Below are 144,179 nucleotides of genomic sequence, written 5' to 3'. Positions count from 1 at the left end.
GGGATGATGGAGAGGGATGGATGATCCAGGATGGGGATGAGGATGATGGAGAGGGATGGATGATCCGGGGTGGGGATGATGGAGAGGGATGGATGATCCGGGGTGGGGATGATTTAGAGGGATGGATGATCCGGGGTGGGGATGAGGGTGATGGAGAGGAATGGATGATCCGGGGTGGGGATGATGGAGAGGGATGCATGTTCCGGGGTGGGGATGAGAATGATGGAGAGGGATGGATGATCTGGGATGGGGATGAGGATAATGGAGAGGGATAAGGATGATGGATGATCCGGGGTGGGGATGAGGATGATGGAGAGGGATAAGGATTATTCTGGGTGGAGATGAGAGTTACATTTGAAGAGGCTCTCCACAATGTAACTCATCTTCACCCAAAAACATCCTCCTCCCTCTCCACAATGTAACTCCATTATGTTAGATTGACAATTTCTGGTGTATGATGTCCCATCTGGGAGATTAAATACAGACAGTCCACTCCACAAACCAATCTAGATTCTAAATCTATCTACAGCAGCACAATGCAGCACACACATTGACTTTAGTGACTTACCACGTCTGCATGGCATGCACAGCACTGACGAGGCTGGCCACACCCCCTCCCTGAGATCACATTACTAACCTATCACCACTGTCACACTCGTCTCAGCAGGGAAGCAAAGATCATGGATCATCTGCGGGGCGGGGCGGGGCTGGGCGGGGCGCTGGAGACGGCACGGGACTACACACAGCTCGCTGTACAGAGGTTTATTTGTGTTTCCTCCGCGGGAGGCAGGGCGCAGGCTATACAGAGATTAAGAAGTTTGTTTACAGACAGAATGCCTGACAATAGGTGGCAGAATGCAGTTCCTGTGCGTTCCGCTAGAAAAAAAGCCCTGCAAATGACACTCCTCAAATGAAGAAATAGCCAAACAATTTGAACAATACTATCAATCCTTATACAGCATCCCTTCTAACCCCAAATGTCTACAAAATTCAGAAAAAAGGTCATACCTCATTCAATATTTTTTTACAGAAATACAGCCCGTCTCCAATCTCAATAGAAACCGCACACAAACTTGAATCTCCTATATGTGATGGGGAATTTGACAAAGCAATTAAAGACACGAAACTGGGAAAAGCCTTGAGACCAGATGGTTTTCCTTTACAATATTATAAAACATTTTCAAACATCCTGAAACCACGCTTCATAGCAGCCTTCCAATCACTTCAGACAGAAAATAAAACCCTCCTCAACTTTTAGAAGTGAACATAGCGGTAATTCCCAAAGAAGGAAAAGATGAAACTCAGGTTACAAACTATCGCCTATTTTCACTCATAAACGTAGATGTTAAAATATACGCCAAAATACTAGCAAATAGACTTATACCACTACTTACCTCCCTCATCTCATTAGATCTAGTAGGGTTCATTCCAGGAAGGGAAGGACAGAACAACAGAATAAAAGCACTCAACATTCATCATTGGCTAACTACTAATAAGACACAGGGCTTCTTCCTCTCACTAGATGCGGAAAAGGCATTGGACAGAGTGGCCTGGGACTATATGGATGCGGTATTATGCTCTATAGGTATTCTACCTCTAATGAGATCACACATCCGTGCACTATATTCTAATCCAATAGAAAAAGTATGAGTCAATGGCCACCTGTCGGACGTCTTTAATTTGCAAAACAAAACGAGACAGGGGTGCCCTTTATTCCCATTATTGTTCGTCCTTACATTAGAGCCTTTGTTAAATAGAATAAGACAAAACCCGGATATAAAAGACATTGAAATACAGAACCAAACATATAAACTCGCAGCCTTTGCAGATGATATGCTCTTATTCCTATCTCAAGCACACATATCACTCCCTAACCTGATACAGGACCTGGAACATTTCCATTCGCTATCTAATTTAAAGATAAATCACTTCAAATCAAACGCTCTCAATATCTCGCTAGCACAAGATTTAGTAAAGTTATGCCAAAAAAACTTCCCCTTCACATGGTCCAAAGATGCTATAACAAACCTGGGGATTCAAATTTCTACCCACATGCCAGACCTATTCAATCTCCTTGTCAAAAGAAGTTTATTGAGTATACAATGTTATAAAGATACATAAAGTTAGTTTACAAGGATCTATAAAGTAAGCTCATTGTTTTACAGTAGGGTTTATATAGGTAAATATCATGAAATTTCAAATATTAAACATTGGGTTCACGTAAACCTAAATTAAAGATATATATCATTTCCTTAGTTACTTTTGTAGGTATTTAAATGATTTATACCTACTATACATATTGTTTACAAGTAGAGTGTATATAGGTCAAATAAATTCTGATAATGAGCTTTAATCGTAAGGTGGAGAAAAGGAAAGAGAAAGAAGAAAAAGGGTTGAAAGGTAGAGGTATGGTCCACAAGGTTGTCCCGCTCGTCAGTTTATTATTCTTTTTAGTTCTCTTTGAAGCCTTAGAATGGGTGTCTCTGTAAGTCATTTAATCTGTTACCATGGCAACAGGACAGAGTCATTGAAGTGTGACAGGAACTGTTGTTTTATCCAAGGATGCCAAAGTTTTTCAAATTTTGGAATTTGATTTTGATCGATGGCTATCATCTTAGCATGGGACATTGTATTATTCATTCTGTGAATTGTTTCTGCTAGTACCAATGTAGGAGATTTCCATGCCTTGGCCACTGTTTGTTTTGCAGCCGTTATTAGTTGGATCATAAGTTTGAATTGAGAGAGTGTTAACCATTCCGGTTTTAGATTAAGTAAAGTTAAATATGGATCTGGTTGTATTATTTTTTTAAATATTTTAGATGCAATCACGAAGACTTCCTTCCAGAAGGTTTGGATTACTGGGCACGTCCACCATATGTGTAAATATGTGCCTATTTCTGGGCATCCTCGAAAACAAAGAGTTGAGGCATTAGGTGAATATTTTGCCACTCTAGCGGGTACAAGGTACCAGCGAGTTAGGACTTTATAATTTGTCTCCAGTGCTAAGATGTTGGGTGAAGATGACTTAGATGTGAGCCATATATTAGACCAGTCCGTGTCTTCTAAAGTTCGTCCCAGGTCCTCCTCCCACCTCTGAACGTAAGAGGGTCTATTAAGATTTGCTACTCCATATAATTGATTATAAAGTGATGAAATTGTACCTTTAGCAAATGGATCTTTTGTACAGATTGATTCAAAAATGGATAATTGGGATAATGGTGTATCCCCTTTAGGAATGGTGTATAGAAATTTTTGATTTGGAGATATCTAAATATCTCAGAGTTTGGTAGATCATATTTTTCTCTAAGCGATGGGAATGAAAGGAATGATTTAGATGCTATGAAGTCATTTAGTGTCTGAATGCCTGATGTTGTCCAAGCTTTAAAAGAATTTGGGTAGATCCATGCCGGATAAAAGGCCGGATTTCTGATAAAAGAAAGGAGAGGATTGTGTGGAGATTGTAACTGATATTTGGTTTTTAGTTTATCCCAGAGAGATAAGAAGTGTTTAGTTATGGGATTATGAATTTTAAAGCGGTCTTTAGGATCAAGCCATAATAAATTTGATATTAATAGAGGGTCATTTTCTGAAGCCTCTATAAATACCCATAATGGGATTTCCTGTTTTGCATGGTATTTGGACAGACTGGCCAAATGTGCTGCTCTGTAGTAGTTAGTAAAATTAGGGTATCCCAGGCCTCCTTTATTTTTGGGAAGATGTAGTGTGTGTATAGGTATACGTGGTTTAGAAGAGCCCCATATAAACGAAGTTGCTCTTTTTTGTACTATTCTCAAAAAATAGGAAGGAATTGGAATAGGGAGGACTCTGAATAGATAAAGCAATTTGGGTAGAATAGTCATTTTGATTGCATTAATCTTCCCTATCCAGGATAAAGGAAGTTGCGACCATTGTTTTATTAGATTTGTGATCTGTCTTAATACAGGAGGATAATTGGTTGAGAATAAGTCAGAATGAGATGCTGTTAAATGAATTCCAAGATATGGGATTGATTTTTCTGCCCATGTGAATGGGAGTGCAGCCCTAGCCGGGATCAATTCCATGTTTGTGAGTGAAATATTAAGCACTAGGCATTTCTTAGGATTAATCATAAGGCCGGATAGGGCTGCAAATCCATCAAGAGCTGGTATTAAGTTAGGACCAGAGACCTGTGGTGATGATAGAAAAAGTAATATATCGTCTGCAAATATACATAATTTGTGTGTAATACCTCCTACTTTAATGCCAGTTATAGTTTGGTTTGTTCTGATGTATTGGGCCATGGGTTCGAGTATAAGGGCAAATAATAAGGGAGATAATGGGCAACCCTGTCGGGTACCTCTTTCGATATTAAAGGCTTCAGATTTGTATCCAGCATATTTTATATAGGCTTTGGGTTTATTATATAATGCTTTGATCCATGTTAAAAAGTGGGGTCCAAAACCCCATTTTTGTAATGAATATTGCATATATTGCCAGGACACTGTGTCAAATGCCCTCTTAATATCGAGAGATAGAAAACATAAAGGGATTTTCCGTTTTTTAGCAATATGTGCCAATAACACTGCCCTGCGTATATTATCGCCTGCCTGTCTATTTGGCATGAAGCCTACTTTATCTCTATGTATTAATTTTCCTATAATGCTATTGAGGCGTTTTGCTATTATTTTTGCTAATAATTTAATATCGAGGTTTAACAGAGAGATAGGCCGATAATTCACACAGGAAGTATCATCAGAAAGGGGTTTTGGGATCATACAAACAATTGCCATTAGTGTTTCTTGCCGAAAAGAATGTCCATCTAGAAGTTTGTTAAAAGTTTCAGTGAGAATGGGAGAGAGTATTTCTGAGAATGTTTTATAGTATAAAGCCGAGTAGCCGTCTGGGCCTGGTCTTTTGTTAAGTTTTAGGTCTTTTATGGCGTTAGCAACTTCATCTATAGTTATAGGCTCATCCAAACTGCTTTTTTGATTCTGAGACAACTCAGGTAAGGTTATTTTTGAGAAGAAGGATTCAGCTTCTGTAGGATTAAATTCATTCAGTTTGTCTTGTATAAAGTTGCGAGATGTGAGTGAAATTTATGGACTATTTTAACTGGATTACAAGTGTAAACATTTTTTGATAATTTCAAACGTATTGGTTTGAAAGATTTGTTAGTTGAATTTAATGCCCGAGCCAAATATGTACCTGGTTTGTTTGTATTCATGTAGAAATTGTGTTTGGAGCGTTTGAGGGATTTATCAACTGACTCAGTGAGAAATAGATCGTATTCCAATCTAGATTTTTCCAGATGAGATTTTGTACTCTGAGATGGATTATCTTGGAATGATATGTAGGCTGCATTAAAATTGAGTTCTAGTTTTTTTGCTAGATTTTTGCGTTCCCGTCTAAATATTGCCATTTGTCTTTGTATTGTACCACGCAAGACAGGCTTATGAGCTTCCCACAGTGTTATTGGGGAGATGTCGGTTGTATTATTAATTGATATGTATTCCTTTAAAGCTTGTTCAATGGCCATCTGATGTAGTGGGTGTTTGAGCATTATGTCCGGTAAGTACCACGTTGGGTCATGCGCTTTTGGTATGGCTGAGGCTATAGTAGTGTATACTGCATTATGGTCAGACCACGGAATCGGAATTATATCTGATGCAATAATTTCTGGTATCATTCCTATTGTTAGAAAAATATGATCTATTCTGGTGAAGGTTTGATGAGGGTGCGAGAAATAAGTGAATTTCTTTTTCATTGGGTTACTTTCTCTCCATGAATCTACCAGATTGTATTTGGAAAGAAGTTGAGAAAAAGGTAATCTAGAGGTTATTTTGGATGGTGTAAAAGGTGATTTATCTAGAAATGGGAGGAGGACCTGGTTCAAATCCCCACACATTATCACTGTTCCTATTTTGTGTGTATTAATCACTTGTAATATATGTGAGAGGAATGGTGTAGGTTGTTTGTTAGGAGCGTAGTAGGAAATCACCGTGATTGCTGTATCCATTATATAACCCATGAGTATCAGGTATCTACCTTCTGGATCTTTAATTTCTGATGATAAGGTGAATGGTGTGGATCGGTGAAATGCAATTAGAGTTCCCCTTTGCTTGGTACAGGCAGAAGCCGTGTAAATTTGTTGATAAAAAGGAGAAATATATTTTGGAGTAGAATCTTTGGTGAAGTGTGTTTCTTGGAGGCATACTATGTGAGCCTTCTTGTTATGGAAAGTACGGAAGGCTTTGGTCCTTTTTTGAGGGACATTTATTCCCTGAACATTCAGGGAAAGTATATTCAGTGGTGCCATGGCAATAGATCAAATAGTTTTGACTTACTTTTTGTTATGCAGAGCTGACTGCGCAGATCAACCTGTGTGGACTGAAGAGATGAATAGATAGAAAAGAAACCAGTGAATTCTGGAGTAAAGAGTAAACAAAAAACCTATGAGATTAAATGATACATTGTATAAATTATTTTTTGCAAGTAATCACAATTTACCCGTGAAAGAGAATAAATATCTCTCTCAGGGGAATAAGTGCCTTCGTCACACTCCCACATAATATGGTTGGGAGAATGAGGAGGGCTAATGGGGTTACACGGATCTTCCGCTTACAGGAGAGAAGTGCTATGTCAAAAGACATCAAAATGATGTTTCATTAATTGGAGTGCAGAATATAGTTTTTGTTGAAATTATTTATTCCAGGGTGGTTGTATATGGTTAGTCTTGCCCTAGGCTAAATAATTCAGTTAGAAAGGTACTGTTAATAACTTTGGTATTGATGAGGATAGTTTGAATTATTTTGGGATTTTAACCCTTTTAGAGTAAACAATTACATATTTTATTCATATGTAACTGTTTAGATATGTTAACTCATAAAATTGAGGTTGTATTGCTTCAGATTAGAATAAACAAAAACATAATTCTAGGAACTAGTTAGGTAATAATATATTTGTTTTAAGAAAAGAAAGAAAAAGCTTCCATTACTTCTGGATTATTGAACATATTTGTCCTAAAAAGTAATAAATCTATTGTTATTACCTGATAATATATAACTGAACAAGAATTTCCTTATTTCACTTATATATTCTAAGGCTATATGAATCAGAAGTAATAAGAAATATAACTGGAATGTAACATGATCCCACACAGTGTGTGACTATCAGAATGCAGTTACATTCAGTTATAAATATAGGTTTTTTATAGAGAACCATCTCTTAGTATAATAAATGAAGAGATATCAGGAATTAGGATGTCAGTCCATTGAATCTTCTTGGTCCATGGATGATGTGGCATAACGGCCTCTTTTGTGAGAATGATGATTCCCATTTTGTTCTGAAATTTTCTGGGTGCTGCCTGAAGGTGAAGATAACGCCATTCTTCTGCGTGTGGGAGTGTTGCTGCTTGTGGGTTCTGTCAGATTTAATTTTAAAAGGGTTTGTTGTAGTTCATCTGCTGATCTGCTTCTGTAAATTGTACCTTGGTAGTTAAATCTGACTGAAAAGGGGAAGCCCCATTGATACATAATGTTGTGGCGTTGCAGTTCCATTAGTTAGGGTTTCATGGATCGTCTTTTAGTAATAGTAAGTTGGGATAGGTCAGCAAAAATTTGATAATTGTGTCCTTGAAAATTAAGTTCCTTTTTTTCTCTTGCAGCAATTAGTATTTGTTCTTTCGTTCTGTAATAATGAAATTTTGTGATTATATCACGTGGGGGTCCATCTTTCTTTTTGGCTGTGAGGGCTCTGTGTACTCTGTCCAGTTCTAAACGTTCAATAGGGATATCTGGCTTTAGTTCTTGTAATAGAGCAGTAATAGTAGATTGCAGGTCTGTCACAGTTTCAGGTATTCCCCTTATGCGCAAGTTTGAACGTCTGGCTCTATTTTCGTAATCTTCGAGCTTAGTTTGAAGTATTAAATTCTCTTTTTTTAATTGTTCCAATTCTGTTATATTTTCTTGGGTTGTAATTTCAATCTCATCCATTTTTATTTCTAAGGCTGCGGTGCGGTTTCCCAGCTCTCTTATTTCTTTGGTTAGGCTTTTTGTTATTTGGTCTGAGGTTTGTTTTAAAGCCTTATGAAGCATCTTTTCAAATTGTAATAATATTACTGGGGATACTGAGGAGGCTTGTGGAGAAGTTTGTGAGAGGATTTGTTCTGTATCTGACTCAAATGGAGAGTCTTGCTGTGACATTTTCTGTCTGTGAGAGCGCCCTGATGCTGTATCTTGTGAGGTGACTGGAGCTGCTTCAGCTGCAATGAGTGCCTGTGAGCTCTTTCTGAGGTGATTTTTATTTCTGCCACGGTTTCCTCCCAGTACCATATTTCCTGCCCAAACTTTCACAGTTTGTTCCCTGGGGCAAAAAGGTTCAAATGGATACCTTTTGAGCCTGCAGGCTCCGCTTTTTCCTTCTCTTCTCTCCTCAGCGGTGTGGAGCTCTAACAATGCATGTCTGCTCCGCTAGGCTCCGCCTCCTGCCCCCCGACCTATTCAATCTCAATTACATACTTATCCTCAAAGAAGCATACAATGATCTAAAATTCTCTTAATGTATCTTGATTTGGCAGAACATCTTTGATCAAGATGACAATTCTACCATGGCTCCTTTATGTCATGCAAACAACTCCACCAACAACTCGAATACCAAAATCTTTCTTTACCTCCTTTCTCCACGCATGTTTAACCTTCATATGGAGAGACAAGCCTCCCAGAATCAAACATACTCGCTTAAATTTACCAAATTCTAGAGGAGAAATAGCCCTTCCTGATTTATGAAAATATTACCACTCCTCCCACTTAGCAAGAATTGTAGACTGGAATATACACCAACAGGTTAAGGATTGGGTTTCCTTAGAACACATACTAATTCCACAACCCCTAAGAACCCTTCCTTGGATACATCCTAAACACTACCCATCGGCGGCTAAATCCCACCATCTAATAGGCCCCACTTTAGACGTCTTCCCTGAGGTTTCAAAAAAAAACTGACAACCCAAACACCCTGGCTGGGTCCTTTGACTCCACTGAAAGGTAACCCAGACTTTCAACCGGACTAGAACAAAACTTCATCCTGGGGGTTTGGCCTCATAAAGACATTCTGACAAAACAATTCTTTAGAGGGAACACCCTCAAAACAAGAGACAAAGTTAACAATGAAATTTTCCCGAAAGTTCTATCACAATGGAACTATATGCAAATAAAACACTACCTGACCAAACAGGGGACAACACACACATGAACAAGACTGCTAACTACCCTGGAAAATCTTTGCTCCAAAACAAGTCCACAAAGACATACTATCTCTATTCTATATGTTTCTCTCTTTGGGAAACTAAACAATTTCACCATTACGTCATGTCTTCCATGGGAACGAGACCTCAATATCCAAATGTCATTAACAGAATGGGAAACAATTTTCATGTTTCCCTACAAAGGGTCCGTTAATGTTGCAACTCAAGATGTGGATATAAAATCATTACACGTTGGTACAGAACACCAACCCTGGTAAACAAATTTTATCCCCAATAAATCTCTATCTCTATCTATCAAATCTATCTCTAATAGATGTTGGAGATGTGGAAATGAAGAAGGTTCCATGGTTCATATATGGTGGTCATGCCCAATGATCCAAACATTTTGGCATATGGTTCACACGACACTATCAGCACAGTTACGTCGGAAGAATTGAACTTCACTCCGGCACAATACCTTTTGCACCACAATAAAATTTCTAAAAACGTTATCTCAAATCCTTACCCATGTTTATGATTAATGCTGCAAAACACTGCATACCGTTCCATTGGCGTTCAACAACTACACCTTCTAAAAAAGAATGGTTTTATAGAATTAATCATATTGGGAAAAAAGAGGAACTTATCAGAATTTCACAAGGAAACATATCAAAGTACACTTTAACCTGGTAAAACTGGATACAATTCAAAAATACTAATGACTATGAATCAGCAATATAGCATGATAAAGAAAAGAAACAGAAAAGAGATAAGATGATAAAAAGAGAGAGAAGGAAATAATAGAATACACATACTTCCCCTCCCCCTTTTTTTATTATTATTATTATTATTTCTCCCCCACCCCTAAAAATGAATCTTAGCCCATTAGAAATTGATCAAAACAGATTAACATAACCTTTATACTATGTGTGTTCTATAGCCCCTTTATGATATGAGATATATATGTACTACATGTTATGATTCTTATGTTAAATAATGATATTTTTGATTGCATTAAGCTTATTTCACTTCAGTTGTATAATACTATATGGTTTTGAAATGAAACATGTGCTATTGTTATTACTTTATTGGATGTATGCTATTTTGATACACAATGCAAATTAATGGATAAAAAAAAAGAATCTGCAACAAAGTTTGGTAAAATCCATGCATATGTACATAGACCACCCAGAGGGGAGGGTTTTTTCTCAACAAAAGTGGAGTTACTCTTTAGGAGAGGACATGATTACAATGTACAAATATATTTAAAAGTGACTTGAGTAACTGTGATAAACTCTTTACTGTAAGGTCCCCGAAGAGGACATGTGGCCATAATTTGAGGTTAGAAGAAAGGAGGCTTAACCTCAGATTGTGGAAAGGGATCTTTACTGCTAGAGAAGTAAAAATGTGCAATTCCCTTCCCTAGGAAGTGGTACAAGCTGAGAGTGCTGACAACTTTAAAAATCTTTTAGATGTCTTCCTCAGGAAGCAGAATATATGAAGCTATGGGAACTTTCAAAGATTAAAAATCACACACACATACACACACACAGGATGAAATGGATGGACTTGTGTATTTTTTCAGTCTTTTAAACCATATAAACTATGAACGTCTTACAATTTGTATAATGAATAATACCATAATGTTTGTAATATGTGTGTAATGGTATCTTTGTTGCTTTTCACCGGGTGAAGTTAACATTCTCTAACATTGAGAAAAATAGCCATGAGAAGATTTGACCATGAAAGTTATCATTCACCAATAGAGAAAATAATCTAACATTATAGGCTAAGAATATTGGACCAGCAGGGGAAATAATATGAGGAAGACCTCTGCACTGTGTACAGTCCATGCAGAATCCTGTGTGAATGGAAAAACAAATGGATTTTCGATCAGGATGAGACAATGGTCTGGTATAAACATTGGCTGTTTGGGCATTCAGACAAGTGGCCAAACTTTTGCCCATCCAACCTTCTTTTGGATTGGAGTCGATAATCTCATATAGAAGCAATATTTCTACAGCTTCTATATATGACAACCTCCTGCTGTCAGTGATTCCTAAGGAAGTAGTGTATGCTTGCTCCCGAGGCATCCCTAGGAACCAATGACATCACTGGAAATCTCGTCTACATAAGAAAAGGGGTGGCAATAGTAGTGACATTACTGCCCAAATATGGTCACTGGCCATATTTAAGCATTTTTCATTTACAAGAAAATAGCCTCTGTGATTCTGCTAAGCCAACCCACCAACAGACCCCCACAATCATTGACCAGGGTTGTGGGGAAGAGGCTCTTGTTCTTATCAACAAGACATTGCCCCCCATGTTGAAGGCATGTGGCCTGGTATGTTTCAGGGGGGAGGTGTCTGCTCATCCCTCCCCTTTCCTGGCCCGCCAGGCTGCACGCTCAGAATAAGGGTCTGGTATGGGTTTTTAAGGAGACCTCACACGTTTTTTGTTTTGTTGAGTTCTGTCTTAAAATCAGAAAAAAGTTTAAATTGCCAGCAAATGACATTTCACTGCCAGCTTCTCAAAAAAACAAACAGAAACTTTCAGCACTTTCTGAACATGATGGAGATGGACCCCTTTAAAGGTAAGATTAGGATACCCCCTCCCCCGGCATGTTATTTAAAGGAATTTTGAATTTTTACAGTTTCACTTAAAGCATTTTTTTAAAAATCACTGCTCCTGGTAAAATGGATATTTAGGGTTGAAAATATTTTTATTGTTATAAAACAACAAAAGAGTTAATACATTTGACATAAAGTAAAGCATATTGAGAGATCAATCAGCGAGCAAATGGCTATCGCTCACAGCTAAGCTGATAATTATTATGTAAATTTTAACATAAATAAATCATATCAAGTATCAGGATAGAAGGTCAGGAAGAAAGAGAACAGAATAATTAGGAAATGAATAGGGGGGAAGAAGAACAGAAAAGAAAAAAGGGGGGAAAAGGAGGGAAGAGTAGGGAGAAGGGGTTCCGCTGGCTGGAGTTGAGAAGGAAGGACTCCAGATCCCTAGACATGGTCAGGGGATCAGCTTGTGTTTAAATTTATAGGGGAAGCTGTAATCTAGGGGGCAGGGAGCAAAGAAGACAGCGTATCTGAGGCAGAGAAGCTCTGCCAGACCGACCATAAAATTGTGAATTTCTCGTAGGTGTCATTGTCAAGCGCTAGCATCTCCTCCATTCGCATGATATCATTCATGGTGGAGGTCCAGAGAGACAATGGGGGGATAGTCGCTGTCTTCCAGAAAAGGGGTATGAGTTGGCGAGCTTCTGACAGGAAAAAACGTAAAAGATTGCGCTTTTGAGAGGCTATTGAACCTGGCAGAATAGATAGGAGGGCTATCTCAGGGGTCAAGTGCAGAGGATCATCGTAAATTTTTTCATAAACCTGGGATACCTGATTCCAGAAGGGCCGAATCCGATTACATTCCCACCAGATATGTAGATACGACCCTGTCGTAAGAGAACAACGCCAACACAAATTTGAAGTGGAGGGGAAGATTTTCCGTAGAGAGGCGGGGTCCCTATACCACCTCGCCATGACCTTAAATTTTTTTTCTTGTGAATAGCATGAGATTGAGGACTTATGCGCAAAATGGAATGCAGTTTGCCAATCCGCTCTGGAGGTGGTCTTTCCCAGGTCTGCCGACCATACTCTAGTGTAGGTGGGGAGGTCTTTCTGTGTAAGAGATTGAATAAGACTATAGATATGTGAGAGTAGGTGTCTAGGTAACTCTTGCATAGAGCTGAGGTGTTCAAAGTCAGTCAAGGGGCGATGGACCTGAGAGGAAGTGAAAAGATGTTTGGTGAAGGTGGAAAGGTGTATGGAAGTGAGCCAGTCTCGATTCCCTGAAGGGATGTTTGGTGTTCCATTGTCTGCCCGGATAAAGTAGTGTGCTTGGGGCCAAGAGGAGCGGGAGAGAGAACCAATAGCATGAGCCCCTATACATTGTGGAAAGGCGGGATTATCGAAAAGTGGTGATAAGGGAGATGGGTCTGAAGATAGAATCTCGCATAGACCTCTCTTATACCAAAGTATGAGGGCAGCTGTGGTAAGGGGTGATGAATCCGCCAAAACTGATAAGTTACGTTTATATCCCCACAGTAAAGCCCTAAGGTCAACGGGGGACATATCCTGTTCAACCATAACCGACGCTTTTTGGGAAGGTCGTGGGAACCAATCAAGGATACGTGCCATTACTGTGGCTTTGTAATAGAGCTCAAAGTCAGGTAGACCTGTACCTCCTTGCAGTTTTGGTCGGGTGAGTAACTTAAATTTGATTCTCGATAATCCTTTATTCCACAGGAAGTGGATGGAGAGAGAGCGTAGAGTAGAGAAAAAGGGTTTGGGTACTATGATCGGGATGGTCTAAAATAGGTAGAGCAATTTGGGTAAGGTGTCCATCCTAAAGGTGTTTATGCGTCCAAACCAGGGTATTGGTTTGTCCCCCCAGGAGGCAAGATCTTTATGGAGTTGAGAGAGGAGGGGGATGTAATTCAGTGTATAGAGAAGTGATAAGTTAGCCGGTATGGTTACGCCTAAATACTTAATGCCCTTGGTCTGCCAGTGAAAGGTATAGTTAGATTTGAGGGAGGACAATGTGGGAGCAGAGAGAGAGATATTAAGCGCTTCAGTCTTGGAGATATTGAGTATAAAATTGCTCAAACTTCCGAAACGTTGGAACTCCGAGAGCAAGGAGGGGAGAGTAATATGTGGTTGGCGTGCGTAAATGAGTAGATCGTCAGCGTAAAGTGAAAGTTTATGGTGTGCGGAAGGCGTGTGTATGCCTTGTATGGAATCATTTTGGCGAATGGCACATGCTAGATGTTCCATTACTATAACAAAAAGAAGGGGTGAGAGGGGGCATCCCTGGCGAGTCCCATTGGAGATGTCAAATGCAGCTGAAGGAGTACCATTAACCAGGACCGAAGCAGAGGGATTGGAGTAGAGTGACATAATTTTGGAGATGAAAGGGGATCCCAACCCAATTTGCTCAAGGGAAAGTTTTAGAAAGCGCCAGTTAACCCGATCGAAAGCCTTCTCGGCATCAAAGGAGAGAAGGCAGATCTGTTGATGGTGGCGTTGGGCATAGGAGATGAGGTTAATAGTTTTGGTGGTGTTGTCTCGTGCCTCTCTACCCGGGACGAAGCCCACCTGGTCTCTATGTATGATCCCGGGGAGAGAAGGAGAGAGACGATTGGCGAGGATTTTGGCAAAGAGCTTAAGGTCAATGTTTAAAAGCGATATCGGGCGGTAACTGTTGCATTGGGAAGGGTCCTTATTGGGTTTTGGTAAAATGGAGACATTGGCTGAAAGAAGTGCTTTGGAAGGGAGGGTGGTATCATCTATGTAATTAAAGTGAGAAACGGTACCAATAAGGGTGCAAAGGTTTTGTAAAACCTCGGAGAGTAGCCATCGGGGCCTGGACATTTGCCCGGTTTTAATTCCTTGATGGCGCCAAGGAACTCCGGTTCCAACAGAGGACCGTCTAAGTCCGCGGACGTCTGGGGGTTAATCACAGGTAGTGCCGTTTCCATTATATAGGTCCGCATTGGGTCTTGGGATGGGGGCAGAGAACTCGGTGGGGAGGGTTGCGGCAGGTTATATAACTGGGCATAATAGTCTTTAAATGTGGTGGATATGTCTTTGCAACCAAAAACTTTAGTCTGGTCTGGTTTGGTGATGAAGGGAATGGGAAGACGTGGAGCCCTGGGATGAATAACCCGTGCCAGATGTTGGCTGCATTTGTTGGCTATAGAGTAATAAGATTTTCGGGCGCGATCCCTAGCTATGAGAGAGTGAGAGTCTAATAATTGGAGTAAATCCCGACGGGAGTTGGAAAGGGCCACAAAAATGGAGGGGTCCAGATTTGATTTGTGTAGGGATTCAAGATCTGAAATGTTGGTCAGGAGGCGCTTGATGTCGTCAGACCTAATCTTTTTCAAACGTGAGCCGTTCTGAATTAGGACGCCCCTGACGACACACTTCAGCACCTCCCATTGGTTAATTGGGGAAGTTGTATCTGCCATGTGGTCGATTTTAAAGTTGTGAATTGCTTTAGTAACTTCAGCGATGCATACTGAGTCTCGTAAGAGATTATCATTGAGGCGCCAGGAATGCCCCCTACGTAACTGTGGGGGTCGGGCGAAAGACAGATATACCGGGGCATGGTCAGACCAAAGAGCATGTCCTATAGAGGTAAGTAAGGGTGTATCTAGGAGGGATTGGGAGATGAGAAAATAGTCCAGTCTGCTATATGAGTTGTGTGCTATAGAGAAGTATGTGAAATCTCTGTCAGTAGGGTGATGTATGCGCCACACGTCCACTAATTGATAAGAATGTAAAAGAGATTTTATGTGTGAGAGTGAGGTCGTGAACATGGAAGACTTACCAGTAGAGGTGTCGGCAGACGGGGAAAGGGCCACATTGATGTCTCCTCCAACGATAACACTAGAACCTCCAAAAGAGGTCAGTCTGGCAAGAGTGGATGATAGGAAGCGCGCCTGATCTGTGTTTGGAGCATAGATAATGGCGACTGTAAAGAGAAAATGATTAATTTTTAGTTTGAGAAATATAAAGCGACCGTGATCATCAATATATGAGTCAATAACCTCAGGGTGAAAAGACCTATGAAACGCGATCGAAACCCCCTTGGACTTTGCAGCGGGGTTGGTACTGTGAAACCAAGTGGTATAGAATCGACTGCGCATCATGGGTATGGAATCGGTCCTGAAATGGGTTTCTTGTAATAAGAGAATATTAGTTTTCTGTTTATGGAAGTGATAAAGGATCTGGCTACGTTTTTCTGGGGTATTAAAGCCTCTACAATTGTAAGAAGCTAAATTAAGTGGTGGAGTAGCGGTCGTATCAAGGTGGGTATGAAGGGAAAGGGGAGAAAAAAGAAACAACGAGAGTCCCTTGAAAAACCGCCCCAGCCAGCGGGGGAGTGGAAGGGGAAGGGAAAATGTGAGGGGAGGGGATAGATGTGGGGGAGAGAGCGGAAAAAGGTAGAGGAGAAATGAAAGAAATATCAGGAAGGAGCAAGAGAGAAGAGAGAACGAGGAGAGAGAGCGGAGAACGGAAAAGGGTCCAAGTATCCATGATTGTCCAATCGATATTACAGTCTGACCTGAAAAGATCAGAAGAGGGAGCCCGGAACCCTAATCCTAGCAAATTAAACAGTGTACTGGTTGTGATAAGGTAGGCCACTAGGTGGTACCAGTTAAACAAAAGTTGAGAGAAAGAAAATAAAGAAGATAAAAAACAAAACAAAAAACTGTAAAGTATAGAATATCTGTAAACCATGGAACGGTGCCAAGTGGGGGCACCGAGTATTCCTAAGGGGGGGTTAGTGTTTAGCATGGCGGGAGCTCCTGGAGCCCCGGGAACCACAGGGCCAATAATATGTAAAGTAATCTGGGCTGTACTTGTAAACGTAATTAGCATATATAAGTATAGATAATAAGATATCAAAATCAGAGACACAATGGGGGGAAAAGCATGGGTTAATACAACATTCTAAACAATTGAGTGTGCCATGAGAGCAATAGTAGAATGCAAACAGGTACACCAGTCCCAGGAAAAAAGGAAAAAAGGTAGTTCAAAAGTAGTAATCAGGAACCTCCGGCTTGAGGAGACTGGAAGAGCAGTGGGATCAGCTTCACAACAGGTGAGGACCGCAGCAGTCCCAGGAGGCCAAGGTGGATCTTCCTGATGCAGCTTATGAGCCATTGAGCCATTTTTAGCAGAGGAACCTGGTATCTTCTAAGGCATAAGGACCCCGAACGTGGGTAACCGTAACATTAAGGAAAAGGTTTCTATCTTCCAACTGAAGAAAAACCAGTAACAGGAACTGCTTGCTGGAAGAGGTGTAGAAAAGTGAAGGCTATCTGTAGAGGCTCGAGAGATGGAAGTCCTTAGAGATCCAAGGTGGTGTAGTAGGCATTCCTACTCAGGTAGAGGAAAAAAAAAAATAGGAGACCAGCCGGTCCGTATAGCATCAGTCATCAGGGTCTATGTGGGGTGAGGATCCAGGACGGCGTTTGCGGCTGTGTTTCTGCCACTGCGGGATGTACGGCAGGCCTGGTGTATTTGGAGAGAAAGGCCAATCTGGCAAAGACACCTGTGGCAACTCCAGGGTGCCCAGGAATGCAGGGAGGTCACCCAGCATGCGGAATGTGGCAGTCTTACCATCATGGTGCACCCGTAACTGAAAGGGAAAGCGCCATTGGTATTTTATTTGGCGTGATTGGAGAAGCTGTGTGAGAGGCTTCAGGGCCTTCCGCATGGTCAGGGTTAAACGTGAAAGATCAGGTAATAGCATCACGGGAGTGGTATTGAAAAGAATAGAGTCCTGCACGCTGGCTGCCCGCATGATGGATTCCTTAATGTTGTAGAAGTGCACGTATTTCGAACAAATGAGGGGTTAGGATTCTTGGGGCCTGAGGTCCTGTGGACCCGGTCTAGTTCAAGTGGGTTATCTTTGGGTAATTGTAAGAGCTGATTAAAAATGGCCGTCACCGCTGCCCTCAAGTCCTTGGGTTCCACAGATTCAGGGATGCCGCGTATGCGAATATTATTACGCCTGTTTCTGTTCTCGATGTCATCCTGTTGAAACGCAAGGTGCTGCAGCATGGTTGTGTGGGAGTTAAGTATTTCCTCATGCTTCTGGACAGAGGCATGGAGTGTCTCTGTTGTGGCTTCAATGTCCTCAAAACGAACACCAATGTCCCTTTTAAGCTCAGAAATCTCCTGTTTGTAGGTTTTTTCTATGCGGTGTACACACTGCTCAAAATCAGCCTTGGTAGGGAGAGACCGCATGTAGTTGTGCAGGGATCTCAGCTGGGATTCTAGATCCCATCCATCCTCAGATCCTATGGATGCAGTGGATCGCCACCTGGAGAGGCTGGGGGGAGAAACTGGAGGCACAGGGGTAGTGTGAGATGCCTGTGAGCAGGCCATAGTGTCCAGGGCTGACTCGGAGCGGGCCGGGGACGGAGGCGCCGGCGCCATCTTGGATCTCGGCTGGCGCTGGGCCGCGGCCGAAGATCGGGTGAAAAAGTTCCCCAAATCCCCTCCTGGACGAGAACCCCCCATTCCCTGTTGGTCCCGGTACTTAGCTTTCCCCATCGGAGTAGTTTATACAGCCTGATTCGGTTCAGAAACGCCCTGTAGAGCTGCGGGACCCGGGAGCTGTGGAACAGCACGTCCTCTCACTCCATGCGTCAGGCCACATCCCCCAATTGGATATTTAAAAATATTTTTGTTATAGTAAATGTTCCCCAGGGCAGTGCCCACCCACCATGCTATTTTTACCTTGCCTAGTAGCCTAGAAAATTGGAATTTTTAATTTGTTAGCCAAACAACGCTCAAACAGAACCCAAAGACATGTAGTTCTGACAGCACCGCTCCAAGAGTACTGTGTGTAAAGTCTAATCAGCTTCTACCTCTGCTACAGGTGCTAGTCCCAAAAGGAGCAGATCCCTTTTATTACCACTGCTAAATGTGACAGCTTCCTGTTGAATTCCAGGTGAATAGTAACATATAGCAGGGATAAATAAAATGGCTTAGAATCCCCCCAAAATTTATACCAGGCCCTTTAGTCCTGACATGAATCTTAAGTGGAACCCCACAAAATAAGAATGAGGTCTCTTCAAAATTTGACACCAGACCCTTATCCAAGCATGCACCCTGGGTGGCTAGGATGAGGGGGGGTTGGGCAGTTGTCTGCCCAATTCCAAACCATACCAGGCCACATGCCCTTAACATGGGGGTACCTTCCCAGGGGGACCACTTGCCCACAATCATGGCCCGGTAGTTGTAGGAGTCTGTGGGTGGGGGCTTATCTGGCTGTTCTAAAAAGGTAAAGTATAGGTGCAAGTTTTTACATGTTTGTGCTTGAGATTTATTATTGAAAAATATAAAGTAATACACTTGGGAGCAAAAAAATATGAACACAAGTTAACCATTAGTGAGAGAACCCCAGGAGGAATTGAGGATGGAAAAGGATCTGGAGATTCTTGTAGACTACAGGCTCAGCAATAGCATGCAATGCCAAGGTGCAGCAAGCAAGGGCAACAGACTATTAGCATGCATTAAAAGGGTATCTACTGAAGAGATAAGACTTTAATTCTACCACTTTACAAAACTCTAATTAAGCCACATCTGGATTATGCCATCTAGTTCTGGTCACCAGTCCTCAGGAAGGATGTGCTAGACTGTCCTGAGTCCAGAGAAGGGGAACAAAGCCAATAAGGGGGCTGAAGGACCTCAGTTATGAAGAATGACTACAAACATTAAACCTATTCTCTCTGGAGAAGCACGTATAAACAGATATGATCACAATATGCAAATTTTTAAATGGTGATTATAACATAGAGAGTAAACTATTCAGTCTCAGGTTTCTTAAGAAGATACGCAGCCGCTCAAAGAAGTTGGATGAGAAGCGGTTTAATCTTAAACTCTGTAAGGGGTTCTTTACTGTTAGATCGGTAAGGATGTGGAACTCTCTTTCACAGTTGGTGGTGTCAGAGAGTGTTAATAAAACTTTCAGTTGGACATCTTAGTGAATGCAATACACAGGGATATGGTAGTCACATAAACACACACACAGAGATTGAACTGGATGGACTGGTGTCTTCATTCAAATTTATCAAATATGTAACTATGTACCTACGTTTTTGTGTCTGTTTTAGACTGTGGTTTGTGGCAAAACAATTAAAACATATTTTTGGGGTACAAAGTACAGCAAGTAGGCTCAGGTCCTGTTTAATTACTCCAGCCCCGGAAGATTTGGCTGCTGAATGACCAGGCCATTTTTTGTGATTCGGCATTGCGTCACTTTAACTGACAATTGCGCAGTCGTGAGGCACTGCACTCAAGCAAAATTGACGTCCTTTTTTACCCACAAATAGAGCTTTCTTTTGGTGGTATTTGATCATCTCTGCGGTTTTTATTTTTTGCGCTATAAACAAAAAAGAGCGACAATTTTGAAAAAAACACAATATTTTGTACTTTTTGCTATAATAAATATCCCCATTTTTTTTTTAAAAAGCAAATTTTTTCTCAGTTTAGGCGATATGTATTCTTCTACATATTTTTTGGTAATAAAAATTACAATATGCGTATATTGATTGGTTGGCGCAAAAGTTATAGTGTCTACAAAATAGGGGATAGATTTATAGCATTTTTATTATTATTTTTTTTCACTAGCAATGGCTGCAATCTGCGATTTTTATTGGGACTGCGACATTATGGACAACATATAGACCACTTTTGACACATTTTTGGGACCATTGGCATTTATACAGCGATCAGTGCTATAAAAATGCACTGATTACTGTATAAATGTCCCTGGCAGGGAAGGGGTTAACACTAGGGGGCGATCAAGGGGTTAACTGTGTTCCCTCTCTGTGTTCTAACTGTAGCTGGGATGGGACTTGCTAGGGGAAGAGAGAGATCGGTGTTCATACTTTGTATGAACACACGGGGGTTGATTTACTAAAGGCCAACAGACTGTGCACCTTGGAAAGTGCTGTTGCACTCTGCAAGTGCAGTTGCTCCAGAACTTAGTAAATGAGGTAAAGCTTCACTTTGCAAAGAATACCCAATCACATGCAAGGAAAATAAAAAAAAACAGCATTTTTGCTTGCACATGATTGGTTGATGAAAGTCAGCAGAGCTTCTGCTCATTTAGTAAGTCAACCCCACAATCTCTCTCTTCCCCTCAGAGAACCAGGATCTGTGTGTTTACACACACAGATCCCGATTCTCGCTGTGTCACAAGCGATGACAGGAGTCCGGTGGTCATCTCGCCCGCTAGGCACTCGCATCAGCTCTGGGGGCGAGCAGCGGGCGCGCGACCCTAGTGGCCACAGGGTGAAGCGATGTAACATCACATAATTTCGTTTGTGCCATTCTGCCGCAGTAAAACTGTGGCGGCTGGTCGGCAAGTGGTTAGCAATGGGGATGATTTACTAAAACTGGAGAGGGCAAATTCTGGTGCAGCTCAGCACAGAAACCAATCAGCTTCCAGGTTTTTTTGTCAAAGCTTAATTGAACAAGCTAAAGATAGAAGCTGATTGGCTACTGTGCACAGCTGCACCGGATTTTGCACTCTCTAGTTTTAATAAATCAACCCCGCTGTCTCTTTAAAACACAGTTGGCAGTGGAAAGTTATGTGTATGGAATCATTGAGTCCCTCTGGGTGCTCCAGGTCCTTCACAATACCAGCAATCACCTGGCTTTCTAGAACAGAATGTGGATCATTTGGGGGGTATTGTCCTGTCATTTTAGGGCCTCAAGAAATGAGTCCATCAGTACATCAGGACTGATCAATTTTCAGATCTATATCCCATAGTGTGTAGACTTTCCCACAGACTAAATAATATAAAATAATATACACTGACTTGGGTTATTTTGGAGAAATATTATTTATTTGAAAAATTTTATAATCAACATTTTTAACCAGAATAGATTTTTCTCATTTATATTGCAAAACTTAAAAACTTGGTGGTGATTAAATCCTACCAAAATAAATCTCTATCTTTTAAAAAAAATGATAAAATTGCATTTGGGTACATTGTTGCATGACTGAGTAATTATCATTCAAAGTGTTTAAGTGGTTAAAAACAGAATAACTAAAAAAAAAAAAAAAAGAAAACCAAAACAGAGCACCACTGCTGGTGAGATCCCTCGAGATGACTTCAAATCCCCCCCAATGTGCTCAGAATTAATATATCATCTTGACTTTTTCAAGTTTAGCCCTGAAAACTTATAGATACCTTGCTGTGTGTGACTTCAGGAAATCAGTGCCAGAAATTTTTCCTGTATAACTAGAGTCAGACAACTCTGATATGAAAGCATCTGAACAGCCAAAGAACTATTATTCTCCAAGGAGAGTTCAGCAATGGCAGCCTCCATTAGAGAGACCAGTGAATGTCTGTTTGTTGATCTCCCCTATCTATTAAGAACCCAGAAGTGATCAGTAAAATGTGACTTTGGGGTTCTGCTGCCATTGGAAAGAAGCTAATGGAGTGTGATCTGAACTCCATTTGTTTAATAGAGGGCAGGGGAGACATCAGGGGTCTCATTAAAGGGAACCTGTCCCAAAAAAAGTATCACATAGGGGACTCATGTCCTCATGTGATTAAAAATAAAGTGTAAGAAAATAGTTGATTCCAAGCACTTTAACCCCTCAAAATACACAAATATGAACCTCACCCCACCCCCACATACACACATATACAAAAATAAACACAGATATGAGGGGCGCCTGTGCACTAAAGCTTCAATTTTTCTGAACATGTTATCAACACACATGCTGGAGTGAGAACAATAATTTTTGTTATCAGTTATCTGGTATGAGTGGATCATGGGTGCAATGTCAGGCTCCTGCAGACAAGTCCTTCAGATTTCTGCCCATACATCTGTACAGGATTTTTGTTAGAAAGCTGGAGGACTTGTGAATGGACAATGAGTGCACTGATCAGCACAATCACAGTCCATTGATACTACAATTCTGTCTACCACAATGAAAGACAGGACTTCTGGTTTATTCATTCACAGATTGTTGTGAATGAATGACATGGCTGTGTGGGTGGAGATGATTTTAAATGTGGCTGCAGTTTTGGGAGAGAGGAACCCCCTACCCAATGGCACAGGGGGGTGAGGGAACATGTGCTGGAACATTTTACACCCTAAATACTGATGTGTCATGTAACATGTTCCAAAAGGTGAACTTAGCATTAAAAGCATTACCTATGGAAAAGTGAAGGTACTAAAGTTTGTCACCATTTCTGAGGTGCCGGTCATTTTAAGACTTGACATACTGACTATCTATTTATTCAGTGCAACCTCATCTTTTATAATTTACCAAATAATTGGGTAATATATTACATTTGTGTGCCCTAAAATGAACTTTGTGTATATTTTACTGAAAACAAAAGATTACATTTGGTAAACCATTGCACTAATATCATGTGACAGAAAAAGATGATACAGCAAGCATTGTTTCTCCAGGGTCTCTGCTTTCAGAAAATATACTGTATATTGTTTGGGAGTTTTATATAATCTTCAGGCCTAAAATGATTTTTTAACATGGGTGCAAAAATAAAAAAAAACAGCTCCACAAATGAAAGGGTTAAACACCTCTAAACTAAACATGAACCTAAACTGGGTGTAATTTTTGTCTGGGCACATTGTGTTCCAGTACTGAACTGACCGAGTATAAAAAGATACGAGTAAACTTTCATTGGACGCTCTCACCTTATACTTTAGTGTGTGTGGATTTATTTCAGATTTTTTGTTATTTATTTTAAAAGAGAAATCCATGTCATGTAATGCTTGAGCCAAAATGTAGACTGCAATATACACTTTATAGGATGTTTTCTCATCAGGATAATATAAACCAAGCGGAAGAGTCTCCAAACTGCAGTCCCTAAGAGGTAATCTGGTTGTGAGTGGAATAAGGAAATTTTTCATTTGGTTTTTTGAAAAGCATCTACAATCAGTTATGAGAATATCCTCTATCAGGGGGTCATTTGGGCGGCTGGATGGATCAATTCTATACAAATATTCCAGCAATTCCGTTGTGTAGAGATGGGTGTATGTAAGCACCAAGCTGCAGTTACTGAGAGCAAAAAACACTTCACTCATTGACCAAGAATCTGGTATAATAAATGTTTTCTCCGTGTAATAAGGGACATTTTTATCCAAAAACTTGTAATAAGTCATACTAACTGAGCCACAAATAATAAGAACTTCCGTAGTTGAGGTCTGCAGCTCTGGAGGAATTTTATCACAATTCTTTACAGACACCAGAATCTTGAATTCAATACAAATCCCATGATTAGATAAATGTTTGCTGAGTTGTCGGATCTCCCTCTCTCCGTATTCATCATCAGATGTAAGGATCCCGACCCAGTTCCACTTCAACCTTTCCAGTAACTTTGCTATGGCCACATATTGCATCTCATCATCCGGAACTGTCCGGAAAAAGTTTGGATACATCTTTCTATCACTCAGTAAAGTATCTCTGGCTCCATAACTAATCTAGAAAGAAAGAAAACAGTCTGTATAATTAATGTGGAACTCTTAATGGACAGAAGAAAACCTTAGAAAATGTTTCATTGTTTTTTTTTTGTTTTTTTTTAAGAGCAACAGACATGTCATCTGAGCTGTCTACAAGAGATCTATAAGCAGATTTTAGTGGTGCTTTTATTTCACCGGACCAATCAGATAAAGATACAAAAGTAAATGTATTATTTCATAAATGATTACAGCCATCAGTGAAAGCTGATAATATGACATTAAGGGGGATTTATCAAACTGGATCAACCAGAATCTGGAGCATCCAATCAGTCTCTATCTTCAGTTTATTTAGTTAAACTTTGAAAATGAAATATAGAAACTGATTGGTTGTCATACACAACTGCCCCAGATTCTGGCTGCTCCAGTTTTGATAAATTCCCCTCTAAGAGATCTTCCTCCTGTAATCCCACCTAGGGGTCTCCTGATCATCAGTTTTCTGGCCAAACACTCCCACTGCAAGACTGATTTTGGCTTTAGCTGGAGGTGGACAACCGAGTATAAACACAATTACCAACTCAGCTCCTGAACCTGTATATCCTTTATCGACCAGATCAATGTTTACATTTCCACTATTCCACGATGGGACTGTCTATTCAACCATAACTCTTCAGATAACAAAGAAATATACTGCATATACTGTAATTTATATATATATATATATATATATATATATATGTACACTCCCATCTACTTTGATTGGTCTTTTCAATACCTTCCTTGCACTGTGTACACACATTGTATCAATCCCCAAAAGCAACTACAGTACATATAAGATTCAGACCTACAAAGCTTGATACGCTATGTACAGTATACAGTATACATGCTAGAATCATGCAGTGCTTCCACATCTCCAAAATATCCATCCCACCACCATGAGCCCAGTATTCTCCCCGACTACTCAATTGAATATGAAAAAATACAATTCCATAACAAAACAAACTTGTGTTAAAAGTCCTCTTTCAATTGTATGTGTGATCCAAGATCCACCGATAGATAATCTGGCCCGTTGGTTGTGGATGTGTGCAGGTGGGAGGCTTATTGGAAGCTGGAAGACTTTTTAAAAATATGGAGGCCTCCAGAAACCGGCCATCCCTATGTGAATGAGTAAGAGGGACATAGTACTCCTACTCAATCAAAAAAAAATAGTAATCTATAGATAAAGACACCCAAATGTTTGACATATCCTTAATTAAAAAAAATACCTAAGAAAGCCCCTCATCATAAATGCATAATTATTTATGATGTCCGCCACCTGCCAACCTGCCAACACTAAAAACCCAACAGACCCGGTGCACGTAACAGGGAAGGGGCGGGGATAATATTGAGATCATTGACCACATATGGCCATGGCTGGGGATTAACGGCCATGTAAGCCAATGACATTGGTGACTTTGGTGGCTCCTAGCTTTCTGAAATACTACTTCTACAGTATCTCACAAAAGTGAGTACACCCCTCACATTTTTGCAAATATTTTGTTATATCTTTTCATGTGACAACACTGAAGAAATGAGGCTTTGCTACAATGTAAAGTAGTGAGTGTCCAGCTTGTATAACAGTGTAAAATTTGCTGTCCCCTCAAAATAACTCAACACTCAATCCAAATTGGGTCCAATTAGCCATTTTCCCTCCCCGGTGTCATATGACTCATTAGTGTTACCAGGTCTCAGGTGTGAATGGGGAGCAGGTGTGTTAAATTTGGTGTTATCGCTCTCGCTCTCTCATACTGGTCACTGGAAGTTCAACATGGCACCTCATGGCAAAGAACTCTCTGAGGATCTGAAACAAAGAATTGCTGCTCTACATAAAGATGGCCTAGGCTGTAAGAAGATTGTCAAGACCCTGAAACTGAGCTGCAGCACGGTGGCCAAGACCATACAGCGGTTTAACAGGACAGGTTCCACTCAGAACAGACCTCACCATGGTCGACCAAAGCAGAAAGTGGGGCCCCCCAGGGTTCTGTGCTGGGACCAATCCTATTTAATTTATTTATAAACAATCTGGAGGATGGGACAAACAGCTCAATCTCTTCATATGCAGACAATACTTAGATAAGCAGGGCAATAACTTATAGTTATGCAAAAATATGAATACAATCCACTCCCTGAGGGGAGATCTTCTGGGGGAATCTAGGATGGAAAAGGACCTGGGGGTCCTAGTAGATGATAGGCTCAGCAATGGCATGCAATGCCAGGCTGCTGCAAGCAAAGCAAACAGAATATTGGCATGCATTAAAAAGGTGGTTATATCCAGAGATAAAACAATAATTCTCCCACTCTATAAGACTCTGGTCTGGCCGCACCTGTACTATGCCGTCCAGTTCTGGGCTCCAGTCCTCAGGAAGAATGTTCTGGAAATGGAGACAGTCCAGACAAGGGCAACAAAACTAATTAAGGGACAGGAGGACCTTAGTTATACTTTTCCGAAAAAGGGAATTTAATAAGACACTAAAATTAGATGAAAAGCAGTTTAAACTTAAACTGCGTAGAGGGTTCTTTAATGTAAGAGTGGTTAGGATGTGGAATTCTTTTCCACAGGTGGTGGTCTCAACTGGGGGCATCGATAGTTTCAAGAAACTATTAGATAAGCACCTGAACAACCACAACATACAGGGATATGTAATGTAATACTGACATAAAATCACACACATAGGTTAGCCTTGATGGACTTGTCTTTTTCAACCTCGCCTACTATGTAACTATGTAATAATAAAATGTCAAGGCAAGAAAGCACCAGAAGGAACACCACATCCCTATGCACAATATAATAGAGGGGAGGGAAAGGGGGTAACAAGCCCTGGGACTTTAATGGTGTTCAATGAACAAACAGGATAAAGACACATCACCATCAATAAAATTTCATGGATTTTATTACAATCTATAAAGAAACATTAGCAGCTTCTTCAGGAGTTTCTGGTAACAAGTACATTATGCTAGGAATAGCAAAGGACAAGGATAAGTTCTCATGTTAAATTTTTTTTTTGCTTAGAATACAATGAACTAAACAAAAAAATGTGAAAATAAGAGATAAATACATTTTGCCAATGCGGCCAATGCAGAGTATAGTCAATACATATAAACAGTCATAAGAAAGGACATATATGTGTAGTATACAAAAACATATACAGGCGGAGGTGAAATGAGTCTCAAAGCACCACCATCTGAGTGTCATGTTCAAAAGTGATCGCAGCAGGAAAATAATTTTTAATATCCCTAAAACATGGGGAAAATGAATCACACATTAAAAAGTATACTTCCATGTTGGGCCACCAGGAGTTAAAACAAACCCCTAGAACCCACAAATGAAGTTAGGTCATTATGTGATTGATTATAGAGCAATTTTTACCTGATAAGAAAATGGTAATAGGAATCAATGAATAAACAGCTGGGTTTGAAAATCAAACCATTACAAAGCTGGATAAAGAGCAGTTCAAGTTGTAGCAAAGACAGCTACATGCAGAGCTGAATTGACTTGAGGTATAATTGAAATTTAGAATGTGGACTGGACAAAATCTATGCACAAAAGAAAAAACTATGGTCAAAGGGAAATTTAAAACAGGTGACTGAAGATCCTTATCAAGCAGTGAACAGGCAAACTGAAGAACTTACCAAGATGAACAAAAAATCAGGGATACCGGAAGCAATTCCGGAGGTGTTCATCCCTCCTCTCTGAGATGGCCTTTGACAGAGGGTTGCGGCAAATAGCCACATTCATATAGACCTCGCCTCCCAGCAGCGTCTGATGTCACCGCCGGGAGGCGGACGCCAGCGAGGATGCCCGTGCACAGGTGCAGTGACTCAAACATAGAAGCGCCTATGGAGTGACGACAATCACGTCATCAGCTTCAGTGCGCATATATCAGAGTAAATACTGCCACACAGGGTGTGATGCCTGAAAGGCGTCCCAACTTCCACCGCCATTTTGAATAAGGGAAACTGCATGTATGAAATGTCATGGAAATGGAAAAGTGCCAGAACATATCAACAAACAGTATTATGCTAATAGTAATTGGGTAAAGGATTCAGTTAATCACGCATCTGGGCACATCTGGGCACATGGGACTATATACTCTAGGGCTCCAGTGTGTAAGCAAGCTGATTCAAACCTGGGCTACACTGGTGCCCGGGGCGTCCGTACAATCACTATAGGAACAGACTCAACAAATTGGTGCTGATAAATGAGAATGAATCATGAAAACAAAGGATTAATTTGAATAGGTAAATTAAATAAGAGAATATACTTAAAAGTTGAAAATTGTTTAAACGCTATAAGCCCTCAATGGCATCCCGGTGGGAGTCCACATATCGTCCGCCTGTAGAATATAATAAATATCACATATGTATATGACAAATGAAATCATAATATATATTAATCTATAGTTACAAACTATGGTATGATAAATGAGAATGAGAATTGTGACCATTGAATGGTTGAAAGAAAAAGAGAAAAGGAGAGAAAAAAAGGATTAAAATAGAAATGCAGTGAAAATTATGATATAGGAAAAAGCTTGACCCATTAAAGAAAAGATTTGAAACTGTAAGCATCATTCAAACCAGGGTATTTTAGGGCAGAAAGTTCATGTATCCATAGTGCTTCTCGCTGTAAAAGAATTTTGTCGTAGTCACCACCTCTATCTCCTGGAGGAATATGCTTTAAGGCAAAGAAATGCATTTTTGAGCAGTCAAAATGGTGGAGCAAACCCATGTGGCGACTTATCGGTGTTTCCACTATTTTTTTAGAAACCAAGGAAACATCATCCCTAATGCGGTGGTAAAAAGGTCGCTTAGTTTTGCCCACGTGAAAGCGTGGCACTCACAAAGCATTATATAGACCATTCCAAACAACTGGCATGTTGCCATAAATTTGGGTTTGTGCAAACACCCATTGGGAAGGGTAATGCTATATGCAGCATGAATATACTGACAATAATTGCATTTATGACATGGCCTAGTGCCCTTGGCATTATTAGAAATGCCTATTTGGGGGGTATAGTGACTATGTACAAAACTGTCACGGAGAGATCGAGATCTCCTAAAGGTAATCTTAGGGTATTGGTTAAGATTTTTTGAAACATTGTCATCTCCCATTAGGAGATACCAATGTTTCTGTAGGATGTCCCTCACCTGGCGATGCTGGCCAGAAAAGCGGGTAATCATCCTAAATCCTGGATTTTCTTTGACAGATTTGAGATTGTGTATTAAGGAGGCACATTTTTTTCCCTTAGCCCTGATGTAGGCCTTTTTAAGGGATCTATTGCTGTAGCCACGTGATTTTAAATGCACCTGTAATTCCGTGGCTTCTTTTTCAAAGTGATGATCTTCACTGCAGTTGCGCCTCAATCGCTTCTTCATTATTGAACCAGGTCTATGCTTGGCTCTTTCTGGTACCTCAGATGAGACTCATGCTTTTGTATACTACTCATATATGTCCTTTCTTATGACTGTTTATATGTATTGACTATATTCTGCATTGGCCGCATTGGCAAAATTTATTTATCTCTTATTTTCAACAATTTTTGTTTCGTTCATTGTATTCTAAGCAAATTTTGTAACATGAGAACTCATCCTTGTCCTTTGCTATTCCCAGCATAACGTACTTGTTACCAGAAACTCCTGAAGAAGCTGCTAAAGCAAAACATGTTGAGTAGTATCTTTTGTATGTATGTTTCCCAGTGGAATCCATGACCTTGACAGTGATGGTTAAATTTTTCTTATGTTTTTTATAAATTGTAATAAAATCCATGAAATTTTATTGATGCTGATGTGTCTTTATCCTGTTTGTTCATTAAACACTGTTAAAGTACCGGGGCTTGTTACCCCCTTTCCCTCCCCTCTATTATGTAACTATGTAAGTTGAGTGCACATGCTCAGTGTCATATCCAGAGGCTGTCTTTGGGAAATAGACGTATGAGTGCTGCCAACATTGCTACAGAGGTTGAAGGGGTGGGGGTCAGCCTGTCGGTGCTAAGACCATACGCCGCACACTGCATCAAATTGGTCTGCATGGCTGTTGTCCCAGAAGGAAGTTTCTTCTAAAGATGATGCACAAGAAAGCCCGCAAACAGTTTGCTGAAGACAAGCAGACTAAGGACATGGATTACTGGAACCATCTCCTGTTGTCTGATGAGAGATAGATAAACTTATTTGGTTCAGATGGTGACAAGCGTGTGTGGCGGCAACCAGGTGAGGAGTACAAAAACAAGTGTGTCTTGCCTACAGTCAAGCATGGGGGTGGGAGTGTCATGGTCTGGGGCTGCATGAGTGCTGCCGGAACTGGGGAGCTACAGTTCATTGAGGGAACTATGAATGCCAACATGTACTGTGAGATACTGATGAAGAGCATGATCCCCTTCCTTCGGAAATTGGGCCGCAGGGCAATATTCTAACATGATAATGACCCCAAGCACACCTCCAAGATGACCACTGCCTTGCTAAAGAAGCTGAAGGTAAAGGTGATTGACTGGCTAAGCATGTCTCTAGACCTAAACCATATTGAGCATCTGTGGGACATCCTCAAATGGAGGGTGGAGGAGCGCAAGGTCTCTAACATCCACCAGCTTCGTTATGTTGTCATGAAGGAGTGGAAGAGGACTCCAGTGGCAACCTGTGAAGCTCTGGTGAACTCCATGCCTAAGAGGGTTAAGGCAGTGCTGGAAAATTATAGTAGCCACACAAAATATTGACACTTTGGGCCTATTTGGACATTTTCACTAAGGGGTGTATTCACCTTTGTTGCCAGAGGTTTAGACATTAATGGCTGTGTGTTGAGTTATTTTGAGGGGACAGCAAATTTACATTGCAATACAAGCTGTACACTCAATACTTTACATTGTCGCAAAATGTAATTTCTTCAGATTTCAGTGTCACATGAAAAGATATAATAAAATATTTACAAAAAATGTGAGGGGTGTACTCACCTTTGTGAAATACTGGATATATGATCATCAGGGGACTGAATGGGCAAAAGATCAGGCATTTGTCCAAATGCCATAACAGTCTGGACTGAACATTTGCCCATCTGTACACAGCACTGCCTTTATTTTTTAGAACAATGTTATACTTTATAGCGCTTTGCACAAAGGAATATTTGTACCCTTTTGACCTCCCCATAAGATGACTAGCTGTCCTAACCTTATGTAATATAGAAAATTCAGCTTTTCTTACCTGGGTGTAACCATATAGATTCAGCAGCTGGGCCATTTGGAGAGTGGTATCAGAATTGAGTTCTCCAATGAAACCAGCCAGGACACCCTGCTCCATACAGGAATAATTTGGAGCTTCCTTTGTATATCCAGTCAATATCTGAAGAACGTCTTTTATAGCTTTATTCACATGTCCACAAGAATCATACACATGATATCCCAGAGTTATGTTGGGCAGAATATCTGGACTGCGGTTTATCTCATCAATAGCAAATATAAAAGCCAGGAGATGTCTGTATTCTCTCCGGTGAACCCTGCAGAAAATTGATAGTTTTTTATTGGTCTACAATACAAGGATTCAAGCAGAATTTCTTTCTGGTAAAATGTATAACACATTTTAACTAGAGATCTAAGGTGGGATTAGTGGCCGTGTGCATTGCTCCGTGAAACATATAATGAAATGTATTCCTGATCTTATATGAGTTAGAGCAGTGGTTGTCTAGCTGCACATTATATTCAGTATATGTAATGCTACAGAAGAAGGTCAGAGAATGCAGACTTACTAGAGGAAAGGGTCAGAGACTTCAAACTTGAAACAGGACTGGTTGGAGCCTACAGGCATGCCGTAGGAGACAGTCAGGACCAGAGATGAGATAATCTTCCTTGGTTTAGTTTGTGAAAAGTTTCCCAAATCTTGCTTAAATTCAGAAGTTTGTGAACTTTCAGCAAACCCCCTGAAGTTTATGGGGGTGAATCTTGTTTTTTAGTTTTGTCCATTTCTAGGGCTAATAGGCAAACTATTGTCAAACAAAAAGCCATAAGAACTGGCCACTGCCATGATGAGGGGGGATGTACCAATACCATAAAAAATGTCTCTCCCTACACAGTATTTTCAGCTCTCCACACATTAATAATATGGCTTATGTAAGTTCAACTTTTTTCAGAGAGTGAGTTGGGTTATTGATTTTCCTATATTATTGGCTCTTGTGACCAGGGTAATGAATAGCGACGAGGTTTTGGTTTAGTCTGAACCCAGGTTTGGACCACGTTTTGCTTGTGTGGAGGTTAGGCAAACGACTGAACTAATTTTGAGTTTTGCCCAGTCAAACCTCCGGCACCAACTGAAAGCGATAAATTTGGCATCAGTATTACTACCGGTGATAAATGTGACTGCTTCCCTTCTGACTGGTTCTTAGGAAACCGGCAACCGCCAACATAATCTGCTCCATCATTCATTCATTCGTGTTGGCGGGTTGGATCAGAAATGTTGGACAAACTGATTGATGATGAATTTACGATGTGGGGTTTTTTTTTTGTGCTAAAAAAAAGGACTTTTCAAAAACTGTGGTGTGTTTATTTTTTCACTTATTCTATGAATGAATATGGTTACTGTGTATCTCCTACTCATTCACATAGGGGGAGGGCCTGTATCTCAGGTTTCCAGTTTCCAATAAGCCCCCCCAGCATGCAGACCCCCACAACCACCAGACCAGGGTTGTGGGGAAGAGGCTCTTGTCCTCATCATTCTGGTGCTTTGCCAGTGGCCTCCTGGCAAGGTACCCCCCATGCTGAGGGTATGTGGCCTGTTATGGTTCAGGTGGAGAGACTGAATTCTCACTTTTCCTGGCCTGACAGGGGCCATGATCATATATAGTAAATGCTACATGTGGATTTTGAGTGGAAATTTTGCCTGACATTTCCCCTTAACCACTTGACCACTGGGCACTTAAACCCCTTAATAACCAGACCAATTTTCAGCTTTCAGTGCTCTCACATTTTGAATGACAATTACTCAATCATGCAACACTGTACCTATATGAATTATTTTCTTTTTTTCACACAAATAGAGCTTTCTTTTGGTGGTATTTAATCACCACTGGGTTTTTTATTTTTTCTTGCTATAAAAGAAAAAAGACCATAAATTCTGTAAAAAAAATGCATTTTTCTTTGTTTCTGTTATAAAATTTAGCAAATTTGTAATTTTTCTTTATATATTTTGGCCAAAATTTATACTGTTACATATCTTTGGTAAAAATAACCCAGATTGGTGTATATTAGTTGGTCTTTGTGAAAGTTATAGAGTCCAAAAGCTATGGTGCCAATATCTGAAAATTGATTACACCTGAAGTTCTGACGGCCTATCTAAATTCTTGAGACCCTAACATGCCAGAAAAGTACAAATACCCCCCAAATGACCCCTTTTTGGAAAGAAGACATTCCAAGGTATTTAGAAAGATGCATGGTGAGTTTTTTGAAGTTGTAATTTTTTCCCACAATTCTTTGCAAAATCAAGATTTTTTTTCTTTATTTTCACAAAATTGTCATATTAGCAGGTTATTTCTCACACACAGCATACGCATACCACAAATTACACCCCAAAACACATTCTGCTATTACTCCTGAGTATGGCGATACCACATGTGTGAGACTTTTACACAGCGTGGCCACATACAGAGGCCCAACATGCACGGAGCACCTTCAGGCGTTCTGGAGCACCCAGGCCAATTCTGACATTTCTCTCCTACATGTAAATATCATCATTTATTTGCTAGAAAATTACATAGAACCCCAAAACATTATATATGTTTTTTTGGCAAAGACCCTAGAGAATACAATGGTGGTCGTTGCAACTTTTTATCTTGCATGGTATTTGTGCAGCAATTTTTCAAACGCGTTTAAAAAAAAAAAAAGTTTTGTGCTTTAAAAAAAAAACAAAACAGTAAAGTTAGCCCAATGTTTTTGCATAATGTGAAAGATGAAGTTATGCCGAGTAAATAGATACCTAACATGTCACCCTTCAAAATTGCACACGCTTGTGGAATGGCGCCAAACTTTGCTACTTAAAAATCCCCATAGGCGACGCTTTAAATTTTTTTACTGGTTACATGTTTTGAGATACAGAGGAGGTCCAGGCCAAAATTATTGCTATCGCTCTACCAATCGCATCGATACCTCACATGTGTGGTTTGAACACCGTTTTCATATGTGGGCGGGACTTACATATGCGCTCGCTTCTGCATGCGAGCACACGGGGACAGGGGCGCTTTAATTTTTTTTTTAATTGTTCATTTTACTTTATTTATTTTAGTTTGATGCTTTTTTCCAAAAAATTAATTTTTTGGTCACTTTTATTCCTATTACAAGGAATGTAAACATCCCTTGTAATAGGAATATGGCATGACAGGTCCTCTTTACAGTGAGATATGGAGTCAATAAGACCCCACACCTCACCTCTAGGCTGGGAAGCCTGAAATATAAAAAAACAATCCTGGCTTCGATCGTAGCGATAAGACAATAGAAGCTCCTGAGGGTGGCGGGAGGGGGGACGTCCCCTCTCCCCTCCCGTAAGAACGATCAAGCAGTGGAACAGCAACTATAATCATTCTCATGGTGTAGGAAATTGCCAGCTGAAAAAGCTGATATCTGAATGATACCTGTAGCGGCAGGCATCATTTAGATTTCCCCACACAAAGTCAAGGACGTTGTATGACTGCCGGCGGGCGGGAAGTGGTTAAAACACATTTTTTTAACACAAAGTTGTCCATTTATACAATATTTCTAACACATAGCATGTACAAACCAAAAATTACACCCCAAAATAGATTCTCCTACTCCTCCTGAGTACGGCGATATCACATATGTGAGACTTCCACAGCCTCACCACATACAGTGGCCGAGTACAGCTGAGTATGGCTGAGCATGGCCGAGTATGGCTGCGCATGGCTGGGTATGGCTGAGTATGGCAGGGTATTGCAGGGTATGGCAGAGTATGGCTGGGTATCACCGAGTATTGCAGAGTATGGCTGGGTATGGCAGAGTATGGCTGGTTATTGCAGAGTATGGCTGGTTATTGCAGAGTATGGCTGGTTATTGCAGAGTATGGCTGGGTATCACTGAGTATTGAAGAGTATGGCTGGATATTGCAGAGTATGGCTGGGTATGGCAGAGTATGGCTGGTTATTGCAGAGTATTGCTGGGTATCACTGAGTATTGCAGAGTATGGCTGGGTATTGCAGAGTATGGCTGGGTATTGCAGAGTATGGCAGAGTATGGCTGGGTATTGCAGAGTATGGCAGGGTATTGCAGGATATTGCAGAGTATGGCTAGGTTTTGCAGAGTATTGCAGAGTATGGCACGGTATTGCAGAGTATGGCACGGTATTGCAGGGTATGGCATGGTATGGCAGAGTATGGCAGGGTATTGCAGGGTATGGCAATGTATTGCAGGGTATTGCAGGGTATTGCGGGGTATTGCGGGGTATTGCAGGGTATTGCCGGGTATTGCAGAGTATTTTGGGGTATTTCAGAATATTGCGGGGTATTGCAGAGCATTGCAGAGCATTGCAGAGTATTGCAGGGCATTGCAGAGCATTGCAGAGTATTGCAGGGTATTGCAGGGTATTGCAGAGTATTGCAGGGTATTGCAGAGTATTGTAGGGTATTGCAGGGTATTGCAGAGTATTGCGTGGTATTGCAGGGTATTGCAGAGTATTTTGGGGTTTTCAGAGTATTGCGGGGTATTGCAGAGCATTGTAGAGTATTGCAGGGCATTGCAGAGCATTGCAGAGTATTGCAGAGTATTGCAGGGTATTGCAGGGTATTGTGGGGTATTGCAGAGCATTGCAGAGTATTGCAGAGTATTGCAGGGCATTGAAGAGCATTTCAGAGTATTGCAGGGCATTGCACAGTATTGCAGAGTATTGCAGGGCATTGCAGAGTAGTGCAGGGTATTGCAGAATATTGCAGGGCATTGCACAGTATTGCAGAGTATTGCTGGGTATTGCAGAGTGGTGCAGAGTACTGCTGGGTATTGCAGAGTTGTGCAGAGTATTGCAGGGTATTGCAGAGTGGTGCAGAGTATTGCTGGGTATTGCAGAGTAGTGCAGAGTATTGCGGGGTATTGCAGAGTAGTGCAGTGTATTGCAGAGTAGTGCAGGGTATTGCTGAGCATGGAGTGATGGCTGAGCATGGATGGATGGATGGCTGCATGTGACTTCATTTGTCACAGAGCAGCGCTGTGGGCACTACACATCCAGCCCACAGCGCTGCTTCCATCTGATCCCTCCCCCTCTGTACAGATTGGTACACAGAGGGGAGGGAGGAACTGGTGTCATGATTTGACACCGGTTTGTTTACATGTGATCGCTCCATTATTTGACGGAGCGATCACATGATAAACAGCCGCAATCAGCGGCCGTTCACAGTGATCCCTGATGCTCCGGGTCTTCTGGACCCGGCGGTCACGGATGTTCTCAGGCGCATGCTCCGAGAGCGGGATTTTGAGAGGACGTCATAGTACACCCTCCCGGAGTTAAGCAACCGCCCTGTAGCCGTCATTCAGCTATGGGCCGGATGCTAAGTGGTTAAAATCAATACCAGACCTTACCGGTCTGGTATAAATATTTATGGGGGGGCGTGTCTTTTTTGGGTACCCTTTGACATCCTTATCAGAACCTCATCAGTGTAAAGGGTCATTTATGTATCCTTAGGGGGAATTATACACTTTTTTGTTTTGTGTGGGGTCCACCATTAACATCTATACCAGATCCCCTCACATAGGATAAGAGTCTGCTATAGATTAGGTGAACTTTCAGCTGATTGGTAGATGGCTGAAGCTGTAATTTGCCAGAACTTGAAACAGAATTTTTTCCATTTGTAAATGTTAATGTTGCTGTAGTAGGTTGTATAGAATATGCTGATGCTCCACTTCACCAGCAGGGTCAGGGCATCCCCAAGACGTGTTAGTTATATTTTTTCCCTCTTTTTTAACTCTGCCTATGTTACCTTAAAGAGTCTAATCAACCCCCAAACATGCACACACCCACACTCACAGTTTTTAGTTTTTTGTTTTTTATCTTTGACAGCAAAACAATCCACCCATGTTGTAGAGTTCAGGAGAAGGGGAGACATTCTTTAAAAGAAACGTGGCAGGGCTGACACCATTCCCTGTTATTTCATTTAACAAACAGAACGGTATTGTCAGTCCACAACAGGAACAGATTGATGAGAATTTTTCTGTGACTGCGTTGTCTTTAATCCTTTCACTGCCAGAACCGCATTTGTGTGAAATATTAAAATGCCTGACAATTAACCCCCCAAACATTATATATTTTCTGAAAGCAAAGACCCTGTGATATTAGTGGAGCTGTTTATCAAACACATATTTTCAGTAAAAAATTCACTAAAAGTAATGTTACTGCACACAAATGAAATGTGGTAGTCAACTTTTTGGTAAAATATAAAATATGAAGTTGTTCCGAGTAAATAAAAACCCAACATGTAAAGCCTTAAAATTGTGCATGCCGGTGAAAAGGTAAATGTAATGCCGGCCATCAGAAACAGAAATACTATATAAAGTTATTGTGGTGCCTTAGAATTCATGTCCAACCAAAACCTTTTTTCTTTTGGACATCTACTGTCCAGGGCTCCATTAGAGAAATGTCCCCTCACTTCATGTCCTGCAGATAACAGTTTTACCAAACAGGAAGAGAGGAAAAATCTGCAATAGGAACACGGACAGAAATACAAGGCTGACAGGGATTCCAGCCTTCCAGTACTTTACTAAAAATGTGTTTATTTCTGTACTGATATTGGAGAGATTCCCTCACTTTATATGGTAAAAAGTTATCTGCAGGACAGGGAGTGAGGGGAATCTATTTTATGGAGCCCCAGATAGCAGTAGAAACCTGAAAAAAAGGTATGGAGTCAATAAGGGCCAAAGTCATTGAAGGTCCCATTTATACTTGTGCATTGTGGTAACACATAACAATGCATAGCAAAGCACCTTCTCTATGGGCAGTGCAATGCGGTGTCATTCATTGTGAATTGCCCCCCAATACATTGTACATTAGATCCCAACACACAACGCACCTTATTAAAAAAAGGTATTGTGTGTTTTTTCCTCTATTGTGGTGCATTGGCAGCTATTCATAATGAATGAATGTGATCATTAATACCCGGCAATGGAACTCCGAAATGTGAATGGGTCATACATGATTTTCACTAATACATTCAAGGATATACTTTGATTTGATATAAATGCAGTGTAACAGACTGAATGAGTCCTGCACATTATCACACATATCTCCTAAAGACACAGCTCTGTAGATCAGATTGGAAGATTTGCTCTTCATTTTTCACTTACGCTGAACACATGAGATTTGTAATAAGACTTCCCTTCTGCCTCCACACTGACACTACAGAATGTACAGAGAATATGCCTCCTATAATGATGTCTCCATCCTGAGAATACTTGTACTCAAATGTATAATTCTTCATAGTCATATCACAGTGGTGAGCAGAGTTCTGGGTGTCAGATGTGCAGGGGGTCACACACAAAGACAACAACCACAATATTCTAAGTGTATATCTGAAGACAACATGGCCAAGTCTCTGATAGACTCCAAAGAGTTCTTCCTCTTCTCCCAAGCTCATCATCACTGACATCAGCCCAGGATCCTGACACTGACTTTATGGCTCAGCTGAAGGCTGTGAGAGTGTCAGGTTTATAAAGAATAATTCTGTTATTTATTACTGATAGACTGGAATATGAATATGCTTATAGAAAAAAAAGGCCAAACATAAAATACACAGAATCCATCTTTGTCAGCACTATAGAAAGTAAAGGTTAAAAAAAAACAACATTATGAAGCAGTAAAAACGAGAAGTTTGATGGCCAAGAGTGCCATGTGTATTATTATTATTATTATTATTATTATTATTATTATTATTATTATTATTATTTTTATTAATATTATTATCCATAATATTAATTTAACCACTTCAATACCAGGCCCTTAGACACCTTCCTGCCCAGACCAATTTTCAGCTTTCAGGGCTGTCGCACTTTGAATGACAATTGCGCGGTCATGCTACATTGTACCCAAACAAAATTTTTATCATTTTGTTCCCACAAATAGAGATTTCTTATGGTGGTATTTGATCACCTCTGGGATTTTTATTTTCTGCTAAACAAATAAAAAAAAGACTGAATTTTTTTTTTTAAATGTTATTTTAATTTATGTTACAAAACTTTGTAAATAAGTAAGTTTTTGCCTTCACTGATGGGCACTGATGGGGCTGCACTGACAGGCACTGATAAGGCGGTACTAATGGGCACCAATGAGGTGGCACTGATGAGGTGGCACTGATGGGCACTGATTATGGGCACTAATATGCGGCACTGATAGGCAACACTGATAGGCACTGATAGGTGGCACTGATATGCAGTACTGATGGGCACTGAAAGGCAGCATGGATGGGCACTGATAGGCAGCATGGATGGGCACTGATAGGCGGCACAGATGGGCACTGATAAGCGGCACAGATGGGCACTGATAGGCGGCACAGATGGGCACTGATAGGTGGCACGGATGGGCATGGATGGGCACTGATAATAATGCCTGCCAATCAGTGATGCCTATTGTGGGCACTGATTGGCATCCATTATGGGCACTGATTAGCATTCATTGTGGGCACTGATTGGCATCTCTGGTGGTCTAGGGTGGCATACCTGGTGGTGACTAGTGGTGGCATCCCTGGTGGTCCAGCGTGGGCATCCTTGGGGCTGAGCTCGGCTCTATACTCACGTCTGACAGACGCAAGTGAGTCTGAAGGTTTTAATTTTTCCTTTACAGCTTTTAGAGTTTGTAAAAGACCCACCAAACCATATATTTTCTGAAAGCATAGGAACAGTACAATAAAAGGAAGGGGCTACTGATTTGACTTCTATGGCCCCACAATATTTGCGCAAATGTTTACAAAGCAATATTTTTGCTAAAAAGACACTAAAATAATTATTAGCAGAAACACAGCAAATTTTACAAAATTCCTGCTAAATTCCTACTAAATTTAAAAACTCAACCTGTATTGAGTTAATCAATAATAAATATTTGTAAATTTTAAATTGCACCTTTTTGCGAAATGGTCAAAACTGAGCATACACAAAACTATAAATAACCACATTTCTCTAAAAATCTGGAGGTTTTCCTTTTTCACTTACAGCTTTCAGAGTTTGTAAAAGACCCCCCAAACCATACATTTTCTGAAAGCACATGGCCAGTAAAATAAAAAGAAGCTGCTACTTACATAGTTACATAGTTAGTCAGTTTGAAAAAAGACACAAGTCCATCCAGTTCAACCATAAATAAAACAAAAACAAAAAAACAAAAAAAATATCGTACAATCCAATATACCCAATACTATACCCACAGTTGATCCAGAGGAAGGCAAAAAAACCCAGCAGAGCATGCTCCAATTTGCTACAGCAGGGGAAAAAATTCTTTCCTGATCCCCCAAGAGGCAATCGGATTTTCCCTGGATCAACTTTACCTATAAATGTCAGTACCCAGTAATATTATGTACATTTAGGAAAGTATCCAGGCCTTTCTTAAAGCAATCTACTGAGCTGGCCAGAACCACCTCTGGAGGGAGTCTATTCCACATTTTCACAGCTCTTACTGTGAAGAAACCTTTCCGTATTTGGAGATGAAATCTCTTTTCCTCCAGTCGTAAAGAGTGCCCCCTTGTCCTCTGTGTTGACCGTAAAGTGAATAACTCAACACCAAGTTCACTATATGGACCCCTTATATATTTGAATATGTTGATCATATCCCCCTTATTCTCCTCTTCTCAAGAGTGAACAAATTCAGTTCCTCTAATCTTTCCTCATAGCTGAGCTCCCCCATGCCTCTTATCAGTTTGGTTGCCCTTCTCTGCACTTTCTCCTGTTCCCCGATATCCTTTTTGAGAACTGGTGCCCAAAACTGAACTGCATATTCCAGATGAGGTCTTACTAATGATTTGAACAGGGGCAAAATGATATCTCTCTCTCTGGAGTCCATACCTCTCTTATACAAGAAAGGACTTTGCTCGCTTTGGAAACTGCAGCTTGGCATTGCATGCTATTATTGAGCTTATGATCTACCAAAACCCCCAGATCCTTCTCCACTACGGATTCTCCCAGTTGTACTCCCCCTAGCATGTATGATGCATGCATATTCTTAGCCCCCAAGTGCATAACTTTACATTTCTCAACATTAAACCTCATCTGCCACATAGTCGCCCAATTAGACAGTGCATTGAGGTCAGCTTGTAAATTGGAGGCATCCTGTAAGGACGTTATTCCACTGCATAGCTTGGTGTCATCTGCAAAGACAGAAATGTTACTTTCGATCCCAGACCCAATATCATTTATAAAGATATTAAAAAGTAAGGGTCCCAGCACTGAACCTTGGGGTACACCACTGATAACCTTAGACCTTAGACCATTCAGTTTTCTATCCCTTTACAAACTGATATTTCCAAGCCTGTAGAATTTACCTTACACATGAGCCGTGTGTGCGGAACTGTATTGAATGCTTTTGCAAAATCCAAGTATACCACGTCCACAGCCACACCTCTGTCCAAGGTTTTACTTACCTCTTCAGAAAAAGAAATCAGGTTTGTCTGACAACTTCTGTCTGTCATGAACCCATACTGTCTGTTGCTTAAAATGTTGTTTTCCAGCAAGAAATCGTCTATGTGGTCTTTTATTAAATGCTCCAGTATCTTCCCGACTATAGAAGTTAAACTAACAGGTCTATAGTTACTTGATAAAGACTTTGATCCCTTTTTAAATATAGGCACCATGTTCTCCCTGTGCCAATCCAGTGGTACTATTCCTGTCATTAATGAGTCCTTAAAAATTAGATACAAATGGCTTTGAAATTACAGAGCTCAATTCTTTTAGGATCCGTGGGTGGATGCCATCAGGTCCAGGTGCTTTATCCACCTTTATTCTGTCTAAATATTTCTGGACCATATCCCTTTTGAGCCATTGTGGATCATTTGGGGCTGTGTCAATACCACCCCCATTATGGACATGAGCTTCCCCATGCTCTTTTGTATACACAGAGCTGAAGAAAGTATTTAATAAATTCTCCTTGTCCCCAGTCACTCACTCTAGATTATTTTGTAAAGGGCCTACATGCTCAGACCTGACCTTTTTACTATTAATATATTTGAAGATTTTTTTGGGGTTTGTCCTACTATTTTTTGCGATCTGTCGTTCATTTTGAATTTTTGCACCCTTGATTTCCTTTTTACATATTCTGTTAAATTCTTTGCAGCATTTAAACGACACTAGTGTTCCCTCATTTTTATATTTTTTAAAAGCTCTTTTCTTATTGTTTATAGCGTTTCTAACTTTGACCGTGAGCCACATAGGTTTTATTTTTAGCCTTTTAAACTTATTGCCTATGGGAATATACTTTTCAGTGAGGTCCCAGTCTTTTTGAAGAATTCCCATTTCTGTTCTGTGTTTATCGCTGCCAATATTCCCTCCCAGTCTAAGTCCTCGAGAGCAGCCCTTATCCTTGCAAAATTTGCTCTCTTGAAGTTAAGTGTTTTTATCTTTCCCTTATGTATTTCTTGTTTACAGCTAACATCAAATGAAATCATGTTATGGTCACTGCTACCCAGGTGTTCCTTTATCTGAAAATTAGTAATAAGCTCTGCATGGTTTGAGATTACCAGGTCCAACAGAGCTTCATTCCTAGTTGGGGCCTCAATAAACTGGACCATAAAATTGTCCTGTACTAGGTTTATACATTTTTGCCCTTTAACTGTCCCAGCAGTGCCATTACTCCAGTCAATTTCTGGGTAGTTAAAATCCCCCATTATTATCACCGTCCCAGCCCTTGCAGCCCTTTCCATCTGTGCAAGGAGCTGAGTCTCCACCTCCTCGTTAACATTGGGTGGTCTATAACAAACTCCAATGATTAACTTTGAACTACTCACATCTATATGCAGTTCCACCCATAATGCTTCAGACTCATCACACTCTCCATCAATCAGGTCCTCTTTCACACTTGCTTTGAGATCACTTCTCACATAGAGACAGACCCCGCCACCTTTCCTTTTTACCCTGTCTCTCTGAAAGAGTGCATAGCCAGGAATATTAATAGCCCAGTCATGTGAGGATTGAAGCCAAGTTTCAGCAATACCGATTACATCATAGTTCACCTCATGCACCAGAGCTTCCAACTCACCTATTTTGCTTGGCAGACTTCTGGCATTGGTAAACAAACACTTTAATGCATTATTACATTTTGGTCTGGTGTTTTTCATATAATTTTTAGTAGTACAAATGGCACTACAGTTTCCAATGGCTGTTTGCAACATGGGAAATTTCTTGACACCTGCCATAACCCTCCCCCCATCTGTCCCCATTCCACCCTCCATTAATGTCTGACCCCTAACTGACCTGTCTTCTTGATGTAATTCTAGTTCACCCTCCCCCCCTCAATCCTAGTTTAAATACTCCTCCAGCCTTCCTATAAACCTCTCCCCCAGCACAGCAGACCCCCTTCCATTCAAGTGCAAACCGTCTTTAGCATATAGGTTGCACCCCAATGAAAAGTCAGCCCAGTGCTCTAGAAACCCAAATCCCTCCTCCCTACACCAGGTCTTGAGCCATGCATTCAGCTCTCTAATCACCCACTGCCTTTCCTGTGTTGCGCATGGCACAGGCAATATTTCAGAGAATATCACCTTGGAGGTCCTTCCCTTCAACTTGCAGCCTAGTTCTTTAAATTGATTCTTAAGGAGCCTGCACTTTCCATGTATACTGTCATTGGTTCCAACGTGGACTAAGACATCTGGGTCATGCCCAGCCCCTCCCAGTAATTTATCCACCCGGTCCACCACATGCAGAACCCTAGCACCAGGGAGACAGCAAACCATTCGGTTGAGGCGATCCTGGCGACAAATTATTGTCCTTCTGATTATAGAATCCCCTATAACCACCAACTGTCTAGGCCTACCTGCACTCCCCTCACCACCTATACTAGATGGGCTGCTCTCCCGGCTGTTAGGGGCAGCAGTGACATCTAGGGCTGCCACCTCTGTGTTTGCCACCTCCACACCTTCATCCAACTTTGCAAATTTGTTTTGATGCACAAACACAGGACTGGCCTTCCTATTCTGTGAGCCCCTTCCACTGCCTCTAACTACATTAACCCATCTTCCTATCTGATAATCCTGACTTGCCCCTCCACCCTCCACATCAACCCTACTGACCACCTGCTCAGTGAGCAGAGGACCCCCTTTAAGGTTGTCCTTTCTGCCCAGTGTTGCAACTTGCTCCTCCAGATCTCTATTGCGAGCTTCCAGAAGGGCAACCTGCTCACATCTGTCACAGCGGTATCCATCCTGGAGCTGTTGCACCAATTTTGCATACATGTGGCACACTGTGCACTGAGCAAAACCTTCAACCCTGCTAGCACTCATTTCCCAGTTACAATACAATTACTTAAGGGAAGTTTAAGATGTTACTTACAGATTAGAAGACTTCTGTTTTAACTCCTGCTACTGATTTTAAGGCAATGTGATATTTGCGCAAATGTTCACCAAAACAATATTTTTGCTAAGAATGCACTAAAATCATTATTAGCAGATACAAACACAGCACATTTTACAACATTTATGCTAAGTTCCTTCTAAATATAAAACCTAAACCTGAATTGAGTTAATAAATAACAAATATTTGTAAATTAAAAATGTTACCTTTTTGAGAAATAGTGCAAATTGGACTTACTCAAAAATTTCTCTTTCTCTTCCTTTTTCACTTACAGCTTTCTGAGTTTGTAAAAGACCCCCCAAACCATACATTTTCTGAAAGCACATGGCCAGTAGAATAAAAAGAAGCTGCTACTGATTTTTAAAGCACCGCAATATTTGCTCAAATGTTTATCAAATAATATTTTCACTAAATACACTTAAATCATTAATAGTGGATTCATACATGATAAAATGTACACAATTCCTACTAAACATAAACGTTAAAACTGTATTGAGTTAATAAATAACAAATATGTGTACATTTTAAATTGCGCCTTTTTGTGAAAAGGTGAAAACTGAAGGTACGCAAAACTGTAAATATAAACAATTTACTCTAAAAATCCAGAGGTTACCATTTTTCACTTACAGCTTTCAGAATTTGAAAAAGACCCCCCAAACTATACATTTTCTGAAAGCACATGACCAGTAGAATAAAAAAAGTGCTACTGATTTTTTGGGCCCCGCAATAATTGCACAAATGTTCATCAAATCGCTATTTTGCACTAAAAATACACTAAAATCATTAATAGTTCACACAACATAACTTACAAAATTCCTGATAAATTGCTACTAAAACATTATTCACATGTGGCACACTAAAGTGTACGCCTATGTAGGGCCATGTTTACCCTCACAGGCAGTCCCATTTATGTCAATTGGGATGCAATGGCTGCACAGGCATAGTTTCTACTCCCATTCTGACATCCGTGTGGGTGTGGGTACATTACCCTGAATGCAGACAGTATGAGCTCAGGGACATGAACACGAAACTACATGGATGTCAAATTGGGAGCAACGGCTCTGTTCACACAATTGTTACATCCCAAATAACATTAATGGGACTGCCTGCACAGGGATGTAGGGAACAACTGTGCATCCCTGTACATGTAAATACAGCCTTGCAGGGGTGTACACTGTGTATGCTCTGTGTGAACAAGGCCTTAGTCCCCTTTTACACAAGCAGACCGATTTTGTCCGCATGTTCATTTTTTAAGAAGGGCCCGGTCGGACTACCCATTGTTCTTTATGATGAGACTGATGTAAATGAACATGGGTTCATTTACACCTGCCTTCATCTGATCCAATCTGCTAAAAACAGATGGAAAAACAGATGGACAGGGATCCCATTCCCCATCCATCTAGCAGATGAGATGGAAATAGACAGGCGGTTTGTTTCCATCCGACCATCCCATAGAGAAAAGCGGGCTGTGTCCTGCTGCATCAGCAGAGTGGAAGCGGACCCATCATCTGCCTGCTCAGTGAGGATCAGCGAACAGATCCCCGCTGAGCAGGCAGATCTGCTTAAGTCCACTCCATGTGAAAGGGGCCCTACTTTTTTTATTTCTTTTTTTTTTTGCAATTATATATATACCTCACTGATAGGCGGCATGGATGGGCACTGAAAAGCGGCACAGATGGGCACTGATAGGTGGCACGGATGGGCATGGATGGGCACTGATAGGTGGCACTGTACACTAATAAATGGTACTGATGGATGCCAATCAGTGCCAAACAATAATGCCTGCCAATCAGTGATGCCTATTGTGGGCACTGATTTGCATCCATTGTGGGCACTGATTCGTATCCATTGTGGGCACTGATTGGCATCCCTGGTGGTCTAGAGTGGCATACCTGGTGGTGACTAGTGGTGGCATCCCTGGTGGTCCTGGTGGCGTCCCTGGTGGTCCAGTGTGGGCATCCTCAGGGGGCTGCGCTCGGCTCTATACTCACGTCTGACAGACGCAAGTGAGGAAAAGCTGATCACTGGCTCTTCCTGTTTACACTGTGATCAGCTGTGATTGGACATGACTGATCACGTGGTAAAGAGTCTCTGTCAGAGACTCTTTACCTAGATCAGAGTTGCGGTGTGTCAGAATGACACACCGTAACAACAATCGCCGCGATGCGTGCCCCCAGGGGTGCGCAGCGGCTTGATATCCTGCTGGACATCATATGATGTCCGGTCAGGATATTGAAACCACTTTGCCACTGTCATTTTGCTATATGGCAGGCAGCAAGTGGTTAATATAAATACAGATGTAGGGATGAGGTTCAGCAGTTACCATAGATTTGGGGTGAATCTCTGGGATTCAAAACATTTGGGAATCACAAAAAATGTCCAGGTTCACCACAAAAATAGAGAACAACCTCTATTGCGGCGCACAAGTAATGGATGACCTATTGATGAAAAGGTGGGGTCACAACAGCCTTATTATCAGTGTTGTTAGGAACATGTCCCCCCATGGCAGTGCATAAATCAGAACATTAGCATGTTATTGCCAATCTGCCCTTTAAGCTGCCTTTTGTTTGAAGTATGCCACGGGATCCTTTAAAAGACTAAGTGCAAAAACTGTGTGCACCTAAATCACCACCCATCATTCACCAAACCCACTATCCCAACTGATAAGCTAAAAGTTGGCATACACCAGTTAGGCCTATTATCCTTGATTAAAACTATCCTGCTGCTGGACAATTTTACATTTCTGTTTGCTGTGCCGTTTCCCAATTCCCAATGAGAATTTGATAATTTGAAATCAGTATAGAAATCTTTCCATGTGAAGCGCCAAGGTCTCTATATTGATGTCTGACTTTTTGTGACTTTTACTTTGACAATAAATCTGTGATCCAGCAGATGGTATTGTAGACCTGTTTTCTTTTGTATTTGATGTGTAGTGGGAGAAGGCAATATCCACAAGCTGAAATTTTCTGCTGGCAGAAAAATGTATTAATGACAAAATAAAAAAACCTCTCCCTACACAGAATTGTCAGACGCCCCTACAAATTCCGACACACACTGACAATATGGCTGCTGTAAGGTCACCCTTATATAAGAAGAGGTCTAGGTTCACCCTTATATAAGAAGAGGTCTAGGTTATCCATTCCTTTACATTATTGGCTCTTATGACTCAGCTGAGAGGGGGCAATAAGTTTGCACTGCATTATAGGTTGCCCCTTATTTCTGTTGGTGAACCTGCAAACTTATCAGCCAAAAGTCTAAAATGTGCAAACTTTGTAAATGCTGGGGAACTGCTGCAAATTCATTGTAGTGAGGTATCCAAACTTTATACCTATTAACCTGTAATGTTAGGAAACCCTGCAGAAATACAGGTATATGGGCAAAAGATAAGTAAATATAATGAGCCTTTTCCCTGCCAGGCCTTGCACTCCACTTTTAAACTCAGCTGGCCAGACCATTTTTGAAATTTTTCCATTTTTTTTTTATTTTTCTTTTACAGCTTTTAGAGTTAGTAAAAGACCCCCCCAACCATATATTTTCTGAAATCACATAACCAGTAGAATACAGATAAGGTGCTACTGATTTTTACGGCACAATGATATTTGCCCGAATGTTTATCAAAACAATATTTTCCACAAAAAATACACAAAAATCATTATTAGTAGGTTAAAACAAAGCATATTTAACAAAATTTTTACCAAAGATAAAAGCTAACTTGTATTGAGGTAAAAAATAACCAATATTTGTAAATTTTAGAATCAAACATATGCAAAAATTTAAATATCCAAATTTCTCTTTAAAAATGCAGAGGTTTAATTTTTCACTTACAGATTTCAGAGTTTGTTAAAGACCCCCCAAACCATATATTTTCTGAAAGCACATGACCTGTAGAATAAAAAGAAGGTGCTACTGATTTTAACGCCCTTCAATATTTGCGCAAATGTTTATCAAAACAATCTATTCGCTAAAAATTCTCTAAAATCATCATTAGCGGATGTGAACACAGCAAATTTTACAAAAATCCCTGCTAAATTCCTACTATATATAAAAGCTAAACCTTTATTGAGTTAATAAGTAACAATTATTTGTAATTTTTAAATGATGGGTTTTTTTTGCAAAATGGTGAAAATTGAATGTATGCAAAAATGTAAATAACCACATTTCTGTCAAAATCTGAAGGTTTTAATTGTTCCTTTACAGCTTTCAGAGTTTGTAAAAGACCCACCAAACAATATTTTCTGAAAGTATAGAACCAGTAGAATAAAAGGAAGGGGCTACTGATTTGACTTCTATGGCCCCACAATATTTGCACAAATGTTTACAAAGCAATATTTTTGCTAAAAAGACACTAAAATAATTATTAGCAGAAACACAGCAAATTTTACAAAATTTCTGCTAAATTCCTACTAAATTTAAAAACTCAACCTGTATTGAGTTAATCAATAATAAATATTTGTACATTTTAAATTGCACCTTTCTGCGAAATGGTGAAAACTGAACATACACAAACTATAAATAACCAAATTTCTCAAAAAATCTGGAGGTTTTCCTTTTTCACTTACAGCTTTCAGAGTTTGTAAAAGACCCCCAAACCATACATTTTCTGAAAGCACATGGCCAGTAGAATAAAAAGAAGCTGCTACTGATTTTAAGGCTCTGTGATATTTGCACAAATGTTTACCAAAACAATATTTTTGGTAAGAATACACTAAAATCATTATTAGCAGATACAAACACAGCACATTTTAAAACATTCATGCTAAGTTCCTTCTAAATATAAAAGCTAAACCTGAATTGAGTTAATTTATAACAAATATTTGTAAATTAAAAGTTTTGTCTTTTTGAGAAAATTGGACTTACTCAAAAATTTCTCAAAAAATCTGGAGGCTTTCCTTTTTCACTTACAGCTTTCAGAGTATGTAAAAGACCCCCCAAACCATACATTTTCTGAAAGTGCATGGCCAGTAGAATAAAAAGAAGCTGCTACTGATTTTTAAAGCACCGCAATATTTGCTCAAATGTTTATCAAACAATATTTTCACTAAATACACTTAAATCATTAATAGTGGATTCATACATGATAAAATGTACAACATTCCTGCTAAATTCCTACTAAACATAAAAGTCAAAACTGTAATGAGTTAATAAATAACAAATATGTGTACATTTTAAATTGCGCCTTTTTTGTGAAAAGGTGAAAACTGAAGGTACGCAAAACTGTAAATATAAACAATTTACTCTAAAAATTCAGAGGTTACCATTTTTCACTTACAGCTTTCAGAATTTGAAAAAGACCCTCCAAACTATACATTTTCTGAAAGCACATGACCAGTAGAATTAAAAAAGTGCTACTGATTTTTTTGGCCCCGCAATAATTGCGCAAATGTTCATCAAATCGCTATTTTGCACAAAAAATACACTAAAATCATTAATAGTGCACACAACATAACTTACAAAATTCCTGATAAATTGCTACTAAAACATCATTCACATGTGGCATACTAAAGTGTATTCCTATGTAGAGCCATGTTTACCCTCACAGGCAGTCCCATTTATGTCACTTGGGATGCAATGGCTGCACAGGCATAGTTTCTACTCCCATTCTAACATCCGTGTGGGTGTGGGTACATGACCCTGAATGCAGACAGTATGAGCTCAGGGACATAAACCCGGAACTACATGGATGTCAAATTGGGAGCAACGGCTCTGTTCACACAATTGTTACATCCCAAATTACATTAATGGGACTGCCTGCACAGGGATGTAGGGAACACCTGTGCATCCCTGTACATGTAAATACAGCCTTGCAGGGGTGTACTCTGTGTATGCTCTGTGTGAACAAGGCCTTAGTCCCCTTTTACACAAGCAGACTGATTTTGTTTGCATGTTCATTTTTTAAGACGGCCCCAGTCGGACTACCCATTGTTCTTTATGATGAGACTGATGAAATGAACATGGGTTAATTTACACCTGCCTGCATCTGATCCAATCGGCTAAAAACAGATGGAAAAGCAGATGGACAGAGATCCCATTCCCCATCCATCTAGCAGATCAGATGGAAATAGACAGGTGGTTTGTTTCCATCCAACCACCCCATAGAGAAAAGTGGCCTGTGTCCTGCTGCATCAGCAGAGTGGAAGCGGACCTGTCATCTGCCTGCTCAGCGAGGATCAGCGGACAGATCCCCGCTGAGCAGGAAAATCTGCTTGAGTCCACTCCATGTGAAAGGGGCCCTACTTTTTTTATTTATTTATTTTTTTTTGCAATTTTATATATATAGCCTGTGTCCATTGTACTAGAGGGAGGGGGCTAGTAAACACGTTTACCAAGCCCCAACCTTACCCACTGCTGCACTGCTGCCGCACTGCCCCTTTTCACCATGCTCTCCAGCTTGTCAGTTTGCTGGAGATCAGTGTGGACAGCAGCTGCAGGTGGCAGGATGGGAAGGAGGGATGCCTCTGGAGCAGGGATGGATCGGAGGTGCAGGGGCCATTGTGGCGGGGTGAAAAAGTCATGGGGGCACACTGCGAACCCCTCTAAGCCCCTGCAATACTTGAAGCCAGCGAGAGTGGCAGAGAAGGGAAGCCGGCTCCTGAGGGTAGCTGCAGGGGATTGGGTTTGCAAGGGGGGTTTAATTGAGTGTGGGGGGAGGTAATCAGCGCTGGAGGGAAAGAAGGAGGATGAAGGGGATAAGAAAGAAGAGGGGGGACCATTTTAGAAGAATAGGAGCTGAGGGAGGTGGAGAGGCTGGGATTAGGGAAGTGGAATTATAGGGGAAGTGGGTGGTAACGTTTGAGGTTAATACCTCTGATCAGTGGATTGTAATCCACTGATCAGTGTTATAGAATTGTTTACTGAAGTGACTATGAGCTTATAGCAGAAGGAGAAATTAGGTCCATATGGTGTACGGAACTGGCTAGCTAGAAGCAGTTCTGTAGATCCGTACGTAGTACAGACCTGGCAGTGAAAGGGTTAAAGGGCAACTTTGAAAATACAGAAAAAAACTTCAAATTGCATGCTTTGGGGATACTTTAAAGCTTCAGATAGTTTTACAGAACAATAAGATTCTGAGGGCCAGCACCAGCCACACCATACATATTTTGTAGACTCACTGCACATTATACAAGCATTTGTTCTTGTCCACCAAATTAAAGAAATTGAGAAGGCATATGTTATTGTGAGATAAAATTCAGTTTGTCTTCTCACAGACAAGAAACGAAAATGTTTACTGGACACATTTCACACCATAAAAGGGTTTTTACAAGGTCTCGGTTGAAACCACAGGTGTGCGCAGCCCATTGCATTAGGGTGTGCACCCCAAAGTTCAACACACACACGCCTTTCTCTGCAACCTCAGCTGCATGGGACAGTAAATGAATGGGAAGTGCTCTGTACTCAGCGGCTTCCTTTTTATTCACAAACGGAGGCATAGTAAACACTTTATGAATGGACACAGTGAGTGAGTGTGTTCATGGTGTTCATTTAGAAAAAGAAGGGGCCGGTAAATTACATATTTACTAGCCCCTTCCTCCGCTCTCCATCCTGAAGCATACCCCACAGCAGCCGAGGGGAGAGGATGGAAGCCAGCAGCACTGCAGCATGGAGGGGGGCGACAACAAGGGGGGGAGGGGAGCCTGGGCAGTAGGGGGAATTGGCACCGCATATAGGTGTTGATTTACTGAAACTGGAAAGTACAAAATCTGGTGCAGCTCTGCATAGAAACCAATCAGCTTCCAGGTTTTTTGTCATAGCAAGCCAGAGTTAGTAGGTGATTGGCTACCATGCACAGCTGCACCAGATTTTGCACACTCTGGTTTTAGTAAATCAACCCCATAGTGATTAGGGTGTGCCCAGGCACACCTGGCACACCCCTGCGCATAGCTATGGTTGAAATTGATTTTTAAGTTCAAGATCTGCAATCTTTTAGGCATGTCTAAAAATGGTCTATTATTGTCTATCCCCTAAGACTGAAGACCGAAAAACTAGATTTCCAGCACATATTTTAAGCTTTTCCTGGATAGGCCAAAACATCTGAAGGAGAGAGTAAGCATATTGCATCTGGAAATAAAAAAATGATGTACTTCTTAGGAGACTGAAAAGTAGTAGAGATTTGCACCACAGATATTAAGCCTGTATGGACAGATTGCAATGTTTGTGTTATTAGATGAGAATATCATATCTGGAAATTTAAAAAAAATAGTGTTTTGATTCAGAGACTGACAGGGCAAACATTTTATAGTTATGCACCAAAGCTATTATGCCTTTTTGACAGGAACAGAGCTGCCATATTACATAGTAGGTGAGGTTGAAAAAAGACACAAGTCCATCAAGTCCAACCTATGTGTGTGATTATGTGTCAGTATTACATTACATATCCCTGTATATTGCGGTCATTCAGGTGATTATCTAATAGTTTCTTGAAGCTATCAATGCCCCCCGCTGAGACCACCGCCTGTGGAAGGGAATTCCACATCCTTGCCGCTCTTACAGTAAAGAACCCTCTACGTAGTTTAAGGTTAAACCTCTTTTCTTCTAATTGTAATGAGTGGCCACGAGTCTTATTAAACTCTCTTCTGCGAAAAAGTTTTATCCCTATTGTGGGGTCACCAGTACAGTATTTGTAAATTGAAATCATATCCCCTCTCAAGCGTCTCTTCTCCAGAGAGAATAAGTTCAGTGCTCGCAACCTTTCCTCATAACTAAGATCCTCCAGACCCTTTATTAGCTTTGTTGCCCTTTTTTGTACTCGCTCCATTTCCAGTACGTCCCTCCTGAGGACTGGTGCCCAGAACTGGACAGCATACTCCAGGTGCGGACGGACCAGAGTCTTGTAGAGCGGGAGAATTATCGTTTTATCTCTGGAGTTGATCCCCCTTTTAATGCATGCCAATATTCTGTTTGCTTTATTAGCAGCAGCTTGGCATTGCTTGCCATTGCTGAGCCTATCATCCACTAGGACCCCCAGGTCCTTTTCCATCCTAGATTCCCCCAGAGGTTCCCCCCCCAGTGTATAGATTGCATTCATATTTTTGCCACCCAAATGCATTATTTTACATTTTTCCTCATTGAACCTCATTTGCCATGTAGTCGCCCACCCCATTAATTTGTTCAGGTCTTTTTGCAAGATTTCCACATCCTGCGGAGAAGTTATTGCCCTGCTTAGCTTAGTATCGTCTGCAAATACAGAGCTTGAACTGTTTATCCCATCCTCCAGGTCGTTTATGAACAAATTAAATAGGATTGGTCCCAGCAAAGAACCCTGGGGAACCCCACTACCCACCCCTGACCATTCTGAGTACTCCCCATTTATCACCACCCTCTGAACACGCCCTTGTAGCCAGTTTTCAATCCATGTACTCACCCTATGGTCCATGCCAACGCACCTTATTTTGTACAGTAAACGTTTATGGGGAACTGTGTCAAATGCTTTTGCAAAATCCGGATACACCACGTCTACGGGCCTTTCTTTATCTAGATGGCAACTCACCTCCTCATAGAAGGTTAATAGATTGGTTTGGCAAGAACGATTCTTCATGAATCCATGCTGATTACTGCTAATGATATCATTCTTATTACTAAAATCTTGTATATAGTCCCTTATCATCCCCTCCAAGAGTTTACATACTATTGATGTTAGGCTAACTGGTCTGTAATTCCCAGGGATGTTTTTTGGGCCCTTTTTAAATATTGGTGCTACATTGGCTTTTCTCCAATCAGCTGGTACCATTCCAGTCAATAGACTGTCTGTAAAAATTAGGAACAACGGTCTGGCAATCACCTGACTGAGTTCCCTAAGTACCCTTGGATGCAAGCCATCTGGTCCCGGTGATTTATTAATGTTAAGTTTCTCAAGTCTAATTTTAATTCCGTCCTCTGTTAACCATGTAGGTGCTTCCTGTGTTGTGTCGTGAGGATAAACACTGCAGTTTTGGTTACTGAAGCCCCCCGATTCACTCGTGAAGACTGAGGAGAAGAATAAATTCAATACCTTTGCCATCTCCCCATCCTTTGTAATCAGATGTCCTTCCTCATTCTTTATGGGGCCAATATGGTCTGTCCTCCCTTTTTTACTGTTTACATACTTAAAGAATTTCTTGGGATTTTTTTTGCTCTCCTCCGCTATGTGTCTTTCATGTTCTATCTTAGCCATCCTAATTGCACACTTACATTTCTTATTGCATTCTTTATAAATTCTGAATGCTGTGGATGATCCCTCAACCTTGTATTTTTTGAAGGCCTTCTCCTTTGCTTTTATATGCATTTTTACATTGGAGTTAAGCCATCCAGGATGTTTGTTCGCTCTTTTAAATTTATTACCCAATGGGATACATTGGCTAATGCCCTTATTTAATATGCTCTTAAAGCAAACCCATCTCTCCTCCGTATTTTTTGTTCCTAATATTTTATCCCAATTTATGCCTTTTAGCAAGGTTTGTAGTTTAGGGAAGTTGGCTCTTTTGAAATTCAGTGTCTTTGTGTTCCCTTCATGTCTCCTATTTGTGTGATTTATACTGAAACTAATTGACCTGTGATCGCTGTTACCTAAATTGCCCCGTATTTCCACATCTGTTATCAGGTCTGTATTGTTGGTAATCAGTAGATCTAGTAATGTTTTATTTCTAGTTGGTGCGTCTACCATCTGACCCATAAAATTGTCCTGCAAGACACTAAGGAACTGGCGAGCCTTAAATGAATGCGCGGTTCCCTCCGCCCAGTCTATGTCTGGATAATTAAAATCCCCCATTATGATAACACTTTCCATCCTTGCTGCTAATCCAATTTGTGATAGGAGATCCGTCTCCACTTCCTCCCTCAGGTTAGGGGGCCTATAGCATACTCCCAGTATTATTTTCCCCTTAGCTTCATCCCTTTGGAGCTCTACCCATAAAGATTCCACCTCCTCCCTAGCCCCCTCAGTGATGTCATCTCTCACATTCACTTGTACATTATTCTTGATATATAGGCATACCCCTCCCCCTTTTTTACCCTCTCTGTCCTTGCGGTATAGGGTATACCCTTGAATGTTTGCCAGCCAATCATGAGAGCTGTTGAACCAGGTCTCTGAAATTCCCACAAAATCCAAATCCTCCTTGTACAACAGTATCTCTAGTTCACCCATCTTGTCCGCCAGGCTCCTGGCATTGGTGAACATGCCACATAGTTTAGACCGGTCGCATATTGTCCTCGTATTGGGTGTTTCAAGATTGCAACTTGGACTTGCTACTATACTCACCTTGTGTTTTTGTGCTTTGGTTAACCTACCACTAATGCCCCCAATACTACCCTCTGGAATATCTTCCGCGCTGGCTATCACTGTCTCTGGACCCTGTCTCTGGACCCTCCCCCCCATCGCCTAGTATTAAAGCTGGAAAGAAAAAAAAGTGTCTTTATTCAGAGATTGGCAAGGCAAACAATTTTCAGTTTTGTCCCACAGTTATTAAACCTGTATGGACAGGCTGATATTTCTGAGGGAGCCAGAACATTCCATCTGTACATTAAAAATGTATTTTTTAGGAGACTGAAGATTAGAAATGGGCCGAACACTTCCCTGTTCGGTTCGTAGCAGAACTCGCAAACAGGTGAAAAGTTCTAACCCAAACTGTGAACCCCATTGAAGTCTATGAGAGCCGAACAGGAAAAATCAAAAGTGTCCATTTTGATGGTTTATATCCAAGTTATTGGCCATAAAATAGGTATAGGGGTCCGGGTACTGCCCTGGGGACATGTATCAAAAACAAACGTTTTTTTTTTAAAACAATCATTTTTACAGGAGAAGTGATTTTATTGATGGTTAAAGTGCAACAATAAAATAAAAAATCCTTTAAATATAGTGCCTGGGGGTCCCCTTAGTCTGCCTGTAAAGTGGCGCATCTGTACCATGTGTATAGAACCTGCTGCAGCAAAACTGACATTTCTAAAGAAAAATTGAATAAGTGACAATTTATGAGGGAAAGAGTAAACAGATTACATGTGCAATTAAATAAATGGCTTCCTTTTTACAGACTGAATAAAGGAAAATGTGACAGTTTTTCTGCTAAGCGTGTAATCCTTAATGGTCAGACCCCCTTTTCTGAAGGAGAGAGCAAGTAGACTGCAGCTAGAACTACGTCAATATATTTTATTTTTTTTCCAGCAATGAATCAGGGTGGTACATGTTATCAGATTTTCACCACAACTTTTAAGCCTGCTTAGGCAGGATACTATATGCTGGCCATAGAATGAGCAGATTGCATCGGGTGAGTTGTCCTCTGAAACAGCAGTCCCCCATAGGTATTCAATAGATTATACAATGGCTTTAGGCAAAATGATGCCATGCAGTGGTACAGCTGGTATGTCTGGGGGGGACAGGATCCACACTGGGGCAGAGATTCTGTAAGCTCTGCAGGGGCAGGTCCGAAGATGGCACTCCATCTTGTGCCAGGAAAAGTTGTGTATGACAACAGCACCCAGCCTGTTATCTGCCCTTCAGCAGGGTAGGTTCCCATATGTGCCTTCTCTGGGACACGTCCCCAACCTGGTAGTGCAGCTATTCCTAGATAGGTACCCTGACTTATAGGATCTTTTGAAGCAGAATAGAAGAGTTTGTAGCCAACTGATGCCATCCTGCATCCTTTCTGTCTGCCAGCAGAGTTACCCAGTGGGTGATGAATGATATATAACATCTCTGCCATGACTTGTTGGACCATGTGTCTGTGGTCAGGTGGACCTTTCTGTTGACCCCATGGTGAAGTGACTTATTAATATTACCTTCCACATGATGGTGGGGGGCAGGGATGGTCTTATGAGAGAAGAATAGGGATGAGCCAACATTTTGGTCTGAACTTAGATTTGGACTGACCTGTGGCTGTTTGGGCAATTGTCCAAATATCTGAACCTTTGCCTATTCAGCCTCCTGTTTGGTGAGAGCCGAGCATCATATATAGAAGTGGTACTTCTACCACTACTTTACATTTATCCTGGAGTACGGCTTTAAGTTTGGCTACATTTTTGTCTATGGCTTGCTTACAAAATAAAAACATTTTTGCAATGCAATATCAGCAATAAAAATATCAGAAATAAAGGTATTTGTTTGCTCTAAGAGAAATGATAAATGTATCACTTTGCTATTACAATGTTATTGTGGAATCAATAGGTTCATAGAGAAATGTAAACGTTGCTCTGGTCCATAGGTGGGGTACAGGTGTGAGAGAGGAAGTGGCTTAAAAAAGCAAGAGGTTTGGTCTTGGAAATGGAGCGAGTACAAAGAAGGGCAACAAAGCTAATAAAGGGTCTGGAGGATATTAGTTATGAGGAAAGGTTGTGAGCACTGAACTTATTCTCTCTGGAGAAGCCCACTGTATACGTCTATTCTCTCCTACTTACCTAAGAATTTCTGTGATCTACTGGCCCCCTGGACCATTATCAACTTTCCTTGATGAGTTTTCTGCCTGTCTACCCTACTTCCTCTCTTCAGAAATTCCCACAATCCTTCTCGGTGATTTCAACATCCCTGCTAATACAAACACTCATGCTACTTCTAAACTTCTTAGTCTAACCTCTTCATTTGACCTAAAACAATGGGTACAGGCTTCTACTCACTCTGATGGCAACACCCTTGACCTTGTATTCTACCTATGCACTCCATGCAACTTCTCAAACAATCCTTTTCCTCTCTCCGACCATCACCTTATTAGTTTCTCCCTCCCCCTGTCTTCCACCACCTTTCCCTCCAATCGCCTAACCATCACCCGTAGAAATTTTCGCAACTTCAACTCCTCTCTCCTCTATTCTGCTACTGACCACCTCTATGACAAAATCTCTCCTCTGTCCTGCCCCAACCAAGCCACGTCCATCTACAATAAATCCCTGTCCTCCACCCTGGACAAGCTCGCTCCCCTCACTACATGCAGAATCAGGCCTCGACCCCTACAACCCTGGCAAACAGATGACACTAAAATTCTCAAAAAACGTAGTCACGCTCTTGAGCGTCTGTGGCACAAGACTAAGTCTCTCAAAGACTTCAACCAATACAAATCTGCCCTCCAAAAATACTATTCTTTCCTCTACACTGCCAAGCAAACCTATTTTACATCTCTTATTAACACCTTCTCATCTAGTCCCCGTAAACTCTTCTCTACCCTCAACTCTCTACATTGTCCTCCACCGCCTCCACCCACTGACTCATTCACTGCCCAGGAGATCGCTAATCACTTCAGAAACAAGATTGATACAATCCGCGATGAAATCTCCCCTCTACAGGTATCTCCCCCAGCTAAGACCCCATGTCAACAGGTACAACTGACACTCCCCCTATTCAAATCTGCTACTACAGACGAAGTTGTTAAACTCCTTTCTATCGCCCACCTACCCACCTGTCCCCTGGACCCTATTCCATTTCATATGCTACGGTTGCCCTCTGACTCCACTCTCTAACCCACATCTGCAATCTCTCCCTCACCTCTGGAGTCTACCCCACTGCTCTAAAACATGCACTGGTCACCCCCATACTTAAAAAGCCGTCCTTGGACCCTACCAATCTTAACAACCTACACCCTATCTCCTTGCTCCCCTTTTCCTCTAAACTCCTTGAACGCCTGGTTTACAACCTACTGAGTGACCACCTCATTAAAAACAACCTTCTTGATCCCCTTCAATCTGGATTTCGCCCTCAACACTCCACAGAAACTGCTCTTTTAAAACTCACAAATGACCTACTAACTGCAAAAACCAACGGACACTATTCTGTACTCCTACTTCTGGATCTTTCAGCTGCCTTTGACACAGTTGACCACCCCCTCCTCCTCAAAAAACTTTACTCCCTCATTCTCAGTGACTGTGCTCTTCAGTGGCTCTCATCCTACCTATCACAACGCACCTTCAGTGTCACTTACAATTCTACTTCCTCCACTCCTCTTCCCTTCTCTGTCGGGGTCCCCCAAGGTTCTGTTCTTGGATCTCTTTTATTTTCAATCTACACCTCTTCCCTGGGTCAGCTGATAGCCTCTCACGGCTTTCAATATCATTTCTACGCTGACGACACACAAATCTATCTCTCCACCCCTCAACTCACTCCATCAGTCTCCTCACGCATCACTAACTTACTAACCGACATATCTGTATGGATGTCACACCACTTCCTCAAACTCAACTTGTCCAAAACTGAGCTTATAATATTTCCTCCCTCACGTGCCTCTTCCCCTGACTTGTCTGTCAAGAGCAATGGCACAACCATCCACCCATCCCCACATGTCAGGGTACTAAGAGTTGATATGACTGATTTCTGATTGGGACTCACATGTTATTTTATACATAGATAAGAAAGGGGTGGTCTGAGATGTTATTAAAAACTAACAAATAGAAATATATTATTAAAACCTAACAAATAGAAATATATTATTAAAAACTAGCGAATAGAACAATTGCAAAAGTAAAACATTGAGAAGGGAGGGGGGAGTAGAGAGCGTTTAGTAGGAGATGTGTCTGTGTGTTAGGTAAAGGTTACAGAACACATTTCAACAGTGAGAACAAAATGGAGTCTCTTGTGCTTAAATGAACAGTACAGTGAATGTCCATGTCATTTCCCCCCTTTTGTTTATTTGACACCATTCTTCTCCGCGTTACATTCAGCCGATTGCTGGTAACTCCTGTTACATTGGCGCAGAGAGACTGCATCCTGTTCAGCTCTCTCCTAGCTTTCTCACAATAATGGGTTCATCAGGGCTGGTGGTACATTTGTTGGTACAGCAGGTAGTCACACAGAGGCACAGCCTGATGAGGAAGTAAATAACAAATATGAGAAATAGGAACATCACAATGTAAGCGCCTAGTTTCTGTAACCATGTTGCTATGCCATATAAAAAGTCACCAAAACCTCCTAAACCCTGAAAGGGGTTCCATCCATCTTTAGCAATATCTCTGGCCTTATTCTGTAGTTCTCTTATCTTAGCAAGATGCCCTTTATTAATGTCCTCATTATCAGAAATGTATATACAACAGTCAGTGCGAAATACCTTACACATCCCACCTTGAGCTGCAGTGAGATAATTTAGCGTTAATCTGTGCTCTAATACTACTTTTTTAAGCTGAGCCATTTCTTCATTTAATAAACCTATATCAGTGGTAGTAAGGTTAATAATCTCATCTACAATTCTAATGTAATTATTTAGTCTTTTCATTGATTCAATTCCCCATCCTGTCCAGGAAGGGAACCATGACCATGCCATGTCACCTTCAGTGAACAGCTCTCTTTTGAACACTAAAGGGTATTCTGGACTTTGATCTGGTCGCACTGTATCTTTGCGAACAGCCAAAGCAGGTACTAACTTCCCAATATAACATGTACCTGTAACATTAGTAGGAAGCCAGGCGTAAGCTTTCTTTCCACATATATAATATAACCCTCTACGTATGGACGGTATGCCTGCGCCTAAAAAACCGGAAGCAATAACATGGAATCTCAGGTATCCGATATTTTCACATATTGGGAACTGTGAGCAATTTGTACTATAAAGGGTTCTATTTAGTTCTGGATCTGGGATATAATAATATTGACCATAGTTTCCTAGATAAACTGTAATTTCTGAATTGCCCAACCGTGTACATGTAGTGTTAAATGGGCATGTGATGTTTAAACAAATCTGTGGAGTGTTTATCTGTTTTGAAACCATCAAAGTTACTGATCTGTGCTCATTAGCTGTGCAGACTATGTATGAGCCATTTATTCTGGTCCTGTTTAGATCAGTGAAATTGAGAGGCATTGCTATCATGGGTATTGTTCCTGTTTGGGGATGTAAGTGAGAACACACCCAGCAGTTACTAGCGTTGCTATGGGTTGCATACAATTTTAACATTTGGATGAAAGGGTTATTTTTCCATGTCTCAGTTCTCACAAACAACAAAAAGAAAATAAACATTATCATAATTTTTTCAAAGGATATCATCACTTCAGGATTTTCTTGCAGTGACTGGGGTGAATGCAGGTGGGCTTTCCTTCCAACTTGACAGCAGAACCGGTTGTCAAAAGCACCAAATGTGGTCCATCAAATTTTGGTTCTAGTGGCTTTCTGACGTGTCACTTGACCACCACCCAGTCACCTGGTTGGATTCTGTGAATACCTGAAACAGAATCTGGGTCGAGGATAGATTTATAAACACCTTCATGTATTTTATTCAATGTTCTTTGCAAAATCTGAACATATTCTAACAGATTAGAGTGAGAAGCCTGCAACTGTTGGGGAAAATATAGCCCTGTTTTGGGTGGCCCTCCAAATAAAATCTCATAGGGGGACAGCCCATGTGGTTGTTTAGGGGTAGTTCGTACAGAATATAGGGCCAATGGCAAAGCTTCCACCCATCCTTTTCCTGTATCTGCTTTAATTTTTGCACATCTGTTTTTCAAAATTCCATTAAGTCTCTCAACTTTACCACTACTTTGTGGATGATAAGGTGTATGGAAAGCTTGCTGTATGTGAAGTGCTCCATTACCTCTTTCATTACTTCCCCAGTAAAATGGGTTCCTCTGTCACTCTCAATAGTTTCAGGAACTCCATATCTACAAACTATTTCATTCAAAATTTTCTTTGCTGCTGTTTTTGCATTTGCTTTAGCTACTGGCCAGCTCTCGGGCCAACCTGAGAACATGTCAACACACACTAAAGCGAACTCATAGGTGCCTATTCTGGGCATCTGAATGTAGTCTATTTGAATTCTTTGAAAAGGGAAATCTGGCTTAGGAGAATGCCTTTGGGGAACATGGACAGGCCTCCCTGCATTGTACAGAGCACAAGTGAGACATGAAGCACAAAACCTGGCTGCAAATGCACTAAATCCAGGTGCTATCCAATAGCAGTCAGTAAGTGCCACCATCGCGCCCTTAGCAAGATGACTGATGCCATGTGCCAGTTGAGCTAAAACTGGGTACAAACTCCTGGATAGACACCACCTGTTGTCAGCGCTCCACAGGCCCTGCTGATTTTGGGTAGCATTACATTTGATCCACTTATCCTTCTCTTCATCAGGGGCCTGGTTCTGCAACTAAATTAGAGTTTCTACATCCCACTGCTCTTGATGAGGGAATCTGTCCCCGCTACCTGGGTGACCACTACAGTGGGTGTGACTCCAAATGCCATAAGGGCAGCATCCTTTGCCGCTTGGTCCACTAAAGCATTTCCTCTGGCTGTCATGTCATTTCCCCTTGTATGCCCTTTTACCTTCAAGATGGCAACTTCTGCTGGTTTTTGAAAAGTCTCAAATAGCCGCTCTATTGCCCCGTACACACGGTCAGATTTTCCGATGGAAAATGTCCGATCGGTGCGTGTTGTCGGACATTCCGACCGTGTGTGGGCTCCATCGGACATTTTCCATCGGATTTTCCGATACACAAAGTTTGAGAGCAGGCTATGAAATTTTCCGGCAACAAAATCCGATCGCGTCAATTCCGACCGTGTGTGGCCTGTTCCAACGCACAAAGTACCATGCATGCTCAGAAGAAATTCCGAGACGGAACAGCTCGGTCTGGTAAACTTAGCATTCGCAATGGATACAACACTTTCGTCTTGCTGCAATGTCAAAAATAGTTTAATACAGCGCACTCTCTTCTTCTTTATAATGTGAGAAGAATGAAGTAGTTTTGCTGCTCATATTCACACAGACTTCTCACAAACGTATTTCTTTATTATTTATCGGGATTCCCTTAATATATTTTGATTTATCACATCTGACAAAAATATATATATATATATATATATATTTTTTTTTTTTAAGACAAATTATAGTATGTATGAATGTGAGTTAGGGACCTTAGATTGTAAGCTCCTTGAGGGTAGGGACTGATGTGAATGTACAATGTATATGTAAAGCGCTGCGTAAATTGACGGCGCTATATAAGTACCTGAAATAAATAATAAATATTATCTTGTATAATTTTATCTCAAGGAGATTGTTTGGTGTTGGTGTCCCTTGTTAATTTCACATTGTATATTTGAAATGTACCTGCCTCCTCACAAACAAACTGTCCTTTTTAAATGAAAACACACATAGGCAAGTATAATTGAAACCAAAAATCCTTTATTAAGGGCTCAGAACCAAACAAAGAGGGAGGCAACGCTGGAGAAACAGCAGAAATTAGGGAAGCCTTGGACCCCCAGGGCAGACATCAATTCTTGAACATCAAAATTGGTGGCCTGAGGAGTCCATATGTAAGGGAGTGCAGTCTGGTCCAGAAGTCCCAGAGATCCAGAAAGCAGCAGATGACATCTGTGTTCCCAGGCTGTGGTACCACAAGAGGCTGCATCTTTTGCCAGACCAGACTGAACCCAGGGTCCTCACTTTCTTGTCTTCCTTCCACACTTCCTTCCTGGCTGGTGGCTCTGCTGTTGGAGATGTGGCAGGAGGAGGAGTAGGACCTGGAGGAGGAGGAGGACTAGTAGGACCTGGAGGAGGAGGAGGAGGAGGAGGAGGAGTAGTAGGACCTGGAGGAGGAGGAGGAGGACCACGTGTGAGGTCACAAATGTGGGTATCAGATGTTATTTGGGCCCTCAACCCCTTATTGAGAGCTTCCAAAATTAATGACTCACACACGAGTTGTTGGCCCTCCTCCATCCACTGCATTTTACAGGCAATTATGCCAGTCCTCCTCCACAGTGTGGGGGGCTCCCAGAGCCTCTGTAGCCTTCCAAAAGAGGCCTATGGCAGCCTCCTCTAGGGTACTCCTCTTCCTGCCACTTTCTCTTTGCAGGTGTAGGGGAGGGACCTGCATATCAGGAAGCCTGCTCGGCCCGGCCCCCTCCTGGCTGAGACTTCCCTGTGTATGAAAAAGGGACATGGTTGTAATGTTTTGCATCATCAATCACAATCATAAATTAGTACTCCAAACTAACATCTAGTTAACATCATTGATTGGACAACCAGAAATATTTAGAAGAATGCTATACCTGGCTCAAGCTGGGCTCCTCCACATGTTGCTGCCTGGAAGGCCCAGGTTGGGAGTCAGAAGCCTCAGCTGGGGGGAAGGAAGCATGGAAGGAAGACTGGAGAGTATTACCCGGGTTCAGTCTGACCTGCCAGAAAATGCAGCCTGTCATAGTATACCACATCCTGGGGACATAGATGTCATCTGCTGCTCCGGATCTCTGTGAATCCTGGACTTTCTTGTGCTCCCTTACATATGTGCTCCTCAGGCCACGAATTAGGATCTTCAAATATGTGATGTCTGCCATGGGGATCACCTGCTTCACAATTTCCAACAATTGATCCAGCGCTGCCTTCCTCTTTGTTTGGTTCTTATAATGTGGGTGGTTTATCTCCCACAGACAAGGCAGCTCCCTGAACATGTCAATGAATATTGCCATGAAGTCGGTATCGTTCAAGATATCCATTTTCACTGCAAGACACAACACAAGACAAACCCTAATGTCAGGCAAAACTCTCCTAAACTTGTTACAATATAGGCCTCAATCTAGAAGCAGTATAGGCCCAAGTTTGGCTCTTACCTTCGTTATTACGATCGGTGCCTCTGATGCTTCTTCCTCTGCTCACAGATCGTACGTAATACGCACGCGTGTTGCGCTTTATACACACTGTGCATGCGTGTAACTCTGCCCGCCCCTGACATTATTTCTAGTCTATTCCCCGCCCCTTTTCGTTCTGCGCAGTGGGGGAAGAGCACATGGTGGATACACAGCAGGTGCATGCTAATTACAGGAACAAGGAGGAGGAGGAGGAAAGCCCGGATCCAGACATGTCCCGATCCAGAAGGAGATTTAAGGCCTCAAATATGTCCTTTGGGGAGATGTTGGAGATGGTGGACATCCTGAAGAAGGCCGACTATGATGGGAAGTATGGACCTCACCCCAACCCCAATGTCAGAAAGGCAAAGATCATGACGAAAGTGGTCAGGAGTCTGCACCGGAATTTCGGGGTACGACAATCGAAAGATCAGCTCAGGAAACGGTGGTCGGACCTCAAATTACGAGAACATGAGCAGTACAGAAAGATCTGGAGAGTGCTGCAAAAAAGTAAGTAGTTGTGCTGTGTTCCTATTCTTTATGTTTATTACGTTCGTGCTGCTCGATGTGCTTTTCTTAAAAGTGTACATTTTAAAATGGCAACTTTCATGTTCATGGGCACATTATTCGTTCGTATCAAAAATTTTTCTTTCGGCCTATAAAACACCATTGTTTTGGCCATATGCATTTGGCCACATTTTTTACGCCCTACTTGTATGAAACTAAATTGTTTGTGTAGATGGCTTTGTTGCTAGAATGAAATGCAAACTAGATTCTATGTAAGGAGAGGACACTGAGCAGCTGTTTTCATATCTGGACACTGGAGCACTAGTGTGGGACACCAGAACACCATTTTTATTAGGGGGCCACACAGGTGCTCCAGTGTATACTATAGGGGGGTCTCCATCTGTGAAGCTTGTACTAAACAGGTAAAGTATTGCAGCTTGACAAAGGACACTGAAAATGCTACATTTTGGAACTCTGCCAAAATTGACAATTGTACCCCACTTCCAAGCAATGTTTCCTATTTATAGTTCTGCCATCAAATATCTGTGTGCTAAGTATAGCATTTTTGTTTTACATAGGGGAGAAAAGACTCGGAGGACACCCCTCATCCGAGGAGACCAGAGACCTCCCACCTCTGGAAGAAGGGGAAATCCCCCCAACACAAGAAGAGCAGGAGGAAGAAGACGTGGTGGAAATTGTCACCACAACAGGTGAGTGTCTGCGACCACAGGCTCAGGTAAGAGATGGATGCCGGCATATTTTTGATACCTGTTTTTGTTTGGTTTCTCTCTTTTTAGGTGATCGTGATGTTGTGGATCCAGATCCTTTCACATCAGAAAGTGCCCAGATCCTGATCGGGGAGATCATGGGGTGTAATTTAGCTTTGCAAAACCTCCAGAAAAACATCAATGATGTTATTTAAAAAAATAAGAACATCATTGATGTTTTGGGGCGAGTTTAAAACCCCTCCAAATCACTTTCTTCTTTTGTGTGCTACAATGTGCAAAATGTTTTAGCGATTTTTCGAAAAGCAAAATTTGGAGGATGCACACAGTGTGCCAACATGTGCTATCTGCCATCACAGGAGATCAATGTAGGCGTTTTGGGGGTGCAACCCCTTCCTCAATAATAAAGTAGCGGAGAGGAAGGGGTTTCTCCCCCAAAACACGTCCCTTGATCCCCCGTGATGGCAGCTAGCACATGTTGACAATGGCAAATTTGTGTGCATCTTCCAAATTTGGCTTTTCCTGGGGTGACTTCACCCCATCTGAACGCAATATCAAACACAGTTCCTAAATACTCATGTCTGATATTGCCTTCGAGTTCTACCTAATGTGAACTTTGTAAGTTCAAGATTTGTGTCTTTCTTGTTGGTTTTACACATGCCTGTTTTATCTTAAATGGAAATTTCTATTTTTGATAATGTGACCCCCAAAATTGTTATACAACAAACATGTTGGTTTGTTTTAAAAACCTTTTCTAAATGCACATGTGATTGTGCAGGTATTAAAAAGATTGTTAATCAAGAATGTGTGGATTATTGTGTCAATGCTACAACACTTTTGTGGTGATGTAATTGCTGCTTTCTGTGCAAATGGGAGTTATTTCCTAAGGGCAAATCCTCTTTGCACTACAAGTGCAGTTTCAGTGCATTTTCAAGTGCACTTGTAGTGCAAAGTGTCTTTGCCTTTAGTAAATAACACCCAACAGTGCTTTGTATAAGGTTACACAATCACGCCATTTTCAGCACTCCCCACATTTCTGTCAGGGTCAGCTAAAACAAACACAAGCAGGAAATGTCACAAAAGATTTGTTTTTTTTTATTTTTTTTATGTGATAAAGGCTTCACAAATTGTCTGGCATATTGATGGCCCCCTACCCGCAAAGAACTCAAGGTATCTTAACCGGACATCACGGTCACTCAGGGAGGGCAAGCCAGGACGGCCACTTTCAAGCGCCGTCAGGGTTGTTTCATTTATAATTCCGGCCTCAGGCCCAACTGAGCCAGCATAGTTGGCCGAATGTTGCCGTAAAAAGTTATGTAGAACACAGCACTCCAGGATTATATGATTAAGTTTATACTTCGCCATATGGATGGGTGTAAGAAATAGGTGGAACCGGCTGGCCATGATTCCAAATGTGTTCTCCACCACTCTTCTGTCTCTGGCCAGCCGGTAATTAAAAACCCTATGTTCCGGGGTGAGGGTCGCATAAGATGGTCCCCCAGCGCAAATGCTTCTTCCGCAACAAAGACAAATGGGAGTCCTTCCACATTCTCTTCTGGAGGTGGCAAGTCCAAGCTGCCATTCTGGAGACGCCTGTAAAACTCAGTCTGGGCGATGTCTCCACCATCGGACATCTGGCCATTCTTCCCCACGTTCACATACAGGAAGTCGTAATAAGTCGACACCACCACCAACATCACAAAACTATTGAACCCCTTGTAATTATAATAGTACAACTCCGAGTTGGGTGGTGGGACGATGTGGACATGTTTCCCATCAATTGCCCCTCCGCAGTTAGGAAAGTCCCACCGCTGGGCAAAGTCTGCCATTCCTGTGGCGTGGAAGGAAACTGTTGAGGAAAACAAAAAACTTAGTATTTTTGCACATAAACATGAAAAGCAGATTAGACACAAACATTCTTGGCCAACACCCAGATAACATTTATTAAGGGGAATTTTACAACACCAAAGTATAAGGTACACCTATCATATTCCCCCTCCCCCCCTCTCATGGGCCATTTCTAACATTATAGGGGGGAATCTTGGACAGGTAACCCTCTCTACTTCATTGAGAGATGAATGCCTAAATACAGGGTATTACTTTGAACAGCCCCTCCTTAGTTACAGCCCATTGGCAGCCCACTAGACAGGTAAGAAGTGTCATAATACAAAGATTTAAATACACACTGTACACATTTGAGCACATTTGGACATTCTGCTATTACCTATCAAGATAATAATAGGATATAAAAACTTTAAACAGTACCATTTGAAAGTATACAGGCAGGCCCTTGCCCTACATGCTTTGGGGAATTCATCCATAAATCTGACCACAAAAGAGATGGGTATAGTGTGTATGGGTTTGTCAAAGTCAGCAGATAGATGATTGAGGATAGATAGAGAATTGGGATCAGCTGACTTAGCAGTTGGGGGGAGGGAGGGTTAATAAAAATGATTTGGGGATACTACAAAAAAAGCCTCTGGCACTCTGCCTGAATTTAAAGCACAAATCACATTTCTAAACATTTTAGGGGGTGTTTGGGGTAAAGCACTACTATGGAGCTGATAAAATACATTGTTAAGTGACTACATGAGGTGAATATAGGGCCAGGAGACCATGCTGGGGACGTAAGTGAAGGCAAATATGTATGAAGGACAAAAAAAATAATTACATAAAAATCCAGCATGCATGAGAACAAAGGGGACATTCACAGCATATTACAATCATGGTAATTCGGGAATGAGGAAAGAAATACAATATATTAGCAAACATTCAATACAATAAAATGTGATATAAAGGGATAAAAATCTTACCTTCATATACTCCTTCTGCAGGACCTTGATTATGGCTGAACAGGTCTCTGGGATATTGATACCCAGAGCCTGGGGGGAGATGCCTGTCGAGAACTTGAGGTCCTGCAGGCTTCTCTCTATCGCCAAGTATCGCAGAGTAGCGAGGAGCCTCTGCTCTGGAGTGATGGCTTGCCTCATGCAGGTATCCTGCCTGCTGATATAGGGGGTCAGCGAAGCCAACAAATGGTGAAATACGGGGTCCGTCATCCGGAGAAAGTTCCTGAAATCATCAGGATTATTCTCACGGATCTCACGGAGCAAAGGCATATGAGAGAACTGGTCACGCTGAAGCAACCAATTCTTGATCAATGAACTCCTCCCCACCCTGTTCATGGACTGGACTTGTGTCAAGGTCAGGACCCCAACACCAAGCCCCCGCACAGCACAAACTCTACGAGGAGTACGTATACGCAACATGACTAGAAAACGGTCGGCTGCTCAGAACGAAGTAACAGAATGCACTGAAGAATAGCAAGGCCTGTGAAGAGCGACCTGAAAAACAGTAACGAACGAACAAGAACACAATGACTAAGTCACGCGGAGCTTGCTTGCACGCACTGAAGAGCAGATACAAACCCACAGGCACAACATGAACAGCAGAAAACGATCTGAAAACCACGAGTCTGAAAAAGCGCGAATCGTCTCTCACCAAACTTTTACTAACAAGAGATTAGCAAAAGGAGCCCAAAGGGTGCCGCGCTTGGTTCTGAACTGGCCTTTTCTAGTCTCGTTGTACGTGGTTGACGTCACCGTGTTGTTGGCGATCGGAAATTCCGACAACTTTGTGCGACCGTGTGTACACAAAACAAGTTTGAGCCAACATCCGTTGGAAAAAATCCTAGGATTTTGTTGTCGGAATGTCCGATCAATGTCGGACCGTATGTACGGGGCATATGAGTTTTGCATGTCTCACTGGCTTCCCTGCACTAGTCAGAAAGTTCCGTGCTTTCCAGATAGGCCCAAAATCGTGGGCTATTCCAAATGCATATCTGCTGTCAGTGTAAATGTTTCCCCTTTGATTCTCTAGGAGATGACATGCTTTGACTACAGCACACAACTCCGCTTCCTGTGCTGACATCTGGGGTTTCAATGCTTCCTGATGTAAAATGGTGTCTATAGTGGTTACAGCAAACCCTGTGTGTGGCTGACCATCATCAGTGTAAAATCTGGAACCATCTATGAATAAGTGTGTGTCACAATCTGATAAAGGCTCATCTTTTGCGGGTGTGACAGAGGCCCTTTCTACCTCTAAGGGACTTTTTACACGGGGTTACCTCTAATAAAGTAGAAAGTAGTAGAAATTTTTAGTTTTTGTATAAAAGTATTGTAGTTTATTGGTTTAACATCTAAAAATCATTACACATGACCTAACCGTATATACAATAAAATGGATGAATGTAAATGGGAAGAAATAATTCTATGAGGAAGTGACCAATTGCAATAATACAGGTAAATAGAAAACCAATGATCATAGAAACACAACGTTTTGAGGTAAGCAAAAGGGTTGACCTCTTCTTCAGGGGTAACGACAATTGGTCAGAGTGGGTATTTCATCTAAAAAGTTAACAGAAAGCAGAGCAAACGTAAGTGGATGAATATCTCAGGCATTCACAGCAGGAGGCAGTAGAAAACATTTAGTTTACATTACAAAGGTCAGTTAACATTTAACATATGTTACATCATTAGTAAATTCTAGGCATATACATGCAGAGATTTCATACTGACCCCTTAAAATTCATATAAGCATTCCCAAGGACATTTCCAGCATCCAGTGCGAATCAAGAGTTTGCCGTCCGTCACAGTCACACAGGGATCACAGAACCAATGTTCAAGGAGATAGAGAGGAAACCAAGTAGATCACAGGAGTGAGAGCCGGGGTGGACTGAGGCTGCTTCACAAAGGATATCCCCCATAAAAAGGAACAGACATAATCCCCCCTTTTCCCACTACAAGGGCTTAAAACAGCCTGCTCGATGGAGTTGGAGGGTGGGGGGTACGATCCCGCTGCAATAAAAATATTTCAATGAGAATCTCAAGGGAGAGCCTAGTATGAATACAATACTATTCTCAAAAATATAAGTAGTATTGGGGTTCGCAGATAAAATCCACCCGAAATTGTAAGTATAACACATGTCAAACACGTACCTAGAAAATGGAGGTGAGTGGAATCAGATCATAGATCCCAATATTAAGCAGCAAGCCAATCAGGTCACTGATTGGACATCAACACCCACTGCAGCAAACACACATTTAAACTCCTCTGGCTCTGCACTTACCAGCTGGTTCTGACACCACACAGACGTGCTTGGAGGAAGTAAGGACAGGCAGGTAAACTTATGGATCACCTCTGTTTGGGAGTTTTGTAAACTATACAGCTGATTAACCGTTTATTTACTTACAATATTTCCCTGATGTGTTTTATAATCTGCAGACCTATGCGGGCTTACACTCAACCAGGGAACCTGCATACCTTTTTGGACTCTTGCCCACTTTAATCTGGGGTTTTATCTAAATATCTCCTTGCTGCTTAATATTGGGATCTATGATCTGATTCCACTCACCTCCATTTTCTAGGTACGTGTTTGACATGTGTTATACTTACAATTTCGGGTGGATTTTATCTGCGAACCCCAATACTACTTATATTTTTGAGAATAGTATTGTATTCATACTAGGCTCTCCCTTGAGATTCTCATTGAAATATTTTTATTGCAGTGGGATCGTACCCTCCACCCTCCAACTCCATCGAGCAGGCTGTTTTAAGCCCTCGTAGTGGGAAAAGGGGGGGATTATGTCTGTTCCTTTTTATGGGGGATATCCTTTGTGAAGCAACCTCAGTCCACCCTGGCTCTTACTCCTGTGATCTACTTGGTTTCCTCTCTATCTCCTTGAACTTTGGTTCTGTGATCCCTGTGTGGCCGTGACGGACGGCAAACTCTTGAGTCACACTGGATGCTGGAAATGTCCTTGGGAATGCTTATATGAATTTTAAGGGGTCAGTATGAAATCTCTGCATGTATATGCCTAGAATTTACTAATGATGTAACATATGTTAAATGTTAACTGACCTTTGTAATGTAAACTAAATGCTCTCTACTGCCTCCTGCTGTGAATGTCTGAGATATTCATCCACTTACGTTTGCTCTGCTTTCTGTTAACTTTTTAGATGAAATACCCACTCTGACCAATTGTCGTTACCCCTGAAGAAGAGGTCAACCCTTTTGCTTACCTCGAAACGTCATGTTTCTATGATCATTGGTTTTCTATTTACCTGTATTATTGCAATTGGTCACTTCCTCATAGAATTATTTCCTCCCATTTACATGCATCCATTTTATTGTATATACGGTTAGGTCATGTGTAATGATTTTTAGATGTTAAACCAATAAACTACAATACTTCTATACAAAAACTAAAAATTTCTACTACTTTCTACTTTATTAGAGATAACCCCGTGTAAAAAGTCCCGTTAGAGGAATTGCACTCCGATAGGGGGTGCTTGTGTTTGGAAAAAATTGGGATGGGGGCTCACCTCTAAAAACATACAGTGCCCATTAGGATGACACCTCCCTCCTTTCTACCTCCATAAGAGCCATACAATCATGAGAAAAACTCTCAGGTTCTACATCAGTACCATTTGTTGCATCTTCCTCATCAATTATAGGAAGAAGAGTAGCCGGATTTAAAGTAACACATCGTTTGATTGTTAAATTCGATGGAGCAAAAAGAGCAGACTGGTACTTGTCAAATCTACTGGCAGACACATGTCTGGTATTTACTTGATTCATGATTTCCTGTACTGCATGTGGCACATACAGGATCAGAGCAGAATCTAGTACAAGCTCAGTTACTTTGTCTAGCAGCAAAATGCAGGCTGCTATGGCTCGCATACAACTGGGAGAGCCTTTGATGACAGGGTCTAATGAGGCTGATACATACATCACAGGCCTCTGTTTGTCTCCATGTAGCTGGGTGACAGAACAACGAGAAAGTCTTAGTATAGTCAGGAAGTCCAATGGCGGGAGCTTCAGACAAAATTTTAATAAGCTCCTTCATCTGCAATTCATTGTCCCATGTGAGTTTGAAAGGGTTTCTAGTGGTAGCCTCATATAGAGGAGCCATAAGTTCTGATGCATTTGGAATCCAGTCGCTACAATATCCCACTAACCCCAGGAAGGCACGTAGTTGCCGTACATTTCTTGGCTTTTCAAAGTTTTGTAGAGTTTTAACTCGATCTGGGGTTAGGTGACGGATTCCATGTGAAATGCAGTGACCCAGGAAGATCACTTTCTCTTGGCAGTATTGTAGCTTTCTTTGCTAACTTTGTTGTTACTGTTATAGAGAAACATGAGAAGGCTTACTGTTTCTCTGCTACAAATGTCCTTTATATCGGAACAAATAAGCAAATCGTCTATGTACTGAAGCAAAACTGTGTTTGGGTGTGAGGGGGACCATTGGTCCAATACTTGCTTTAATGCAGTATTATATTCAGAGGGGCTACTCACACAGCCTTGGGGCAATCTTGTCCATGCTAACTTTTGGGCATCATGGGTAAATGAAAAAAGGGTGCCAGCAATCGGTGCAGGGGCACCAAAAAGAAAGCATTTGCAAGATCAATCACTGTAAAGCAGGTGCTGGAGGCAGGTATTCCACTTAGTAAAGTGTGGGGGTTGGGCACGATCGGGGTATCTGCCTCTATTATATTGTTAATGGCTCTCAAATCATGCACCATGCGATATGTCACCTGCCCACCCTTCTTGTCTGGCTTCTTTGCAATTGGGAACAGGGGTGTATTGACCTGGGACTTAATTGGTACAACAACCCGTGCTGCTTTCAGTTGAGTGATTTGATCCTTTATCCCCTCAGTCTGAGCAATACTCAGTGGGTACTGTTTAATCTGTGGGAGATGGGCTCCTGGTTTAATTTTTATCATGACTGGGGTGCAATCCAGCAGACCTACATCATATTTGCTGGTGGCCCATAATTCAGTGGGAATCACTTTCAATTCTGGTGGAAATGGCGGAGTGGAGTCCTGGATTAAAAATACTCCACAGGCAGAATTTAAAACTTCTCCTGACAGACTACTGACCACTTGGACTCCTGTAGGAGTGTAGTCTATGTTTGCTAAAATTTGGTTCAAAATGTCAGCTCCCAAAAGATTGGTAGGAACTGTGTCTGAAACTAACACTTTAGTAACAATTTCTGTTTGCTGTCCTAGCCTGAGTTTAAGTGGCTTGGACTCAACCAAATCAGTAGAGGTCCCGGTTAGGCCAACACCAGAGATAACATTTGTAGATAATCAACCTGGAGGTAAGTCCTCTATATTAAAAACACTTCGGCTTGCACAGGTTAATTCTGTTTCTCCTCCAGGATAGGGGAGTTCTTGTAAAAATACTTTTACTCTGGCCTCTGGACCATTGTCTCCCCTATTTAACATGATTGATACTGGCATGCCATTTTCCTATGCCTGATCCACTGCTTTTGGCAGAGAACTGGGATCAGCATGAGGTGCCTCTAAGCTCTTTTCCAGTCTACGGTCAGGAAGATGGCAGAATTTGGCTATGTGTCCTTCAACATCACAATTGTAGCATATAATTGGTCCCCGATTGCCATGATTTCTGAAATTGCCTTTGCCTCTTCCTCTTCCTCTCTGCTTCCCCATGTACATAACCTTGGGTTTGCTGTCTTTTTGGTTAATCCTGTTTTTCTATGGATAACAGGATAGGCAGGCCATCTCGAATAGACACATTGCCTGCCTCAGGCCTGGCTGTGAACAACTTTTCTTTCAACTGGGGTATTAAACCATCAAGAAACCTTTGTTTCACCAGTTGTGTAGATGGACTTGCAGTTTCTCCCGCCTTCTCTTCCTCTATTTTAATGCCTACTTCCTCAGCCATATCGCTTAACCGCCTCCAATAAGCCCCTGCTGCTTCCTCTTTCCCTTGCTTAGCATTCATACATTCAGCATGTCTGGTTTGTCCATATATTTGGGGCAATTTTTCCTTCAATTTCTCACAAACCTCCCGTCCACTAACCATCTTACCTAGATTTTTGACGTCTACACCACATTCTTTAAGTATATAGCCAGACATGTTGCTTCCCATTGCTTTAATAAGAAGCTGATGAATGTCAGTAGCAGAAGCCTCATATGTTTCCTGTGCAGCGCTAAGTTTGTTTGCAAATCCCTCTAAAATGGCTCTCATATCTTGGGGACTAAAAGGTACATGCCATTTAATTTGAGACTTACTGTCAACAACATCACCTTCAAAAACTAATTGGGTTCTGACAGGATAAACTGCAACAGATTGCTCTATGCCAGGGGCAGAAGGGCTGGCATCTCCCTTCCTTCTCTCTTCATCTTGCTGCCACAATTTGGAAATTATGGTTTGCTCTGGAACTTCAGACTCTATCTCTCTTTCTCTGGCCAAAGCCTTACGTTCAGAGAGATCTAGTTTTGCATATGTGCCTTTTGATTAATGATAATCATTTGTTTCTAGGATACGAACCAAAATCCTCTTTGTAGGTTGATATGGGGCTGTTAAACCTCTGCTCTCTACTATATTGCATAGCTCATCTTTTGTGTGTTCCATGTAATCTAATTCTTTTGCTTTTGTGCGTGGACCCCTTAAAGCCAAACTGGCAGCCACATAAGGTGGGGGGTCCTCCTCTACAGAGTCTTCTGGCCAAATGTAGTAAATTTGGGCAGAACTTTTATTAAATATCTCCGTCAAGCCAGTTTGAGTTGCTACTTTAGCTTCTGTCTCCCATGTGCAAGCTATTCTCCACGTTCCTTCACTGCACAGTAGTGGGCCATAATCGTGCAGAAAAGTTTGCCATACTTGTAAATCAAAAGTCCCCTCAGATTTTAAAGGTTTAGCTGTTCCCTTTGTCCATTCTACCCATTTATCTAGGGGCTCAGTATAGGCGGAACCGTACCTTCGGTTCATATATTCTCTAGCACTCATCTTGCGCTGGGTGTTTTCTGAAGGCCTCTCTCCCTTCATTCCCTTAATTAATTTAATGCCCATAATGACTGGCCAGTCTTCTCTACTTGTGCCTATACCCTCTTGCCTCTAAAACAAATAGTACAGCAAATCTGCAGATTTACAAGAATAGTCTCCACTTATCTACTTGGATAGTGGTTTATGACAAAGGGGTTTATGACAATAGACAAAACACTCATTAAGAGACCCTCCTCGTCTCCTCTCTTCTCTGTGAGTTTTATCTGACCCTACCATGCGCCTCTGACCCAGGTCGCCCACAAGGAGTCAACGCAGGGAACTGCAGAGGATTTTCCCTATCCACACACAGTCCAACCCATGAAGGGGGACACAAACACATTCACACACACACGTTACCCAACCAGAAAGGTCCGAGAGTGGTCTGGTTTCCTTGAGAACCGACAGATAGGATACATAGGAAAAGGCAGAAATATAGCAAGCTTAAGGGCAGCTTACCTAGCCGGCATTTGAGGTCTGCGTTTCCCGATGATCCCGATCGAAGCGCGGTTCCTTCTGGAGACTCTGCCAAACTCCTGTTATGACTCGCCAAGCTGATATGACTGATTTCTGATTGGGACTCTAAAACAAAGTTAATACTGCAGCTGCAGGAACAGATTCACTGGGGGGTGCACATTGCTGGGGGGTGCACATTGCAGGGGCTTCTATCCTTAAGGCTTCTATCTCTAAGTGATTCTTTCTACAAGTGATATGCACTTCATTCTCTGCCTCACCTGATCATTCCTTCTGTCTCTTTACAGGTATGTGTCAGCTCATCCACATCTTCCACCGTTAACTGAAATTGGAATCTGCCTGCTGTCTCTGTGTGTGTGTGTCTCTGGTATGTGTCAGCTCATCCACATCTTCCACCGTTAACTGAAATTGGAATCTGCCTGCTGTCTCTGTGTGTGTGTGTCTCTGGTATGTGTCAGCTCATCCACATCTTCCACCGTTAACTGAAATTGGAATCTGCCTGCTGTCTCTGTGTGTGTGTGTCTCTGGTATGTGTCAGCTCATCCACATCTTCCACCGTTAACTGAAATTGGAATCTGCCTGCTGTCTCTGTGTGTGTGTGTCTCTGGTATGTGTCAGCTCATCCACATCTTCCACCGTTAACTGAAATTGGAATCTGCCTGCTGTCTCTGTGTGTGTGTGTCTCTGGTATGTGTCAGCTCATCCACATCTTCCACCGTTAACTGAAATTGGAATCTGCCTGCTGTCTCTGTGTGTGTGTGTCTCTGGTATGTGTCAGCTCATCCACATCTTCCACCGTTAACTGAAATTGGAATCTGCCTGCTGTCTCTGTGTGTGTGTGTCTCTGGTATGTGTCAGCTCATCCACATCTTCCACCGTTAACTGAAATTGGAATCTGCCTGCTGTCTCTGTGTGTGTGTGTCTCTGGTATGTGTCAGCTCATCCACATCTTCCACCGTTAACTGAAATTGGAATCTGCCTGCTGTCTCTGTGTGTGTGTGTCTCTGGTATGTGTCAGCTCATCCACATCTTCCACCGTTAACTGAAATTGGAATCTGCCTGCTGTCTCTGTGTGTGTGTGTCTCTGGTATGTGTCAGCTCATCCACATCTTCCACCGTTAACTGAAATTGGAATCTGCCTGCTGTCTCTGTGTGTGTGTCTCTGGTATGTGTCAGCTCATCCACATCTTCCACCGTTAACTGAAATTGGAATCTGCCTGCTGTCTCTGTGTGTGTGTGTCTCTGGTATGTGTCAGCTCATCCACATCTTCCACCGTTAACTGAAATTGGAATCTGCCTGCTGTCTCTGTGTGTGTGTGTCTCTGGTATGTGGCCTTCTCTATCTGCTGCCCTGTGCGAACAACCATGACATTATTTGTTTTTCTGGACTGTCTTACCTAAGTTTTATGTGTTGATCTTGTCTTGGCCTCTTGCTATTCTGACTTTTGAAGCAAAAAGTTCACTTTGATTGCCAGGCACTCTTATAGTCACTCATGATTAATTAACGAACTTCAACCCCACCCCTATAACAGTATATATTTGAGCATCCTTAAGGGGTCAGCACATTGCTGGGGGGTGCACATTGCAGGGGCTTCTATCCTTAAGGCTTCTATCTCTAAGTGATTCTTTCTACAAGTGATATGCACTTCATTCTCTGCACTTCAGCGATTGCACGAAGCAAACAATTACAGCAATCTGCACTGGAAAGCAGCTAACAGACTACAGGTGACCCTGTCTCTCTCTTAAGCTCTCCTTCCACTCTGTAACATGCACTCTCTACCACTACTTCTGACACTCCTGACCTCTCTCCTCAAACTCTCTTACCTTCACCCCCCCTCTCCACCCGCCTGCTTATACATATCACCCTGCCTTCTGTCTTCCCCCTACTACTGCTCTTACCAACTCTCGCTCATTCTACATCCATACACTGATAAAACCTCCAGTACTCTGAAACATGCCCCTTCACATAAATCACAGTCCCACATTACCTCCCTCACCCTCCTGCTTCTCCTAATCTCTGGTGACATATCCCCAAACCCTGGGCCACCATCATCTGTCATTGCCCATTGCTCCCATCCCCCTACACCCTCTGGCAGGAGCCGCAACCCACAGAACTTGGTCTCTATTCCTCTTTCCAATACCAGCCCCCCCTTTTCCTGTGCCCTGTGGAATGCACGTTCTGTCTGCAACAAACTCACCGCCCTCCACGACCTCTTCATCACAAATTCCTTTAACCTACTTGCCATTACTGAAACCTGGCTTCATGAATCGGATACTATTTCTCCTGCTTCCCTCTCCCATGGGGGCCTTCTCTGGACTCACTCCCCCAGACCAAGTGGACGGAAGGGAGGTGGAGAGGGAATCCTTCTAGCTCCATGCAGCACCTATCAGGTTCTTCACCCACCTCCCTCTCTGATACTCTCCTCTTTTGAGGCACACTGCATTCGTCTTTTCTCTCCCATTTCTCTAAGAATTGCTGTCATCTACCGGCCCCCTGGACCGGTATCAGCCTTTCTTGATGACTTCTCTGCCTGGCTACCCTACTTTCTCTCTTCTGAAATCCCCACAATTATTCTTGGGGACTTCAACATCCCTGTCAACACTAACACTACTATTACTTCTAAACTTCTCAGTCTAACCTCATCGCTTGACCTGAAGCAATGGATACAGGCTCCTACCCACTCCAATGGCAACACCCTTGACCTTGCCTTCTCCTATCTGTGCACTCCGTGCAACCTTTCCAACAATCCACTCCCACTCTCTGATCACCACCTTATTCGTTTTGCTCTCTCCTTGTCTTCCACCTCTTCTCCCTCCAACCGCCTAACAGTTACACGCAGAAACCTTCGCCACCTCAACCCTTCTCTTCTCTACTCTGCTACTGATCACCTCTATGACAAAATCTCCCCCCTGTCCTGTCCCAACCTAGCTACTTTCGTTTACAACAGCTCACTGTCTTCCTCCCTAGACAAGCTGGCCCCCCTCACTACACGCAGAATTAGGCCCCGATTGCTACAACCCTGGCAAACAGATGACACCAGAAGTCTCAGAAAACGTAGCCGCGCTCTTGAGCGCCTGTGGCATAAGACTAAGACCCAGGAAGACTTCACACAATATAAATCTGCCCTCCTAAAATACTACTCCTGCCTTCACACTGCCAAACAGACCTACTTTATCACACTCATCAACACCTTCTCATCCAGTCCACGTCAACTCTTCTCTACCTTCAACACTCTACTCTGTCCTCCACTGCCTCCACCCACCAACTCACTCACTGCCCAGGAGATTGCCAATCACTTCAAAACTAAGATTGATACAATTCATGAGGAGATCGCCAATGCGCAAAAACCTCCCCCATGCAACACTCCATGTCCACAGATACAATCATTACTTCCCTCATTCAACCCTGCTACTACTACTGAGGTTGCTAAACTTTTATCTAGCACTCATCTAACCACTTGCCCCCTGGATCCTGTTCCCTCGCAAATGCTACGCTCACCCTCTGACTCGATTCTACGCTCTCTAACTCACATTTTCAACCTCTCCCTCTCTTGTGGCATCTTCCCAAACTCTCTAAAACATGCGCTAGTCACCCCCATACTAAAAAAGCCCTCACTGGATCCCACCAATCTCAACAACTTACGTCCCATCTCCTTACTCTCCTTCTCCTCCAAACTTCTTGAAAGACTGGTCTACAACCGATTAAGCGACCATCTGACCATGAATAAACTTCTTGATCCCCTTCAGTCCGGTTTTCGCCCTCAACACTCCACGGAAACTGCTCTCCTTAAACTCTCAAATGACCTACTAATGGCTAAAGCCAATGGACACTATTCTGTACTACTTCTCCTGGACCTCTCTGCTGCCTTTGACACAGTGGACCACCCCCTCCTCCTCAAAATACTCCACTCCTTTGGTCTCCGTGACTGTACTCTTCGCTGGTTCTCATCCTACCTATCCCACCGCTCCTTCAGTGTCACTTACAACTCTACTTCCTCTTCTCCTCTTCCTTTTTCCGTCGGGGTCCCCCAAGGTTCTGTTCTCGGACCTCTCCTTTTCTCAATCTACACCACCTCCCTGGGTCAATTGATTGCCTCCCACGGCTTTAAATATCATCTCTACGCTGATGACACCCAAATCTATCTCTCCACCCCCCAGCTCTCTCCATCTGTCTCCTCACGCATTACCAACTTATTAGCAGACATATCAGCCTGGATGTCACATCACTTTCTCAAACTCAACCTATCCAAAACCGAGCTCATGATATTTCCTCCCTCAGGTGCCACTTCCCCTGATCTCCCTGTCAAGATCAACGGCTCAACTATCAACCCATCTCCCCACGCCAAGGTCCTAGGTGTAATCCTGGACTCTGAACTAACCTTTCGACCCCACATTCTATCACTATCCAAAGCTTGCCGCCTCTGTCTTCGCAACATCTCCAAGATACGCCCCTTCCTACCCAATGACACCACAAAGCTTCTAATCCACTCCCTGGTCATCTCCCGCCTTGACTACTGCAACTCCCTCCTCATTGGTTTACCTCTAAATAGGCTATCCCCACTTCAGTCCATCATGAACGCTGCGGCCAGGCTCATCCACCACACAAACCGCTCAGCGTCTGCTACACCCCTCTGCCAATCCCTCCATTGGCTGCCACTCAGTCACCGAATTAAATTCAAGATACTAACTATAACTTACAAAGCCATCCACAACCTGGCCCCTAGCTACATCTCTAACCTAGTCACAAAATACCAACCTAATCGTTCTCTTCGCTCCTCCCAAGACCTCCTGCTCTCAAACTCCCTTGTCACCTCATCCCATGCTCGCCTTCAGGACTTCTCCAGAGCCTCCCCCATCCTCTGGAATGCTCTTCCCCAATCCGTCCGATTTTCTCCTACCTTATCCACTTTCAGACGATCCCTGAAAACTCATCTCTTCAGAGAAGCCTATCTGGCCCCCACCTAACAACTGTACATTTATCTTCTCAATCAGCACATCACCCACAGCTATTACCTCTTGTATCTCTTAACCTTCCCTCTTAGATTGTAAGCTCTAAGTGAGCAGGGCCCTCTGATTCCTACTGTATCAAATTGTATTGTATTTGTACTGTCTACCCTCAAGTTGTAAAGCGCTACGTAAACTGTTGGCGCTATATAAATATTGTATAATAATAAAATAATAATAATAATTCACAGCACTCAATCACTGTGTTTAAAATGTCCGTTCAGTGAAAATGTATTATTACATGTTATTTTATACATAGATAAGAAAGGGGTGGTGTGAGATGTTATTAAAAACTAACAAATAGAAATATGTTATTAAAAGCTAACAAATAGAAATATATTATTAAAAACTAGCGAATAGAACAATTGGAAAAGTAAAACCTTGAGGAGGGAGGGGGGAGTAGAGAGCGTTTAGTAGGAGAAGTGTCTCTGTGTTAGGTGAAGATTACAGAACACATTTCAACAGTGAGAACAAAATGGATTCTCTTGTGCTTAAATGAACAGTACAATGAATGTCCATGTCAGTGTTTTCTTGGATTCTGAACTCTCCTTTCGGCCCCACATCCAATCACTTTCCTAAGCTTGCCACTTCAACCTCTGCAACATCTCTAAACTACGTCCCTTTCTAACCATAGAAACCACAAAGCTCCTGATTCACTCCCTGGTTATCTCTCGCCTCGACTACTGCAACTCCCTCCTCATTGGCTTACCTTTAAATAGACTATCCCCCTTCAGTCCATCATGAATGCTCCTGCAAGACTCATCCACCCTACAAACCGCTCAGTGTCTGCTATCCCCCTCTGCCAATCCCTCCATTGGCTGCCACTCGCCCAACGAATTAAATTCAAAATACTAACAATAAGTTACAAAGCCATCCACAACTCTGCCCCCAGCTACATCACTAGCCTAGTCTCAAAATACCAACCTAATCGCCATCTCCGTTCCTCCCAAGACCATCTGCTCTCTAGCTCCCTCATCACCTCCTCCCATATCCGCCTCCAGGACTTCTCCCCAGCCTCGCCCATCCTCTGGAATTCCCTACCCCAATCTTTCAGACTGTCTCCAAATGTATCCACATTTAGGCGATCTCTGAAAACTTTCCTCTTCAGAGAAGCCTATCCTGCCTCCATCTAAAAACTGCACTATTTTCTCCATTAGCTCATCCCCCACAGCTATTACCCTTTTGTATACTTTGACCCTCCCTCCTAGATTGTAAGCTCTAATGAGCAGGGCCCTCTGATTCCTCCTGTATTGAATTGTATTGTACTTGTACTGTCTGCCCTAATGTTGTAAAGCGCTGCGTAAACTGTTGGTGCTATATGAATCCTGTATAATAATAATAAAAAAAAAAAAGAAGAGATGCTTGAGAGGGGATATGATTTCAATGTACAAATACCGTACTGGTGACCCCACAATAGGGAGAAAACTTTTTTGCAGAAGGGAAATTAACAGGACACGTGGCCACTCATTAAAATTAGAAGAAAAGAGATTTAACCTTAAACTACATAGAGGGTTCTTTACTGTAAGAACGGCAAGGATGTGGAATTCCCTTCCACAGGCGGTGGTCTCAGCGGAGAGAATCGATAGTTTCAAAAAATTATTAGATAATCACCTGAATGACCACAACATACAGGGATGTACAATGTAATACTGACATATTATCACACACATAGGTTGGACTTGATGGACTTGTGTCTTTTTTTCAACCTCACCTACTATGTAACTATGTAACTATGTAACTATTTCTTCACAAATAATAATAATAATAATAATAGTAAATAATAATAAATAGTATTATTATTATTATTATTATTATTATTATTATTATTATTATTATTATTATTGAACAGTACATTTAATCTTTAATTATAATATACATTTTTCTTAATATTTTACATGCTAATACAAATTTAATTATTTTGGAATCTTGCATCTATATTTTAAATGTAATATATCCTGAATATCCAGCAAAAGAAACTATTAAACGTTATAACTTTTATTCCTCGGAATTGCTGATACTGGAAAGCAGTTCTTTAGTAAAGTATTATTAGACAGGGAACAGCCGGAGTTTGTTCTATTGGATGAAAGTTTAGAGTCACATTTAGAATGCTGTGACAATATCTCACACATGGCAGCAGATTGTAGAGAATAGTAAAGCCGGTGACATCATTCTTCATTATTAGAGCGATTGTAAACCTTCTGTGTGCCGTTCTCCCGGGACTACTGACACCTGAGCTGAGCGCCCCCTAGAGACACCACAAGACCGGCACATGATTACAGTGGTGGGACCGCTCCATTCACAATAGAACAAAAGTCACCAAAGAACAACAAACCTGAGATTTTATTGGATGAAAGTTTCTGCCGGATTCCCCCAGGAAACAGATGCTGAATTTACTGATCACCATCTGCTTTCCAATACAGACTGTCATCATACAAGTCTTACTATGTCTCTTCACTTTAACTATTCATTCACCCACCTAGTTTAGGTGAATAGTAATAAAACACAAATAAAAAATGTAAATAATAATAAGATACATTAATTAAATTATAATTAAATGAAATCAAAGTATAATTCAATTAATATAAATTAAATTGAAAATAAAATTTTAGTAACAACAATATTATTATTATTATTTTTTTATTTTTTAATAACTAGCACTATACAAATAATTGATGAATTGTACAGTGCTGTTTAGTGTGTACATTGCAGCTCTAGTTTGTTATTATTTTGAAATTCCAATTATTGATGATTTTGGACATGATGCCCCGATAAGATGCAGTACATAATGCAGATCAACATTTTTCTTTTAAGATTAATTCATCAATAAATAAATAAATATAACAATGTGAATGGCTTTCTGTGTAGTAAATTGTGCATGGACTAAGCTAAATGACATGTCAGAAAAAATCCTGTACACTATGATGTCAAGAAAAAAAAATAAGATCATTGGCTACTGTGTAGAACAAATATTTATGCATGAGTGGTTCAAAATGCTCCATGTGGTTCACTAGGGTTTTTTTTTTTTTTTTTACTAATTACTTTTTTACAGTCTCCTCTAGTAATAGACAGGGTTCCTTTTGAGAAATTTGTCTGGCAAAAGTTATTTAACTTTCAGCATGATGAAAAATATAACTAACTGTATACTTACTATGTTTCCAAAAAATAAACGTAAATAATAATAATAATAATAATAATATTAAATAAATAATAAATCAAATACATTAAAATATAATTACAGTACATTACATTAATTAAACAAATATAATTAAACTAATATACATTTTAAAAATACAATTTTAGAAACAACATTATTATTATTATTATTATTATTATTATTATTATTATTATTATTATTATTATTATTATTTTTATAACTATCACTATGCAAATAATTTATAATTTTTATTAAAATATTATTATTAATATTATTAAACATATTGAATAATTATACAGTGCTGTTTAGTGGGTACATTGCAGCTCTAGTTTTCTATTAATGTTGAAATTACAATTATTGGTGCTTTTTGGACATTTTGCCCCTATAACATGCAGTACATAATGCAGATCAACATTTTAGATGAATTCATCAATAACTAAATAAATATAACAATGTGAGTCTCTTTCTGTATAGTGCATCCACTAAGCTAAATGATATGCCAGAAAAAAATGCTGTACACTATGATGTTTTTTTTCTACTAATTATTTTTTTTACAGTCTCCTCTGGTAATAGACAGGCTTCCTTATGAGAAATTTGTCTGGCAAAAGTTATTTAATTTTCAGCATGCTGAAAAAATATAACAAAATGTATACTTACTATGTGTGCAAATAAAAATGTAAATAATAATAATAATAATAATAATAATAATAATAATAATAATAAATTAAATACATTAAAGTATAGTTAAATTAAATTAATTAAACTAATATAAATTATATATTTTTTAGTAACAACAGTATTATTATTATTATTATTATTATTATTATTATTATTATTATTATTAAATAACTAGCACTATGCACATAATTAATTAATTATTATTAAAATATTTTATTATTAAAATCATTAATTGTACAGTGGTGTTTAGTGTGTACACTGCAGCTCTGGTTTGCTATTAATTGTTGAAATTCAAATTATTGATGCTTTTGGACATTTTGCCCTAGATGCAGTACATAATACAGATCAACATTTTACTTAAGATTATCTCATCAATGAATAAATAAATAAAACAATGTAAGTGGCTTTCTGTGTAGCAAATTGTGCATGCACCAAGCTAAATAACATGTCAGAAAACAATCCTGTACACTATGCTGTCATAGAAAAAAATAAACAAAAACAAAAAAAGTGTATAGCACAAATATTCATGCATGAGCGGTTCAATAGACTTCATATATGGTTTACTAGAGTTTTTTTTTTTTTTTTTACTAATTACTTTGTTTACAATCTCCTCTAGTAATAGACACGGTTCTTTTTGAGAAATTTGTCTGGCAAAAAGTTTTTAATTTTCAGCATGATGAAAAAATATAACAAACTATTTACTAGCTATGTCTTAGTATGTCTCCTTTAACTCAACTATTCATTGACCTATATACAGTAGTTTAGGTGAATAGTAGTAAAATGCAACAAAAAATGATAATAATAATAATAATAATAATAATAATAATAATAATAATAATAATAAATTAAAGAATTTAAAGCATAATTAAATTACATGAATTAACATGTAATTCAACTAATATAAATTAAAACAATAACATTTTAGTAACAATATTATTATTATTATTATTATTATTATTATTATTATTATTATTATTATTATTATTATTATTGTTAAAAATATTAATGAATTGTGCAGTGTTGTTTAGTGTGTAAATTGCAGATCTGGTTTGCTATGAACATTGAAATTACAATTATTGATGATTTTGGACATTTTGCCCCTATAAGATGCAGTACATAATGCACATCAACATTTTACTTAACCACTTCCCGCCCGGCCTATAGCAAAATGACGGCCGGGCGGTGGTTCAGTTATCCTGACTGGGCGTCATATGAAGTCCTTCAGGATGACAGCTGTCGCGCGCCCATGGGGGCGCTGATCGGGGCGATCGGTGGTGCAGTGTGTCAGTCTGACACACGCGACACTGATCTCAGTAAAGAGCCTCCAGGGGAGGCCCTTTACCACGTGATCAGCCGTGTCCAATCACGGCTGATCACGATGTAAATAGGAAAAGCCGTTGATCGGCTTTTCCGCACTCGCGTCTGACAGATGCGAGTAGAGGAGAGCTGATCGGCGGCTCTCCTGACAGGGGGGTCTGCGCTGATTGGATGCCCACACTGGACCACCAGAGAAGCCGCCAGGACCACCAGGGAAGGGGGCAACATGTGGATGGCCAGATATGTACCCCATGGCCATCCACATGCGAAAATGAATGCCCAATCTGTGCCAATCAGTGCCCACAAATGGGCACTGACTGGCACCATTATGTAACAAATTACATCAGTGATGCCCAGTAATGCCACCCATTAGTGTCATCAGTGCCACCCATCAGTGTCCATGAGTGCCACCTATCAGTGCCCATCTGTGCCACTTATCAGTGCCACCCATAAGTACCCATCAGTGCCGCCTATGAGTGTCCATCAGTGCTGCCTATGAGTGCCCATCAGTGCCATCTATGAGTGTCCATCAGTGCTGCCTATGAGTGCCCATCAGTGCCATCTATGAGTGCCCATCAGTGCCACCTATGAGTGCCCATCAGTGCCACCTATGAGTGTCCATCAGTGCCACCTATGAGTGCTCATCAGGGCCGCATACCAGTGCCACCTATCAGTGCCCATCAGTGCCGTCTATCAGTGCCCATCATCAGTGCCGACAGTGCCACCTCATCAGTGCCACCTCATTGGTGCCCATCAGTGCCGCCTTATCAGTGCCCATCAGTGCAGCCATATCAATGCCCATCACTGAAGAAGAAAACATACTTATTTACAAAAAATTTAACAGAAACAAAGAAAAACTTGTTTTTTTCAAAATTTTCGGTCTTTTCTTATTTGTTGTGCAAAATAAAAATGGCAGAAGTGATCAAATACTACCAAAAGAAAGCTCTATTTGTGGGAACAAAATGATAACAAATTTCTTTGGGTTCAGTGTTATATGATAGCGCAATTGTCATTCAAATTGCGACAGTGCTGAAAGCTGAAAATTGGTCTGGGCAGGAAGGTGTCTAAGTGGTCGGTATTGAAGTGGTTAAAATTAGTTCATCAATAAATAAATAAAACAATATGAGTGGCTTTCTGTGTAGTAAATTCTGCACTAAGCTAAATGACATGTCAGAAACAAATTCTGTACACTATGATGTCATAGAAAAAAACAAAACAAAACAAAACAAAAAAAAAACAAATACATGAATGTTTATCATACATTGTCTAGTATACATGCAGGAGCCATGCAATACACTCCATGTATGGTTTACTGGGGATTTAGTAAATAGTCCCCTGATGTCTCCAAAAATATGTAGAAAAATACACATCGGCCTAAACTGAGGAAAACATTTGTTTGTTTTTTTTTTAAAAAAGATGGGATATTTATTATAGCAAAAAATTCAAAATATTGAGTTTTCTGCAAAATTTTCGCTCTTTTTTGTTTATAGTGCAAAAAAATGCAGAGGTGATCAAATACCACCAAAATACAGCTCTTGTGGGGAAAAAAGGACATACATTGTGTTTGGGTACAACGTCGCATGACCGCGCAATTGTCAGTTAAATCGACGCAGTGCCGAATCGCAAAAAATGACCTGGTAAGGAAGGGGGCAAATCCTTCCGGGGCTGAAGTGGTTAATAAAACTGGAGAGTGTAAAATCTGGTGCCACTCTGCAGAGAATTCAATCAGATTCCAGGTGTTTTTTATTGTCAAAGCTTCATTGAACAAGCTGAAGTTAGAAGCTGATTGCACAGCTGCACCAGAATTTGCACTCTCCAGTTTCAGTAAATCTCCCCCCATGTTGGGGGTTCTGTTCAACCTGGAGCCTAGTACAAATAATAGAATACTGAACATGTAGGTACAATGGGGTGTATCCTATGAATAAATGACACCCCAATACTGAGCACACATGTAGGTACAATGGGGTGTATCCTATGAATAAATGACACCCCAATACTGAGCACACATGTAGGTACAATGGGGTGTATCCTATGAATACATGACACCCCAATACTGAGCACACATGTAGAATAATCTTGTGGGGATTTTTTGTAAATAAATGGCACTTTAATGTTAATTTGTAGGTTTTATAAGGAATGTTGGGGAACCTGTTTATATTGGGGGGTGTAGAGAATATTATTTATTACTGAACACATAGGAACTACATTGTTTGGAGGAATTTTACATATTTTTTTATACAAAATGTTCCTTTCTAATGTTGATTTTTAGATTATAAAATGCCGGTTGTGGGTCCCGTTCAGAATGGGCCCCTAGTGCAAAAATATAACACTTCTCATATTGGGGGTACAATTCTTTGGGACCTTTTTTTCTGTAAATAAATTGCACTCCAATGTGATTTGTAGATTCTACAATGGATGTTGGGGGTCCTGTGTGAATCGGGAATAATGTTCAAATCATTTATTACTCCATATCTACACACATTTTATTTATTTATTTTCTTGCAAAAAGTTGTCTTTCTAATGTTGATTTCTAGACATGAAAATGCCCATCGGGGTCCTGATTGAAGTGTAAAGAATTGAATATTGTGCACTGAGGTCCTGCAGATCTTTGGGTGATTTTTATACATATAAATGATGATGTAACGTTGATTTCTAGATCTTAGAATGGATGTTGGGGGTCTTGTTGAATATTTGGGCTCCACTGCAGATAATTTAATATTCTTCACATAAAATACAAACATTTCATATTTTTGTGTTCCAATAAATTCCATTTTAATGTTTGTAGATTGTAAATGGATGTTGGGGGATGGAGTTTAAATTGAGGTCTGGAGCAAATAATAAAATACTGCAGATGAAGGAACAGAAGATTTTTTATGTTTTTTTCGGAGTAAATGACCCTCTAATGATGATTTATAGATGTTACAATGTCTGTTGGGGGTCCTGGCAAAAAATTTCACTAGTGAACATCATTTAATTTCTGCACATGGAGGTGATAAAAACTTTTGCAGCATTTTTTTGCTGAATTTAAACTCTAATGTTGATTTTTATATTTTCAGATGGATGTTGGAAGTCCTGTTCATATTATGAACAATGTATATAGAAGATGTCACCACAGGGGGGCGCTGTGGACAGTGTGAACAGGCTATGCCACGCCCTTTAATTTGATAACATATACTAGGGCTGGGAAAGAATGGACTTTATAGACAGACTTCAAAATGTATAAGAAAATCTATAATTAGAATGATAAGAAGAAGATATTAGACACACATGAGATAACATACATGTAAAAGTGATTAAAGCCTCTCCCTGGTCCACCATCCATCCAGAAACCTGGACTTCAAGGATACAATGGGGGGCCGAGGGAGATTATGAGTACAGCAAATAACCCAAAGGTAATAGTATAAATGGTGACCTAGACAGGTCAATTCCTAGAGGGGGTCAGAAATGGTCACATAAAACGACTCAGATGAGGTCAGAACTGATTTTATAGATATACGGAGCTTGCTGGACTTCACACCAATAAATGAGCTTCTTCTGGAGCTACATCAATACATATTAGACATGAGCACCGTCGAAAAATGGGTTTGTTTTCATTTTCATTTCATTCAAAATTAGAAATTTTGAAAATCTCAAATTTTCCTGACTTTCTTATTTTCAAATTTTCGAATTTCCAGATTTTTGAAATTTCGGAATTTCTACATTTCAAATTTCCGAATTTTCGAATTTCCCCATTTTTTAATTTACGAATTTTTGAATTTATCAATGTTCAAATCTTAAATTTCCATCTTACAAATTCACTAATTTTTGAATTTACCAATTTACCAATTTTCAAAATTTCTATTTACGAATTTTTGAACTTACGAATTTACAAATGTATTAATTTTCAAATTTCCAATTTACACATTTACGAATTTACAAATTTTCTAATTTTTTAATTTTTTTAATTTTTTTTATTTACAAATTTTCTAATTTTCTAATTTACGAATTTACAAATTTTCAAATTTTGAATTTACGAATTTTCGAATTTACAAATTTACGAATTTACAAATTTTCATATTTCAAATTTACGAATTTTCAAACTTTTTGAATTTCCAATTTCTGAATTTTCACATTCTGAATTTACAAATTTAAGAATTTTTGAACATTCAAATTTATAATTCATTAAAAAAATTGTTAAACGGGTTTACGTTAATTTGGATATTTACGAATTAACTAATTTGTCAAAATTTTTAAAAAAACGAATTCGGAACAAAACAAATTGCACATGTCTAATACATATTAGAACAACGCCCTTGCTGTCAAGGAGGCAGAACACCCTAATGGACACAGACCCAGATGGAGCAGCAGGACAATACAAAAAAAGACCGAGACCAAGATCTATAAAGATATAACTGTGTATGTGAGACAAGTGTCTCTACATCAAAGGCTTAAGGCAAAAAATGCCACGATCCTCAACTGATCAAATCTGAATGTCAGATACATGGGAGCCAGGAAGATTTCGGAAATTCAGAAATTGGAAATTCGGAAATTTGGAAATTCAAAATTTCGGAAATTCGAAATTAGGAAATTTGAAAATTTAAAATTTCATAAATTTGAAAATTCTAAAATTTGGAAATTTGAAAATCCAATAATAACAATGAAAATCTGAAAATTCAAAAGAATGAAAATCTGGAAATTTGAAAACCCGAAAATCTGAAATAATAACTAACTAAAAAATAAATATTAAATTATAGTTATTGGAATTTCCTTTCAAATTTGGCTGTTAGTGAACGTAACGAGTATGAATTTATCAGAAGTTATGAATTATCTGAAATAACGAAGGCTGTATCTAAACGAAAATTCACAAATTCATAAATTTGAAAATTTGAATTGGAAATTTGAAAATTCGTAAATTTGCCAATTAAAACATTTTAAAAACTGTACATTCATAAATTGGAAATTCGAAAATTGGTAAATTTGTAAATTCAAAAATTCATACATTCATAAATTTGAAATTCAAAAATTGGTAAATTTGTAAATACGTAAATTCAAGATTCGAACATTCATAAATTTGAAAATTTGTGAATGAAAAAATGTGGAAATTCGAAATTCAAATATCTGGAAATTTGAAGATATGTAAATTTGAAAATTTGGAAAATCAACATTTTTAGAAATTCCAAAAATCCAAAAATCTGGAAATTCAAAAATTCATAAAATAAAAAATTTGTAAATTCAAAAATTCGTCAATTCAAAAATGTGAAAATTCCTAAATTGGAAATGTGAAAATGTAAAAATTTGTCAATTCAAAAAATCAAAAATTAGTAAATTTGTATATTGAAAATTTGAAAATTGGTAAATTGCTAAATTAGAGATTTGAAAAATTGTAAATTCATAAATTCATCAATTCAAAAATTCCAAAATTAGTAAATATGTAAATTGGAAACTCGAAAATTTGAAAATGTGTACATTCGTAAATTTGAAATCCAAAAATTGGTAAATATGGAAATTCAAGATTCGAACATTCATAAATTTGAAAATTCATAAATTAAAAAATGTGGAAATTCAAAATTCTAAAATCTGGAAATTTGAAATTTATAAATTAGAAAATTTGGAAAATCTAAATTTAGAAATTCCAAAAACCTAAAAATCCGGAAATTCAAAAATTTGTAAATTCTTAAATTTGAAATATGAAAATTTGTTAATACAAAAATTCATAAATCCAAAAATTTGAAAATTAGTAAATTGGAAATTTGAAAATTTGAAAATTTGTCAATTAAAAAATTCAAGAAGTGGTAAATTTGTAAATTCGTACATTCATAAATTTGAAATCCTTAAATTGGTAAATTTGTAAATCCAGAAATTCATGATTCAAACATTCATAAATTTGAAAATTTGTAAATTAAAAAATATGTAAATGCGAAATTCGGAAATTCAAAACTCACAAATCCAGAAATTTGAAAAGTTGGAAAATCAAAATTTAGAAATTCAGAAAATCCAAAAATCTGGAAATTCAAAAATTCGTAAATTCATAAATTTGAAATATGAAAATTTGTGAATTTGAAAATGTGAAAATTTGTAATTTCAAAAATTAAAAAATTTGTAAATTGGAAATGTGAACATTTGTAAAATGTGTAAATTTGTCAATTGAAAAATTAGTACATTTGTAAATTGGAAATTCAAAAATTGGTAAATTGGTAAATTCGTAATTTTGAAAATGTGTACATTGGTAAATTTGAAATTAAAAAATTGGTAATTTTTTAAATACAGAAATTCAAGATTTAAACATTCATAAATTTGAAAATATTAAAAATTTAAAAATTATGAAAATCCAGAAATTCAAAAATTCAAAAATAAGAAAGAAAAGCTGGAAAATTTTGGATTTTCAAAAATTCTAATTTTGAATGAAACAAAAACAAACCCATTTTTGGGCAGTGCTCATGTCTAATATGTATTGATGTAGCTCCAGAAGAAGCTCATTTATTGGTGTGAAGTCCAGCAAGCTCCGTATATCTATAAAATCAGTTCTGACCTCATCTGAGTCGTCTTATGTGACCATTTCTGACCCCCTCTAGGAATTGACCTGTCTAGGTCACCATTTATACTATTACCTTTGGGTTATTTGCTGTACTAAGAAAAGAAAAAAGTGGAAAGTTCCCCACGGGGCTTTTTAGCAGCAAATAGGAGTCAAATATTTTGTAAAAAAATCACAGATTTTGTATTATTATTTCAAAGGATGGTTAGACACAAAACATATATAAAAAAAATAATAAAAATAATAAAAATTGCACCATCCGATGTATGGAAATGCCCCAATGCATTTCGACCTCAAAGGTTATGGTCTTCTTCAGGGGTCCTTACATTTCTATAAATACATCAAGAGGACAGATTTCAATATTCTAATTGTCATGTAATTTAATATCCAATACAGTATCATTTATTACGTCTACATTGTTTTGTGTTTGATTTATGTAATCACAGTGTATTTACCCTTTCCACCAGGAAGACTCGCTTAACCAGAGACTTCTTTAAAAAACAGATAATCCTCGTAAGTATGATCCCGGACCCACTGAGAGCCTGTCCATGCCCTCACCCCAAGGGGGCGACCCCCATCTGCGAGTCTTACACATGTTTAACGGCCCCCCAACGGGGAATCAAATGGGCAGGAGCACCAGAAAATTGTAATTTATACATAATTAGCATACCAGAGAGGTAAGAGTAGTTTTTAGGACATTGAGAGAGGGGGAGAATCTTAATGAAAGGAGTCCCCCTCCGTGTGCTGCCAGGGTTGTTTCAATGTTAGCTTAGTATATAATCTAGGTTTTTTCTTCATAGAGTTAAGCGAGTCTTCCTGGTGGAAAGGGTAAATACACTGTGATTACATAAATCAAACACAAAACAATATAAACGTAATAAATGAGACTGCATTGGATATCAAATTATATGACAATTAGAATATTGAAATCTGTTCTCTTGCTGTATTTATAGAAATGTAAGGACCCCCTGAAGAAGACCATAACCTTTGAGGTCGAAATGCATTAGGGCATTTCCATACATCGGATGGTGCAATTTCAAGTGTAACAATGTATCACTCTTGATGTATAACCTCTCCTAGCCTACTTTGTCTCACCTTGTATATACCAGAGCTCATATTTTCATTATTATTGTTTTATATATGTTTTGTGTCTAACCATCCTTTGAAATAATAATACAAAATCTGTGATTTTTTTTACAAATTATTTGACTCCTATTTGCTGCTAAAAAGCCCCGTGGGGAACTTTCCACTATTTTCTTTTCAAAGATTGTAATTGGGGTGTGCAGCCCTCTCAGACTCTCATATATGTGTCGCTCTATGATATAGTTCTTCTTTTGGGTGGTTAAACACCCCTCCCCCGCCTTCTGACACATGAGAGCTGAAATATGAGCTTTGGTACATTGTATTTCATGCACTGAACACAGGATATACTGTTTTGCAATTACAACTTCCATGTCCACTTGATACATGCGATCCAACACTCTTGGTTTTCTTGTTGAATGCCAAAGGCTTCCTTCGCTGCTCGAGACCGGATCATATTACAGGTCAGGACAGTGATTGAAAGAAACAAAAAACTTTGTTAAACTAAATAAAAATGGATATATAGACTCTAGGCCACAAGGTCCCCCGACCCAAATAAGTCCATTTCCCATGTACCGTTTTCAAAGGGCTTCACTTCAGGGAGGACGTGCTGGGATGGCCGGATCTCAAGAGTATAGATACAAAGGGAGAAGGTGGGTAATAGCCCCTCCTTTTGATATGAAATTCATTCTTTGTCCTTAGGGAGACAAGGCCCTCTGGCACACATCTAAGCATAAAAAAACATATTTGAGGCAAAGCCACCTTTTTCCCGGGTATGAATGTACTCTTCTCTGGGAAACCAAGTGATTTATATAAATACATGCAATTAAATGAGGACCTGTTGGTTCTCCCTTTTGACTACCAGGCTGCATTTCCACGATTGTGACCCCAGAGTCGCGCAATTTACAGTGCGATTTTGCAATGCGATTTTTTGATGCCATGTCATGCGACTGGTGAGAGCCGTGATAGTGCAGGTCGCACCGAGGTGGGAACACAATAGTGCAACAACATTTTTTTGCAGTCGCTGTGACTTGAGTCGCACCGGTTAGACCAGGGACCATTGAAATATACAGATTTTGACTTGTCATGTGACTTGACATGTGTCAAGTCGCACAGCAACTCACAGTAGATGAATGGGTAAGAATGGACATTAGTGTGCTGCTGGGTTTCGTTATTGAAAAAATGTATTACTGATTAGTTATTACAAAGCTCTTCAACACAGATGCAGTATTTATACCCTTCTGATCTGAACACACAATCACTTCAACAATGCAAAAAGGTATTATTTATTTTATTTTTAATCTCCTTTACTGTTTGTTTATGTAATACATGGTTCACTCCATAGCACTCTTTGTAACACTCACCTTCACTAGGCATCCTCTCGTCCTTTTGGTTTGGATGCGTTAGTATCACACCACGTATTTTGTCTCATTCATGGTAAACCTTATTGCATACAATACACTTGTAACTTTTTGTCACCTTTTTAACATTCCTATTTTATTTATTTTTATTTTTCACTTGTGTTTGCCTGTTTTGTGGTATGGGCACGAATGGCTTATGTGCACACCCTCAACTTTTATTTGATTTAACACACATATATTTTCCATACTACACCCTTTTTTATGACATGCATCTTTTTTAATGGATTACACTCATTTGGCCGCCATAAGCGGTAACCATACACACACGCATGCGCCTATTTCCTCTCTTTATCTTGCCGACACAATATTATTGTGTCACTTCTTACTGTTTATAACATTGAGAAAGAGTGAGAAAGTAACATACCCAGATCATCTGTTGTATGTCTAACACTAAGATGATTGTGGGAACAACGCATAATTCACTATCGCAACCAAATAGAAAATGATATACCATGTACGGCGTGACATGGTTTCTCCTATATAGGGATTGGATATAAACTTCCCAACCCCTCTATGGAGAAAAAACCTAGATTATATACTAAGCTAACATTGAAACAACCCTGGCAGCACACGGAGGGGTCTCCTTTCATTAAGATTCTCCCCCTCTCTCAATGTCCTAAAAAACTACCCTCACCTCTCTGGTATGCTAATTATGTATAAATTACAATTTTCAGGTGCTCCTGCCCATTTGATTCCCCGTTGGGGGGCCGTTAAACATGTGACCACTTGTAAGCCTCACAGATGGGGGTCGCCCCCTTGGGGTGAGGGCATGGACAGGCTCTCGGGTCCGGGATCATACTTAGGAGGATTATCTGGTTTTCAAAGAAGTCTCTGGTTAAGCGAGCCTTCCTGGTGGAAAGGGTAAATACACTGTGATTACATAAATCAAACACAAAACAATGTAGACGTAATAAATGATACTGTATTGGATATTAAATTACATGACAATTAGAATATTGAAATCTGTCCTCTTGATGTATTTATAGAAATGTAAGGACCCCCTGAGGAAGACCATAACTTTTGAGGTTGAAATTCATTGGGGCATTTCCATACATCAGATGGTGCAATTTCAAGTGTAACAATGTATCACTCTTGATGTATAACCTTTCCAAGCCTAATTTGTCTCACCTTGTATATACCAGAGCTCATATTTTAATTATTATTTTTTTTTATATATGTTTTGTGTCTAACCATCCTTTGAAATAATAATAAAAAATCTGTGATTTTTTTACTAAATATTTGACTCCTAGCTAAAAAGCCCCGTGGGGAACTTTCCACTTTTTTCTTTTCAAAGATTGTAATTGGGGTGTGCAGCCCTCTCAGACTCTTATATATGTGTCGCTCTATGATTTGCTGTACCCAGAATCTCCCTCAGCCCCCCATTGTATCCTTGAAGTCCTTGAAGATGGTGGACCAGGGAGAGGCTTTAATCACTTTTACATGAATTTTATCTCATGTGTGTCTAATATCTTCTTCTTATAATTCTAATAAAATATTTTGTTATACATTTTGAAGTCTGTCTATAACATCCATATTCTTTCCCAGCCCTAGTATATGTTATCTCAGTTCATAATAGGGACCATTCAAACTAGCTCTAGTGCAAAATAATGGAATACTATGCACTTAGGTACTACAATCATTTTGGGCCTTTTTTTTAAATAAATTATACTCTAATATTTATTTTTAGAATTTAGAATTGATGTTGGAGGTCCTGTTCAAATCTTGGGTATAGTGAAAATAATTTAGTCCTGAGCACATAAAGGAACAACAATCTTTTAGAGTTCTTGTTTGTGAATAAATTACTCTCTAATGTTGATTTTTAGATTTTTTTGGGCCCCGTGTAAATAATTTAATACTGTGCACATAAACACAGTAATCTTTTGGAGGATTTTTTCCTGTGATTTAGTGACAATCTAATGTTGGTTTCTTGACTTTAAAAATGTAAATTTATTTTACATTTTTTTTAATAACATTTTTTTAATGTCTGTTAGAGGTCCTGTTTATTTTGGGGTCTAGTACAAGTCATTTATTCCTGCCAAAAAAGTAGAACATTTTGGGGGCATTTTTCCTGTTAATAAATGACAATGAAATGTTGATTTCTAGATTGTAATATGGATGTTGGGGTCTTGTTGAAAATGGGCCATAGTGCAAATAATGTAATACTGCACACGTAGGGAACTCAATGTTTTTATGCTCTTTTTTTCTGTAAGTAAATTAAACTTTAATGTTGATTTTAACATTTTTCAATGTCTGTTGGGAGTCCTGTATAAATTGGGACCTAGTGCACAAAGTTTTATAGAGCACACATAGGGGCCACAATAAATTGTATTTGTGATATTTTGTGTGAATAAATGAAACTATAATGTTGTATTTTTAGATATTAAAATGTCTGGTCCTGTTCAAACTAACCGTAGTACAAATCATTGAATACTGTGCACTCAGGTACTACAATTTATGGGCAGATTTTTACGTGAAAAAAATGACTCTCATGTTGATTTCTAGTTTTTAGAATGGCCTGGGGTCCTGTTCAAGATTAAAGCCTAGTCCAAATAATGTAATATTGCACATATACGTGCTACAATATTTTATAGAATTTTTTTGTGAATAAATTAATATTTGTGAACAAATGGGGATGACTGTATGATGTTGAGGTGGGAGAGAATTTGGGCTCTAGTGATCCTCAATGTCTTTGGCGTGATATTAAAGCAAGAACTGAAAAATCGTTTACAAAAATAAAAGTTTTAAGTTTTAAAAGGACACTTTTTGCTGACATGGGGACATTTCTAAAAAAATAAATTGAAAGGTTGGAGTAAAACGACAGGAGTAAGTAATCAGTGGGCACTATTAAAGTCTACCATCCTGGAGGCAACTAGATTATATATCAGGCAAGTTATTAGGAATAAACGGAAGAAAAAAACAATATGGTTCACTAAAGAGGTAAGTAAGATCACGTGGGCCACATACCTGAGATGAGACCGAAGTAGTGGGGAGGCCTCCCTTGCACCTCGGGTCCTTGAAGCATCTGGAGATGGAGACAGAGACTTGGTGGACACCGAGTGGCACGGGTGCTAGGGGTACAGAGCACTGTGCAAGCCTTAGTTTAAGATCAGAGCCGAGGTCAAGTCCAGTTTGGCAACAAAGTATAAAAGAGTTAATTGGAAGAAGAATGGTCGAGATCCAAGTCGGGGTCGGTTCCAATCTGGTAGCTGAGTACAAAAGGGGCAAAGAAGTAAAATGGTCAAGGTACAAATTTGAGGTCAATGGCAAGCAACAATCAAGAGTAGTCAAATAGGTTTCCAGGTCACAACAAGTTCAGACAAATCACACACTAGCACAGGAACAAGGGGGACTGAAGATAATCCAGCAATTTGGCAGTGTCTGGGCTGGGCTTATATAGGGAAGTTTGAGGTCACTTCCTGTGTCCCTACTGGGCATTTTCCTGCATTTTTCCATCAGGTCTTCTGCATAGGTGCAGGTTGGCGCACTGAGGCATCTTCGGTGCATGCTCAGTTGGCACGGATTTCCTCTTGTAGAAACGCGTCATTGGTGCATGCATAGTAAGCCCTGGACTCTTACAGAGGCCCCCCGAAGGGGCGGGCCTTGGATGCCCATCTGGGATGAAGCTCGCTGAAAGAACCGCCAGAGAAGATCTGGAGCATAGATATGTGACTTGGGTTCCAAGGAATTCTCTTCAGGGCTGTAACCCCTCCACTGTACCAGAAATTGGCGTCTGCAGGCCCCTTCTATGGCAGTCCAGGATGGCATCCACCTCATACTCCTCAATCCCTTTAATCATAGAAGGAGGCGGAGGATGGGCCCCATGTTCCCCAAAGGGGTTCAGGGCCACAGGCTTCAGGAGGGAGGCATGGAAGACAGGGTGGATCCAGTAGGTTGAGGGCAGTTTGAGTTTGTAGACAACAGGGTTGAATCTGGACAGGACAGAGAAGGGCCCAATGAACTTGGAGGGACAGGCCAACTTCAAGTGCCTGGTAGACAGCCAAAAATTGTCTCCCAGTTGAAGATCCAGGTCCCCACGCCGCCTTCGATCATAGATGGTCTTGTAGTCCAGCTGTGCCTTGGCCATGGTATCCTTTGGGAGCTCCAAGTTGCTGTGTAGAAATTCCACTCTGTTCCAGACAGCCAGGACCAAAGCGGAAGCGGGTAGGAAAAAGAAGGTTGGTACCCCAGGTTGGCGTAGAATGGTTATTGCTTAGTGGTAGAATGTATTGCGTTGTCGTATGCAAATTCTGCACAAGGAAGTAGGGACGCCCAATTGTCTTGGACAAAAGTGTAGAAACAACGAAGGTACTGTTCAGGAGTTTGGTTTGTGCATTCCTTTTGTCAATTGGTCTGAGGGTGGTAGGCCGAAGAATAGTGGTTCTCAATGTCTAGAGCAAGACAGAGCTCCTTCCAGAATTTAGAGGTGAATTGGACCCCACGATCCGAAACAATATTGCTGGGGACCCCATGGAGGCGTATGGTCTCCTTGATAAAAGCCTGAGCTGTTTCTGGGGCAGAAGGTGTGCCAATCATAGGAATAAAATGAGCTATGTTTGTAAGGTGGTCCACAACAACAAATATGGATGTAAACCCATCAGAGGGTGGTAGCTCCACTATGTAATCCATGCTGATCTGTTCCCAGGGTCTGGAGGGAACAGGCAGGGTGCGTAGGAAACCCCATGATTTATTCTTTTCTGTTTTGCTGTGATTGCATATCAGGCAGGAATTGACGTAAGCATGGCAGTCTGCCTTGAGGGTAGGCCACCAAAAGGTTTGCAAAAGCAGATCGGTGGTTTCAGTCACCCTGAAATGCCCTGCTAACTTGTTGTCATGGCAGACTTTGAGCACCGGAACTCTCAGTTGAAGGGGCACAAACACAGCATGGTCGTGGAAGAAAAGTCTGTCCTTTTCTTGCAGATGTTCTCCTGAGGGCAGTTGGTCTAGAAAGGAGGCCAGTTTAATCCTAGACAAGAGGTCATCCATAAGTAGGAAGAAATTATAGGCAGGGAGTATTGTGTCCATTGTTGGTGAGTTATCTGATGTGGGATACATGCAGGATAGAGCATCAGGTTTACAATTCTTGGATCCCAGACAGTACGTCATATGCATTTGAAATCGGGTGAAGAAGAGAGCTCATCTGGCTTGTCTAGGTCTGAGACATTTAGCTGTATGGAGGTATTCCAAATTCCTATGATCAGTTGAGATAAGTATAGGGTGTGAGGCTCCTTCCAATAGATATCGCCATTCTTCCAGGGCCAGTATAATAGCAAGGATTTCCTGGTCCCCTACATTATAGTTCCTTTCGGCTGGGGACAACGTTCTGGAAAAAAAGGCAACAGGATGCAACATGGCTGTTTTATGGCGCTGAGAAAGGACTGCCCCAACCGCAATCTCTGAAGCATCAACCTCCAACACATAAGGCAGGGCTGGGTCGTGATGACGAAGGACCCGGGCAGAGGTGAACTGTTTCTTGAGTTCGTCAAAAGCTGTTTGTACTGAGGGGGACCACAGAAAATGGCTGTTTTGCTTGGTAAGTTGTGTAATAGGTGAAATGATTGACGAGAATCCTTTGATGAATCTTCTATAAAAATTGGCTAATCCCACGAACCTCTGGACGCTCTTAAGCTCCGAGGGTACTGTCCATTCAAGAACTGCAGTTACCTTCTGTGGGTCCATGGATATGCCAGAATTCGAAATAATGAGGCCAAGGAATTGTATGGTATCTTTCTCAAACTCACATTTTTCAAGCTTGGCGTAAAGTTTATGGGCTTGTGTCTTGGCTGGGCTTATACAGTATAGGGAAGTTTGAGGTCACTTCCTGTGCACCTCCTGGGCATTTTCCTGCCTTTTTCCATCAGGCTGAGGTCACTTCTTGTGCGCCTCCTGGGCATTTTCCCGCCTTTTTCCATTAGGTTGAGGTCACTTCCTGTGCGCCACCTGGGCATTTTCCTGCCTTTTTCTATCACGTCTTCTGCGTAGGTGCGGGTTGGCGCACTGAGGCAACTTTGGCACATGCTTAGTTGGCTCGGATTGCCTCTTGTGGCAACGCGCCATTGGTGCATGCATAGTAATCCCTGGACTCTTACAGGTAGGGTAAGGTAATCAGGGTTTATGTAAGAAATGCAATGGGATTGTGGTAGGAAGCACTCTAAAAGGTATAGGATTTTTGGGAGGATAGGCATTTTTATCACTGTGCATGCCCTATGTGTGACAGCAGTACAGTCTGAGTGCTGACGTTGCAGAGAGCAGACCTCTGTGCAGCAGCTCCAGCTTCCGGCCATCCAGCCACCTAGGACTCATTCCAGACTCTCCTATTAGAACTGTACCGGGACCCCCTACGTATCCCTACCTTCCATCGCTTCGTTCACTCCATCCAGATGCCGTGTTCCAGCCCGCTGGCTGCTCAGACCCATCCCGTAGGACACTCCATGACTCCGGCCTGGCTCGAACCACCGCCTCACATCCCACCTCACCTCCCACAGCCGATCGGCAGCCGAACCGGTCGGCCCGCACGCCCCTCCGACCAGATCCATCCTCTATCACCTTCCATCGTCAAACAGACCAGGAACATAGCACCGGAATATAGCACCCGGACAGCCCGCAGCTCTGGCCTAGCCGGCGGCCACCTTGGTCCTCCCTAGCTCCGGACAGCCCGCGGCTCGGGCCCAGCCGGTGGCCATCTTGGTTCTCTCTCCTGAGGCCCCTAGCTCCACCGGCCCTCGGAGAGAATCCCGTCACGTCCAGGCAGGCCCCATCATCCCACGGACCCCCTCACTGCCACGGTCCTGGAACCACCACTATAGCCCTCACCAGGGCACCCACCACAGCTGCTGTCCGATCGCCCCGTCTCTAGCTGCTAGACTCCTGGGACAGACCATGGCTGTGGCCTAGCTCCGGCCAGCTGGCCACCTTTAATCCATCCCACACTCTGTTTCAGCGGGCCCCCGTGCCCCCCCTCCTTGCCACTGGACCTCACTGCAGGGGCACAGGTTGACACCGGAGGCCAGGATATCCATGGCTCTGGCCTTGCACGGCATCCATTTTATATCCTCTCAGATGTGGCCGCAGCACCAGTATTAGAACCAGTAAGTAGTGGCCAGGTCCCCCCTTCACCCCCCACCCCCCATCTCTCCTCTCCCCCATCTTTCACTTCTGGACCATCCCGGATCAGGTAAGCCCACAGGGGGACCCCAGCAGTTGATCCAGGGTCCTTGTGTCCGACCGCCCTTCGGGGGGTCAGGAAGGAATTTTTCCTCTGCTGCAGCAATTGGCAAGCTCAGCTAGGGGTTTTTTGCCTTCCTCTGGATCAACAAGAGGGCGGTAGGTAAGCAGGTGCCCCCTTCACCACCTCCTCCAGAACTTTCCGCACCATCATCCGGACCGTCAACACTACCCCCGTAGCAGTGGCAGCCATCTGATCCCTCCATCCCCCAGCAAGATCATCAACGCTACATCAGTATCATCATCAGATCACCCTCCCTTCAGCAACTTTGTCATTCTCACCATTTGCAACTTTAAATACTCAGCGGACGCCCTCCACAGGCTAAGAAACACCGCCTCAACTTTACCAACCACCATTCAAAAAAGACTAAAAAAAGAACAATTACTAAGGACCAACCTACAATCAACCATCAAATACAGGGAGACACCAATCCAACCACAACAACTAGCATGCGCCCTGATCAACACCAGATCTGCAGTCAAGCACAGACTGGAAATCCAGGACTTCATCATCGAAAACAATATAGATGGCCTCTTCATCACCGAAAGCTGGCTTACACCTGACTGCAACACCATCCTAACTGAATTGGTGCCTGAGAACTACAGTATCCTAACTGAGCATAGAATAGGAAAAAAAGGAGGAGGCCTAGCAGTGATCTTCAAATCGCACCTAGTGTTTACCAAACCAACTTTACAGAACTCAGTGCCTTTCATGGAGACACTCTCTCTTCATCTTCAAACAACACCCCAAGACACCATTCACATACTACTATGCTACAGACCACCAGGAACGTAGACCTATCTCCTTACATCACTCACTGAATTCATTTCAATACACACCCTGAAAATGAAAAACTTTCTGCCACTTGGGGACTTTAACCTCTGGGCAAACTCTACCCAAGACCCTATCGCTACCACCTGCATTAACCAACTGGAAGAATTAGGTCTTCAGCAGCTGATAAATGCTCCCACGCACGGTTCAGGACACACTCTGGACCTCATCTTCAAACAAAATTTGGACATCAACATATTCAACAACATACCACTACCATGGACGGACCACCACGCTATCAAATTTAAAATCACCACTAACACCACCCTCCAAAAACGGAAACACATAACACACTGGAACAGATCTCAGAAGAAACTACACTCTGAACTCTTCAAAACCACATTATCAAACAATACCATTGCTAAATTTAAACCTCTCAACGGAACAAACACTCAACTCCCTAAGCAAGGCATTACTACAAACAGCAGACTCAGTGGCGCCAAAACGTAGAACACTCATCCGCAAAAAAAACTTGAGTTGGTTTAACGGCACTCACCCTACTCAAACAAGAATGCAGAAGAGCTCAAGACGGCCGCCATCTTGTTCATCCAAGATCACCTCACCTAATTTCTCTCCCGAGGGGCGTTGCCTGACTTGGCATGGCGACGTACATCTAAACCCTGAGCTCCGTCCATCGCGGGAGAAACACTAAGAAACCGGGAGGTATTCGCACACTATAATACCAGTGGATAATGGGCACTGCTTCCCGATCATCCTCTGCCTCCCGCTCGAGATCCCCCAGGGATCTAACCGGATCCCAAAGCCGCCATATACCGGAGATGTTCAGAACCGGCAGAGGCACTATGGCGCCTATCCCTCACGGCCCACCGCACTCAGGAGCACAGCCTCTGCCTCCAACCATCCCAAACACGTCTGACTCTAGTCAGACCAGATCCAATGCTGCAGGAGACGGGATTGTACTCACCCCCCAGCCTCAGCTCAACATCCAGGACATAAGACTGATTGCTGAAGACATCAAGGACACTTTATCCGCCGCCATAGCGGAGCTGCGGCTGGATTTTCGCGCCTTGAACAAGAGAGTCCTGAGAGTTGAGACAGTGACTGAACGCCACGACACCGCCATTCACTTAGTCACTGATTGCATTGATTCCCACACACTGCAGATGCGTGACATGCAGCGACACTTGGAGGACCTCGACAACAGGGGTCGGAGGCATAATCTCCATGTCAGAGGCCTTCCGGAGGCCTTCGAGGGGGAACAGATCTCTCAAGAAGTAGTTAGCCTTTTCAACGGCATTCTCCACAGACCCCCGCAAACCCCCATCCAAATGGAGAGGATACATCGCGCACTGCGCCCCAAGGGACGGGAGACAGATCCCCCACGGACATAATATGCTGCATAGTCGATTACAAACTAAAAGAGGACATCCTAAAACAAGCCAGGAGCAGCCAGCAAATCATGCACGCGGGTGACCATATCCAAATATACCAAGACCTATCTGGGATCACACTCCAACATAGAAGGGACCTGAGGCCACTTCTGGATGTCTTAAGGGAGAAACGTATTCTCTATAAATGGAAATTTCCCTTCTGCCTCTCAGCTTCCAACAATGGCCGCATAGCACTACTCAAAGTACCAGAGGATCTACCTCATTTCTGCGCCACACTTGGGATTGCCACAGTGCCAGTGCCTAATTGGTATGCTGCCTTTCGCAGGGTCCCATCACACCTTGACCAACCTAGAGATGAACCCATGGATGCTCAAGAGTCCAGACACCGCAGAAGACGCTCGCCTTCCACCCATAGGAACCAGCCCAACTAACGGAGCGGTCCTGGAGCTGACTACATTACCACCTCCCCACGATCCAGGTGGAGTCGCAGGGACCGCTAATATTGGGGCACCGGGACTCTCCATCTTTGTTACACGTTTATCTTTACTTTAGTTTTGTTGAGTTTTGTTCAGTGCCTTATCTGAAGACCTTCGTTTTGGGACCCAATTTTTGACTCCCATATGTCACTACAGAAGTGAAAACACTAATGGCTATAGGCTGTCTTCTCAATTACATCCGTTCATGCCCGCTGAGTCGCAAGATCTCCACAGGATACCCATGCTCGCTCTCACGCCTTCCTGTCTGTTTACAGATCAACATGCGGCTTGCTACCCACTCCATCGCTCAGAACTCCTTGGTTGCGGCCTCAGGACACAACACTGAACTACTACTTACCCAGCACTACAATTCCCACAAGTCTGAGCGCCCACAGATGCCGCCTGGCAACACTAGCGGAGTCTCCTAAACCATGCACCCTGCAGCGGACACACTGGGATCTTTCGACCACGTAGACGCCAGCATTATACTCCCATCCGAAGAGACAAGATCCGCTCCTCTTCACTCAACAACACTGCGGGCGCCCTGCTGAACTCAGAACTCCCACTTTGACCGCCTGTCCTGCCTTTAGGCTCCTGATGCCTCGTCCTCAAAGGAACTGACCGGCCGGTACACTACGACAGACGCCCACCTACTTAAATCGGCAAGTTATTTACAGACTCACGCCTACACTGTCCCGGTAACATCACAGCCGTTAAGACAGGTTTCTAAGTATGAGTTCTATCTTTTGGTTTTCCGTTTTTACTTTATATCTTCCTTTTCAGCACAGCGGACTGTTGGCTACATAGCTGACCTGCACCAATTTGTTTTCCTAGCAGCTCAGTGTAAAGTAAGTTTTTAGAGGTTAATTATGCTGTTAAGATAGTTTAAGTATATGCGGATATACACAAGTCACTTCCCCAAGACTAGACAAATCTCCCTATTAAGTGTCTTTGGGGGTTGCAGAGCTTAATTTTTGTCGGCTGCCGCCGCCCCTTCCCCGCCTTCACGGAACCCAAGATGGGTGTGGGGGGTGGGGAAGGGTCGGTTTGGCGCCCTCTCCCCTGAATGGGGAGCATTGCAGACATGTAAATCTCCCTACTGCTAACCTGCACAATACCCATAGCTAGGATCACCCCTCACCGCCACACCAATATCGGGGAACCGTCTTGTTACTGCATTACCCACTGGGACGTTAACCCACCCACTATGGGTGCTCCATTAGGTATACCTACCCCTCTCACGCTACAAACCATCCACCGTTCATTGAACGTCACCCTCATTTAGTCCACCACTGCCAGGACTCTCGGCCAACCCCCACACGGACTCGGTTAGGGATATTGTCCACCTGTCAGGACTCTCTCCCTACACGTGTTCCGCTTTACACCGATTGCTACCCACGAGGTTGTTGGATAAGTAATTCCACACCTCTTCGGATACTTTCCGGGTACACACTCACCTGACTCACTCACATCCTCAGCTCCCCGGATTTCTCCCCTCCCCCCTAACTACCCTCTTATTACCCCCTCCCTCCACCTATGGCGGGCGCACAGGACACCAACTCTCCTACGGACACAACTTCACAACAACTACACTCACTCAAACTATACTTCATAAACATTCGGGGTCTCAACGTTCCGGAAAAGCGATCTAAACTTCTCCATTCTCTACAACAAGCCCACGCCCACATCGCACTCATACAGGAGACCCACTTTCGGTCGGATTCTATCCCTAAACTTAAAAATCACTACTTCCCCACAGCCTTCCATTCCTCCAACCCGGAAGCCAAATCGAAGGGGGTCAACATCCTCATCTCCAAAAAGTGCCCACTCCAAGTAACGGAAGTACAAACAGACCCAATGGGACGTTTTCTTTTTATTAAAGGCACCCTGAACCAAATACCTCTCACCATTGCGAATATTTACGCTCCTAATACTGGCCAGGTAACCTTCTTCCGTCATACTCTACAGCAACTTTCCAGCTTCCACTCAGGAACCCTCATCATGGGCGGCGACCTTAACGTTTCCCTATCCCCCTCCATTGATACTTCAAATGGAGCCTCCTCCCTTTCCTATAGGGCCCTAAAGTCGATCAAGCAACAATTTCATAACCTCCTACTCTATGACACATGGCGCACGCTACACCCCAAGGAAAAAGATTATACCTTCTTCTCTCCCCCACACAACAAGTACTCAAGACTTGACCACTTCTTTCTCTCCCAGACAGATCTCTCACACCTAGCCAATGCAACCATTGATCCAGCCATCCTCTCGGACCACAATCCCATCTCCATGACTTTACGACTGCAATCACACACCAGGAAACCACGTATTTGGCGCCTAGACAGCTCCCTATTAACAGACGAGATATATGCTCAGAGACTGACCACTTGCCTCTCCAACTTTTTTCGGGATAACTCGTCCCCAGACGTGGCTCCCACGGTTACATGGGCAGCGCATAAATGTGTCATTCGCGGGGAACTGATGAATATAGCTGCACACCGTAACAAACTCAAGAACTCTCGCCTGGCGGAGTTGATGGCTCACATTCGTACACTAGAGCAGACACACAAGGCCTCCCTCGCCAAGTCCACACTTGCTGAACTCTCTCAAGCTAGGGAAGAACTCTTAGACACACTGACGACAGCGGTCAAACGCAAGTATACCTTATCACATAAGCTATATTACGAATTCGGCAATAAAGCCGGTAAACTATTGGCGAGAGCTCTTCAATCCAAAAAAGCCTCTCATACTATTCATAAGCTTACTACTCCCAAAGGAGAGGCAGTGGTCACAAATGAGGGCATCTCTGCGCAATTCGTTCAATACTTCACCAAGCTATATAACCTCCCCAATGCCCAAAGTACTGATGCAGCAGCTAACCATAGGAAGACCCTAACTGACTTTTTAGCACGATTTGGCCCCACTCCGCTTACCCCAGAGGACTCACAGACTCTAGACCTCCCAATAACGACGGACGAAATCCTCCTTGCTCTCAAACACATGAAGACAGGCAAAAGCCCGGGACCGGACGGCCTCACGGCAGCATATTACAAATCGTTCCCGAAAATTCTCCTACCACATTTAACCAAAGCACTTAATGACCTTACAACAACCTCGGTAGCCCACAGAGATCTATTGGAAGCTCACATTACCCTCATCCCGAAACAGGGTAAAGACCCCTCCTTGGTACCCAACTATCGTCCCATATCGCTCCTTAATGTCGATCTGAAACTATACACGAATGTTTTGGCCAATCGTATTGTCCCCTTCATCCCAGCCCTGGTTTCTATAGATCAGGTCGGTTTTGTCCCGGGCCACGAGGCCAGGGACAACACCACTAAGGCCCTCAACATTCATCATTGGCTTACTAAAACTGCCACACCAGGATTCTTTCTCTCGCTGGATGCAGAGAAGGCGTTCGACCGGGTTGCTTGGGACTACATGGAGGCTACTTTGCAGGCAGCGGGTTTACCACCGCGCATGCTAAACATGATTTTAGCACTATATGCCTCCCTGACCGCTAGACTCCGGATCAATGGTGGCTTGTCGGACGCCTTCTCTGTATCCAATGGGACACGACAGGGGTGCCCTCTGTCGCCCCTTATTTTCATTCTGATGTTAGAACCCCTACTCCGTAAACTGAGAGCAAATTCAGCTATCAAGGGAATTAACATCCAACAAAAACAATATAAGCTAGCAGCATACGCTGACGACATTCTACTCTTTTTGACAGACCCTATCACGACCATACCTAACCTTCTGGCGGACTTTACCCTTTTCAAGACTTTATCCAATCTCCAAATTAATTTTAGTAAATCCAAGGCCCTTAATATCACTTTACCAAGGGAGACGGTGAAGCTATGTCGTAGTAATTTCCCATTCGTTTGGGAAAAATCCAAAATACTATATCTAGGGATCAAAATCACTACTGACCTAAAAGACCTCTACGCCAAAAATTTCCTCCCCTTACTCCGCTCCATCCAGGGCGACCTGCAGAAATGGAATCTAGGTTCCTTTTCCTGGTTGGGTAGAATAGCAATATTAAAAATGAACATTTTACCCAGAATCCTCTACCTCCTTCAAGCTCTCCCGATCTCGTTACCTGCCTCCTTCTTTGCCTCCTATAAACTGCTTTCCCGAACCTTTGTGTGGGCCTCCAAAACTCCGCGTATTGGCTGGGACAGACTTGTTCTCCCTAAAAGACTGGGGGGTCTGGGTCTCCCAGATCTCCAAAAATATCACTGGGCCTGCCACCTGACCAGACTGGTGGATTGGCATATACATTGTCCCTCAAAGGACTGGATTGCACTAGAAGCATCATTCGCACACCTGCCCTTAGCCAACACACCGTGGATGACCCACACCAATGTTCCCAAGGAGTTCACTACTCACCCCCTCATCGGGACCACACTTTCATTGTTCAAAAGAGCATGCAAAATACTGGCCTTCACACCCTCACCAGGCCCCATGACCCCTCTGGACAACAACCCAGCCTTCCCCCCGGGTCTTTTCCTAAAAGATCCTGCCCCGGATACCCTCAGTTCCCCAGCTAGAGCACAGAAATTCTTCCTAAATGGGTCTTTCCTCTCTTTCCCTACACTTGTAACTACTCTACCTAACTACGATATACCCTTTTACAAATACTTGCAAATAAGACATTTCCTCCAACCCTCCATCCAACACTCTCACTGGCACAGAGATCTCACGCCGTTTGAATTTCTTTGTACCTCAACAGAACCACAAGGCCATCTCATCTCCTCAAATTATGCCCTACTGTTCACAGGCCACAAGATTAAAGATGACACCCTTACACAACAATGGGAAAAGGACCTAGCCCTAGACCTCACCCCCACAGAGTGGGAACACATATTTACCCTCATGCACAAGGGGTCCATTAATGTCACAACGCAGGAGAATAGATACAAAATTTTCTCGAAATGGTACCGGACCCCCGACAAAATCCACCACTTCCACCCTTCTGTCCCTTCTACCTGCTGGAGGTGTAATAACGCTAGAGGTACTCTACTTCACATCTGGTGGGAATGCCCCCTTCTCCAACCCTTATGGTCAGACATTCATGAACTAATCTCCCAAATCACCACATATACTCCAGACTTCTCCCCCGCCAGATATTTACTGCACCACAGACAAGGGTCCCCCACCTCATACAAAAAAACCCTAACTATTCACCTGATCAATGCAGCCAACCTCTGCATCCCTGCACGTTGGAGAAACCCCTCCCCCCCACAGTTCAAGACTGGACTCGCAGGGTAGACCGAATAGTGGAAATGGAGCAACTCATCTCCCAAGCAGCGGATACTCCTACCAAATTTCAGGCCACTTGGGCCTGTTGGACTCATTATAGAAGTTCACAAACGCAACAGGCCTTGACCCAACTAACCCCTCAGACTCCCTGAGGAGCCCACGCGACATGTGCATGCATGTCCACCTTGTTAACACACCCGGACCCTACTGTCCCCCCTCTCCCCATACCTCCCCCCACCAACGATACCAAACTGACATTTTCAGGAAACCTAAAGTTTGCCGTATACATGCATATCACACATGCCTTTACTCAATAGCGGCTTCATATATCCCCCCTCTGAGCGACCGACTCACCCTCGGTCCGCCCTACACTTTGGACGATTTCACTTCTTCATACAAGTTCTAAATTCCAATCGCCATGCCGTTATATTAAATACTACATATGCCTTGTCAGGTATCCCGTTCTCGTTCACAGCTAAGTTCCCGTCGGGGGTGAACGGAAACGGGATTGCTTATAACGCGGTTTGGCCTTGCTCCGCAAACCACACCCGCCCTCTTTGAATCTGCATCCATAGCTGTAAGCGGCGATACCTACTTTATTATACTGTTGAGCCTCATGCATGACTACATAGGCCTATATGTGCTCATGTTCTTACTCTGCTGATCTATATGTGCATATTGCCCATTGATTGTTTATTTCTCTAAGATGTATGGCAAACATTGCATGTTAACCTGTAAAATTTCAATAAAATCTTTTGAAAAAAAAAAAGAATGCAGAAGAGCTGAAAGAGCATGGAGAAGAAATCCTACCAAGGAAAACCATACAAACTACAAAGCACTGAAATACCACAAAGCAATCTTCAAAGCCAAAAAAGAACATTTCTCGAACACCATCTCAACTGCCTTAAACTGGCCGTGGGAACTTTTCAAAATAGTTGCCCAGTGGATGAACCCAACCTGCTTAAAGCCCCCAGCAAATGAAACTCAAGAGTTATCAAATTTTTTCATCGACAAAATTGACAGCATTCGGAAAACAATTCAACACAAAAAACAACCAACCTCACTCAATCAAAACAAAAAGATGATATCAACATGAACATCACACAATCACCGAATTTCTCTCTGACCCCAATCACCACTGACACCACCAAAAACATCATCAGAAGCCTTTGAGACAGCACATCACCAAACAACATCATTCTCACAAAACTCCTGAAAGAATGTTCCGACATCTTGGCTCCTACAATAACACACCTCATAAATCAGTCGTTCAAAGAAGGGACTGTTCCGACCACCCTCAAGCAAGGCATCGTCAAACCCCTGCTAAAGAAACCCAACCTCAACCCTAAGGACCCTAACTACCGCAGACCTCTGCTTCCACTCATAAGCTGATGATACTAAACTCTACTTCCGCATCACCGGACGAAAAGACCACCATCAGCAATTAGAGAAGTTCCTCACTTTGATAGATGACTGGATGACCACTAGCTCCCTCAAACTCAACGGTTCAAAAATAGAACTTCTTCTCCTACACACTAACCTAAATTCCAAAACAAAGATCCAGTGGACACCTCCAGCCATCTTTGGACAAACCATCTCTCCAAGCACCAAAGCCAAGAGTCTCGGAGTCATCTTTGACTCAGAAATGTCAATGGATGCACAAATAGGATCAGTAGTTAGCGGATCTCACCATCTCCTCTGCCTGCTACATAGACTCATCCCCTTCATCCCAGAAGAGGGCAAAGCAGCAGTAGTTGGAACAATCATCAATTCCCGACTCGACTACGCTAACTCGCTCTACATAGGGTTACCCCAATATCAGCTTGCGCGCTTACAACTCATCCAAAACACACCAGCAAGACTGCTAACAGGAAAAAAACCCTGGGAATCCATCTCCCCATCCCTGAGGAGCCTACATTGGCTAACCGTAAAGAATCAGATCACATTCAAGACCCTCTGCCTCACCCACAAATGCATACAAGGAAACGCTCCTCAATACCTTCAAGAGAAAATAAAACACTACACACCCAATCGCAGTCTTCAATCATCTAACCAAAACCTCCTCCTCATTCCCAAATACCGCTACAAATCAAAGGGAGAATGAAGATTTGCAGTCCAAGGACCACGGCTATGGAATGCTCTTCCAACTTACATCCGCATGGAAGAAAACCATCAGGCCTTCAGGAAAAAACTCAAGACCTACCTCTTCTAAGAAGCTGACAACGCAGAACAGATCTAGCGCCTTGAGGTGATTCAGTTCGCATTTGCAGTGCTTTACAAATCATTCATTCATTCACTGTAATTCTACCCATCCATGCCAGAGGTAAGGTTGACCAATTTGTGAGGAGGTTATTAAGCTGTGATAACATCGGCGGGTAGTTTGTTGAATAGAGCTCCATAGGATTGGCCTTAAGGTTAATTCCCAAATATGAGATTTATGTCTTTGACCAGCCTGGCTTTTGATTTGTGAGAATTTATCGAGAGGCCCAATATTTGTTTAAATTTAGAGAGGATATCTAGAAGAGTTGGTGCTGATATTATAGGTAAGGTAAGGAATATTAGGACATCGTCTGCAAACATACATAGTTTAATAGTTTATGATGATAACCCCCAAGTTCTAGTCCTCTTATGTTTGGATTGGATCAAATGAGTTGGGCTAGGGGTTCAATTGCCAGAGCAAATAGGAGAGGGGAATGGGGGAAACCTTGTGTAGTACCTCTCTCAATATTGAAGGGGTAGGATTTAAATCCTGAATAGGAAATATATGCGTACGGGTGCTGATACAGGGTGGTGATCTATCTCAGGAAATGTGAACCGAATCCCCATTGATTAAGGATAGAGTGTAGATAAGGCCACAACAATGAGTCAAATGCCTTTCGTATGTCTAACAAAAGGAAAAATGTAGGAATACGGCAGGAAAGCGCTACATGAACTAGGAGTGTAGCTCGTGTATATATTGTCACCTGCTTGTCTAAAGGGGATAAATCCAGTTTTGTCTTTATGAATTAGAGAGCCAATAATGGGGTTAAGTCTGGAAGAGAGAATTTTGGCTAGGATCTTGAATGAATGTTAAGGATGGATGTCGGTCTATAGTTACACCAAGATGTTTCGTCTGTGTTTGGTTTAGGGATTATGGAGATAGAGCCGGTGAATGATTTAATACAGAAATAGTGACCGTTAAGGAGGGAGTTAAAGGCATCAACCATGAGGGGAGATAATAGAGATTTAAAACGTTTGTAGTAAATGGCTGAAAGGCCAGCAATACCTGGGCGTTTTACGTAATTTGAGTGATTTTATAGCAGTTTGTATTTCTATTTCGGTTTCTCTAGAGTTTCCTGGTGGGATGGGGAGAGTGAGGGGAGATGGATTGTAGATAAAAGTATGATCAGACGAGATTGGTCAAATATATTTGTATCCTTGTATAATACAGTTAGTTTTTTATGAAATTCATTAAGAATTGTTAATGGGTTGCTAATATAGATATCTTTAGTAAGTTTTAAGCAGATAGGTTTTGGGGTATAATTGGTTTTTCGTAAAGTGTCTGGTTTGTTAGCTTTAATATAAAAAGTATGTTTAGATCTATGAAGAGGTTTTTCAGCCAAATCTGTCAGGAAAAGGTCAAGTTCCAGTCGTGTTTTATGCTAAACAAGTTTATTTGATGGAGAGGGTGTAGTCTTAAAATTTTCTGAAGCTTTATAAAATGCTTCTTCTAGGCGTTTATGAAGTTGTTGTTTTTTTTTTCTTACGGTGGTGGATGCTTGACTGACACAAACCCCTCTGAAATAAGGTTTGAGAGCTTCCCAACGGGTCAAGGTGTCTGTATCAGTAGCATTGTTGCGGATAAGATAATCCTATATGGCTTTCTCTAATTCTTGTTGATATTTAGAATTTGCCAACAGGCTACCAAGTACCAAGTACAATTATTGGGTCTTGGACCCAAGGAGGAAAGAGTTGTTACAACTAAGTTAAGGTCTGACCAAGTACATTGTATAATATGTGAGTCTAGAATGAGTGCAGAGGTACTATCAGGAAAAAAAGCAAAAAGATGGTCTATGTGGGAAAATTGTTTATGGGGATGGGAATAATGAGTGTATTTTCACTTTGCAGGATTATGTTCTCACCAGGTATCAAGAAGAGAGTATTGGCTTATGAGTCGCTGGTAGGAATGTTTAGGTGTGGCAGTTGGGGTTGGGGATTTGTCAAGGAAAGGGTATAATATTTGGTTGGAGTCACCAATTATAAGAGTACCTTGTTTATGTGAATCAACAACTGAAAAAAGATGGGAAAGAAATAACAGTGAGTTTTTGTTAGGAGCATAATAGGAGACGATCGTAACTTAACTTTATAATAGTAGTCCGGATAAGAGGAGGTATCTACCCTCGGTGTTGTACGGTGGAAAGCAATTAGGACTCCTCTTTTTTTAATATTGTCTGAAGCCATATAAACTTGGGGGTATTAAAAAACTACTAAAAAATTTTGGTAATGATTATGAAATAAAGTGTGTATCTTGTAGGCAAACTACATGTGCCAATAATTTGGAAAAAGTTAAAAGCTTTAGTGTGTTTCAGGGGAGAGTTGAGACCTTGTACATTAAGAGTCAGTATATAGTCAGGGAGGACATTGCTTGATACAGATGAGATCTAATAGAAAGCTACTATATTTGAAACCAGGGATTTCCTCTCTGAGGGGGAGAAGGTTAGGGAAGGTCAGGTTATTCTGTAAGGTAGGGATATGAGAGGGAATTCAATGGGGGGTGTACAGCATATATAAACACTAATATAATAGGTATTTAAGAGAAGCTACCTGAAAAAGTAAACAGAATATAAAAGAAAAAAGTGCTCCTAATTGGAGCGAGTATCCAAGGGGTGGTGATAAATAACCAACCAGTGGATATAAATGTTCCAAAGAGCATCCAAATCAATGTTGGGCACTCGAGGAATGAATAGAGGTGCAGTGGGCTGTGTCCGGGGCTACGACAGACATTTAACATTTCATTAATAATAACTGTTTAACCAACGAGTCATAAGTATAGAATAGATTTAATGTAACTGTTGTATGCTATGAGGTAAAGTAGGATAATTCCAAATAATAGTTATAATGTAGAATTATTAAAAGTATATTAAACTAATGAGTAGACAAAGGGTAGTCTCTGCATGTGCATATCTCTGCATTCTATCCGGGAGGACTTCCAAAACCTGGGATCCAGGATGGAAACTACAGAAAGTAAATTGGACTTAAATATCTCCAAAACTAAGCAGAACTATGATCACATCCAGGTTCTCCAGGATCAACTAGACACAGCCTTATCAAGGATTGACGACCTGGAAAATAGGTCCAGGAGACAGAACTTCTGAATCAGAGGCCTCCTGGATTTAATCACTGACACCACGCTGTCGTGCAAGATTTCCTCAAACAATTGATTCCCAACTTCCCACCATTGGAGATAGACCGGCCCACAGGACCCTGGGCCCCAAGAAAAGATGGCTCCCCCAGGGACATAATGCTTCCAGGATGGCAAACGTCTTCTCCGAGATCTCAGTCTCATCTTGCAAGAAGTGGCTATGGACTTTGCTAACTCCAGCTGCGAATCAGCCAAGTGTCCCTGTCCCTTGAGCCCCGTGATGACTGTCTGGAACAAACCTAATTCAAAACACTACAAGGACTCTAGACCCCCCTTATAGCTCAGGCCCAAACCCTGACACCAATTCCATTATTTCTCCTCCCAAGACCAGGAGGTCACAGGGTGGGTAGCCCTCAGTTCCCATTTTCACCACTCCCTAGTTGTTAGTTTATATCAAGTTAGCTGTTTTTGAATTTACACAAGTTAGCCCTGCATTGCCTGAACATTTCTTTATTGTTATTCTGTTTAGGTCAAACCACTGACTTACTCTGTGCTGCAACCCTGAATTTCTGAGATGTCTCCCCGAGAGATTTGGGTCCTTCCCTAATAGAGGGGAGGAGGCGAACCCCCCCCGGGACTATGTGCCTGGGACCATAAGGTCCCCTATACCTTAGCATTCTTTTACAGTTGTTATTTTTTGGTGTGCCAAGGCAGTATTGCAGTGTCTCCCCCTACCCCATGGACTTGATTTTACCTCATCCCTGTGTTAGGTTTCCACCCCTCTTTGAGGAAGTGGACATGTTTTGTTGTTTCCAAGGCAGCAGACTGCACTATGCCAGCTGTCAACTCAGGCTTCCCGGAGGCCTGAGTACCTTACCCTATCCTCTTTTCCTTTTCTTCCTTCTCACCACTTTCTCTTTCAGCCAACCGCCAGACCCTGTGCAGAACACCCTCCTGCCTGGAGGTTTCAGCTTCCCAGCACACAAGCCACCGGGACCTGTCTTACTGCTTCCCACAGGTAAGTGATGGTAGATTGGGTATAGATATGATTCTCAAGCTCCATGACGAGTAAGGCATTACAAGCTGCTCCCTTAAGAGTAGCAATTCATAATGCCCAAGGTTTAAACTCCCCCATCCAAATGCAGAAAGGTCCTAGATTACATGAGATCCCATAAAATAGACGTTCTCTTTCTACAGGAAATGCATTTTCCGATCCGGTACAGAACAAAGAGACCCTGAGGGCAAATTCCCCCTGATTAAAGGGACCATAGACGGTCACCTCTACTCCTTTGTGTTCTACTATGCCCCAAATGCCGGCCAATAAAAATGTTTCACTCTTTAAGACCCTAGATCCCCAGCTAAAAGGTTCTGTAATCTTCGGGGGGGGACTTTAATACAGCCTTTGATCAAGGTCTAGACAAAGCTAAACCTTCTCACGTTCAAATTATATGCCCAAACAGGAGCAGCTCAAAGATTGCCAAAATGATCTTTCAGCTGGGCGCCTCATTGATATTTGGAGCGAGTTGAAGCCTACAAAAAAAGACTACATGCACTTCTCCCATTCACACCAATCCTATGCCAGGATTGATTACCTTTTGGTCTCTAACGTTTTAATGCCCTCAGTGCTTAAAGCGCATATTACAGATACAGTCTGGTCAGACCACTCCATGGTCATTATTACTATCCGCAACCGCCCCCCCAACCTAAATTTCCCCATCCTAAATGACCCAATCAGAAAACTCAAAATAGAAAAATCCCTCATAGAATACTTCACCCTAAACAATGTTAATGGAGTTTCGGCTGAAACTCTATGGGCGGCGCATAAAGCCACAATAAGGGGCAAAATCATACAAATTGCTAACCAACTAAAAAGAGCAAAATGCGCAGATATCGAGAAATTGGAGAAGAACTTCTCCTCTCTCTGAATAGAGCACAAGAAAGACCCATCTCGAGTCCCCACCTCTTTCTCGTTGCCATGCATACATCGCCATGGAATGAAAAGATCCTCCTGGGATATTAGAGAGTGTAGAGAAGAAGTTGGTCTACATTTAGTGTTGGTTGAGTCCATGAAAGGATCAAGAACTTCATTGAAATCACCACATATGACTATGACCGTGGACTTAAAGGGTTGGAGTTTAGTGAAGGTAGATTTAAAAAAGGATTTTTGGTGAGTGTTGGGTGCGTATAGGTTCACTAATGCCTTGTACAAAGTGGCGGACTGTTCGACTGGACTGGTCCGACGGGACAAATCCGTCGGACAATCCGACCATGTGTGGGCTTCATCGGACCTGCAGCAGACTTTTTCAGTCAAAAATCAGACGGACTTTAGATTTGGAACATGTTTCAAATCTTTCCGAGTCCGGTCAAAAAATCTGCTCGTCTGTATGCTAGTCCGATGGACGAAAACCGACGCTAGGGCAGCTATTGGCTACTGGCTACCAACTTCCTTATTTTAGTCCAGTCGTACGTCATCACGTACAAACCTGTCGGACTTTGGTGTGATCGTGTGTGTAGGCAAGTCCGTTTGTTCGAAAGTCCATCGGAAGTCCGTCAAAAGTCTGTTGAAAGTCCGTCGGAAAGACGGTCGGAACGTTTATGCTGAAATGTCCGCCAGTTTGTACACGGCATTAGGTTATTCAAAAGTTATTAATTGTATCTGTAAGGATGAGAACTCGACCGTTAGGGTCAACATCTAAGGAGTGGAGGGTAAAAGATACTGAGTCACGGACAGCTATCATAACTCCTATTGGTTTGGCAAAAACAATGGGGGAATTTCGGATGGGAGCATTTAGGTGGTTTAGAAGCCATGAAGTGTGTCTGTTGGATGCAGACTATATCATATTTAGCTGAGAGTGCTTCTTTCCACAAAAGTGATTATTTAAAGGGGCTAATAAGCCCTTTTCCATTCAAAGATAATACTTTAAATGACATGAGTATATATTTATTTTATTTATTTATTTCAGGTACTTATATAGTGCCGTCAATTTACGCAGCGCTTTACATATACATTGTACATTCACATCAGTCCCTACCCTCAAGGAGCTTACACTCTAAGGTCCCTAAATCATATTCATACATACTAGGGACGATTTAGACAGGATCCAATTACCCTACCAGCATGTCTTTGGAGTGTGGGAGGAAACTGGAGTACCTGGAGGAAACCCACGCAGGCACAGGGAGAACATGAAAACTCCAGGCAGGTAGTGTTGTGGTTGGGATTCGAAACAGCAACCCTTCTTACTGCTAGGTGAAAGTGCTATCCACTACACCACTGTGCCGCCCCTTATATATGAGGGGGTTATAAGTGTATCAAATGTTATCATTAGCAATGAGTAGGAAATGACCCTCTTTGATACAACCAATTACATGGAGATTACTGTACCAGATATTACAGTATAAAGAACATGTTACAGCAAAATACCAATACCAGCTCAGGGAAGGAGGGAATAGAGAGGGGAAGAAGATGGGTGAAAAAGTAGGTTATAAAGGTAGAAATTCAGAACTGTGTGCATAGCACAACAATACTCCAGGGTGGAGGATAGAAAATATAAAACCAGAAAGTAAGAACAAGTATCAAACATCAGGTGGTTTAAAACATTAGGAGCCCAGCACAGGGAAACAACTTTGTTAACTGTGCAGACTGTAAAGATCATTCAGAATGGCAGGATTAGGTGTTGTTTGCTCATTGCCATGCATTTGATATGTATTGTGGGAATGCAGCGTTAGATGGGGTAGTGAGTGGGGGTGGGGATAGGCCCCAATTCTGAAGCTGTTTTAGGCCTTGTTTGAGGCGCTAAATGGTAACAACTTTACCTTGGTAGGTAACAATAAGCTTGGTTGGGAATCCCCATTTGTATATGATGTGTTGCCCTCTCAAGGCAGATGTGATAGGGCCGTGGCAGCAGATATGTCTCTGTAGAGTGCTAAAGCTGCATATGGCTCCGGGAATGTCGACATATTTTTTGCGGATAGGAGAATGTGCTCCTTAGATTGGAAGAAGTGGAGTTTTGCCGGTACATCGCAAGGTTTTTTCTGCTGGTATATGAGCAGGTTTGAAAATCCTGTGTGATCTGTCGATCGTGAGATACAGGGTGGCACCATTATTTTAAAGAATTGTTGCAGGTAGGGGGTCAACTCTTCAGGTTTCAGGGATACCTCTTATTTTGGGGTTGTTTGGGGATTTTGGGGTTGTTTCTGCAAGAGTGATCCTCTAAATCTTCCTTTTTTGTGGTGATGCAATGTAGCTCTTCAGCTTGATGTTGGTGAGCATCAACCAATTCATTGTATGCGTGTTCCAGGGTATCTGTGCGTTCCCCTAGTCCATCAATTTGAGATTGTAAGTGGGAGATGGATTTATTGAGATCTTTTCTGAGATATTTTTGTAGGGAGAGGAGCATATGTTTTAGCAAGTTTTTAGAAACAGGGTTATTAGTGGTTGGCAAGGCAGAAAGTGTGGCTGTTTGATCTTGGTCACAGTCAGGGTCATCATCATCATCTGATGCCTGCTGATAAGTGAGGGTTTTTTTTGCTTACCGGGCCCTGGTGAGATGGTGAGGAGTGTGGTGAAGATTCTGCGCACTTGGTGCTGTCTCTGGGTCTCTTTCCCTTTGGAGCAGAGCAGTCCATATCCGCTATGTAAAAAGAAGTGCAGCGCTGGATAAATAAATCATAAATAAACTTAATGTAAATATTTACCAAAAATTAAATGAATAATAAATTAAGGTTGATAGTGAACTGTGATCAAAAGATTGTGAATAAATGTATATAAAAAAAACTAATATCCATAAATTATAAAACAAATAACGAATGATGAAAGTGACTTTGCTGCAGAAATATATATGTGACTTCCACCGCAGCAAACGCCCTTCACCTTGAAACGATTAAAGGCTTAACAAACTTTTCAAACACAATTAGCAAAATCTTAATGTCCATAAATAAAGCAAAAATGATGAAAGTGATTTTGCTGCAAAAGTATATGCGTGACTTCCACCGCAATAAACGTCCATCACCTTAGAAAGATTAAAGGCTTACCAGATAGCCCTTAATAAAAGGAATGATGACACCAACTCTAAATCTTTGGCCACTTTTTCCTCTAGGGTAGACACGCATGCACGTACTGTGCATGCGCGGAGTTTCTGATATGAGTGGAGCTTTTTAAACATCCTTGCAAGGAACATATTTATGGATGCCTGTGGCAAATTTTAATAAAGGAAGGTCAAATCACTCTGCGCTATTGAAGTCTTTCTCTTTTTTTTGGACATTAACCACCGCTGGTAGCAGTCTCCTTTTCATCGGCCCGCCAGTGGAGGTATATGGCTTATATGAAGTGTTCTCTTGCTGACACGCACCCACCATTCTGGATGAGACCCATCTACTGAGAGGAAAAAGTACCCAAAGATTTAGAGTTGGTGTCATCATGCCTTTTATTAAGGGCTATCTGGTAAGCCTTTAATCTTTCTAAGGTGATGGGCGTTTATTGTGGTGGAAGTCATGCATATACCTTTGCAGCAAAATCACTTTCATCATTTCTGCTTTATTTATGGACACTAAGATTTTGCTAATTGTGTTTGAAAAGTTTGTTAAGCCTTTAATCGTTTCAAGATGATGGGCGTTTGCTGCGGTGGAAGTCACATATATATTTCTGCAGCGAGGTCACTTTCATCATTCTTTATTTGTTTTATAATTTATGGATATTAGGTTTTTTGATATACATTTATTCACAATCTTTTGATCACGGTTCACTATCAACCTTAATTTATCATTCATTTAATTTTTGGTAAATATTTACATTAAGTTTAGTTAAGATTTATTTATCCAGCGCTGCACTTCTTTTTACATATATTTATTGCTGCCCCCTATCAGGGTTATAGTCTTCAGCTGCAGGATACCTCTTCACAAGTTGTCTTACTCATTTATCACTTAACATTTGTTCACCTGACACAAATTTTTTTCTTAGTCCATATCCTCTGTTGCTGCTCTAGAAGAACCACACTGTGAGGCTGGGGCACTGCTCTGTGAGGTAATCCGACGCCATTTCGCCTATTTGCGGACCGGGAGCTGTTAAAGAATTCAGTGAGCTTGCAAGGCTCCTGCTGGTGATTTTTCTTCCCTGTCATGTCCTGCATGGTCTCCGGGAACTGGACTGCCATTCTTTGTCTGTGAATTGCGGCCATGGTGGGTGTACTGGGTGAATTTTTCCCCGGGCTAGCATAGAGGTAGCTCTATACGGCCATTACAGTGCGTGGCCAAGCTCCGCCCTTGTAGGGAGAGCTTTTTTATTTTGTCATTGGTACATCCTTTGACCTCTGCAGCAGAAAATTTCAGCTTGTAGACCTTGCCTTGTCCCACTACACAATGAGATATCAAATTCAAAAACAGGTCTACAATACCATCTGCTGGATCACAGATTTATTGTCAAAGTAGAAGGCACAAAAAGTCAGACACCAATATAGAGACCTTGGCTTGCCTCACATAGAAAGGTTTTTATACTGATTTCAAATTGTCAAATTTTCATTGGGAATTAGGATACTGCACAGCAAACAGCAATGTAAAATTGTACAGCAGCAGGATAGTTTTAATCATGGATAATAGGCCTAACTGGTGTATGCCTAACTTTTATCTTATCAGTTGGGATAGGGGGTTTGGTGAATGATGGGCGGTGGTTTAGGTGCACACTGTTCTTGCACTTAGTCTTTCAAAGGATCCAATTGCATGCTTCAAACAAAAGGCAGCTTAAAGAGTAGATGTTACATGTAGACTATTACATGCTAATATTCTGAAATATGCACTGCCATGAGGGACATGTACAGATGAAAAATAATAATAATAATAATATTAATAATAATAATAACCTCTCTCTACAAAGAATTGTCAGCTGTCCCTAACAACACTGATAATAAAGCTGCTGTGACTCAACCTTTTCATCGATAGGTCATCCATTCCTTCATCTATTCCTTTTTGCACTGCATTAGAGGTTGTTCTCTATTTTGGTGGTGAACCTGCAAACTTTTCAGCCAAAAGTCACAAACTTTACATATCCCAGAGATGCACCCCAAATCTATAGCAACTGCTGAACCTTATCCCTACACCTATATTTATACAGTATACTAATAATAATATTAATAATATTAATAATAAATATGGCATCCTTGGCCATCAAACTTCTAATTTTTACTGTTTCATGTACAATATGTCATAATGATATTTTTATAACCTTCACTTTCTACAGTGCTGACAAAGATGGATTCTGTGTATTTTATGTTTGGCTTTTTTTCCTACTCTATAAGCAGATTCATATTCCAGTCTATCAGTAATAAATAACAGAATTATTCTTTATAAACCTGACATTCTCACAGCCTTCAGCTGAGCCATGAAGTCAGTGTCAGGATCCTGGGCTGCTGTCAGTGATAATGAGGTCGGGAGAAGAGGAAGAACTCATTGGAGTCTATCAGAGACTCGGACATGTTGTCTTCAGATATCTACTTAGAATATTGTGGTTGTTGTCCTTGTGTGTGACCCCCTGCATATCTGACACCCAGAACTCTGCTCACCACTGTGATATGACTATGAGGAAATATACATTTGAGTACAAGTATTCTCAGGATGGAGACATCATTATAGGAGGGATATTCGCTGTACATTCTGTAGTGTCACGGTGGAGGCAGAAGGGAAGTCTTATTAAAAATCTCATGTGTGCAGCGTAAGTGAAATATGAAGTGTAAAGCTTCCAATCTGATCTACAGACCTGTGTCTTTAGGAGATATGTGTGATAATGTGCAGGACTCATTCAGTCTGTTACACTGCATTTATATCAAATCAAAGTATATCCTTCACAATTAGGTGTTCCATTGCTGGATGGTTATGCTCACATTCATTCATTATGAATAGCTACCAATGCACCACAATGGATACAAAAATGCACCACCCTCTTTTTATTAGGGCAGCACACCGCAGAGCATGGTATGTGTATTATGGTGCCTAGAGGTGTATTGGGTGTTGGGATCTACTGTACAATGTATTGGGGGGCAATTCACAATGAATGACACCGCTTTCACTTGCTTTGTCATGCATTGTTACATGTTAAGTTGTCAATTTTTACCACAATGCACAAGTGTGAATGGGACCTTCAATTACTTTGGCCTTTAATGACTCCATATCTTTTTTTTCACTTTTGAATAGAGTTGGGAAGTATAAAGAATCCATGTCAGATTTTTACTGCTATCTGGTGCTCCATAAAAGAGATTCCCCTCACAGAAATACTATATAATATTATTATGGTTCCTTAAAATGCATGTCCAACCAAAACCTTTTTTCTTTTGGACAGCCACTGTCCAGGGCAGATAACGTTTTCCTATAGAAAGTGAGGGAATCTCTCCAATAGCAGCACAGAAATAAACACCATTTTTAGTAAAGTACTGGAAGGCTGGAATCCCTGTCAGCCTTGTATTTCTGTCCTTGTCCCTATTGCAGATTTTTCCTCTCTTCCTGTCTGGTAAAACTTATCTGCAGGACAGGAAGTGAGGGAAAATCTCTCTAATGGAGCCCTGGACAGTGGCTGTCCAAAAGAAAAAAGGTTTTGGTTGGACATGAATTTTAAGGCACCTCAATAACATTATATAGTATTTCTGTTTCTGATGGCCGGCATTTACCTTTTCACCGCCATCGACAATTTTAAGGCTTTACATGTTGGGTTTTTATTTACTCAAAACAACCTCATATTTTAAATTTTACAAAAAAGTTGGGTAATGCATCTCATTTGTGTGCAGTAAAATTACTTTTAGTACATTTTTTTACTGAAAATATGCATTTAATAACTAGCTCCTCTCATATCATAAACAATTCAAACTACCACCATTGTATTTTGCAGGGTCTTTGCTTTCAGAAAATATATAATGTTTGGGGGGTTTAATTAATCATCAGGCATTTTGATATTTCACACAAAAGTGACCCTGGCAGTGAAAGGATTAAAGACAACGCAGTCACAGAAAATTTCCCATTGATCTGTTCTTGTTGTGGCCTGACAACAATTGGTTTCAGCCCTGACAATTTTCTTTTGCCAAACTAAAGAATGTCTCACCTTCTCCTCAACTCTACAACATGGGAAGATTGTTTTGTTGATTAGACTCCTTGAGATAACATAGCAGAGTAAACAGGAATACAAAAAAAATAACACGCCTTGGAGATGCCTTGACCCTGCCTGTGAAGTGGTGCATCCGCATGATGTACACAACCTACTACAGCAACATTAACATTTACAAATGAAAAAAAAAAATATTTATATGAATGGCAAATTACAGCTTCAGTCACCTACCAAACAGCTGAGGGTTCACCGAATCTATAGCAGACTCTTATCCCAGGTCCGGGGATCTGGTATAGATGGTAATGGTGGACCCCACACAAAACAAAAATGTGTATAATTACCCCTAAGGATGCATAAATGACCCCGATCCCTGATGAGGGTCTGATAAATATGTCAAGGGGTACTCACAAAATGGCATATGGCCCCCCATAAATATTCATACCAAAACAGTAGGGTCTGGTATGGATTTTAAGGGGAAATTCCAGACAAAATAAAAAGCATGTGTTTTTACCCAAAATCCACAAGTGATGCTTAGTGTACATGATCATCCCCCCTGTCAGGCCAGGAAAAGTGAAGTGAGACTTCAGCCTCCCCACTTGAACCATACTAGGCCACATACACTGAGCATGGGGGGTACCTTACCATGAGGGCCTCATTGGCAAGCACCATAATGATGAGGACAAGAGCCTCTTTCCTACAACCCTGGTTTGGTGGTTGTGGGGGTCTGCATGCTGGGGGGCTTATTGGAAAAGGGAAACCTGAGATACAGGCACTCCCCCTATGTAAATGAGTAAGAGGTACACAGTAGCCATATTCATTCATTGAATAAGTGAAAAAAAAACACACCACCATTGCCTAAACTCCAAACAAAATGTGGTCCAAAGCTGGGTTCAGACCAAACCAAAAGCTCATCCCTAGTCATTACTCTGGTCACAAGAGCCAGTAATATAATGGAATCAATAACCCAACCCCCTTTCTGAAAAAAAGGCGAGCTTACATCAGTCATATTGTTAATGTGTAGGATCTGTTATGGAGAGCTGAAAATACTGTGTAGGGAGAGGCACTTTTTTATTATTATGGTATTGGTACATGTCCCCCCCTCCCCCATCATGTCAGTGGCCAGTTCCCATGCCTTTTGTTTGACAATAGTTTGCCTATTAACTCTAGAAATGGACAGAACTAAAAAAACAAGACTTCAATGGGGTTTGCTAACAGTTCACAAACTTCAGAATTTAAGCAAGATTTGAGAAAGTTTTCACAAACTAAACCCAGTAAGATTGTCTTATCTCTGGTCCTGAATGTCTTCTACGGCATGTCTGTAGGCTCCAACCAGCCTTGTAGCAAGTTTGTAGTCTCTGACCCTTTCCTCTAGTAAGTCTGCATTCTCTGACCTCTATACCTCCTAAATTGCCAACCACTGCTATAACTCATATAAGTGCAGGGATGATTGAATTTCACTATTTATATCATGGAGCAATACACACGGCCACCAATCCCACCAAAGATCTCTAGTTGAAATGTTTTATACATTTTGCCATAAAGAATTTCTGCTTGAATCCTTCTACTGTAGACCAATGCAAAAATATCCATTTTCTGCAGGGTTTATAGCAGAGAATACAGACATCTCCTGGCTTTTATATTTGCTATTGATGAGATAAACCGCAGTCCAGATATTCTGCCCAACATAACTCTGGGATACCATGTGTATGATTCTTGTGGACATGTGAATAAAGCTATAAAAGACGTTCTACAGATATTGTCTGGACATACAAAGGAAGCTCCAAATTATTCCTGTATGGAGCGGGGTGCCCTGGCTGGTTTCATTGGAGATCTCAATTCTGACACCACTCTCCAAATGGCCCAACTGCTGAATTTATATGGTTACACCCAGGTAAGAAAAGCAGGACAGCTAGTCATCTTATGGTGAGGTGGGTCAAAAGGGTACAAATAACCTTTGTGGCAAAGCATCATAAAGTATAACATTGTTCTAAAACAAGAAGGCAGTGCTGTGTAGGGATGGGCCAATGGTTCAGTCCAATATTTGGCAGTTATGGCATTTGGACAATTGCCTGAACTTTTGCCCATTCAGTCCCCTGATTATCATATATAGAAGTAATATTTCAGGAAACTAGGAGCCACCAAAGTCACCAATGTCATTGGCTTGCATGGCCATTAATTTCTGGCCATGGCCATATTTGGTCAATGATGTCATTGCTTTCCCCGCCCCTTCCCTGTCATATGCGCCGGGTCTGTTGGGTTTTTAGTGTGGACAGGTTGGCAGGCGGCAGACATCATAAATAATGATGGGTTTACAGTGAGAGGCTTTTCTTGGGTTATTTTTTTTTTTTAAGTAAAGGACTTGTCAAACATTTGGGTGTCTTTTATCCATAGTTAACTTTTTTTGTGAATGAGTAGGAGTACTAGGTCCCTCTTACTCATTCACATAGGGGGCCAGTATCTGGAAGTCCCTTTATTTTTAAAAGCCTCCCACCTGCAGACCCCCATAACCACCAGACCAGCGTTGTGGGGAGAAGGACTCTCTATCGGAGGATCTTGGATCCCACATATAATTGAAAGAGGACTTTTAACACAAGTTTGTTTTGTTATTGAATTATTGTATTATTTCATATTCCATTGAGCAGTCGGGGAGATTACTGAGCACATGGTGGCGGGATGGATATATTGGAGATATAGAAGCACTGCATAATTCTAGCATGTATACTGTATACAGTATATAGAGTATCAAGCCTTGTAGGTCTGAATATATGTATGTATTGTAGTTGCTGTCAAAGTAGTTTTTGGGGATTGATACAATGTTTGTACACAGTGCAAGGAAAGTATTGAACAGACCGATCAAAGTAGTGTATTTTTTTTTAAGTTTTGTCTACAACTTGAATAAAATATTGTTTGCAAGACAATTTTGTATTTTTAGCCCAAGAACTGATTATATATATATATATATATATATATATATATATATATATATATATTCTTCGGGTGGGTTACTTCTACTGTTTCTGTGAGGATTCATATGGAGATCAATGTCAGGCTGGCCTCCCAAACTTCCACTAAGTGGAAAATTTGAAAGTCTGAAAAAAAAGAAAGAAAATCAGTAAAATTTGAAATAACTAACTAATAATAACTAACTATTAAATCATAGGTATTGGAATTTCATTTCAAATTCTGCTGTTTGTGAACATAACAAATACAAATTTATCCAAAGTTACGAATTATCCAAAATAACGAATGCAGCATCTAAACAAATGGAATGGAAAATGTTAATAATAAATAATAATAATCAAAAATGTTTATTATTATTATTGTTATTTATTATTATTAGATTGTTACGTTCCATTTGTTTAGATACGGCATTCGATATTTAAGATAATTCGTAACTTCAGATAAATTCGTACTCGTTACGTTCACTAACAGCCAAATTTGAAAGGAAATTCCAATACCTATAATTTAATATGTATTATTAGTTAGTTATTATTTCAGATTTTCGGGTTTTTGAATTTTCAGATTTTCATTCTTATTTTTGGATTTTCAAATTTATGAAATTTCAAATTTTTGAATTTTCTAATTTCAAATTTTTGAATTTCTGAATCTCAGAATTTCCAAAACTTCTAATTTCCGAAATTTCCAATTTCCGAATTTCGAATTTCCGAAATCTCCAATTTCCGAATTCCGAATTTCCGAAATTCAGAAAATTCGAATTTTCGGAAATTTGAAAATTCAGAAATTCAGAAATAGAAAATTTGAAATTCAGAAATTCAAAATTTCCAAAATTGAACAATTTGGAAATTCAGACATTTCGGAATTAACGGATTTGTCAAAATTTGTTAAAAAACGAATTTGGAACTAAACGAATTGCACATGTCTAATACAGACTGTTTTCTTTCTTTCTAGATTAGTTATGGAGCCAGAGATACTTTACTGAGTGATAGAAAGAGGTATCCAAACTTTTTCCGGACAGTTCCGGATAATGAGATGCAATATGTGGCCATAGCAAAGTTACTGGAAAGACTGAAGTGGAACTGGGTCGGGATCCTTACATCTGATGATGAATACGGAGAGAGGGAGATCCGACAACTCAGCAAACATTTATCTAATCATGGAATTTGTATTGAATTCAAGATTCTGGTGTCTGTAAAGAATTATAAAAACATTAATCCAGAGCTGCAGACCTCAACTACGAAAGTTCTTATTATTTGTGGCTCAGTTAGTAGGATTTATTATCATTTTTTGGATAATAATGTCGGTTATTACACGAAGAAAACATTTATTCTACCAGATTCTTGGTCAATGAGTGGAACATTTTTTATTATCAGTAACTGCAGCTTGGTGTTTACATTCCCCCATCTCTACACAAAGGGATTGCTGGAATATTTTTATAGTATTGATCCATCCAGCCACTCAAATGACCCCCTGATGGAGGATATTCTCATAACTCAATTTGGATGCTTTTCAAAAAACCAAATGAAAAATTTCCTTATTCCACTCACATTTGGAGGTCCTTTTAGGAACTGCAGTTTGGAGACACTTCCACTTGGTTTATATCATGCTGATGAGAAAACATTCTATAAAGTGTATAGTGCAGTCTACATTTTGGCTCAAGCATTACATGACATGGATTTCTCTTTTAAAATAAATAACAAAAAATCTGAAATAAATCCACACACACTAAAGTATAAGGTGAGAGCGTCCAATGAAAGTTTACTCGTATCTTTTTATACTCGGTCAGTTCAGTACTGGAACACAATGTGCCCAGACAAAAATTACACCCAGTTTAGGTTCATGTTTAGTTTAGAGGTGTTTAACCCTTTCACTTCTGGATCGTTTTTTTCAATTGTAGTATCAATGGACTATGATTGTGCTGATCAGTGCACTCATTGTCCATACACAAGTCTTCCAGCTTTCTAAAAAAAAAGCCTGTACAGATGTATGGGCACAAAGCTGAAGGACTTGTCTGCAGGAGCCTGACATTCCACCCATGATCCACTCATACCAGATAACAGATAACAGGTCTAAAATTATTGTTCTCACTCCAGCATGTGTGTTGATAACATGTGCAGAAAAATTGAAGCTTTAGTGCTCAGGCGCCCCTCCCATCTGTGTTTATTTTTGTATATGTGTGTATGTGGGGGTAGGGGGAGCTTCATATTTATGTATTTTGAGGGGTTAAAATGCTTGGAATTAACTTTATTTTCTTAAACTTTATTTTTTATCACATGAAGACATGAGTCCCCTTTTTTCTGACAGGTTCCCTTTAACCACTTGACAACTGGGCACTTAAACCCCCTTCCTAACCAGACCAATTTTCAGCTTTTGGTGCTCTCACATTTTGAATGACAATTACTCAGTCATGCAACACTGTATCTATATGAAATTTTTGTCCTTTTTTTCACACAAATGGAGCTTTCTTTTGGTGGTATTTAATCACCGCTGGGTTCTTTATTTTTTGCGCCGTAAAAGAAAAAAAGACAGAAAAATCTGTAAAAAAATAAATTTTTCTTCATTTCTGTTATAATATTTTGCAAATTAGTAATTTTTCTTCATATATTTTGGCCAAAATTTATACCGCTACATATCTTTGGTAAAATGAACCCAAATCGGTGGATATTATTTGGTCTTTGTGAAAGTTATAGAGTCCAAAAGCTATGGTGCGAATATCTGAAAATTGATCACACCTGAAGTACTGACGGCCTATCTAATTTCTTGAGACCCTAACATTCCAGAAAAGTACAAATACCCCACAAATGACCCCTTTTTGGAAAGAAGACATTCCAAGGTATTTAGAAAGATGCATGGTGAGTTTTTTGAAGTTGTCATTTTTTCCCACAATTCTTTGCAAAATCAAGGTTTTTTTTTTTACTTTTTTTTTTCCCACAAAATTGTCATATTAGCAGGTTATTTCTCACACACTGCATATGCATACCACAAATTACACCCCAAAACACATTCTGCTATTACTCCCGAGTATGGCGATACCACATGTGTGAGACTTTTACACAGCGTGGCCACATACAGAGGCCCAACATGCAGGGGAGCACCTTCAGGCGTTCTGGAGCACCCAGGCCAATTCTGACATTTGTCTCCTACATGTAAAAATCATCATTTATTAGCTAGAAAATTACATAGAACCCCAAAACATTATATATGTTTTTTTAGCAAAGACCCTAGAGAATACAATGGCGGTCGTTGCAACTTTTTATCTCGCACGGTATTTACGCAGCAATTTTTTTAACGCGTTTTTTGGGAAAAAAAACTGTTTTGTGCTTTACAAAAACCAAAACAGTAAAGTTAGCCTAATGCATAATGTGAAAGATGAAGTTACTCCGAGTAAATAGATACCCAACATGTCACCTTTCAAAATTGCACGCGCTTGTGGAATGGCACCAAACTTTGCTACTCAAAAATCCCCATAGGCGACGCTTTAAAATTTTTTACTGGTTACATGTTTTGAGTTACAGAGGAGGTCTAGGGCCAAAATTATTGCTCTCGCTCTACCGATCGCAGCGATACCTCACATGTGTGGTTTGAACACCGTTTTCATATGTGGGCGGGACTTACGTATGCGTTCGCTTCTGCATGCGAGCACACAGGGACAGGGGCGCTTTAAAAATTTTTTTTTTTTTTTTATTGTTCATTTTACTTTATTTATTTTAGTTTGATGCTTTTTTCCAAAAAAAAAATTTTTTGACCACTTTTATTCCTATTACAAAGAATATAAACATCCTTGTAATAGGAATATGGCATGACAGGTCCTCTTTACAGTGAGATATGGGGTCAATAAGACCCCACATCTCACCTCTAGGCTGGGAAGCCTGAAATAAAAAAAAAAAAAAACGATCCTGGCTTCGATCGTAGCGGTGAGTCGGTAGAAGCGCGGGAGGGGGGGACATCCCCTCTCGCCTCCCGTAAGAATGATCAAGCAGTGGAACAGCTGCTATGATCATTCTCATGGTGTAGGGAATCACTGGCTGAAAAAGCTGATATCTGAATGATGCCTGTAGCTTCAACCATCATTCAGATATCCCCGCATAAAGTCAAGGATGTTGTATGATGGCCGGCGGGCGGGAAGTGGTTAAAACTCTTTTTTTTTTTTTTAACACAAAGTTGTCCATTTATACAATATTTCTACCACATAACATGTACATACCAAAAATGACACCCCAAAATAGATTCTCCTGCTCCTCCTGAGTACGGCGATACCACATGTGTGAGACTTCCACAGCCTGGCCACATACAGAGGCCGAGTACAGCCGAGCATGGCTCAGCATGGCAGGGTATGGCGGGGTATTGCGGAGTATGGTGGGGTATTGCGGAGTATGGCGGGGGCGGGGTATTGCGGGGTATGGCGGGGTATGGCGGAGTATGGCGGGGTATGGCGGAGTATGGCGGGGTATGGCAGAGTATGGCGGGGTATGGCAGAGTATGGCGGGGTATGGCAGAGTATGGCGGGGGCATGGCAGAGTATGGCGGGGGCATGGCAGAGTATGGCGGGGGCATTTCAGAGTATTGTGGGGGCATTGCAGAGTATTGTGGGGGCATTGCAGAGTATTGTGGGGGCATTGCAGAGTATTGTGGGGGTATTGCAGAGTATTGCACAGCATTGCAGAGTATTGGGGGGGTATTGCAGAGTATTGCACAGCATTGCAGAGTATTGTGGGGGTATTGCAGAGTATTGCACAGCATTGCAAAGTATTGTGGGGGCATTGCAGAGTATTGCACAGCATTGCAGAGTATTGTGGGGGTATTGCAGAGTATTGTGGGGGTATTGCAGAGTATTGCACAGCATTGCAGAGTATTGCACAGCATTGCAGAGTATTGTGGGGGTATTGCAGAGTATTGCACAGCATTGCAGAGTATTGTGGGGGTATTGCAGAGTATTGCACAGCATTGCAGAGTATTGTGGGGGTATTGCAGAGTATTGCACAGCATTGCAGAGTATTGTGGGGGGCATTGCAGAGTATTGCACAGCATTGCAGAGTATTGTGGGGGCATTGCAGAGTATTGTGGTGGCATTGCAGAGTATTGCACAGCATTGCAGAGTATTGTGAGGGTATTGCAGAGTATTGTGGGGGTATTGCAGAGTATTGCACAGCATTGCAGAGTATTGCACAGCATTGCAGAGTATTGTGGGGGCATTGCAGAGTATTGTGGGGGTATTGCAGAGTATTGCACAGCATTGCATAGTAGTAGGGATGGCTGAGCATGGATGGATGTCTCTGTGCAGCGCTGTGGGCACTACACATCCAGCCCACAGCGCTGCAGACATCCATCCATCTCCCTCTCCTCCACAGTGTACCGATCGGTACACAGGAGGGGAGGAGAGGAACCGGCGTCATCAGATGACGCCGGTCTGTTTACATGTGATTGCGCCGTCATTTGACGGCGCGATCACATGGTAAACGGCCGCGATCAGCGGCCATTTACCGGGATCCGTGATGCGCCGGGGTCACGGATGTCTTCGGGTGCGCGCCCCAGGGGGCGCACGAGAGGGGAATTCTGGGAGGACGTCATAGTACGTCCACCCAGAGTTATCCAACCGCCCTGCAGCCGTCATTCGGCTATGGGCCGGTTGGTAAGTGGTTAATGAGACCCCTGATCTCTCCTCTGCCCTCCATTAAACTAATTGAGTGCAGATCACGCTCCATTAGCTTCTTCCCAGTGGCAGCAGGACCCCAAAGTGACATTTTGCTGATCACTACTGGGTTACAAATAGATAGGGGAGATCAACAAACAGAAATTCACTGGTCTCCCTAATGGAGGCTGCCATTGCTGAACTCTCCTTGGAGAATTATGCCCCGTACACACGGTCAGATTTTCCAATGGAAAATGTCCGATCGGAGCGTGTTGTCGGAAATTCCGACCGTGTGTGGGCTCCATCGGACATTTTCCATCGGATTTTCCGACACACAAAGTTGGAGAGCAGGAGATAACATTTTCTGACAACAAAATCCGATTGCGTCAATTCCGACCGTGTGTGGCCTGTTCCGACGCACAAAGTGCCACGCATGCTCAGAAGAAATTTCGACACGGAACAGCTCGGTCAGGTAAAATTAGCGTTCGCAATGGATACAGCACTTTCGTCATGCTGCAATGTTAAAAATGGTTTAATACAGCGCACTCTTCTTCTTTATAATGTGACAAGAATTAAGTAGTTTTGCTGCTCATATTCACACAGACTTCTCACAAACTTATTGTTTTGTTTTTTTCTTGGGATTCCCTGAATATATTGTTATTTGTCACATCTGACATAATTTTTTTTTTGTTTGTTTTATTTTTTTTTTATTTAAAGCCATTTTTCGTTTAGATTTTATGTTTGTATTTTTTCCAAGGCTGATCTTTGTTTAATGTTATTTTTAGTTTTACTCCAGACTATTTTTGTGTGTGTTTTGTGTGTCAAGTTACCACAACACCATTGATATCTTTTATTATTTAATCTCAAGGAGATTGTTTGTTGTTGGTGTCCCTTGTTAATTTCACATTGTATTTTTGAAATGTACCTGAATCCTCACAAGCAAACTGTCCTTTTTGAAGTAAAACACACATAGGCAAGTGTAATTCAAAACAAAAATCCTTTATTAAGGGCTCAGAACCAAACAAAGAAGGAGGTAATGCTGGATCAACAGGAGAAATTAGCGAAGCCTTTGACCCCCACAGCAGACATCAATTCTTGAACATCAAAATTGGTGGCCTGAGGAGTTCATATGTAAGGGAGGGCAGTCTGGTCCAGAAGTTGCAGAGATCCGGAAAGCAGCAGATGACATCTGTGTCCCCAGGCTGTGGTACCACAAGAGGCTGCATCTTTTGGCCGACCAGACTGGTCTTCCTTCCACGCTTCATTCTGGGCTGTGGCTGTGCTGTTGGAGATGTGGCAGGAGGAGGAGTAGGACCTGGAGGAGGAGGAGGACTGGGAGGACCCGGAGGAGGAGGACCTGCAGGAGGAGGAGGAGGACTATGTGTGAGTTCACATAGGTGTGTATCAGATGTAATTTGGGCCCTCATACCTTTATTAAGAGCCTCCAATATGAGCGACTCACACATGAGTTGTTGTCCCTCCTCCATCCTCTGCATTTTAGAGGCAATGATGGCAGCAAAGTCATCCTCCACGGTGTGTGGTGCTCCCAGGACCTCTGTAGCCCTCCAAAAGAGGCCTATGGCAGCCTCCTCTAGGGCATTCCTCCTCCTGCCACTTTCTCTTTCCAGGTGTAGGGGAGGGACCTGCAGATCAGGCAGCTGGCTCGGCCCGGCCACCTCCTGGCTGTGACTTCCCTGTGTATGAAAAAGGGACATGGTTTTAGTTTTTGCTTCATCAATCACAATCATAAATTAGTACTCCAAACTAACATCTAGTTAACATCATTGATTGGACAAGCAGAAATATTTAGAGGAATGCTATACCTGGCTCAAGCTGGGCTCCTCCACATGTTGCTGCCTGGAAGGCCCAGGTTGGGTGTCAGAAGCCTCAGCTGGAGGGGAAGGAAGCGTGGAAGGAAGACTGGAGAGTGATGACCTGGGTTCAGTCTGGCCTGCCAGAAAATGCAGCCTGTCATAGTACCACATCCTGGGGACATAGATGTCATCTGCTGCTCCAGATCTCTGCGAATCCTGGACTTTCTGGCGCTCCCTTACATATGTGCTCCTCAGGCCACCAATTAGGATCTTCAAATATGTGATGTCTGCCGTGGGGATCACCTGCTTCACAATTTCCAACAATTGATCCAGCGCTGCCTTCCTCTTTGTTTGGTTCCTGTAATGTGGGTGGTTGATCTCCCACAGACAGGGCAGCTCCCTGAACATGTCAATGAATATTGACATGAAGTCATTATCTTGTAATAAAATATCCATGTTCACTGCAAGACACAACACAAGACAAACCCTAATGTCAGGCCAAACTCTCCTAATCTTGTTACAATATAGGCCTCAATCTAGAAGCAGTATAGGCACAAGTATGTCTCTTACCTTCGTTCTTACGATCGGCGCGTTCAATGCTCCTTCCTCCACTCACAGATCGTACATAATACGCATGTGTGTTATGCTTTATACACACTGCGCATGCGTGTAACTCCGCCCGCCCCTGACGTTCTTTCTAGTCTATTCCCCGCCCCTTTTCGTTCGGCGCAGTGGGTGAAGAGCACATGGCGGAGTCACAGCAGGTGCGTGCTAATTACAGTAGTAGCGAGGAGGAGGAGGAGGAAAGCCCGGATCCGGACACGTCCCGATCCAGAAGGAGAAGATTTAAGGCCACAAATATGTCCTTTGGGGAGATGTTGGAGATGGTGGACATCCTGAAGAAGGCCGACTATGATGGAAAGTATGGGCCTTACCCCAACCCCAATATCCGAAAGGCCAAGATCATTGCGAAAGTGGTCAAAAGTCTGCACAGGAATTTCAGGGTACGACGATCGAAAGATCAGCTCAGGAAGTGGTGGTCGGACCTGAAATTAAGAGAGCCAGAGCATTACCGAAAGATCCAGAGAGTGCTGCAAAAAAGTAAGTAGTTGTGCTGTGTTCCTATTCTTTTTGTCTTTATTACGTTCGTGCTGCTCCATATGCTTTTCTTAATTGTTGTACAGTTTAAAATGGAAACTTTAATGTTCATGGGCCCATTATTCGTTCGTATCAAAAAAAATTTTCGGCCTCTAAAACACCATTGTTTAGGCCATATGCATTTTCATACATTTTTTAGGGCCTACTTGGATGCAAAATATTTGGTTGTGTAGATGGCTTGGTTACTAGAATGAAATGCAAGCTAGATTCTGTGTAAGGAGAGGACACTGAGCAGCTGTTTTCACATCTGGACACTGGAGCACTAGTGTGGGACACAAGAACACCCGTTTTTATTAGGGGGCCCACACAGGTGCTCCAGTGTATACTATAGGGGGGTCTCCATCTGTGAAGCTTGTACAAAACAGGTAAAGTATTGCAGGTTGACAAAGGACACTAAAAAAGCGACATCTTGGAACTCTGCTAAAATTGACAATTGTACACCACTTCCAAGCAATGTTTCCTATTTATAGGTCTGCCATCAAATATCTGTGTGCTAATTATACCATTTTTGTTTTACATAGGGGAGAAAAGACTCGGAGGACACCCCTCATCCGAGGAGACCAGAGACCCCCACCTCTGGAAGAAGGTGAAATACCCCCAACACAAGCGGAGCAGGAGGAGGAAGAAGATGTTGTGGAAATTGGCACCACAACAGGTGAGTGTCTGCGACCACAGGCTCGGGTAAGAGATGGATGCTGGCAGATTTTTGATACCTGTTTTTGTTTGGTTTCTCTCTTTTTAGGTGATCGTGAAGTTAGGGATCCTGATCCTTTCACATCAGAAAGTGCCCAGATCCTGATCGGGGAGATAATGGGGTGTAATTTAGAATTGGAAAACATCAAGAAAAAAATCAATGATGTGATTCAAAAAAATAATAACATCATTGATGTTTTGGGGCGAATTTAAAACCCCACCAAATCTATTTTTTTTGTGTGGTACAATCTTTTAAATTTTTGAGCGATGTTTCGAAATGCCAAATTTGGAGGATGCACACAGTGTGCCAACATGTGCTATCTGCCATCATGGGAGATCAATGGACGCGTTTTGGGGGTGCAACCCCTTCCTCAATAATAAAGTAGCTGTGAGGAAGGGGTTGCTCCCAAAAAACACGTCCCTTGATCCCCCGTGATGGCAGCTAGCACATGTTGACATTCGTAAATTGGTGTGCATCTTCCAAATTTGGCTTTTCAAGGGGTGAAACCCCATCTGAACGCAATATCAAACACTGTTCCTAAATACTCATGTCTGATATTTCCTTCACGTTTTACCATATGTGAACTTTGTAAGTTCAAGATTGTTGTGTTTCTTGTTGGTTTTACACGAACCTGTTTTATCGTAAATGGACATTTCTATTTTTGATAATGCCACCCCAAAAATTGTTATACAACAACATGTTGGTTTGTTTTAAAAACAGTTTCTAAATGCACATGTGATTGTGCAGGTATTAAAAAGTTTGTTAATCAAGAATGTGTGGATTATTGTCTCAACGCTACAACACTTTTGTGGTGATGTAATTGCTGTTTTCTGAGAAAATGGTGGTTATTTCCTAAGGGCAAATCCTCTTTGCACTACAAGAGCATTTTCAGTGCAGTTTCAAGAGCACTTGTAGTATAAAAAGTGTATATGCCTTTAGTAAATAACAGCCAACAGTGCTTTGTATAAGGTTACACAATCACGCCATTTTCAGGACTCCACACATTGCTGTCAGGGTCAGCTAAAACAAACACAAGCAGTAAATGTCACCAAAGATTAAATTTGTTTTTTTTATTTGATAAATGCTTCACAAATTGTCTGGCATATTGATGGCCCCCCTACCCGCAAAGAACTCAAGGCATCTTAACCGGACATCACGGGCACTCAGGGAGGGCAAGCCAGGACGGCCACTTTCAAGCGCCGTCAGGGTTGTATCATGTAGATTTCCGGCCTCAGTCCCAACTGAGCCAGCATAGTTGGCAGAATGTTAGCGTAAAAAGTTATGGAGAACACAGCACGCCAGGATTAGATGATTAAGTTTATACTCCGCCATATGGATGGGTGTCAGAAATGGGCGGAATCGGCTGGCCATGATTCCAAATGTGTTCTCCACCACTCTTCTGGCTCTGGCCAGCTGGTAATTAAAAACCCTCTGTTCCGGGGTGAGGGTCCTCATCGGGAATGGCCGCATAAGATGGTCCCCCAGCACAAAATGCTTCATCCGCAACAAAGACGAATGGGAGTCCTTCCACATTGTCCTCAGGAGGTGGCAAGTCCAAGCTGCCATTCTGGAGATGCCTGTAGAACTCCGCCTGGCGATGACTCCACCATCGGACATCTGGCCATTCTTCCCCACGTCCACATACAAGAAGTCGTAATTAGCCGACACCACCGCCAACATCACAATACTATTGAACCCCTTATAGTTGAAATAGTATGACCCCGAGTTGGGTGGTGGGACGATGTGTACGTGTTTCCCATCAATTGCCCCTCCGCAGTTAGGAAAGTCCCACCGCTGGGCAAAGTGGGAGGCCACAGTCTGCCATTCCTGTGGCATGGAAGGAAACTGTTGAGGAAAACAAAAATAATTTACTATTTTTGCACATAAACATGGCTAGCAGATTAGGCACAAACATTCTTGGCCAACCTCCAGATAGCATTTATTAAGGGGAAATTACATAGTTACATAGTTACATAGTAGGTGAGGTTGAAAAAAGACACAAGTCCATCAAGTCCAACCTATGTGTGTGATTATGTGTCAGTATTACATTACATATCCCTGTATATTGCGGTCATTCAGGTGATTATCTAATAGTTTCTTGAAGCTATCAATGCTCCCCGCTGAGACCACCGCCTGTGGAAGGGAATTCCACATCCTTGCCGCTCTTACAGTAAAGAACCCTCTACGTAGTTTAAGGTTAAACCTCTTTTCTTCTAATTGTAATGAGTGGCCACGAGTCTTATTAAACTCTCTTCTGCGAAAAAGTTTTATCCCTATTGTGGGGTCACCAGTACAGTATTTGTAAATTGAAATCATATCCCCTCTCAAGCGTCTCTTCTCCAGAGAGAATAAGTTCAGTGCTCGCAACCTTTCCTCATAACTAAGATCCTCCAGACCCTTTATTAGCTTTGTTGCCCTTCTTTGTACTCGCTCCATTTCCAGTACGCCCCTCCTGAGGACTGGTGCCCAGAACTGGACAGCATACTCCAGGTGCGGGCGGACCAGAGTCTTGTAGAGCGGGAGAATTATCGTTTTATCTCTGCAGTTGATCCCCCTTTTAATGCATGCCAATATTCTGTTTGCTTTATTAGCAGCAGCTTGGCATTGCATGCCATTGCTGAGCCTATCATCCACTAGGACCCCCAGGTCCTTTTCCATCCTAGATTCCCCCAAAGGTTCTCCCCCCAGTGTATAGATTGCATTCATATTTTTGCCACCCAAATGCATTATTTTACATTTTTCTACATTGAACCCCATTTGCCATGTAGTCGCCCACCCCATTCATTTGTTCAGGTCTTTTTGCAAGATTTCCACCAAAGTATAAGGTACACCTATCATATTCAACCTCCCCCCCTCTCATGGGCCATTTCTAACATTATAGGGGGGGGAATCGTGGACAGGTAACCCTCTTCACCTTATTGAGAGATGAATGCCTAAATACAGGGTATTACTTGTAACAGCCCCTCCTTAATTACACTATTGGCAGCCCACTGGACAGGTAAGAAGTGTCATAATACAAAGATATAAATACACACTGTACACATTTGAGGACATTTGGACATTCTGATATTACCTATCAAGATAATAATAGAATACAAAAACTTTAAACAGTACCATTGGAAAGTATACAGGCAGGCCCTTGCACTACATGCTTTGGGGAATTCATCCATAAATCTGACCAGTAAAGAGGTGGGTATAGTGTGTATGGGTTTGGCAAAGTCAGCAGATAGATGATTGAGGATAGATAGAGAATTGGTATCAGCTGACTTAGCAGTTGGGGGGAGTGAGGGTTTAGAAAAATGATTTGGGGACACTACAAAAAAAAAGCCTCTGGCACTCTGCCTGAATTTAAAGCACAAATCAAATTTCTAAACATTTTAGGGGGTGTTTGGGGTAAAACACTACTATGGAGCTGATAAAATACATTGTTAAGTGACTACATGAGGTGAATATAGGGGCAGGAGAGCATGCTGGGGAGGTTATTGAAGGCAAATATGTATGAAGGACTTAAAAAATAAATACCTAAAAAACCAGCATGCATGAGGACAAAGGGGACATTCACAGCATATTACAATCATGGTAATTAGGGAATGAGGAAAGAAATACAATATATTATCAAATATTCAATACAATAAAATGTGATATTAAAGGATAAAAATCGTACCTTCATATACTCCTTCTGTAGGACCTGGATGATGGCAGAACAGGTCTCTGGGATAATGATCCCCAGAGCCTGGGGGGAGATGCCTGTCGAGAACTTGAGGTGCTGCAGGCTTCTCCCTGTTGCCAAGTACCGCAGGGTAGCGACGAGCCTCTGCTCCGGAGTGATGGCTTGCCTCATGCAGGTATCCTGCCTGCTGATATAGGGGGTTAGCGAAGCCAGCAGACGGTGAAATACGGGGTCCGTCATCCGGCGAAAGTTCCTGAAATGACAGGATTATTCTCACGGATCTCACGGAGCAAAGGCATATGAGAGAACTGGTCACGTTGAAGCAACCAATTCTTGGTCCATGAACTCCTCCCCACCCTGTTCATGGACTGGACTTGTGTCAAGGTAAGGAGCCCAACACCAAGCCCCCGCACAGCACGAACTCTACGAGGAGTACGTATACGAAACATGGCTAGAAAACGGTCGGCTGCTCAGAACGAAGTAACAGAATGCACTAAAGAACAGCAAGGCCTGTGAAGAGCGACCTGAAAAACAGTAACAAACGAACAAGAAAACAGTGACTACTTAAAGTCACGCGGAACTTGCTTGCACGCACTGAAGAGCAGATACAAACCCACAACCACAAACTAAACGGCAGAAAACGATCTGAAAGCCACGAGTCTGAAAAAGCGCGAATCGTCTCTCACCAAACTTTTACTAACACGAGATTAGCAAAAGGAGCCCAAAGGGTGCCACACATGGTTCTGAACTGGCCTTTTCTAGTCTCGTCGTATGTGGTTGACGTCACCACGTTGTTGGCGATCGGAAATTCCGACAACTTTGTGCGACCGTGTGAACGCAAAACAAGTTTGAGCCAACATCCGTCGGAAAAAATCCTAGGATTTTGTTGTCGGACTGTCCGAACAAAGTCCGACCGTGTGTACGGGGCATAATAGTTCTTTGGCTGTTCAGATTCTTTCATATCAGAGTTGTCTGACTCTAGTTATTCAGTAAATATTTCTGGCACTGATTTACTGAAGTAACACACAGCAAGGTATCTATAAGTTTTTTAGGGCTAATCTTTAAAAAGTCAAGATGATATATTAATTCTGAGCACATTGGGGGATTTGAAGTCATCTTGAGGGATCTGACTAGCAGTGGTTCTCTGTTTTGGTTTTATTTTTTTATTTTCTATTAGTTATTCCATTTTAACGACCCCAAGAATAGGCTGCCTCCCACCACACCACCACCACTTTTTCTGGCCCAGGCCATTTTCAGATTTCAGCACTGTAACACTTTGAATGATAATTACTCAGTCATGCAACAATGTACCCAAATAAAATGTTATCATTTTCTTTAACAGATACTGTAGGGTAGGGATGAGCTTCGTGTTTGAGTTGAACCCATGTTCGATTCGAACATCGTGTGTTCGATCGTTTGCCGAATTACGAATGATATGGGCCGTTCGCGCCAAATTCGAGTGGCGCGTCACGGCCCATAATTCACTGCAGCATTGCAGTGCATTGCTGGCTGATGATTGGCCAAGCATGCACTATGACCCGCATGCTTGGCTAATCACAGCGCAGTGTACAGAAAGCCATAATTGGCTAAAGCCAAGGAGGCTTTGGCCAATTATGGCTCAGGGGGTTGCACGTCGGCCCTGTGTAATGTGTTCCAGCGTTGAGACAGAGATAGATAGAGAGAGACAGAGAGACAGTTTCATTTGATTTAAGTTAGATATAGTAGGCAGGTTGAGTCAGTTCGCTGCAGTTACAGTGTATTGTGTATATATATATGCATCCCATGTGTTGTATATATATATATATATATATATATATATATATATATATATACACTGTATTCAGTTTAGCTAGATCCTGTTCTTCTCTTCCTAATATACAGACAGCCAGGCAGGTGTTTTACAGTATTTCCAGTTACTGTACTGTGTACCCTGCACAGTCTCACCTACAGTATAGCTACCTGCAGCCAGGTGCTTGTGTAGGCTCTTTGAAGTATTTACAGTTACTGTACTGTGTACCCTGCACAGTCTCACCTACAGTATAGCTACCTGCAGCCAGGTGCTTGTGTAGGCTCTTTGAAGTATTTACAGTTACTGTACTGTGTACCCTGCACAGTCTCACCTACAGTATAGCTACCTGCAGCCAGGTGCTTGTGTAGGCTCTTTGAAGTATTTACAGTTACTGTACTGTGTACCCTGCACAGTCTCACCTACAGTATAGCTACCTGCAGCCAGGTGCTTGTGTAGGCTCTTTGAAGTATTTACAGTTACTGTACTGTGTACCGCGCACAGTCTCACCTACAGTATAGCTACCTGCAGCCAGGTGCTTGTGTAGGCTCTTTGAAGTATTTCCAGTTACTGTACTGTGAACCCTGCACAGTCTCACCTACAGTATAGCTACCTGCAGCCAGGTGCTTGTGAAGGCTCTTGACGTATTTCCAGTTACTGTACTGTGTACCTTGCACAGTTGCACCTACAGTATAGCTACCTGAAGACAAGTGCAGGTGTTATCATACTAATAATACTACAGGCAGGCAGTTGATTCTGCTAGCTGCAGTATAATCGGTATATATATATATACACATCCCAGTTTTGTGCAGCTCACTGCAGGCCAATAGTATGTCTGGAAGGCCAACAAGGAGAGGCAGACAGTCACAAACCAATAAAAAAAGCAGGCTCTGTGTCTAGAGGCAACA

This window comes from Aquarana catesbeiana, unplaced genomic scaffold (assembly GCF_042186555.1).
Source record: "Aquarana catesbeiana isolate 2022-GZ unplaced genomic scaffold, ASM4218655v1 unanchor215, whole genome shotgun sequence".
Lineage (NCBI taxonomy): Eukaryota > Metazoa > Chordata > Amphibia > Anura > Ranidae > Aquarana > Aquarana catesbeiana.
This window is presented reverse-complemented; position numbering follows the sequence as displayed.